General features: G+C 33.3%; 2 protein-coding genes across 2 annotated transcripts; one reads left to right on the forward strand and one right to left on the reverse strand.

The window, feature by feature from the left end:
* Window positions 1–10,267: 10,267 nt before the first annotated feature.
* Window positions 10,268–100,790, forward strand: LOC128215397 (orexin/Hypocretin receptor type 1-like). The gene is made up of 9 exons (XM_052922084.1): window positions 10,268–10,333; window positions 80,244–80,475; window positions 80,787–80,998; window positions 88,770–88,961; window positions 91,143–91,329; window positions 97,034–97,157; window positions 97,587–97,711; window positions 99,229–99,318; window positions 100,750–100,790. Exons 1-9 carry the CDS (start codon window positions 10,268–10,270, stop codon window positions 100,788–100,790), a joined length of 1,269 nt encoding a protein of 422 aa, XP_052778044.1.
* A 34,694-nt stretch (window positions 100,791–135,484) lies between these two features.
* On the reverse strand, window positions 135,485–138,407 carry LOC128212864 (probable low affinity copper uptake protein 2). Its single transcript, XM_052918240.1, has 4 exons — window positions 138,049–138,407; window positions 137,708–137,771; window positions 137,163–137,271; window positions 135,485–136,504 (listed from the first exon to the last, which is right to left on the reverse strand). The coding sequence occupies exons 1-4, from the start codon at window positions 138,130–138,132 to the stop codon at window positions 136,192–136,194; spliced, it is 570 nt and encodes a 189-aa protein (XP_052774200.1). The 5' UTR covers window positions 138,133–138,407; the 3' UTR covers window positions 135,485–136,191.
* Window positions 138,408–144,179: the final 5,772 nt, after the last annotated feature.

Here is a 144,179-nt window from a genome sequence, read left to right on the forward strand (position 1 = left end):
ATTACGCTGATTAATGAATTCACTATAATGTTTATTAGCCTCAGGTTAAATGAAAGTTTTTACACTAATTATACAGCAAATGTGTTACACTTTAAATGCAATAAAGGTCATCGGATTACGCTTCTGAAAGTATTCATTTTTAGATGGAAGTCAAAGTTAATGAGATCGAAGGTATGGAAATTTAACAATACTTTTGCAGCATTGCTTTACATTATTATTATACCTCAGTTGACTTTGCCATTAAATAAATACCTACAGTCATCAATAGTTATTTCGTAATGTCTTATATGTGATAATTTTTCGATTTTTTTGGTACCAATTGATCTCTTTCAACTTATAGTCTTTAGTAGTTTTTCGTCGAAAGAAACTTATTTCTCCGTTTTGTATTCCTCAAAAGAATTTGGAACACATAGATCGATAACTGGGTCACACAGAGCCAATAATTATAAAGGTTTCTGTTAGAATAAGAGTGATAAGAGTGATGTTTCGTTTTTTGTGTTCTATGTCTGTGGCGTTTACCCTGTGCCATTAAATGGGTTTTATGTTTAAACTTTTGGCTACTGAGCTTGTTTCTGTAGTTTCAAAAATATTCATCTAAATCACATTTTAATTCTTTGCAAAAGATTGCAAATGGCCATGACCAAACGTTTATACATTAACGAAGCACGATAAAACGTCGTCTTCATTCACTATACTGAGTGCCATTTCGTTTATAAATAGGCTTTTTATGTATTCGTTCACGAAATGCTTAAACTGTTACGAACCTAACAATTAGGTTATACTGACAATGCAATGGTCCGGAGGCTTTGATTTATCGTACTCATAAAATGTATGTCATAAACTTTGTACATACATAGACTGCCATTTTTATTTGCGTAAACTTATTCCGTAATTAACAAAAACAAATCATTCCTGATTTTGGGTACTTATTGATATCTAAAAATATTTTTTTTTGTGTGTAGGAAATATTAGTTAAGAAAACACATTTTCATTTCGTGGTCACAATATAATACCACCAATATAGGTATAATTCATATACATGCGTTCAATTATTTTTCGGCAAATAACATGAATAAATATTTATGATTAAACATTATTTGGTATAGTTCTTTCGTTCACATGAAATAATACAATCAATTCTTGAGTGTTATTATATAAATTCGAATTTTGAACAGATTTTCGATTAATTTATACCTTTATACGGGTTATTATTTTTTTGTTTGTTATTATTTTCGAATTATCATTTCGCAACGTCCGACACGTCCTTGATTTTTTTCGCAAATTATACCAGTTTAGGTGTTTTTAAACTATACTACAGTGTACATAACAAAATACATCATATATGTTTAAATAAAATCTATCGTTCTAAATTCGCCGTATATCTTCTTTTAAGGACAGTATTTGTTAATACTACTCTCGCATGCGTTCTTAAAGTAGATTTCTTATTTTCTCAAGCGCCTGGGCGCAATAAGCGCTTATAAAATATACTTAAAACATCTGTTGATTTATTCATGTATGTGACAATACGCGGTTGTTTTGTTTTCGAAATTAGTTGTTGTTTTCTTCATGTTTCACAAAATATGTCGTCGGTATAATAAAATAAATATCAGATCCCATGGAGTGTGACAGCATTTAATGTTAGCCCACGAATCGTTAATGTCAACCTCGGCTATTACTATATGCTATCACCAACCATGGGATCTGATATTCATATCATACACACATAATAATTTAATTTATATGGCTCCGGTGCAGAATGATTAAGAAAAAATAATAAATTTACGAACGATTACATGTTGAGCGGTTTACATTAATTAATTTGTTCACTTTATTAGTGCAGAAATAGATACATCACAAAGGTGGGAATAGAATCTAACTGGAAACAACTTAAAGGACCACGCCAATTAGAGTTCCCATGCAATCCTTAGATGTCTGGTTTTAGTAGGTCTTGAGGTTGTAGGTGAATTGGTCTAATGTTGAAAGATAAACTGTTCAGAAAACATACACAAATTCCTTTGTGAGTAACTTGGAAGATTTATAATTGATACGTTTTGCCTGACACAGAAGCTGTCAATGACCTATCATTTTTTGACGTTCTTTTTCTTTTTTTTAATCATACCTTTGTGATTGAGACCGTTTTTGATAACACTTACCTGTGTGAAATGTCAAGTCTATTGGTTCAACAAATGAAAAGATTACGTAAAGGTATAACTAATGTAATGTTTTGTTGACAGTCAATTTATTTTTTATCTATTCTTGATCAATTGGTAGCATTCCATTGGAACACATTATGTCAAAAAATGACGGCAAGCCACAGATAAAAAATGACAGGGAATCATGAATAGCAATTTCAACTTACCGCTTTCCCATGAAACAGAATATCATCCAATAAGAAACCCTACACTTTAGAGGAGCGTCAATAAATAGCTAGCATGTTCAAGTTAAACTGCTGTTTGTGATTTATATGATATGTATTTATAAAGGTTATCAATAACATATAACAACGGTAAACACGCTATATTCAATTCATAACATACTATGATTATGCATTTATCTTTAAATTTAGACTAAATGTATTTAATGGTTTGTTGTTGTATTGTTTTTCGAATTAAGGGGACTCACTCACATACGTTTTTAAATTTAAACAATGTGAATGAGTCCATTAACAGCTAACCTATAAAACTCCGGTGCAACTCTCTTGCCAGACTTGAGGTATTCAATGATTTATATTGCTTTACATATACTGATTAAACATTTTATCAAGACATTTGTCCTGATAAGCTCATACAAAATTTACTTCAGTGAGTAGCGTCTGCCCTTTGATGAAAAGAGTACTATAAAATGGCAGAATGAAAAAAAATAATGTGGGTGAATGTGAGGTCCTTACACTATCAAAAGTACAGAACAGGTGATATCAAAATAAAAATAAAACATTTGATTTCCTTGTAGAGGCAGAACGTTATGTTTTATATGTTAATCTTATTAATAAGTTTGATGGAAAAACGCCATTTTACGCCAACTAAATACATTCCTATTAATCTATTCAAATTTTGCAAAAATCTTGAATAAAAAATTGAGAGTTACGTTATAAGTGCTTATGTCCATGATTACCAGGTTACAATCGTTTAGCAAGGGAACCAATTTCAAGATACTACGCAGCGTATTCATAACAATTACCAAAGGTTCATTTCCTTGTACCTTCAAATTGTCATGTCAACAGTGTATGCTCATCAGGTGTTTCATGGCGGGAACGATTTGTATATTTCAGCGGCATATGAAAATACAAAACATAATGCTTAAAATTTACTTTTGATATTTACATGTTGTAATAGCTCCTGTGCCTTTAAGGATGTAGGAGTGTTATGAAACGATATTTTTAATTCGGATTGTCTCACAAACCAAATAAATGTGACCCTAATATATCGCATGAAGTAGTGTCTGGTAGCCAATTTGACATGATTAATAAAATTGGACTCCTGAGACTGAAAATGGCATTGCATTTGTGGCAAATTAACTTTTTTACCTTATACAGGGAAAATGGTATTATTTTTTGAAAACTATTTTACAATTTTAATTATAAGATATAGAGATAATATATCAGTCTTAGAATAGCGATTTTTTTCCTGATGTCATTCGCTTCTCACTGTTATTTCGAGTGGGAAAGCTATCAGCAACTTGCGGTGAATCCGATGAATGCACTGGTTATTGGGTATATACTGAGAACGTCTTTAAAGACCAAAATTATATAGAAAAGTTAACTCGAGAAATAAATCAAGCTGAGAGGTACTAATGAAATTCAATGTGGTCACCATGCCGTTATGATAGATGGGGTAATATATTTCAAGCAATGGTTCGTGATAGAGAATGAAGTCAATGGCCTACGTTTTATCTTATATCTCTTATAGATCAGGAAATAAACTTCGTACTTAAAACTATTCTGACAATTAAGGTTAAGGTTCCTGCTCTTTTAAAACAAATGGAGGATGATGCATGAATGTTATATATTTTATGAAACATACGCAATATACATTTCAGGTATTTTTAAACATTATTCAACTCTGTCACAAGTCGAAATTTTTTTTTATTGATAATCAACTCTAACTAGAATTTTCAAAATATGTGTATGTGCATTCTTTCAGGCGGCTGTCGCATGTTTCGACCTGTGCCTTTCAAATTTGGCGTGCGAGGGGACAATCGTCTGAAACCCTCTCGGAATTCCTCGAAGTGGTAGTGAGAATTGAGGAGGGTTATAGTGTAAATATTTAAGGCTTTGGGTTTTCTATTTATATAGTCAATTTCTATCAGCTATATACATATATATATATATATATATATATATATATATATATATATATATATATATATATATATATATATATATATATTTACATTCACACTTCATTCCTTAACGATGGTTGTTGTTTATCAATTGCACTTTATTTCTGTATAAAGTGCAATGGCATTTCCCATCGATATCAGGTGCGTTTGTTCGATACTTCTGTCCTGTCATTGGGCGCAATAATACCAAGGGGCGGGGCATATTTACTACGGAACTATTTTTTTTAATGAAATCGTAGTACATTTATTGGCAACATGCAAAACTGTAATCTGCAGTAAAGCAGTTAAAACAAAATAAGCAACGATTATTTGATTGATTTTAATGTAGATAATTTCATGATGGATGGAACAGTTGAAGAAAGGTTTGTGTTTAAAAATGCTGTTAAATGTCACGAAAATGCAAAATCAGTTAGTTCAAAATAACCTCTATAATGGGTGCTTGTATGACGTAATGAGTGATGTTATTGAAAAAGTTTTACATTAAGCTCGATTCGGGCCGCAACATAACTCGGCAGCTGCATTTTGTTTCGACGCCATTTTTTGCAGTGTTCATTCGTTTTGAAAGTGTTGTTTTTCGAAAAGTGACTGGATTACTGGGATTATTTACACACAATACCTATTGGGTAATCAATTAATTACCTATGCAGTCCTACTTTAACCATTATTTGTTTTGATAACTAATTTAAGCCTGAAAATTTTGTAAACATGTTCTTGATAAAATGTACAGCATCTTCAGCATCAGAGAAAAAATATTTGAAATTTCTTTGTTCATTGCATACGACATAGTGGAATCATGTCCATATAAGTCGTATGTTCTGAATAAAATCGACAGAAATAACTAAAAGTTCGGAGGAGTTCAGACATCGTTTTAGACATAATTTAGTGCTTTTAATAGTCAAAACAACTGCAGAAAAAACTATTTGGTAAACACATCAGCTTGCCAGGAAAAGACAACTCAGCAGAAAATATGTAAGTTATATGACTTTTGTGGTTTATTTCCTGTTTTGGTATTTGTATGCAGCTACATTATATATTCTAAAATATGTTTTTGTTCAAAAGTTTGCATCGTTGACCAACTTTCGGTCAGAAACCAGGTCGCTCAGTCTTCATTGTTATGATGCGGGCCCTGAAAGCGCATATGTAAAACAAAAAACCGGGCATTAACGGCACATGAATTTACTGAATAATGACCGTTTTTACCGAAAACGCCCGGGTTTTTGCGTTTAAATACACCACGATAACGGACCGAAAACACACGTTGTATGCAAAAATACGTATTCATAATATTCTTGACCTTGAAAAGATAGAAAATAAACATATAAATATGGAACTATTTTATCTGTGCATTTATTGTCGTATACAATTAGGTTACGATAGCTGTTCTAATTTACCCACCGTTGAGAACAACGAGAGAAAGAAAAGAGAAAATGCTCTTGAATAATCAATTTATTTTAGCAGAAATGTAGATTTAAATGAATGTAAATATAAGTATTAAAATTCGACATGTTGCATTTTATCGGGGTATGGTAAGCAATTGCGCAGTTCAAAATGTTGGTGGAGTCCTTCGGACTCCACCCATTTTGAACAGCCCCATTGCATACCATACCCCGATAAAATGCAACATATGGTAAGCAATTGCGCAGTTCAAAATGTTGGTGGAGTCCTTCGGACTCCACCCATTTTGAACAGCCCCATTGCATACCATACCCCGATAAAATGCAACATGTCGAATTTTAATCCTTAAATATATTTGTCCTGTTACTTGAAATAGATGCGGGGTCGACGGCTACAAAAGCATTGTTTAAAATAAGGTTTTTGTATAAATGAAATCATATCGCAAGAAACTTTTTAAAAAAATGATTTGGAAGTTAAATGTTTGTCCGTTATGTATTCATTGCATTTAAATTGTAGATTATGGAAAAAACGTGTAGTTTTTATAAGTTTTTAGAGTGCTGTAAGCGAAGTTGTTCAAATATGAACACATAAATTAATTAAGATTATAAAATACATGATATACGTGATACAATTGATAAAAAAGAACGGTGCACTGTTGAACGAATAATTTTTATTATCCAATGACTAAAATTCTTCCGGACGTACATCAATTTGTACTGTTACTTGAAATGGATGCGCTCCTACAAAGCTTCTCTATAGTGGTACATTATCTCCGTGTCATGCATTATGTCGCAAATTGTCAATAATGTGTGTACAGCAGGAATAAATGCAGTGATCAATTTATATTCCTCTGGCGTTAAGAAAATCACACCTGCCTTGAAATGTTAAGTGGCATCTCTCAAAGGCGAAAATGAAGACCACTATGACGTATCATTTGCGTTTAAAAACGCTAAAAGTAAAAATGTGAAGTAAAATTAAGAGTAAATATGATTCATCATAATCAAAATGCAAACATACTGGATAAATAGAACAAATTTTAAAAAGACAGGCTTCATTACAATGTACATTGAAATTGGATATATTAATAAGTATGTGCATTGTCAGTATCATGGGCGCATGTCAAAACCAGCCCCAGATAAAAACAGAAATTCATGAATGAAAATAAGAAAACGTTTCAATAATAAGGTAAGGTAGCGATCCAATTGTCATTAGCACTGAAAGTTCTAGTCTGAGTAAACATGATCAAATGCTGTCATTTCATTCTAGCCAAAATGAAATTATCCGAAATATAACTCACCAATATTTTTTACCCCTTAACCCATGTGAATAAGCTAAATTACATTCATACCGTTCTGATTTTATATCTCAGCCATTTTTCATATCATAATATTATATGAAATGATATAAGACTCAAATATAAGCATAGCACCAATCCAAACTGAAGTATAAGACATGCTGTTTAAATACTCATATTAGCCTGTTTTGCACTGGTTTACTGTAGAACCACGTTTTTTTCTAAGAGGAAAAATATATATAATACCGTCTGTGTTGCCAAAAACACAATTACCTTTCCGCAATCATTGAAAACACATGGTTAATGGTTAACAATAAACCGCATATAGTATTTTAGAAATTAAATCGCTTGTTTGTGAGCTGTTGACCTGCGTTTTAATAACAATTGACAATAAAACAATACGTGAATGAGTCATATTTCCACAACAAGCAGAACTGTCCATAACAATGCTTACCGAATAGCCAACACAACACTACAAAGCTACCTACCGCACAAAGCAACATCGCACACATATTACAAAACAGTAATGCACACGTCGATCACTGCTGCTAAATACTTTGGAAATACGCGCAAAATAAAACGAGAACATATAGAAGGAAGGGCGGACGGACAGTTGCAATTATACCCACTCCATGGCGGAGTGGGGGCTTACAAATGTTCGGGAGTTTTGGGAAATTGACACGATGCAGTATTCGATTAAAATGCCATTTTTAAAAATAAAAATGATAGAAATATTTGTTTTTAGATCTAAGTAGAATAATATTTGTTGGCACAATAGTTCGTCAAGGCATTGTCGGCAACAACGTTCTTTCGTTTACCTACGTATGCCTTAGCGTGATACACGCTTATAACGTGTAAGTGAATGGATTCAGTCATTCGTAAACTGAAAGTCTGCCAATTTGAGAATGACAATTTATACTTGTCTATTAAGTTATTCAGGTTGATCTAAAAGGATAATTCCACCATTGTTAAAGAAGAATATAGTATGACTTTGCTCTTGCCAGTGCTGGTGAAAGAATAAACATATTACCACGTTTTGTTCCGTTATTCTACAGGTAGTTTGCTTACGATGTGAAGACGTTTCAGCCGTCAAAATGGATCAGAGATAAATGATAACGGATTATATTGTGCTAGTCAATAGAAATGCATGTTTTTGAATTGCCTTGCCTTTCGCCGACTCTACCATAAATCAGCATGGGGATAGAACAGACGGAGAATCGTTTGCTATTATAAGTAATAAAGACTGACGATTGAGAACCAACCTTATCAGCCTGATACCATTCAAAATTTGAAAACTATTTTACAATTCGTAACGTGTGAGACCATCTGCAACAATCGTGAAATGATATGTTTTTCCGCCAATGTTTTGATTGTCCCACTATGTCGTGGCCAAAAGATAACTCAGTCGAAGAAACAAGGTTGTAAGACGAACATGAAATAGTAGATTGTGAGATAAATAAAACACACATTACACAATTATGGCATTGTACAAGTCTAGTAAAAGTAAGACTTAGTTTTAATTCTAAACGGTTTATTCATTCAACTAATACAATGAAAACCCGGGCATGCCTAATAGCCAAAAACGCAACCTTGGTGTGATTTTAAAAACAAGAAATAATCCTAAAAGACGCCGAACCATAATAGTTTTCTTTGACAATATCTTTCATTTTTACATCAACTTCGTTGCTTCGTTGTGTGATATACCAGGGGCAGTCGTAAAATTCCCGGACTGTCCTATTAGAAATCGCATTTTTTATTCAATCGTTATATACTCAGTGATATTAAAATACGACAAGTTAAAGTCAGGTTAACAAAGACTTACATATTTTTGATGGATATTAATATATTTTTTTTAATTTATTAATGCTGTTTAGGTGTTACATAGCAGTTAGAAATCTTACATACTTAGAAACAAAACATAAATGAATTTCCTCTCGAATCTTGAAAATTTGGCGCGTTAACGTCATAAACTTAGACATGACGTCAGAAATGTATATGTGTACTTTATAAAACGAATACAGGAAGACGCTGGCAACGACACGAGTGTTATGACAATAAAATTTCTTTGAAAAACAGATGATCGCATGCAATAAACTGAGTCGTTAAAAAAATTGCATAAAAGTTGATGTACATTGAAAGGCTGATACGCTTTTGACAAAATAATGACATGTTTAAGTAATCTTCAGCACAAATGTGTATGCGTTGAGTGACGTATAATGAAGCAAAGGCAAACATCTTTGTCTATTGCAAACGAATTTGGATGATACGGCTAAGTATAATTAAAAGCGAAACGAATTGTATACCGCATTTTCCATTGCTGCAGGAAAGGTATTCCCGGATGATTTTCCTTGATTATAACTGTAATGGATATCACATATCTTCTTAAGGTCAATTCAGGGATTACAATAATCCACTACTATTTGCAATTACTTCAAGCTGGAACACAAATATCATAGTATAAAAGGCTAAAACCACGGACCGAGATAAAAAGCATCTTCACAAGTTCACATTGGCTTTGTATGATATAGGTTTTACTATAACTTTGCTACACGCTGATTCGGCATCACCTTCTATCGCGATATAAAAAGGAATACTCATTGTGCGTCGGCTTGATGCCATTACAAAACGCTCATTGAACATTGGAAATACAGAAGTTCTGAAATATTTGCTATTGTTTTGTTTTGAAGTTTTTTGAAAATAAATAATAGTTGTATATGTTTTGTAGAGTATTACATTTGTTAAAGCTAAAGGGATAATTTCTGTAATTATTACACCACAATTACAGCACAGAAGGAAATTAAGAACGATCAATGCTAAATGCTCGAGTAAGTTTAATGCAATCGAATTATTTTCAGCTCACTTCTTTAGGGAAACGTTAACAATTAAAAATACAGATTAACATAATCATAAAACAAATTTACTTAACGTGAGAGAAATAATCGGATTGGAATAAAAATGGTCGAGAACGTATCAACAAATTCGTCAAATGTGACGAGAGATTACGAATACACAGACGACCAAATTATGGAATTTGTTTGGGAGCACATAACACTCAAGTATTATCACTGGATATTTATAAGCTTGTTTTTTCTAGTGTTTGTCGTTGGATCAGCTGGCAATTTTTTGGTGTGCTTTTCTGTTTGGCGTTCGAAATCCCTCCGCAACGCAACGAATTACTTTTTGGTGAACCTGGCTGTATCCGACTTTCTGGTCATCGTATTGTGCTTACCAGCCACCATCATGCTAGACGCTCTTCATTCCTGGTTCCTTGGCCTCGCCATGTGCAAGGTGTTTATCTACATGCAGGTAAGTGGAGCATGCTAACAAAAACATACACCGTTGTAAAGCATTTTGTATGTGTTGTCCCTTTCATGAAAATTTCAATAATTTATCATTTTACAACAATTTACATTTAACATACTGCGTTGTCATACCATATTACGTTTCATGATATATACATCAATCGATAAAAAGCATAATGCTAAGTAAATTAAACTTACTCTAATTTGTTCCAAACACGTATCATCCCTAGGATAAAAACGAAAAAGTAAAAAAATGAATTCATTTGTACTGAGGAAAAATGGTCATTTTTGTTCCTCAGATCTACAGTCTAAAATTATCGGAACTAATTATAATTCCCTTTAAAAAAACTTTATTTGGATCGACGATTACAAGAGCATATTTACAGGAATTCTTGGTAAACTATTAAATTGTTTATAAATCCATCGTGGATGATTAAGTCAATCAGTTTAAAATAAATTATTGTAAAATCATATCGCAGCAAACATAAATTCATTTAAGTGGAAGTTGAAGGATTGTCCGTTGTGTAAACAGTGCATTGAAATAGTAGATTATCAACTCTTTTTTTCAAAAGCAAGAAAGAATATAAACTATAAAGTTATTTAACATACAATTGATAAAAAGGAACGGTTTAATGCAGTACGATTAAATTGTATTCCCCTTCCACTCAATTGCTTTCGGACGCACTTCAATTTGTCCTGTTACTTGAAATAGATGCGGGGTCGACGGCTACAAAAGCATTGTTAAAAATAAGGTTTTTGTATAAATGAAATCATATCGCAAAAAACTTTTTAAAAAAATGATTTGGAAGTTAAATATTTGTCCGTTATGTATTCATTGCATTTAAATTGTAGATTATGGAAAACATGTGTATTTTTTTTTAAGTTTTTAAGGTGCTGTAAGCGAAGTTGTTCATATATGAACACATAAATTAATTAAGATTATAAAATACATGATATACGTGATACAATTGATAAAAACGAACGGTGCACTGTTGAACGAATAATTAGCTCCACTGGCCGAAGGCCATGGAGCTTATGTCGTCACAGATTGTCCGTCGTGAGTGCGTGCGTGCGTGCGTGCGTGCGTGCGTGCGTGCGTAAACTTTTACTTTAAACGACATCTCCTCTGAAACTGATAAGCGGATTTTAACAAAACTTCACAGGAATGTTCCTTTGGTGGTCCTTTACCAAAATTGCTCAAATGGTTCCGGTCCATTGCACAATATGGCCGCCAGAGCTAAAAATAGCAAAATCTTTAAACGACATCTTCTCTGAAACGGATAGGCAGATTTTGATGAAACTTGACAGTAATGTTCCTTGGGTAGTCCTTTATTAAAATTGCTCAAATGGTTCTGGTCCATTGCACAATATGGCCGCCACAGCTAAAAATAGCAAAATCTTTAAACGACATCTCCTCTGAAACGGATAGGCAGATTTTGATGAAACTTGACAGAATTGTTCCTTGGGTGGTCCTTAACCAAGATTGCTCAAATGGTTCCGGTCCGCTGCACAACATGGCTGCCAGGGCAAAAACAATAGAAAAACCTTTAAAAAACATCTTCTCAGAAACCGATGATCAGATTTTGATGAAACTTAACAGAAATGTTCCTTGGATGGTCCTTTATCAAATTTGCTTCAACGGTTTCGGTCCACTGCACAAGATGGCCCCCAGAGGTAAAAATAGAAAAACCTTTAAACGACTTCTCCTCAGAAACCGATGATCGTATTGCAATGAAACTTGACAGAAATGTTACTTGGGTAGTCCTTAACCAAAATAGCCCAAACAGTTCTGGTCTGCTGCACAACATGGGCACCAAAGCTAAGAATAGAAAAAAACGTTAAACTACATCTTCTCAGAAACCGATTATCAGATTTTGATGAAACTTTACATAAATGTTCATCGGGATGCCCTTTAATCAAAATTGCCCAAATGGTTCCGGTCCGCTGCACAACATGGCTGCGAGAGTTAAAAATAGAAAAACCTTTAAGGACTTCTCGTCCGCAGTCTTCACGAAAAACATTTTAACCTACTAGCCAGTTGGACTAGCATAATGGCATATTTTACTAGTCCGAATGACAATCTAGTAGTCCGACTATTTTGCCACATTATAAAACTGTATGCTTGAGGTAAATACCTATTTCAATTGAGCAGCTTGCAGTTTGAGTAAACATTTCTTTATTATGATGCTCATGCAGTGATAGGGTGTGACATCCTTCTGTTGGGAATAGTGCTCCTTGTTTTTCAGAACCTATGGGTACTATGTAAAAACAAAAGGCATCTTGCTTGAATAGACTGTAATAATATCAACATGGTTAGAAAAGAAATGCCATGCTTTAATAGCTTTGATTACATTTTACTACTGAATTACCTCCCTTTAATAGAAAAAAAAAATAATGTCTTAATTTTTCACGTATAGCATCTTTAAATAATTTTTAAACAATAATAATTTATGAGTAAACATATAAGCATAAAGTTCTCACAAAAAGATCAATTTAAAAACCTTTACATTTATACATAGGAAAGTATATATAGACTGAAAATTAATTTTCGTTTAAGTGACATTCTGAAAGTTTATGAAACAGCTATTTTTAGTAACTTAAATGGCCGAAAAGTGTAAGTGAAACACCAAGTCGATTCTATCTCGTCAGTTCTTGTTCAGGTTAGATATTTGCTTCATAATCTATTCAGATTAAATGTTTATTAATTGTTTAACTTTTAAGCATTATTTTGGGTCGATATTTATAGTTTAAAGGAAAAACTTATATCTTAAACAGCGACAACGTGTCGCGAGTGGCAAAAGACCCGACATCACATCAGAAGTGAAAAAAGATGGTCTTATGCAGGACTAAGTGGATGCGTGTTGAATGCTGCTTGTATAAATATATTTTGATAATCAGTAACTAGTGATTAAAATCCCAAATCATTTCGGTCCACTGCACAACATGGCAGCCAGAGCTATTAAAGTAAAAAAATTTTTTAAATAACTTCTCCTCAAAAATTGATGATTGTATTTCTCTGAAACTTGACGAAAATGTTTGTTAGGTGGTCTTTGCTTGAACCTTTTGGCCAGTGGAGCACAGGCACTGATGTGCCTCTTGTTTTTATTATCCAATGACTAAAATTCTTCCGGACGTACATCAATTTGTACTGTTACTTGAAATGGATGCGCTCCTACAAAGCTTCTCTATAGTGGTACATTATCTCCGTGTCATGCATTATGTCGCAAATTGTCAGTAATGTATGTACAGCAGGAATAAATGCAGTGATCAATTCATTTTCCTCTGGCGTTAAGAAAATGACACCTGCTTTGAAATGTTAAGTGACATCTCGCGAAGGCGATGAGGAAGACCACTATGACGTATCATTTGCGTTGAAAAGTAAAAGGTCAAGTAAAATTAAGATTAAATATAATTCATCATAATCAAAATGCAAACATACTGGATAAATAGAACAAATTTTAGAAAGACAGGCTTCTTTAGAATGTACATTGAAATTGGATATATTAATAAGTAGGTGCGTTGTCACTATCATGGGCGCATGCCAAAAGTCCCAGATAAAAAAAGAAATCCATGAATGAAAATAAGAAAACGTTTCAATAATAAGGTAAGGTAGCGATCCAATTGTCATTAGCACTAGTTCACAGTTTAGAATTGGTCTGAAATTTAAGCGCACAGGTTATTGATGTTTCGGTGACTTTTTACCATTCAGGTATATACTTCAATCTAGCTAAATTGCGTTCATACAATTCTGATTTTATATCTCAGTCATATTTCATATCATAATATGACATGAAATGATATAAGACTCAAATATAAGCATATCCCCAATCCAAACTGACATATAAAACATGTTGTTTAAATACTCATATTAGCCTGTTTTGCACTGGTTTACTGTAGAACCACGTTCTTTACTTAGAAGAAAAATATATACTACCGTCTGTGTTGCCATAAACACAATTATCTTACCGCTGTTATCGAAAACAAATGGTTAATGGTTAACAAAAAAACGCATAGATTATTTTAGAATTTAAATCGCTTGTTAGTGAGCAGTTGACTTGAGTTGGAATAACAATTGTCAGTAGAACAATACGTGAAGGAGTCATTTGGCCACAACAAGCAGAACTGCCCATAACAATGCTTACTGAATAGCCAACACAACACTCAAAAGCCCCCTACCGCACAAAGCAACATCGCATACATACTACAAAACAGTAAGTACTATTTGATCACTTCTGCTAAAATACTTTTGGAGATACGCACAAAATAAAATGAGAACATATAGAAGGAAGGTCGGGCGGACAGTTGCAATTATACCCACTCCATTGCAGAGTGGGGGCTTACAAACGTTCGAACAGTTTGTGTAATTGAAAAGATGCAGTATTCGAGTAAAATGCCATTTTGAAAATATTTATATTGAATTTTTTTTTTTATCTAAGTAGAATAATATTTTTTGGCACAGTAGTTCGTTAAGGCATTGTCGACAACAACGTTCTTTCGTTTACCTACGTATGCCTTAGCGTAATACACGTTTATAACGTGTAAGTTATTAGATTCAGTCATTCGTAAACTAAAAGTCTCCAAATTTGAGAATGACTATTTATACTTGTATTTTAAGTCATTCAGGTTGATCTTAAAAGATAATTTCACCAATGTAAAAGAAAAATATATCATATAGTATGACTTTGCTCTTGTCTGTGCTGGTGAAAGAATAAACATATAAGTACGTATTGTTACGTTATTCTACAGGTAGTTTGCTTACGATGTGAAGACGTTTCAGCCGTCAAAATGCATCAGCGATAAATGATAACGGATGATATTGTGTTAGTCAATAGTAGAGCATTTTTTTGAATTGGCTTGCTTTTCGCCGAATTTTTCATAAATCAGCATGGGGACAGACCAGACGGAGTATAGTTTGTTATTATAAGTAATAAAGATAAATGATTGAAAACCAACCTTATTAGCCTGATACCTTTCAGAATTTGATAACTATTCTACAATTCGTTACGTGTGAGACCATCTGCAACAATCGTGAAATGATATGTTTTTCCGCCAATGTTTTGATTGTCCCACTATTTCGTGGCCAAACGATAACTCAGTCGAAGAAACGAGATTGTAAGACGTTAACATGAAACAATAGGTCGTGGCCATGAGATAAATAAAACACACATTACAACTTTATGTCATCGTACAAGTCTAGTAAAAGTAAGACTTAGTTTTAATTCTAAACGGTTTATTCATTTAACTAATACAATGAAAACCCGGGCATGCCTAATAGCCAAAAACGCAACCTTGGTGTGATTTTAAAAACAAGAAACAATCCTAAAAGACGCCGAACCATAATAGTTTTCTTTGACAATATCTTTCATTTTCATCAACTTCGTTGCTTCGTTGTGTGATATACCAGGGGCAGTCGTAAAATTCCCGGACTGTCCTATTAGAAATCGCATTTTTTATTCAATCGTTATATACTCAGTGATATTAAAATACGACAAGTTAAAGTCAGGTAAACAAAGGCTTACATATTTTTGATAGCTATTAATACATTTTTTATTTAAATTAATTAATGCTGTGTAGGTGTTACGAAGCAGTTAGAAATCTTACATACATAGAAACAAAACATAAATGAATTTCATCTCGAATCTTGAAAATTTGGCGCGTTAACGTCATAAACTTAGACATGACATCAGAAACGTATATGTGTACTTTTTAAAACGAAAACAGGACGACGCCTGCAACGACACAAATGTTATGACAATAAAATTTCTTCTACAAACAGATGATCTAATGCAATGAACTGAGTCGTTAAAAAAATTGCATAAAAGATAAAGTTGAAGTACATTGAAAGGCTAACGCTTTTGACAAAATAATGACATGTTTAAGTAATTTTCAGCACAAATGTGTATGCGTTGAGTGAAGTATAATGAAGCAAAGGCAAATATGTTTGTCTATTGCAAACGAATTTGGATGATACGGCTAAGTATAATTAATAGCGAAACGAATTGTATACCGCATTTTCCATTGCTGCAGGAAAGGTATTCCCAGATGATTTTTTCTTGATTAAAACTGTAATAGATATCACATATCTTCTTAAGGTCACCTCAGGGCAAACAATAATCCACTACTATTTGCAATTACTTCAAGCTGGGAAATAAATATTACAGCATAAAAGGCTAAAACCACGGAGATAAAAAGCATCTTCACAAGTTCACATTGGCTTTGTATAATATAGGTTTGACTATAACTTTGCTACACGCTGATTCGGCATCACCTTCTATCGCGATATAAAAAGGAATACCAATTGTGCGTCGGCTTGATGCTATTACCAAACGCTCTTTGAACATTGGAAATACAAAAATTCTGAAATATTTGCTATTGTTTTTGTTTTGAAGATTTTTGAAAAAGAAAGAGTTGTATATGTTTTGTAGAGTATTACAATTGTTATAGATAAAGGGATAATTTCTGTAATTACTACACCACATTTACATCACAGAAGGAAATTAAGAACGGTCAATGCTTAATGCTCGAGTAAGTTTTATGCAGTCGAATTATTTTCAGCTCACTATTTAGGGAAACGTTAACAACTAAAAATACAGATTAACATTATAATAAAACAAATTTACTTAACGTCAGTGAAATAATCGGATTGAAATAAAAATGGTTGAGAATATATAGAGGATATTTGTTTATTTCAGTGTAAGATCGTATTTTATTTCACGAGTGTCATAGAACAACATATTTAGTTTTTTTATGATCACGAGTGAAATTAAATACGATCTTACACTGAAATAAACACATTTTCTGTTTCTTTTATGCTTATTTTCGGAGTTTTATTAGTTTTTTTATTTATTTCTGAATTACCCCCTTTTTTGAAAAGGGTGGGCTTTACGCGGCTACCCGTGGGGCGCCCCTCATGCATAATTATAGCTGTCAACTTTTCTACTTTCGGTTTGCTGAGAAATAGTTCTCTGCTATTCATTCTTATAGCTTAATATTCGCTCGTTTTTTATTGCAAAGCTTTATGAACAGAAAAAAATGAAGTATTATTAGTGCACAAATGTTTCAAAAAAATAATGAAAACACTTTTTATTTTAACCAAATTACTTGGAAGGTCAAATGTGTTAGCAAAACAAATGGATACTCATTGGATTTTAACCATTCTTCTTAGTTTAAGACTGCATATACGCGTGTTTTTATAGTAAGTTAATATTCAGTCATCTTACTGTCAGAGACCAGTCTGTTTCGCTTTAAAATGTTTGTTTTCCAGAAGAGGAGTAAATGCCACGCTAGTTTGTTGACACATTTTGAGATGTGGGTGGGGTAAAAAATATCGGATCTATCTGTAAATTATTGTGTGAATTCTCCAGGAAGCTCATTTAACGTACTACAACGGTTAACAGTTCAAAACACATTTGAACGATGCTATAAAAATTTATTTATGTTCGAACAGTTGTTTTTGTCTGTAATTTGTTTGGAATGAAAGCAAATGTTCGAACATTCAGCTTCAAAGATCAGTAAAATGTTTGATAAACGGGATAACCGGTAATAAACGGTAAGTTGTTAATTTCCAATTATATATTTATTTAAATTTATAAAATATTTCTTTTCTTTTTTTTTAACATTTTTTGACATAATTTACTGAAGTCCAGTGTTCTGTTTTGACCAAGGCAAGTACATGTAACAACAAAGGATTTTAAAGGTAGTTCTGAAAATTGATATTTTCACTCCTTATTTTGCAGTGAAAATATCAAATTGATATTTTCACTGTTGTTATTTCACTGTTAAAACCCCATATTTTATCGTAAAGCATGAAAGAAATCAACAAATTCGTCTAATATGACGAACGATTACGAATACACCGACGACCAAATTATGGAGTTTGTTTGGGAGCACATAACACTCAAGTATTATCACTGGATATTTATAAGCTTGTTTTTTCTAGTGTTTGTTGTTGGATCAGCTGGCAATTTTTTGGTGTGTTTTTCTGTTTGGCGTTCAAAATCCCTCCGCAACGCAACGAATTACTTTTTGGTGAATCCGGCTGTGTCCGACTCTCTGGTCATCGTAGTGTGCTTACCAGCCACCATCATGCTAGACGCTCTTCATTCCTGGTTCCTTGGCCTCGCCATGTGCAAGGTGTTTATCTACATGCAGGTAAGTGGAGCATGCTAACAAAAACATACACCGTTGTAATGCATTTTGAACAAGTATTGTATGTGTTGTCCTTTTCATGAAAATTTTAATAATTAATTATTTTAAAGCAATTTACAATTAACAAACTGCGTTGTCATACCATATTACGTTTCATGGAATATACATCAATGGATAAAAAGTATAACGCTAGGTAAGTTAAACTTACTCTAATTTGTTCCAAACACGTATCATCCCTAGGCTAAAAACGAAAAAGTAAAAATATGAATCAATTTGCACTGAGGAAAAATGGTCATTTTTGTTCCTCAGATCTACAGTCTAAAATTATCGGAACTAATTATAATTCCCTTTAATTTTTTTTGCTGTAAGTTCGTACATGTTAAAGCATTATGCAAAACCATCAATATGCACGTTGATGCTTTATGATATTCACCATGGTTACTATGTTCATTGTAATGGATATATGTGGTTTACTTTATAGCTAAATTTAAAACATACACACTTGTGAAAAAAATGGCAACATTGATTGCATTTAATATTGTTCACAGGCACACAAATCACAAAGAGATTCCTATGCGACGAATATTTATGAAATTTCACAAAAATACAAAAAACAACAAGTAAAGAAATGGGAGTTTTCAATTGTTGGCTTATATCGAAATAATATATTTTAAAGTGACAAGACACCAGATGATACAATTGCAAGAAAACAAGAAAATTGTAAAAAACTGACATAAAATTGTCATCGTTGTGTGCAACGTATTGAATCATACTTACTGATGTTTTACCTCGCTTACGACACATGTATCTTTCGCAGTTTTTGCGCATTTTTCCAATTCGAATTTACTGGGGTTGTCTTCCACGTAAATGCCAGTAAGTTTTAATATAGCGTCGGTATATGTATCTGTACTCATAAACAGATATGATTTAAACTGGTAAACCTTTATGCGCTGTTTTTAACGGGGAAACACAGATGAGAAAGCAACATGATTGTTGCGTTTATTATTTAAACCATGTAAAGTGGTGTATTATAGGCCTCTTCCTAGCTCGCATTGATATTTCAATGCTTGTTTTGAGGAAATACTGTATTTGCCGATATTGGACCATATGGTGTCTAGTCCCTTTATAAAACGTTTGGTACATACGGTATATGTAATATTTCGGTTCTCAAAATAGAACTAGGCATTCAGTCTGGAATTCCATTTCCCAAAATGTGTTTCAATTATTTGTCAATTTTCTTTCAACATAAACACTGATTATGTTAGCATATGTACAGTACAAGAAGTGTATCACTATATATTATAAACGTATAAAGGTTATAGAAGCATTTGCACATGGATGCTCTTTATTTAAGTACTTAACGTATGAGAAATAACAGTCAAAAGCTTAATTGACTTTAAACTTTTCGAATGTGTTGTTTTTTAATATCAAAATGAATATCTATATTATCAGTATATGCATTGAGATGAATAAAAACATCTTAGATACATTTTATATAATTTTTTAACGTCGAGGTATGGAATATTTTACTAAATATTATCTCTTAGGGTTTTTCTCATGTAAGAACGATAATTCTTGTCGGCTCTGTTAAAATTTGATTCCCGTTTACAAACCTGTACTTGAACAGACAGCTTGCCCACAAACCAAATTTCGGTATTTTCAAAAACATTGTTAGTAAAAATAATTGCCTCCGGTTTAAATAATAATTATTTCAATACACCATATTCAATTTCCAGATATAGAATGTTTTAACATAATTTAAGGATTGACTATGGAAATAATAAAAAATAGACAGGTGATGTACAAAACAAATAGACATAATTGAGAATTGCGTTTGTGTTAAATGCTCAGCAAATTAGCTGCAGTATCCTCACTTTGCATTATTTCCTAAAACGGTAATATAAGTACAAATTAATTGCATATTCGTTGAAAAACTGTAGGTACATTTTAGAAAAAGCAAGATGTCGGACATTTCTCGAATAACTACAAAAATATCATTTTTTTATATGAATAATATTTAATTTCCTTGGCACTAGATACATAGTCACCATTTAAAGTATCAAATTAAAACCTTAGTGTCTTTAATAGTTATTTTACAAAGTTGTATGAAAAATTCCAAAAAATATCAAATTAAAACCTTAGTGTCTTTAATAGTTATTTTACAAAGTTGTATGAAAATTTCCAAAAATATCAAATTAAAACCTTAGTGTCTTTAATAGTTATTTTACAAAGTTGTATGAAAATTTCCATGTTCAGTTATCTCGAGTCTACACCCTCAGAAAGAAATGAAATATTAATTTGTATAAAAATCGCATTTTATAGTCTTTTGTTTTTCAATTGAATAGTAGAATCATATTATAAATCTCTGGCATTGCATTCGCACAATAACTCATTCCAGTTTGCAGAATTCCGTTTATGTTTATTATTTTATGAACTTTTTGCTTTGTATATGTTTAGCGTAAACTGTTTTGCTTAGCTTCCCGAATTATTGAATACGTTTCTGGCCAGCTCACCTTTATTTGAGCACGATAAGTGCTGACTATGAGCTGATTTGATCGCTCAGTGACTGTCGGAGTGGGCCATCTTTTTCTTCTGAAAGTCCTTTATCTCTTACAAAAGAAAGCTTCAATTGTGTATTAGCGTATGATGTAAATCAAGTAAGTATATCAACACTATCAGTAATATGTCATGCTTGGTTCTGAAAACCATGGCAACCAAACGAAACAATTTTCCTGTAAACATGATCTCCAAGGTCAATATAGCCCCCCCCCCCCTCCTTGACATTTATTTTACATTAACGTGCAAACTATGAAAAGTGAAAGCCCGTTTCATATTTGGCCTGTTCTTAAATGTGTATTTATTATAAAAATAAACGGGACATTCTTTGAACCTAATCATTACTTCACACCCTTAGCTATCAATCATATGGAAACTGACTAGAACACACTAGACTACAAATCAGAAGTTGCAGTTTGAACCCACGTCTTACAACTTAATGTATTTATCGTCTTCTGTAAGGGTCATTAGCCGGGGGACCCGGTTGACAGTTCTTTACATTGGCTGACGTTAACGAACCCGTGTAGCTCTAGCCAATGCTACATTCTGACTGTGCACTTAGTACAACAACATATGAAAACGACGAAATTTGATATCATTCTGCATTACGTTAGAATGTCGAGCCAGTTTAAAAGGAATACGCAATTATTTGGTGCTTGGTTGCTTGCCTGTGGTATACGGCAATGTCGTAAAGACGTTTAAGACGTGAGCAACAGACACAATTTTTTTCTTCGGAAAAAAAATAACAACAATATGCCAGACACAGAAGCTGCATTTACACATGTAAACAGTTGTTACCACGTATTCACAAATTGCACGGCTATTATAAATATTCCAATAATTATTCTTCTTCCTTGTTAGAAGTGTATCAGCGTACGATTTAGTAATTAAATTAATTAATAATGTATAAGTAATTTATTCTGAAAGCAATGGCATCCAAAATATACAATTTAGAAAAAGAACTTCCGCATTACAGTCAGGTAGCACACTAAGCATGGCCTCTGGGGTCACAATTGGGCCCGCCACATGATTACAGGTAACAAACAAGTACTCATATATTCAAAATGCAAAATAAGTAAGTACAGCATTCACCAGTTAAAATCTTGTTATCGGAGTCACCATTTCTACTAGTTATGCTGACACATTTTCAGCATGAACGAGTATACGAAGAGGGATGAACGCCCGTTGAATGACTGAAGAGTTCTTAAAATAATTTATTGTAGAATCTTGAAAACCCATTCTTAACCTCGAGTTCCATAGCTAAGATTCACCTAGACGTTGTATGTACATTTAGCTTTCAAAGTACCCCTTGTAGCATTGTTTAAAAGTCCTTCATAAAATTAGATGAAACAATTATTCTGTCGTCAGAATTTGTTTTACCCTGGGTTACATTATTTCAGTTAGCACACCCCTAATGAAAAGCCCCACTTGAAACTCTTCAATTTTAATGCTTTAGCCTATGTTGTTAAGCACATGACTACAAATTTGTTATCATTGGCATAAATGTTTTACAGAAGTTAATATTGTATTTCCATTAAAAAGTAATTAAATACATTTCTACACATAAATATAAGCTTCTGTGAAGATTTTATAACTTGCAGGCACGGCTGAAATAGGTGGTTGGGAATTACATTTTTTTTTTTTTTTAATGAGTCGTAAAATATTTTGATTTTTTGGCATAATGTTCCCAAATGATTAAGAACAGGTATGAGTATTTCTAGAACTTGTTGAGTTTGCTTTTAAACGTCGATGTTACAATTTTAAGCGGTCAAAACAGTATGTTAAAATTGAAATAACATATGGCTATTTCAGTACAGTATGATTATATTTGTTGGTGATCAATAATGTATTATTTCTGAAAGCAAATATATTTCTTGTTACTCTGATACCAAATTTTTACTAAAATGTTGAAAAATAAATGATATAAAGGATATTACTTGTCTCTCGGGTGATGTCGTTTTTATCGACAATTCAGAAATGGGGGTAGGGTAATTCAAATTTCAATAAAATTGTTATTTAACGGTAAATTTCTTTTAAATTTTGTTTATGAATCCAGAAAACGGTACACATTAAGAAATTATCAAGCTGATCATAGTCTGAAATGGTGCCCATTAGGGATGTGCTACCTTAACATCGACTTTTTGAAGGGGAAGTACAATTGTATTTTCTCTTACTGCAATGGTATGCGCTTGAATATTAATTCTTAACATTAAGCATTGTTTTGTGGTCTTCTATAAAGTGCGTTCGTTTCGTGCACTGTGTGGTATGATTCTAAGGCCGTTGGGAAATTAAGTTTTATACTTTGAAATGTGAGGCCGTATGAACTAGTTCATGCTTAGATCAATAAAATGACGTTATTCGTTTTAATAATTCTTCTCGTCAACGAAATAAAAGATAGGCAGGCAATTTAAATTAGATCTGAGAATCATTTAACGAATGCGTCCATTTGTATATTAATTGAAAGCTTATTTGTTTGATGCAGTATTTGTCTCAATAGAAACAATTCGATAACACGACTCCGTTAAAGTTCTGCAACCTAAGACAAAGCGTTAATATTAACAATATCAGAGGTTCTTTACTCCTGCATATGAATAGGTAATTGATTTTGTGCTGTTCAATTTATTACACGCTTTTTAATGTTTTTTAAATATTTATGAGTGAAATAAAAATGATATTTCACTGTTTCAAACAGTGAAATGACAGTCAAAAATTTATTCGACTTTCACGACCTAATGACACAATTCACATCAACCAATATATACTGTTTTAAAGGTTCTTGTGAGTTTTTGTTACAGTAATGAAAAATCATTTGATGAGACACATTCTTTTGTTTTCTTCGCAAATGCAGCTGCTCTATCATAATCGTAAATACTGCGGCTCGATTCACCATCATGATAATGTCCTGATGACAATTCCGTACCAATATCTACTTTCTTCATCATTCATATAAACTGTGCCCAACTGCTTCTACTTACCATAAATCAAAGGAATTAATATAAACAATTCATCAAATAAGGACATGTCAGAACATAAGTAGTTTCTATGATGATGATAAGTATATTGAATAATGAGTTTAAGTCGGACTATCAGTCTTAATGGAACCTCTTGTAGTATATAACTCAACATATGCAGACTTAAACAGTGGAAATTACCATTTCATTTCTTCCAGTTCGAATTTAACCTGCTGTGAATACTACCTAAAGTATACAGTATGCAGGTATTATGTACAGAACTTGTCATCTGACGTTTAGGTTTTTGTTAAAGTCTAGCTCTGGCTTTCAATTTGTCAATCCTGATTGCAATTTCTTCTATTAATCTTGTCGATATTTTGATAAAGTATGGATATGGTCGTGATGGTTATCTTTGCGAATCTTGAGAGTCTTGGCTATGACGGTGTTCAACTGTTCGACATTGTCATTTTCAATTATTCTCACTATGTTTTTGTTCTGTTCCTTACTAAATATTTCTAAGCATCTATATATCTCAATTCATATATTTGGTTCTTTCCTGAATACATTACTTTGTTATCAACTAAGCAGTTAATAAACAGGTTATTTATAAATTGATATTATTGAAATGTCATCAAAGATGTTGCAAATATAATTGAGCCGTTTGTGAAACAATTTGTGGGTGAAATAGTTAGATTCTTTGACACACGTTGCACAGCTTGTACTATCATAACTACTAGCTAATAGTGTCAAAGTATATTTTAGTATAAACACAGAGAGTAAAGTAGCGTTCTCAGCTCAGGTTTCACAACAAACATATCAGATAAACATTGATTTCGGATATTGTGAAGGTTAGAAAGGAAACAATGATTGTCATATTCTTTTCTGAGTATCAGAATAGCATCTTCATCTGGTTCCGATGTCCATATAAATGAGCTAATAACGAGGTTGACATCATTTTAATAACCAGGATATTTGAGTATTTATCCATAGCCAATCGTTGTCATCGGCGTCGTCGTGCAACAACTTAAACTATCGCAAAAAATATTCAAGATATTTAAATGTAACTTCGAACACATTATTACTAGAGATAGTACGCATATGCATTGCAAATCTCAAACCACTACCTTGAATAAGTGTTGACTTGATAAAGACAACAAACTAGCGTTGACGTACAATCGCATCTTGTTGTCTGCTTTGTTTAAGCATTTATCTTTGTTGTATTTAACAAAAAGCTTGGAAATATTTCTGATCTTTTTAATTACTACACACACATACACCTGACTTATCATATAATTTATTAACTTATCGATAATGAGATTGTGTCATCTGGGTTGAGGGTGAAAAAGTGAAGCTATCAAATAATCAGGAAGAGAATTAACTAATGACTTTAAATTGAAAACCATTTATCACCATGATTTGAAATTCTGCCGTATTTTGCAGACGAAAGACAGATTATGTTGTCTTTATACACTCAATCAAATTGAATACAACGCAATACTTTAAAACGTCTTCTATAGCTTCTCTCAATCCCCTAGGCTAACTGTGTGATTTTCATCAATTACTTTCTACTACTCGGAGAGAACGATGGTACGATAACATATCCATCTTCCGTACTTAATAAAATAAATTCTAGTTTCAATTAAATTCATACTACGCCATAACAGCACATGCAGTTTTGCAATAGCCTTACCCTAGTGCATAAGTGTGGTAAGGTGTGTGAATAGATTTGTTTTCATTTAGGCAACATCTTTAATAGTAGGCATGACGTAAAAATAGTTTGTTGATGAAAGTGTGAGAAAATAAAACACAACAACATCTAAATGATATTCCTCATCTATCCATATTTCAAGTTGAAATAAATGATAACAACATATTTTCATTCAAAAACGAATGTACATGATATACATCGATTCGCCCGAACATAATAGTTATACTTTAACTCAATGATATAAAAGGATAAACATACTAATAAAACCCTTATTCCAAGATTCATTATGTTAGTTCGAGCATCCGTAAGCACTCGATAAAATAGTGTAAATACACAAAAAAACGGATTGAAAGTTTAACAAACGGCGACAATATTTCAAAATATTTTTTTTTTTTATAGAAGATAAAAAGGATTTCGCTTCTTCAACGAAATGTAATTCAATTAGTTATGCCGTTCTTATAAATAAGACATTTCACCATTTATAAAAGCAATCTTTATATTTTACTTGTATTGTCATGGTGTAAACACTTATATGTTCAGTTCGGAAGAATTGTTTGATCGTATTTTTTTATATATTTGTAATCTAAACAAGTTATCATTTCGCAAGCTTTTATTTCGATTGCAGTTAAGTCGTATATAAAATAGCATTGTTGTGTGTTTCACAGAACAGAACAGAAAAGAACGGTTTTTTATTCACGTAAACTACTTAGTTTCTTGAGACATATATATATAAATACATTTAAACAAGTCATACTACAAGACATAAGGTATAAATGGATACAAATTCGTATATGGAATATATAAGTTTAAACCATTTCACAAGGTTAAGGATATAAAGTATGTTCACTTAACAAATAATATTGGTGTATAAAGTGTTCAGTTCAAAACATAGTAAATAATGAAAATAGTAGATTTAATCTTAGATCAAAATATTTCACTGCATAAAATGTAATGCATCATCGATTAACTAACGGGAGTAAAATACAACAACAGCATGTTTTCAACCACAGTGATGGAATGTATCTGTACTGTAGATCCAAAATTATCATTAATTAATCATATACAACACTTAGTACAGTAACCCATATTCCAATATAGCCATTTGTACAGTTCAAAAAGGTTATTAAGCAATTAGATAGAAATTCTTAAAAATCCAAATAGAGAACATTTTATGTGAAACAGATGGTGAAAATATTTTTGAACTACTGTTTTGTATATTTAATTGAAATGACTTCACCAATCAACGGGCGAAACTTGCAACTATATTTTTTTTTCAAACAAAGTATTGAATTATATCTGTACTGTAGATCCTAACAATATTAGTAATTAATTAAATTAAACGAAACACTTAGTAAAGTGATCCATATTCCGATAGCCATTTGTACAGTTCAAAAAGGTTATTAAGCACTCAAATTGATATTCTTTATAATTCTAAATAGAGAACATTGTATGTGAAACAAATGGTGACAATATTAAACAGATGACGACAAGCCTTTGAACTTCTGTTTTGTATATATTTAAATGAAATGACTCGTCTTATAAACAACAATTCACGACCGATCGTTTTCCATTGTAAGTTTTCACTAAAGATAAAACCCTTTTGATACTATTACCAGAATAATAAAACCAAAAGTTCTTTTGACAATCCATCATTCCATCTCAAATAATCAAAGTCAACTTTTGTCTACATGGCAAAAATCGCCCTCATTTCATGTTAATGCTTAGTCATACTGCTTCCAAAATGTTTGTTAGAATAGGCACCTCAAATGACTAATAAAGTATTTATTTTTTGTTATAAACGTAAATGTACAACGGCGCTGTCATTTAATCATCTTGTATTTACTTATGCTCTAAATTTCTAGCATCAATCGAAGAAATTCAACAAATTATTTGATCGAACGACCGAAAGCCATGAGAACACTAATCTCATGACGTTAATATTTTCCGGTTCTCTACCTGTATACATATTAAGACATGTCCTTTGCATTTTAAAAGTAATGATACTGGTTGGTCTTATTTCTAAAATATGCTAAAATTACATTTTGTGATTCCCTTTCAAATGAGCATGTTTCTAGCAGCCATACAAAACTAAACAATCAATATATTGTATATGAAAGGATACTACAATAACTGTTAACAAGGTTTCGGCGAGAAGGTGCTTCAAAGAGTTGTTAAATTTAAAAGATACTGTATAACGTGAGAATGTTGATAAATCAAGGAATATGGTAACAACAAGAGCGTGATAAAGCTTTCTGTGGTACATGATTAATGCCCGAGGGATAGGCCACAATTGTCAAATTTCCATAATAGATCATCCGCTTAGACATGTGCCTAGTAAAACTCTGGTATTCATTAACTGAACGGTGACCTGGCTGTCCCTGTAATAGGAGTAGTATGTTAGGAGAATGAGAGATCAAGGTCCGCTCACTATGCAAGTAAACGGCATGTTCATCCTGGTTACTGTATACGAATAAAACTGAACATGAAACCCACCCTTCTTCCACTGTGCAAGCAAATACGAGAAAACAAAAAACGTCAGATATTCCAACAGAACTTTAATTAGTTATGTTAATATACCATCAAACTTCGGAAATGCGTTGATTGAACTTTTAAAACATGAAAGACACTAAAGAAGCAAAGTTTTGTCACGTGTTGTTATATAATCAAAACTAGATTAAAGTTTAACACTTTGTTTAAATCAAGATCAAGAGCTTCTTATACAAGTAAATACTTTCGGTTCAGCGGAATTTTGTCTAAACTTCAGACGATTGAAAACATCAGATCGTTTTTATATGCGGATCATTTTCTTCAAACAGATTAACCAATACTTCAAACAATATATATCGAACATTGAATCTGTTATAGCATTCGTTTAAAATTGACCCCACGATTACACCATTATGATATGATACAATATGGAACCACGGTCTCTCTCTTACTATTATACTCTTGCATGCACGTTATTCATCTTTATCTTGGCAGCGGGTCACGCACTTGATTTAGTTCACAGAACAAATTGTGTGACGAATGACCAATCATTAACGTGTATTCGATAAAGTAACAATCTGCACTGCAACAAAAGTATATATGTGGTCTGTTCATGGTAATTTGAGATTATTTACAGGTCATAAGTGACGCCACTCGAATAAGCGGCCATGACATGCTTGTATATGTTGGAATATCCTTGAAGTTGTTTTGGATATACTAATGTATAAACAAAATCCTAAATATCCAGTCATAACCTCAAGTCCCATTGCTGTTTGCTTCCGAAGCAACTCTCTGTCTGAAGGGGCTTTAATACCTTCTTTAGTATCGACTTATGAAAGAAGACGTAAAATAGTTTTGTCCCTTACTGCAAAGTTATGCATTTGATGTTAGTTAATGACATTGAACATTGTTTTGTGGTCAACGTTATAAGAAAACCTGCAGTTTGAATAAGATTCGAACGCCATGGGAACGTGTGTGCATAGATTGATTCTTTTGCGTTTGATGTATGGAAAGTTTCTCTCATGAAAACCTTTCGATAACACAATTCCTTTCAAGTACTTCAACGCAAGAAAAGCGCATATATATATATATATATTTTATAAGAGGTGTTTCACTCATCTATAAGCAAAGGCAAATAAGTATGTGCATTTATATTTCATGCGGTTTATACAGATTTATCAGTGAAATAGAAGTGATAGTGCACTGTTTCATACGGTGAAATAACTATTTATTAACTTTCCCTGTTTTACATGTTTAAGCTCGCTCTCTCTTGCAAATCGAACGGCAACGCGCACAGGGCTTGGCCAAATTTTAACGACGTCATTTAAAAAATGAAGTAACGTTCGCACTCAATTTTGCGAGCTTTTCTGAAAATCTTATATAACATTTATTTAGAAAATACTAAACAAACAAATTGCATGTTTCAGTGTTAGATCGAAATAACATTATATAAAGGTCTCGAACTCAATGAAATATTTTGCTAACACTAAAACAAATTACTACCTTATCTATATATAATTATACAGATTTTAAATTAAACATGATGCGTTTGGTTTGATTATGTAAATAATAAATAAACAATCACAATGGAGAATCGAGTTGAAGTGTTCACGAATATGATGCATCAGGTGCGTTCGATTTCGAGGAAACTATGACTGAATAAAAAATCACTGGCTCTCAATGTCAAGATTTCAAATGTAATTGCCTGATTGAAATTGGTGAATTTTGATAATTGTGAAAGGGGTCGTGATGGAAATTGGCTGTCTTTGGTTGTCTAAATCAAACGGGTAGAGTCACGACAGTGTTCCTATGTTCAAACATTCTGTATATTGATATTGAGATCGTGCCTATATAATAATAATATAAGCAATGTTTCGAAAGACACCGGCACGTCATCACGATACACATGTACATAACATTCACAAATGTATTCGTATTTCTTATATAACTGAAAACACAATACGTTTTCTTATAAATTATAGATACAACATGTACATACAGCTGCAATTATTCTAAAACAGACTGTTCTCAATACTGACATTTCTTCATCGGGTCTGAGTGTGAAATAAACCTGAATTTTTCAAATACTCAGGAGGAAAATTTACTTCTGACTTTAAAGTGAGACGCTTTTTTATCTTTATGACTTGAAATACTGCTGTATTTTGCAGACCAATGATATATCATTTTGTTTTCATACAATCAATGAAATTGATTCCAACGCAAAACTTTACCAGGTCTTCCTTCGCTTCTCTTGTTCCCCAAAGCTTACTGTTTATTTTTCCTCAATAACTTTCTACTCATCGGAGAGAAAGAGGGTATGATAGCATTTCTATGTTCCATACTTCATCAAATAAATCTGGTTCAATAAATTTTCTATTGCATCTTCATAAGAGCACACCCAGTTCTTCTTTACCTTTGGGTATGGCAAGGGGCGTGAATGAAAATTTGGCTTCATTTTTAATAGAAAGATTGACGTATAGAAAATGATTTGTTTATGAAAATGTGAATTAATTCCATTGAAAAACCCATCTAAAATGATGTTCCTCACACATCTATTTTACAAGAGTGGATAACTTATAACAACATATATTCATTTAAAAACGAATGAACATGATATACACCTTTATTTCCAAAACTAGTTTTATTATTCAACTCAATGCCAAACAAGGACTCACTTACTAATAAAACCCATATACCAAGAATCATCATGTTAGTTCGAAAGAATCAGTAAGCACTCAAATAAGTATTAGTAAAAACAAGAAATACAGTAGCGAAATTTAGTTATGTTTATTAGCACGATGTTGTTGCTTTTCTATTTTAAGTTAGATTTATGACGAGTGTCAATATAACAAAGTCATTACAATTGATTACATGCTCGTAACGACAATTAATAGGAACGTTTGCATATATTGAGTTGTTCAGGATTGGGATGTCGGGAAATTCAGAATAATCTGTATCATTCTTCAAACTAATAATAACAGAGAGGCAAGTAGATTTTGTTTTAGATACGTCAATCTTGACTTACATTGTTGTTGTTTTAAATCGAGTACGTGTGTAGTAATTGAAAAAAAATATGACTATAAATATAGCGGTTCACTGAGCACGTTAAAAGTAACGATTTCTGAAGTACATAGAAACAGTGAAATTACAGTCTATGTTAACTAATTATATCACGAACAAGTAATGAATAAGTGGTGTCTGCAATATCTCTGAGATAAGGTTCTTTGTCTTCTAAAGGTAAACAATTTACAAAAAAGAAAGAAAAAGAAAACCTTTTTTGAAGTCTCATCTTAAACATTAAGAATTTTCTACAATTCGAAAGTTTGTGTAGATCGAATGATTTGGTACCTAAATACACACAGTTGCAACGCTGTCTGAACAACCTTTGTCCGTCTATCTTAGTTCACAAAGAGCAATTTGTCTTAAAAATGTCTTGTGCTTAGTGTCAGTTGGTGGATACCATAAGAAGCCGAAAAAGTCGTCATGAATTTGATGAACATACACACTATTGTGTATATGTAACTGCAGAATGAATTTCACAACAATTTTGTCAACATAATGATTTTAGAATTTTATTAATGTATTAAAACCTTAAATATGCTAGTTCCTGGTATATTGTCCTTGATTTTAAAAGAAAATAATATTTACTTTTTAGATTTAAAATGGCAGGATAAATAGAATAACAGTGTAAGTGTCATGGATGAGAAATTTACTCGACAACGGAATGTATGGGCGGTCCTAACTCTTGCCAGATTACCTTGACCAATCCACGGCACATTTCAGTTATTCTCAATATCTTAAAGTCGGTCATGTCCAGTTTCTATCCCTGGCCAAAAATACCTATTTTAATGGCTTTCTAAGTAATAAAAAATAACTAATGCTATATATAATAGAGATACCATTAGGTATAATTAAACGATAACATATAACGCTCATGAAAACCCCATTAGCATTATGTATTTGCGCTATGGACAAGTTCATAGAGCTTACTGAATGCTACAATTAACACATCAGACATTTGTATGGATTTACAAGAATAAAAATATAAAGAAAGCTGTTAAGTTGCAATAAAAGAGACAGATCCTCTTAAGAAGACTAGTATTTATGACTATTCTTGTTCGCGCTCATGATTCGTTGTACGTAAGTAAATAATTTAGCGGTAACCACGAGACTACTCATATCAAACCGTTCCATTTTAACACTGACGGGATAATCATTTAATTGAAACTTTTAGCAATGAGCTGTACATACTTTTCCATAATACTTGCGAAGCAAAGTTACTGCGTACAAAAAATACCGGCTCTTATTTCTTTTGAAAACTTAGAAATCGACATTTTTAATAGATTACCTAAATCTAAAGATTGTGACGTGTTGCTTAAAGAATGCAACATTCTGTGTCAAAGTTTCAACGGTGTTTTAAAACATTAAAACGGATAACATGGTATCACAAAGCTAGTTTAAATTATATAAGAGGATTTTTTTTAATAATTCTTGCTTAATTGTATCAATATAATTGTATGTCCCGACATAACCAATATCATTACACAATTTTACAGACAGTTATTCAAAACTACTTTTGCATCGCATTTGCGCAGATATATCAACCAAACAAAGTTTTCCTTAACCTTAGTAGTACATTCGCAAACAATACAAAAAGAAGTTCATTGAAATGCAGAAACACAAACCTCGGCCTTCATCCTACATATGACCTCGGAAATAAAACGCGTCTTTATAAATATTATATCAGGCGGCTCCCACATTGAAAACATTTTCAACCGTCATGGGTCATATTAAATTGAACGAATGGCGAAGAGTATTAAGCTATTTGTTTTAAAGTTGAATCTTATTTCAAGTTTCCTAAAAGCGTTATTAATAATACAATGAGAACTACAGGGACAAACTCAGTAGTTGAACATTCAAAAATTAACACTTTTTAGAGGCAACAACCATGACAACATTACACTGTTTTCGTTATCGAAAGGGTCTACTTAGATTTATGATAGTTAATTGACGGCGGCAATATCACATTTTCGTATAGATTGAAGCCGTTTACGGTTTATCCCGAAGCTAGCCTGCTGCTCGACCGCACTTGTATTGCTAGTAATAACAGTTACATACTTATAACGCGCGACATATTTTCGACAATGAGATAATGTTTTAAATTTAATAATTGGACTATATTGTAATCTAAGGAAAAACTAATTCATTTTAAATAAGGGTCGTGTTCAATAATTTTATATTTCAGTGTGGGATTTGACTCCTTTACTCTTCACCACTTTTAGACTGCCATGTTCAATTGTGAATGAGAATGGTTCCAGTGAATATTGTATACAAAGTAATAACTTTAAAATTGTACCACACAAATGCTATCATAACGACAACTTTAGGACAACCGCAGTGCCAATTGTGTAATTTCTATTAATTTACTAAAACAATATGTCATGATACCATTTCCCTGTTCCATTCTTTATTAAATTAATCCCGATCTCAATTAATTACATACATTTGCATGAAAACACAACCAGTGCATATTTTACCGTGCAGATGTGCCTTGGGTGTTTATAATGAGAGCGGATGTATTTGTTTTCAATTTTGGGAAAATATGTGAGTAAATTATATTAATGCAAACAAACCAATCCACATTGTCGTGACCGTTCGCCTACACATATCATTTAATCTAAACATAAACAACGACACTCTTAATTATATAACCCATATATTGGTTTAATCTAGTATTCGAAGAAAAAATGAGAAGGTATTGACATAGCGATGGTGTCGTTGTCGGCGTTTTGACTTCGTAGTGCAAACAATTTGGCCAAAGCCCAACACATTTTAAGTTATCCAAATGGAGTATGGTACATATCTTGCCAAAATGTACATGTGTAACAAGGCCCATAACTCGTGTAATGTCCGTTTTTCGACTGAAAATCAGTGGTTTTGCGTTGATTTTCACTCAGCGGCGCACCTGTTCCTTAGCAAAATGATGACTATTTTTTTAATCAATCGTTTTACTCTTACTTGATACGATATAATTTCATTACATTTTGCCAGACAGAGCATTACTCATCTGTATCTAATATAGCTGAACAGAGACATTGTCATCAATCAGTATCTTATTATAGGTCTGTCAAAGAATTAATGATGAGCTATTTGTAACACTCTTCTTTGCAAACCAAAACTTGAAAGGGTGTTTGTAAGTGGATAAGATTTACACTACGTAATTTGACTTCCAGTGTGACGTCAATATGTGCGTCGATCTTGCACTCTTTTAGTACTCTGGATGTCTATCAGCCTTCGAGTAAAATAAACTTGCGAATTGGTGATAAAGTGTTAGCACTCTGCAATGATCGAGATATATGTTTGAATGTATGTTAAAAATGAGAAAATCAATGAAATATTTAGCACATTTTGGTGCAAACTTGTGAAAATCAGCCGAAAATCTTCGTTTAAAAAAAAAAACAAAAAAAAAACACCATAATTAGGTATCAGAATATGTCATTTTTAATTGCTTTAATGTTGATTGTAGTTTAAGAATCACTTTGTAATTTACAAGTATGTAATATACTCATTCCGTCTGGAATATCGTGAAGCGATAGTTTTAGACTTTTTTACGAAATAGAGTTTGTTTGTAGTATGTTTTCATTTCTATATTTACTTAAATAAATCAATACATGAAAATACTTAATTTAACAACGACAAAAACAGTTTATATTTTTAAACTACATTTAGGTATTTTAGGAGTATATTATATTGTTAAAAAAATAATTTACAGACACATTTGTATTGTTCGTGTTTTATTTGATTTTGTATCCTTATTGTTTACAAAATACAACAAAATAGAAGTGAACACAAACACGATTGTGTTATTGCTTACAACAATGACATACAATAATGCATATAATAAATCTCATGAAAATAAGGCCCTAGCTGAGGCTTACAAAAATGAATGAAATTAAGGTAATGAATGATATATTTTTTTAAAAGATACATGAAAATAAAATGTATTTCAGATTTTATCTGCAATATTTATGCGAAAAGCTACAGAAACAAGCTCAGCAGCAAAATGTTGACACATAAACCCGGTTTAATGGCACTGGGTAAACGCCAAAGACATAAAACATAAAAACAAGAAATCACAAAAAAGAAACATGGAAGAACAGCACAAAACTCCACAAACAGCACAGTGCATTTATACTATATATAATAAACTGGGTATGTTTATCAAGGATTGTTAGGTACCGCCTTGGAACGGTCAGTAAAATGTAAATCTACTGGGGATTTAAACCAGTTTGTGTGCACAACCACACTCTTATCGAACTTAGAATCGATAATACAATATTAGCTCTTTGATAGCATGAGTGATCATGGCTTCAAATCTTTGACTGATACAAACACGAGTGCGAGGTCTGCGGCATACATGACAGTTGACCTTTATCTGAAATAGTGAACATTCATTAAAAGAGATTGTTGTCATTTCAGCTACAATCGTTCAATTGCCCATAGCGTTACTAACGATTTCTTGCCCTTTAATGTCACGTTTTTTAATGTATAGTATGCAACATATAGTTACTGAATTAAACTAATTTATGGCAAATAAAAAATAAGTGTATATCTGAAATTGGGTTTAAATTGGTCCTTTTAATATTTATATTTTACAAATATATTTTGCTGAATGGCAGCAGCAAAAATATATAAATACCTACCGCTTTCAATGAAACTTGATTTTCTGCACAAATCTTATTATAAATAGATGATGAATCATGGACATTAACAGTCATAGTTTGCATTTATCAAACAAAAATATTCCAGCATGCGCCAGCAATGGTGGAATGAAGTCAATCAGCCCGCATCCATCTTCTCTGAAAAAAATAAAATTGATATATATATATATCATCAGACAACATTTAAATAATTTGCTGAGACATTCAAACAAACTGAGCGATACATTAATTTTAAAAATTGCCTATATCAGATTTTGAATTATTATTAAACATGCATGTGATACAAGCAGAAAATATCCATTACAGATCTGTTGGCGTGTTTAAACTATTTTAAAAGCTGAAGAATACACAAAAATATATTACAGTCTGTAATTCTTTCATTTAAGAGTGATGCGGTGAAATGGAACATTATCTTATGTTTTACTTGTTTCGAAACAAGTTTGTTATCGAAAGCAATTTTCCGGAGATAAGTCGAGTATATGCATTTGAGGGCGAAATTGCGAAAACTAAGGCATTAAACTTATCGTAATTATCTTTATTGACGTGGCTTGGAAACCCGACGTCCGTCTGGAATAGGTCTCAATGTTGTACCATGGAGGATCACGTGATCAAAATGGACCAGCCAAATTATTATTGTAAAATGAAACTATAAAATGTGTTTGATAAAAAATAACCTTTACAAATAAACAATTGTATAAACTGATAAAAAAAGGAAACATAAAGATAGAGAAAAACGTATGTCTTATACTGTTATTCAAACCTTTAGGCACAATTAATGGGTATTTAATAACTCGCCCCCAAAATCGTAGGCTACGGGGTTTTTTTACATCTTGGTTTACGAACCTCAAGACCCGATTCATCAAAGCTCGGAAAAAAAGTATCAGAGGATGTTTTGCTTATTTAAAATAATCTGATTTTTAATAAATTGGTAAACTTGAAAAAGTCAAGAATAATTTATTACATATAACAGTATCAATGATGAAATGTAGTAACTGTGCGTAACCCAACAATTACTTAGGCCCACACGATAACCCGTCATCAAATCAAATCGCAGGAGTTTCATTAGGTAAAATTACACACTTTTAACATACTGTAAATCTTGAGTAAAGTAGCTTTTAATTTAATAATGAATATTGTTCGTTTTTTAGTGTGATAATTGGGGAATAGATTTGATTTTTTTTTTATAACACTCAATGTTTTAATTAAAACAATGAAGATGTGCTTTGATCTTTTAAAAGCCGATACATTAAGGTAGTCATGTAAATCTTGGGTATAGTAGCTTTTAATTTAATAATTATTGTTTTTTTGTGCTTTTTAATGTGACAATTAGGGAATATATTTGAAAAAATGATAATATTATAACACTCAATGGTTTAATTAATACAATAAAAATGTGTTTTGATCTTTAAAAAGCCGATAAATTATTGTAGTCATTTCGTACCCTAGCAATTGCCACCCTCAAAATTTTGAAATAGTGATAATATGTCCCATGGCTTTTTAGAGATGACACTTAGATTATCTTATTGTAATACAAAAACTGCAAAACAGAGATCCGATAATCATTCCTTCAATATGCAAAAAATAGGGGGTCCTTTGATACCGAAATTTGTCATCTGAAAATATCCCGATACCACTGAAGAGTGATACCGGGTACCAGGTTTAAGCATCACTCAACTTTCGGTTTGAGTTTACCTTTGAGGTTAGTGGGCCAAGGTCAAGGTCGTTGTAACCGTTAGCTGAAAATACACTGTTTCCTATCAATAATTGAAAAACACTCAGGCCTAGAGACCTCGAACTTGGTAGAGGTCCTTCATACATGACCAGAGTTCAAATTTTTTGACGCCAGTTGGGCTGATATAAAGGGTGACCTTGGGCTTAAAATCCGATTTCACTCAATAACTGAAGAATGCTTGTATCCAGGTGTCTCAAACTTGGTATGCTAGTAAATTGCACTTGCTTTCTTTTAGTCATGTTTCAACAATATTCGCGACGTCTTTGATGCTTTGCATCAAATTAGTCTTGTACTTGTATAACAAACCATTTCCACAAGCATCACCAGACGAGCGAACAACCTATCTTCTAGCGAAATGTTGGTCGCCATTAAGCTCTGATAAGTTGAGTAAATCACCTTGATACGATCAACTGAAAGGTAAAAATTGAATTAACGTGATTAATTAAAATCAAATCACTGACATCCACCTATCAATATCCCACAAGTGTTTAGACAAATAAGTTACATGCTGGCTAGTTTCAGCTATTCGTGTTCGTCCGTGGTTGGTCGCTAAACTGGTTCAGTCAGTTCTTACTGTTTCGTACACAACGAAATGTAACATCATTACAATCTATAAGGTAATTGCTGTGAACCGTATTGTCAAGGCCAACTTTCAATAACTAGCATGCGGTATAAGCGAGCAGCATAATGTATTCATTCAGTTATTATAGAACGCTCATGCCTGTTATTCATTTATATGACAGCGTAAAGAATAAATTATTGCTAAATGGAGTTCGCAGTGCGCCCTGAACGCATTCGATACAATTTCAGACAATTGTGTGGTTTTACAAACAGTAAAACATGTTTAACAAGTTATAAATTCTCTATAGAAAAAAAAATCCCCATATACAACCGTTTATGTAGGCTGCTAATTAAAGACAGAAAAATCATGTAATATAAATTACACAACTTTTCCGCGAAATGGTAATCAGCGTGCACATCATAAAATCCAATGTCAAATTAAGACCAACGGTTATTCATTAATTTTATTTGATAAAAAATCAGTACACATTGATTCATAATGAATTGCTTTCATTTATATATTTATATTGTATTGTTCAAGTATATCCTCTTTTGCTAGACTAATTTGATATCTTATAACATCTGCTGTCAAATAATATTGTTATCTTGATTAAGGTTTGAAACTATTTTATTGTTATAGGAAGTTTCTTTTCTAGCTATGTATACTGATACATAAGATATTTAGCTTGTGTTACAAGACATTGCATTAACTTGTGTGACATGAGATATTTAGCTTGTGTTACAAGACATTGCATAAACGTGTGACATGATTAATTTAGCTTGTGTTACAAGACATAACATTAACTTGTTTGACATGAGTAATTTAGCTTGTGTTACAAGACATTGCATTAACTTGTGTGACAGATATTTAGCTTGGGTTACAAGACATTGCATTAACTTGTGTGACATGAGATATTTAGCTTGTGTTACAAGACATTGCATTAACTTGTGTGACATGAGTAATTTAGCTTGTGTTACAAGACATTACATTCATTAACTTGTGTGACATGGTTTTTACTGTCTGAACTTAATTGATTGCAAATCGTAGTGTAAGGGTTGGAAGCTATTAAATACTTTTACAGCATCCGTTGTGAGTTGCGTCAACATTTTATTCCCTCTTTACGGTATAAATGTATAAAAAAGCTTAGAGCTTTTAACTCCAAAAACTCATGGAAAGAAATGCTGTTTTCAAGTAATTTTATGCACGTGTATTAACCTTTATACCTTCACTACATTTTCTTTAAAATATATCACTAAAATAAACGAATTCAAAAATTAAGATATCAATAAAAACATTATAATGGTTGTTATATTTTTTAGGTATACGTTTTACATTAGTTTTTCTCTAGTGAAAAACACACCTTTCAAATGGTATCAAATTAATAGGGGAACACCAGGCATCCGAAACTCTCAATCATCTACATGGAGTAACTGGGACCAGCTGTTACTTTTGTACTAGTGGTTTTCAGAACTAATTTTTCAAAGAGCAACATCGCTTAAAGCCATGTGAAGTACAGCTTCCATTAATTCATCTTGAATGTGTACATTCGAACGGGTATATTCAACAATTGGCATATTGCAGGTGTGTCGAGAGTTTGACGCATTAATTGGAAGTTTAATAGGTCGTTATGTAGGGACGTACAGATGTCGCCTCCTCAAAGGAACACATTGATAAAGCGAATTATCACACGGTTTGGTGCTTCCACATGGTTTAATTGCCGTTATGTGTTGATTTGACTTATTTTAAACGCCGTGAAGAGTATCTTTGACTTCAATATTCAGACTACTTTTGGAATATGAAATATTTGGAATGTGCTTTATATGGTTTTCTTATATTTAGAAACAAATTGCGTTTATACAATGTTTATACATGCTACAAAATCAAAGTAACAGGCACCGGCACGATGGGATCAAAAGACAAACGTAAATGCCGGAGACTGTTTTAGTGAACGCCGGTCAGCAAGCAGTTAGCAAGGCATTAACACTCAGCAAATAAATTGTCTACCTATCTTCCAGCCACAATATTAAATTCTGGAACAGACAGTAAACATTTAATTATTGTGGCGGAAACATTTATGGACGAAGAAGGATGAATGACATTTACTTTTATGACAAATCTTTGAAATATGTATTGAGTTATTATATTGTTATTTGTGTTAAATCTCAAATGATGCAAGTTTCATAACTAGCGTGGCCGTTCTCTGCTTCCCTCTATTTTACCCCGGCCGCACATTTATAGTACACGCACGTGTGTGACTTCTTCTCTAATGGGCAAAACCAAAATTTCGAGGCCGCGAACGGAATGGAGCCTAAATGCTGAAGCCAATGTGTGCGTTTATATAAATACATCTTTGTTGATGGCGTAACCACATGCAAAATATTGCTAAAAGGCTTAGTGTCAATGAGAAAGCACGGAAGGTTTGACGCGTTTTAGAGTCATTGACTATGGCAGTGAAAAGAATGTGGTATTTTACGGGTTTTCACCAAACAATTGGATTTGTTTAGTATATGTTATGCACATAAAGCGAGCATTGAATATTTTTGGTTATCATCATCAGCAAAAGTCCGTAAAATGAATGATATAATGTCGGAATGCAAAGCAGATAGTAAAACGATAACACTTTTCGAACCTAAATAAAAAAAATCTGAGATCTAATTTTGTCAGCAGTCTTGAATGACTGGTTTCCATGCATTTTCGCATAAATAGACTCGTTCCAAAACAAAAAATAAAAAAGTTGTCAAAACGGCCAATCTGTGAGAGTGCAGCTTTAAAGCTGAAAACTATATAATTGTTTTTATTGAAAACATCATTCGTGAGTTGGAGCAACAATTAACTCCCACTTTTACAGCATGCAACAATTATACTTATATTACAAACTGCATTTGCAGATAGCATTAATTTATATGCTCGCCTATTGTTTTCCTTTCTGAGTTATTTAAGAAACATTTTTTTGAAAATAAATAAATAAATCAAATAACGTTGAAAAAAGTATCATTTAATTAGAATAAATAACATTCAATATATTCAAAGGATTTTGGTCTGATAAAATGTGATGTTACAGGCAGCATTTGAATATTATCAAAGAACAAATCAATAGCCGTGCGTTCTATATCTTTGACAAAACATACTCAAAAAGAGGTCTTATTCTGCACGATAGTATATATGAGTGTTTTTCCAAGTAGATAAGTTTTTGCATAAAGCGTGGATGTCCGAAGGAAACTCATTCTCATCCTAACAATCCTAAATAAAGAAAAATCGTAAAAGGTAGATCTTATCAAAGTATGCATTAGCTTGAGGAAACTAAATAATAAAACAAATAATTATAAACTGATAGGTAAACCCCAAGTACTTCTATGATAAGAGAACCGAACTCTTTCTGCAGACGGAGGAATACAATTCAGAACACCTAATGCAAACACTTTTCAAAGATACGACGCAATCATTGTTTGAAACCATGAGCATCACACACAGTCTGCCTTATAAAATAAAAGTTTTCATACTTTGTTATCATAGAGTTTCATAAAAAAATGTACTAAAATTGGGAACAAATAAAGAAAACATTATTAAAAATAAAAGTGACATATATTAGCTAATATTTTCTTCCAAATGATTACCTATTTTAACTATTTGAAGAAAATGACGTCGAATAACATACCGAAATCTCATTTTCCTTACTTTTTTCCTTGTCTGTTAATGATTTAGAAACAATTACATATGTTATTACCAGATTTGGTTGGAAGGTTAGACAGGCTCTGTGAATACTTAACTCAGCAATGCCCTACAGTACAATCAAGCAAAAACGTTGACCTCGTGAACACTACAAGATAAGTACTATCTTCATTCGTGGCTACGCCTCTCATTAACTAGAACTGTTGTCGCTCATTCGGTGAAAATGATTGCGATCTTACTCTGAACAATGATCCTTCTATTTCAACTACTTTTCGCCCATGTCAATGCCCACATTCAAAAAAATAACGAAGATTGTATACTTAAAAGTATTATTCCAATGTAATTGAATTTCAAGCCAACTATCACGGAAATACCCAAGTCATTGCTCAATCTGATGCTAAACGCTTTTTTGTGCACATCACAGCATTGCATGATTCAAAAGCACTTAAAATTCTACAGATTATTCTTAAGTTTTTAAAACGAGTAAAACCTTGTTATAATCAATTGAATCGTACAAAAATACTGAATAAAATTAAATTTCTTCAATATTTTTGTGATATTTGGCTCTAGAAATATTCTGGACAATGTTAAAAAATTTAAATAAAGTCACTCACTTTTGAATACAACATGCAGCATTCCGTCTATTTCAAGATGCACATATTTCTTCATCAATAAAACACAGCTATCTTAAAACACAATTATTCACAGCTTTCAGCAAAACCATACTATCCAAGCTTTGAAATTCATTCAATTCCTGACAATTACATTTGTTAGGGTAAAGAGAAAAGCGCGTTATAAACCTCTAGAGTAAAGATGATACACGTGTTTTAACTAGCCACCAAAAAACTGGATGCCAAGTGATCGTTCCCGGGAGACGAGTTGGTGATTTCTGGTTATGCGGACGACTGTGCTGTCTGTACTTTAGCGCTGGTACCTTACAGGCGCTATTTCGGTTTTGACTGAAAGGTGTCGGCGACTTTGCTGTGTAGATGCCCTAAACTCAGGACGGGGATTCTTCTTCTTTTCTCGTGTCAGCTCTTTCTTCGACCCCGCAGTTTCGAGACCCCCTTGAAAGGTTCCGCTACCACAAAATGGTAATACTTTAAGTATCTACCGGTTTCTTCCAATAACGAAAAATTGTATCGCTTTCATCCGTCAAAAAGTTTAAAATTATTCATTTCACAACGATTGTGAATTAAGTTATAACAAAATTATATCAAACGCCCTCTTTGGCTCGATCTTACATGAGAGTGTGGTTTTGTCTTGCTGTGGGGATAAACCCACATGTCCAGGTGGGTGACCATACACCAAACTCACTAGCGCCCAGGTCAGAAATCGAACCCATGGCGCCTTATTGACAACTTTACCCGTTACGATATAAAGCGTAAAAGCGAACAGTTTGATGCCTTGTGTACTTCTTGCTGATCACTAATACGTAAACAATACTTAAAAAATATAGATGAAGTTCTTCCCGTTTATAGTTTTGTTCTTTACTTCAATTGAGGTGAAACGACTTGTTTAAATATCTTTTAAATAATGGCCAAAGATGCTTAGTTGTTATACATTCTTTTGATCTACCCTTTAAATGATTCCTATAAATATTTTAAATCACAAAGCATTCTCAATTTACATACGTGAGTGCTAGTTGCCTTAAATGACAGCAAAGAACACGGCACGGAAAAAAATGTTAATCATTTCCTATTTTGGAACTTGGTCATCGGTATTTCTCGTTCTTTTTTTAAACTTTTTGAGATGTTTTGGTATTATCACAGTTGCCAGTATCAGTCAAAAAGGGTAACCAGTTTTGTTAAAGTTTAGTTTTGTTAGTTAAGATTATTATGCACAAGACTGAATGTCCATAAGTATACAAATTATAATTGATAACATTTATTACAAATAAATCAAAGGTCACAAGACAGGATATAATAACATCGAAAATAGGATATGTTTTCTATTCTTAATACATATAAAATGTTGTTCGTAATTTAAATGCCTTAAACACATACATTGCCAAAATTCTTTTAACAAGTCAGAGTTTTTTGAGAGGTCATCAACTGAATAAACTTAAACATATTTGGTCATTAAAATCAATAAAGTTTCATATATATATCGTATTTCGGCATACCATTGACATGCAAGTAAAAAGTAGAATTGGCCTTCAAGACAGTTTCAACATTGACAGTTTCTTCCCTTCTAAGGAATTGCTGTTGACTTTTGCAATCTACCGGTTCAATATATGAGATGCTATGCCTATATTTTATTAAGATTATAGAATCATATCAAACAAAAACTGTATTTTCAGACTGGTAATACCATATTTGGCTTTAATCAAGGTCAAAGACAATTACACTACAATTGAGACAGCATTAGTGGCGTTTTCAATTACTGTAAGTGGCATTGCTTCATATCGTTCTGTAAAACATAATAGAGCTGTAATGGGGGAATTGCAGTCGTAAAGTAAATAATGCAAATAAATGACAGCAATTTGAGAAACAAAAAGGACATTAATTTACTTTAATGTGTCTATGATTCAATTGCATGTCGAAAACTATATTGTTCGGTTGTAACTTTTGTGTTGCTAATCGCCCCTCTCTTAAAGTAATCAACCATTAATCAACCATTAATACATAAAATGCTAACCTCAAAGTTTAAATTTTAAATTTACAAAAGGTTACTTTTTAATGTGTTAAACTTTTAATTGAGAGCTTTCTTATATAGACTTGATTTTGTTTATAAAACAAATAAATACAATTTCTATATAATCATAGTAAAATTTTGATTTATTACCTAATGTTATTCGAAAATGTAATCGACGAAAATATAATATTATTATAACAATATTGGTTAGACAATATCAACTAAACATAGAAATTATCCCGATGTTAATATATAAAATAAAAATATATAAAAAAACACATCTTTGCCTTCTGATGATGGATGGCTTACCTTATACAATAACTTGAAAACAACAGGAACATGTTTTAGAATAACAGTACATACCTAAAGGGTTATCAGTTATATACATATGTTTTAATTATTTTTATAGTGAGATTTCTCACTTGGGTCCAATGACACATGGCAGAAAGGCAATATAGGTATAGCATCTTATATATTGAACATCGAAATCCAAGCTGTGATTGATAAAACAAACTCATTACCTTTAAAATCATTTCGCAATATTTCTTATTGTTATCAATTTACGTTTTGATTCAGTTACTTTAAAGTGATAAGACATCGAAAGAAAAAAAATGATGTGAAATTGGAAAACAAATGATTTAATGTCAATCCAAGTAACATAGAAGTTATATTGTTAACAATTACCTTAAGAAATGACAGTAATATTATTTGTTTCTCGGCTTACGTAATGAAGACATCGCTCTGATCCGGAGTTCAAAAATGAAATATTTTGAGTCACTTGCTTCGAAACTTAAATCAAGTGAACTTAGTTCTAGGAATAAGTAAAAACTCTTAAGTCGTGTATCACTCCGGTAAAGTCACGAGGCATTCCCCCACTGCTCAACCAACTAGATGGTCAGTGTGTTGCAGACGATCAAGGCAAAGCCGATATCCTCAATGATTTCTTTGTCCTTTAGACCTACGTTTACGATTCAGCACAAGTATTACCTCAAATTGATTTAATTACTGATGATACTAAACTTGATTCGATTGTTATCATACCCTAAAGATGCTATAAGTAGTCTTTCGGTTGGTAAAGCCTCTGGGCCTGATGGCATTGATTATCGTATTCTACTTGAATCTTCTTCAGAACTTACCCAACCTTTATGTGACTTATTCAATGAAAAGTTAATTTATTGTGTTGTTCCTTCTAATTGGAAATATTCAAATGTTTGCGCTGTCTTTAGAAAAGGGATCCTTTAAACCCATTGAATTATCACCCGATCCCCATTTTGAATACTATGGAGAAGGTCTTTGAAATAATTATATTTAAACGTGTGTTCAACTTTCTCCGTGATACTCGTTTCTTTACTCGTTTCCAATCCGGCTTTCTGCCATGTGATTCTACTGTCAACTAACTACCTCTGCAATAGTTGCTGTCAAGCTCTCGGCAATGATATTGAAATACGAGTTGTCTTTTTTATATAAGTAAAGCATTTGACATAGTTTGGTGTCGTGGTCTACTTTATAAACTCGAAAAAGCAGGCCTGTTAGTCTTTCACTGTCTTGGTTTTCCAACTTCTAAGAAAATAGGCGCCAATGTGTGGTAATTTCTGGAGCCACTGCAGCATTAAAATCAATCGAAGCTGGAGTTCCTCAATGCTCAATTTTGAGTCCTCTTTTGTTTCTTGTTTACATTAATGATATAGAAAACGAGAAAGATCCAAATATCAACTTATATGCTGATGATACAAGTCTATTTGTTATAATGGACTCGCCCACACTGCAGCTTTAAAACTACAGTCAGACATAAACAAAATATATATCTGGACTTAAAAGTGAATTGTTAAGTCCAATCCCAATAAATCTGAATCACTGATCATATCTCGGAAACGGAAAAAAAACCATTCAACCGCCTGTGTACATGTTTGACACTGATATCCCGTTTGTTGAATCCCACAAATACCTGGGTATTTTTTATTACTGATGAAGGCAATTGGCATTCTCACATTAACTATAGTAAAGAAAAAGCTTGGTCTAGAGCTAACATAATGAAACGTCTATCAACTGGATAGGAGGTCTCCGGAGGTTATCTATCTTTCTTTTATTAGGCCAATCTTAGAGAATACGGATGTCATCTGGAATAATTGTACACAGTATAAAAATACAGTGACAAAATTCAAAACGAATGTGAACGTATTGTTTCTGGTTGTACTCGCCTTGTTTCTCTGCGACTCCTTCACATTGTATCTGGCTTTAAGAGCTTAGATACAAGGCGTGAAAAACACAAGCTTTTACACTTCTACAAAATGAAATATGGTCTCTCTCCTGATTATTTGTCGAGTTTGGTTCCTCAGACAGTAGGTCAAGCCTCAACAAGACAATTAGGAACTCATCCAATATATCTAGCATTCGTAGGCACACGTCACTTTATATAAATTCATTCGTTTCTTCGCCAATTTCAGCATGGAATAGTCTCCCAGCTGAACAAGCACAACCCATTGACACTGTTTCTGGTTTTAAAGCTCACTAAAAGTTAAAGTAAGATAATCCAAAACCATGTAATCTGTTCTATTATGGAAAACGTCGATTTTACAGGTCATTCACACTCGCTTACGGAACGAATGCAGTTCATTGAACCATCGCCTTGTTGTTAAAAATAGTGTTCCTTCATCCCTCTGCTCGTGTTGAATTCAGGAGATAACGTATCATTATCTTTTTATCTGTTCTCTTTAAACTGATCAAATGATACTTATGCTCAACTCTGTGGAAACCTTGACTGACGTAACGCTTCTCAATTTATTATACAGTGATACTGTCCTGACTGAAGAGCAAAAATAATATATTGTTCGATGCAGTTCACCTCTTTATTCAAATGTCAAAAAAGATTTGATAGCCAGTGAACAGTCACATCTAACTACTTTTAACTACCCCCACCCTGATTGTCTCCTTTCTGTTAACACGTGATATTCAGCACTATCAATCAGGACTCAGCGGAAGATTTGTCACTGGAAGTATTTCATTTACACCAACCACCCTACCCTCTTTTTTTCTCTTTTTTCCTCTTTAACTTTCTCATTCTGTTCTCGAGAAGAATCAACGACTTTTGTATTCGAACAATGAAAATAAACTTAGATTACTTTAACATTATTAATAACACAAAATTGTTCAATTTTTAACTACTATCTTGCCAGTGTACGTCGTCTGTAAATAATTTCTCTTTAAATATTTAATAATATTAAATAAAGCAAAATTACGTTTTACAGTAATTTAAATACTACTACTTTAATAAATTCGACAATTTCAATATCATTGTGTCATCTGCACTGTAAGCTCTAGACATGTCTGTCACTAACTATGTACTTTTGGTAAGGTTTGGAGAATAACTTTTTAATATATATTTTTATTTCGTTCTAATCTTTTTTCCTTAGGTTGTACAGTTTACGTTTGTCTTTATGCTATGTATGTATATGCTGATGAATAAAATATGTTTTAAAAAACATTAGTGAAAATGGATTTAATGTATACTTTGATAAGATTTACCTTTTGCGTTTTATCTTTATTAAGAATTGTTGGGATATGAGTGAGGTTTGTGCACATAAACTGGTTTCAACCCCCAGGGCGGTACCTAACAATTCTTTATAGACATACCAATTATATATATATATATATATATATATATAGTATTTATGCACTTTGCTGTTTGTAGAGTTTTGTGCTGTTTCTTGTTTGTGAATTTGTGTTATATGTCTTTGGCGTTTGCCAATTGCCACTAAACCGGGTTTATGTTTAACTTTTTGCTACTGAGCATGTTTCTGTACATTTTTGCATATATATTGATTAACATAATTCTGTTCAAATGAGTATCTTACAGTTGTTTGTGTTTGTTGTTAAAAATAAGTAAAGTTTCTCAATTAAAAAAGTGTTGGCATACATTCTGTGAACGAGTCCCTCTATATATTTGGCGATGCAAAATTTGCTTCGCACCTCCAAGGAATGTCGTAAATCCTGAAAATAAGTACATTATAGATCTTACAAAAACATTGGTGTCAATGTGTTCTTATATTATGAGAAATTGTCTGCAAATCGCTCTTCTGGGGATATTCGATTCCCGCTATGTTACTCTTTAAATTTTACACAATGTGTAGCCGTTGAAAAGATAAGAGGGACTGCATGAGGCCAAACACAGAAGAAATATAATGTTTGCATTTGTTGTGGGCCAGTGACAGTCAGCGAAAGATATTATTTTCATTAATTTTACATAGATCAATTCTGACGAATGCGCCAAATATAGTTTCATAGAGTAAGTCACTTCATTTTTCAACAATTTCTTACTTGTTTAACTTGTGTCAGTAGTAATAGGTAGCATAAACTTGGTGTACATAAACTGGCGGATTTTTAAGGAAAAGCATAAATTATGGTACATGTATGTACTTTTGCCTGGTAAGTAGCCTGGGTTTTTCTTAAATTTTGAAAAAATGTATGTGTCCATTTGATGGAATGAGGAGGTTGCAAAATATTCACTAAGATTCTTTAAGAGACTAGGTTATAAATAGCAACTATAATAGCAACTATGGCATTCTTCCAGCTAATCATGTTCAGTGCTTTAAATATTCACTAACATAATACAGTATTTGTTCTTTTCACAGATGTTCTAAAATGGTAACTCATATGTTATACCGTAAAAACACAAACAGCCTTACTTTTATTGTGTTCGACATGACCTTTCAGCCAGCAGATGTACAAATACAGACAGAATGCTAAAATTCATCTGTTATCTAATTCCATCCTGAAGTAAATACAAAATAATTCTCGCAATTTGAATTGAGTTGCAGATAATTCTTCACCGAAGTGTTTCATTCAGATTATCTGGATTAAATGCAAAATTTTCAACTCTAAAATCTTCGCTCAAATGAGAACGTGATGTTGAATGTTTTTATCACTTTCAAATCTTTCCTTTTTTATCGTTGTTTTAATCAAGTTACATGTTCAGACATTTAAAACTGATATAGTTTTAACAAATTTACAAGTCGAACTAATTGATGTCAAGGGAAGCTAATTCCGGCATAATTCAGTTGTTTTACTACGCAGTACACTTCAATCATTTTCAAAGAGTAAAATACCTGCCCTAACATTCGTATTATTCGAGTTATTACATTGCTCACCATGTATGATCGGATGTAATGAGTAGTAAAGTATTCACGTATAAAACGTATATACCTGTATGATTTATGTGTTTGTCGTTATTTACATGTTAAGAAAGTGATTGTATTTATTCGAATGTGATATTCTTGTTTGTAGTTATGTACATGTGATTTATGTGTTCGTAGTTAATTACATGAAATACATTTGTTTGATGTATTTTACATGTGATATATGTGCTTGTAGATATATACATGCTATTCATTTGTTTGTTCTGTTTTACATGTGGTATATGTGCTTGTAGTTATTTACATGTAATACATTTGTTTGTTGTTATTTACATGTGATACATTTGCAATTTTTTTTTTACATGTGATATATTTGCTTGTAGTTATTAACATGTGATACATTTGTTTGTTGTGTTTTTAATTTGATGTATGTGCGTGTGTTATTTACAGGTGATACATTTGTTTGTTGTATTTACATGTGATATATGTGTTTGTTGTTATAAACATGTGATATATGTGCTTGTAGTTATTTACATGTGATACATTTGTTTGTTGTTTTTACATGTAATATGTGCTTGTAGTTATTTACATGTGATACATTTGTCTGTTTTTATTAATATGTGATATATGTGCTTGTAGTTGTTAACATGTGATACATTTGTTTGTTGTATTAACATTTGATATATGTGTTTTTAGTTATTAACATGTGATATATGTTTGGCCATATATATATTAGTCAAAGTCAGGTTTTTAAATGAAGATTTTACAATTATTGTTTTACAGCAAAATGTCTTTAAGAGCACACCAGTCCGTCGGATTTGAAATATATTCACTTTAGATATGGTAGTTAAAGTAAGCCAATGAGAACTCTGTTCAGAAAATTAAAAACTAATTTCGCAGCAAAAGTGCTATACTAAAATGCAAACACATAACAACTTAATGGTTAGCCACATATGGCTCCGATGCAGAATGATTAAGATAAATGATAAAACCACGAACGATTACATGTTTTACGGTTTACGTTTATTAATCTATAATGTATAAGTCAATCGGATTTGGATCGTTATACGGCAATTCAAATTAATCTGATTTTAGTTAAAAACGTTATTGGCGCGCAGAAATAGAATTACCAGGAAGCTGGGAATAAAATATAAATGGAAATAACTTAAATGTTCACGTCAAGTACAGCATAAAACTTTATGATATATAGTAGATTTTGCTTGTGAATCTGTCTAATATTGAGAGATATACTGTTAAAAATGCCGTTGAAATATATACCTTTCTGAGTAACTTTTATTTATATTTTATACTTTTTGCTTGACACACACGAGGTTGATGACCATCTCTTAATTTGTCTTTCTTCCGGATATTTCCTACTTTTTGTATCATACGTTTGTGTTTGCTACTTATTTTATAACAATATCTTGTGTGAAAGGGTGTCAAGGCAATTGTTTTAAAGCATGAGGAGATTAATGAAAGGGATAATTCATATGTAATGTTTCGGTGACAGTCAATTCTTCTTTTGCTCTTTAACTCTACAAAATGAAGTCTTCTATTGGGATAAAATATTTCAATTATTACAGCAAACCACGGATGAAACAAGACAAGAAACTATGAGTGGCAATTTCAACTAGCAACTCCTCCCATGAACAGAAAATCATTATATTAGAGGCCTTGCACTTCAGTGGGGCGCCAATAAATAACTAGCGTGTTCAAGTTGAACTGCTGTTCGTGATCTATATGATATTTATTTATCACTAAAACAAGAGTTTTGTTCAAATTTTACACACAAAAGAAAAAGTGCGACGTCTACTTGTTGAATGTATAAAACGTTAACGAAACGATTTACAGCCAACCTGTAGAATTACGGTACAACTCCCGAGCCAGATTCGATTTGTTAAATAAGTCATATTGCTTTGCATATCTGATGAAACATTAATCAAGCCTTTAGGCCTGATAACCCCACACATAAAATTCATTTGAGTGAGTAGCGTTTGCCCTTTGATGAAAATAGCAAATGGCAGTGGAAACAAATTCATTAATGATATGTTGATGGTCCTGAAAGTACCATGCGATATCCGACGTTCAACAGGAGATATAACAATTAAAACAAACACCCCCCTCCCTTGTAAGAGCAGCAACTTTTGTTTTGAAACTATATACTTATGATGTGTCAAGAAGATAAAAAAAAATAGTTCTATACGCCATTTTACGTTAGCTACATGCATCTTTATGAGCCTTTTCAAATTTTGCAAAAAACTGAATCAAAATTTGAGTGCTTATTTCCATGATTACCTATGTTCAAGCTATAGCATAAAATACAATCGGTTATCAATGGGACCAATTTCAGGTCACTTCGCAGTTTATTCATAATACATATCAAAAGTGCATTTCATTGTATCCTTAAAAACTTCATTTAAACATTGTATGCTAACGAGATATTTCACAACAGAAACGACCAGTGCTAAAATATCTGCCATTTATTTGTAATTGCACACAATGAAAAAGGGTTATAAATCAAATATAAATCACTTATTATTCACATCCAAACGTTTTCTAATTTTAATTAGTGTTCCATGGGGAAATAAATTATATCTCTTATACAACTGTTGAATTCTGGTCCCTGTACACTGCGATATCTGTGTCGTAAGCCATATGTTGCTGAATAGTGCTCGGGGACACACGAAAATCAACGGGTAGAATCTGTACGATGAATGTTATTATGATATTTATTGATACGTAGCCTAATTAAAACACGGGATTACTACTAGAAATGTACGATCTTAAGCGTTACGATCTTGAATAAACTGGATTACTCCTAGAAATGTACGGTCATAAGCCTTACGATCTTGAATAAACGGGATTACTCCTAGAAATGTACGGTATTCAGCAGTACGATCTTGAACAAACGGGATTACTCCTAGAAATGTACGATCTTAAGCCTTACGATCTTGAATAAACGGGATTACTCCTAGAAATGTACGGTCATAAGCCTTACGATCTTGAATAAACGGAATTACTCCTAGAAATGTACGGTCATAAGCCTTACGATCTTGAATAAACGGGATTACTCCTAGAAATGTACGGTCTTAAGCCTTACGATCTTGAATAAAATGGGGCCGTGGAATCAAGTGTACAAAAACTGATCTCCTAGCCTGATATCTTACACATTTTTTACCCTTTAAATTAAAACATACTTAGTGTATTAAAACGTAACGTTACACGTGCAGTTTGTGTTTCGAAACCTCTTTTATGTATATTTTTTGTATCGTGCTTGTTTTCATTTAGTATAAGTTATGGAGTTAAGTCTAGCGTGTCTTCAAAGTCGGTTCATTCCCTCAGTGAATACATTGAGCTTGAAAAGCCAAGCATGAAAGTTACCAGAACGGCAACCCAAAAGCTAAAGTCAGTCAAGGGAAACATGTAAAATAGGAGTATTTGATATGCACAATAACAGGGTGACAAAACATATGCAAGTTGGGTTGTTCTAATGTTGTCATCCTTAGATTCCCATAATGTTCCTTATTTGATCTATGGGTTCTCTAAACCTCAGATTCCCATAATGTTCTGCATTTGAATCTATTCGATCCCCCGATTCCCATAATGTTCTTCAGTTGGTCTATCCGATTCATGGTTGTAACAAATATCTTGGGCTGATTGTACAGTATGTTTAAGCCCAATTGATAATTGTTGTTAACATAAGGTGGTACCACAAGTTGAGCAATGTTAAATAGTCAATAAATAATATTTATAAAGTGGTTCACGTCTGTTTAAATCTAACACCTTACTATTGAAATAGTGGTAAAGGGTTCGGTTCTTTAAGCGCTCATATTTCTTTCGTATGGGATCGAATACTATTCTGTTATCAATGTTCGTTTCGATTAAAAAAAGATGTTTAAAAAACCGGAAAAATATATGACATGAATTTATTCTTATTGAATCTTTCGAGTGTTATATTGTATATGTGTTTGAGAGGGTCTCATTTGATATCGACTTTACTTTAATTCCTATATTGGAACGGTAACAAGGAGGCGGACCTTAACCGTTCAGTTACGATACGCGGCACATTTGACGACATGGTACACACCATTTTTCTTACCCTGCAACATCGTGAAGTATACAATCAAGCTGAAGCTTTTAAATTCAGCTTGTGGGTTTTTGTATTTTTTTCTTTTTAATTTAGAAATAAATGGTATATAAATATATCATTTTGCTTTTTTGCTTGACTCGTTTGAGTATATTTTCTATGTTTAAATCTCAATTTCAAGCACAAACCAAAAAGTCACAAAACAAAAAAAAATATAAATGGTGATTAAGATACAGCTCTAGTTAATTTAACATTGTTTTGAATTTAATGTTATGACTTTAGTTGTACGATATTTGAGAGGGTTTCGTTTGTTTCCGTCACCCACTTCTGTCGTGAATGAAATTATACATTCGCGCCTAATTAGCGCTCGAGTAGTCAATTACTCGACTTTTGAGTCCAGTTACTACAACAGCAATAAGAAATTTAAAAACGATTCTCATCAATGGGTTTGGAACCGGAAATTTCTGATCATGGGAATTACAACTTTTATATCGCTGACAGTACAATTACATCATATCGACATACTTCTTATTAGCAAAGTCTTTCTAGTCAAGTATATATGGTACTGTTAATATCATTTATTTCATAACACCACTGACAAAAAATGAATCAGTCCCTCGTAATCAACATTTTAATCGTACTGTACAGAACACTTTTCTTTATATCAAAACTAAAAACATTGATATGCCCTCTTCCACACTCAATAGGCAATTATAGATCAGATTATCTTATTCTCCTTTACTTGTTCCATTAAAAGAAATCCTATTAGAAATAAGACCATTTGTTTTCATTGTTATTCTGTCCAGAGTTTTGTTTATAATGGAACGCTCTTTTTCGAACTAAAACTGTCCGCAAAAATGGTAAAAGTGTTCAACAAGGGATTTGTGAGCATCACAATATATCTTGGGGTGGGAATTTTACAGAAGATGTCTCAGATTTACTTATCCTAGTTATTATTAGAAGTGTTCTTTACGAAAATCCGTTCTTTTACTTTAAGAAAATGAGGACAACTCCGTAAGGAACTGGAACTTTTTGTAAAAGAATACGAAAATATTAATGAGATATACCTTCTATATAATATGCATCCTTTAATATTTAACGCGTTATGGATGCGTTTAATGCTGAATTGTTATTTTATGAAAGGCTGATTAAACGATGTTTTTCAAGGAATGAAACAGCAAAAAAGTTCATGAAATAATCTATTATAAACACAGGATAAATGCACAACAGCCCTTTGTAGAACATGATACCATTTATATTTACGACAGGCTCCTTTATTTCTGTTTCCTTTATTATTTGTATGATGAAGTAAAATTAACAATAACTGTGAACTATATCACGATATGGTTGTGAATAGTCCTTTTATTTTCAATACAACTATACTGTGTTCTTCACGGCGCTTACACGACTGTTTCATCTCTTACTAGTACACGTCTGTTTTAAACATTTCCAAACCAACGAACTTTTCAATGTCCGAATGTTTGGACATTAAATTTCTCCCCTCACCATGATTAACACATTGGTGCATGAGCGAGCGTCGTCCTCCGAGACATTTTATACAATTTGTAGATTTATGTTGTAATAATTAATCTGCTTATACGCGATCGGGCCTTTTGGTAAAAACCCGAATATTGACAAAATTCACGTGATACAGGCAGAACAGTTGATAGGCCAGCGCTGTATTAAATATAGCCGCAATTTCATCGCCGATTATAACCGCATACAAGCCAAACCCATGAAATTTCGGTGCTCTTTTAAACTACATAAAACGCTAATGCACCATACAATTTAGTATCCAAAATTAAACGAAATCGTATTACTCATTTTGGCCTTAAGCTGCACTCTCACAGATATACCGTTTTTCCAACTTTTCTTTTTTTTTGTCTTGGAATTAGCAAATTTTTGCGTAAATATCTGCAAACTAGTGATGAAAGACTGATGACAAAAGATCAGATCGCAGATTTTCATACTTCCATTCCAAATTTAATGTTTTATGGCTTAAACCGTTACTATTTACTACTTTAAATCATGGAAAATATAAACAACCTTTTGATAAAATTAGGCTTCTGTTTGAGATATTCTATTAGTAAAAATAATAATCAAAAACAACACAAAACGTCATCTGAATTTCTAAACATTATACTGGCGATTTCATCCGGAGCAGAATTCCATTCATATTTTTTCAATGCCTTACAAAATGCCTTATGGTAGTACAAAATGAAAACTGCAGTCTTGGCTCAATGGCACCTGGCACAAATATACCGAAACTACTCGAGTAATTTCTAAATCTCAAGCTCAACTCTTTTTGCAGAATAGCAGTTTTCAAAATTGCTAGCGTAAGTCTTTTAAATGCCAATATTCTCTTGTTCATTATGTTGCTATAAACCATTGATCCATATTTGAAAAAAAGTTTATTGCTAGAACACAAAATGTACCTGAGTAAAAACTTAAAAATAATATTTGGAACTAAAGTACAACTTGTGCTCTAGAAGTATTAGTATTGTTGTACAAAATAGTTACAATATATTTTTATTAGCATAATCTATGATAGAATGTGTTTTTTGAAAGAGCAAAACATATACGAGAAATAAAATCATTCTTTATGGTTATATATTTAAATAGGTTAAGCTCACGAATTGATACAAATGTTGTTTTATTTGATAATGGGTATTGGTTATATGACATGTTCTGCAGCTTCATAATATTTTGTGTTTGAAATATCCACTCACAAAACCGCTATACGACCAGCCTTGGCTGTTTACAGGTGCATCACTAAAAGTAGTTCGTCAAATTAATAATAATAATTTTTATTTATTGTTGTGTTTTAACATGCACTTTTTATTACTAAGTTACATTTAGATGACTTGAAGAAACATCATAATGAGTAAGAATGGTCGGAGTTAGCGTAGTGAACAAGCCCTTCTAAATCAGTAAGATATTACTTCAAGTCATCTAAATGACTTGGAATACAACCTTATTGGCGGACACATTGTGAACGCGACCTCTGGCGCAGGGAGTGTGTATAGGATGTATGGCAGTATGCAAAACCTTAAACACAAGCGAAAGTTGAAAGTCTTAATGATTCAGCCTTGTCTTCAATGAGTGTCTATCTGCGAACTCATTGGCGGATAATGTTGGTTGTATTCTAAGTCTAAATGTATTCCCATTGAAGTCTTTTATTGCAGAAAATACAAAAAGTTCTGGAAATTTGAATTGCAGAGTGGCCGATAAGTCATCACAGAAATCTTCCATTCAGTTGCTCTGTATTCATAGCAAAAGTTTCTATTCCAAGATGTTTGCTTACATGAAAACTAAATGTAATGTTTTTGATCAAACTCCAATTTTCAACTGAAAATTATTGTTTTTATATTGATTACATGTTAAGACATTTAAAACTCTGAACTCGTTCAAAAATAAGAATTAAAAGCAAACTAGTCATTTTTAACTGATATCTGCTGATACAGTTTTACACAATTTACAAGTCGAACAAATTGATGCCAAGGGATGCTAATTCCGGTATTTTCAGTTGTTTCATTACGCATTACACTTTAATCATTTTCAAAGAGTAAAATATTTGATATAACCTTCGAATTATTTGAACGTTTATATTGATCGCTCTATATGATAGATTAAGTATAAACCTAATGCATGCAATTGTAATAATTAATATTATCATTATGATATGTTTATATCCGAATATATTATTTTGTAGCTATTTACATGTGACATGTGACTTGTGTCTTAACCCCAACAAAACTTCTTAAGTAATCAGTCTCCTATTACTGTCCAATTATCACATAGTTGTCATGTGATAAGCTACCGGTTGCCATAAACGTTGAATAAGGCTTTAACCCACATTAAACCCACATTTAATCCACATTGATTACGTTTTTATTTCAATTACGTATTCAATCAGTAACAAATTATCATTATTGTATCCGGAATAGTGTAATGAAATAAGGACTTCAGTACATCCTTACGCAATTATTACAAAGCCAAACGCAAATTGTAATCTGCTAACCGTCATCAGCACAGCCATGGAACATGCACCAAAAACAGACATTTAGCTTAGACAGTTGTTATGGTAACGCAATACATATTTAAACTACAGAAATTTTCAAATTGTATGGGCATGCCTTGTTGCTACAACATTCAGAATGCGAGAAATATGACAAGTAGAACTAGCTCTTGTCTGACAAAGTTGCTAATGCCATAATCGCTATCAAGGGTTAGCAATAATTTCCCAGAAAATTTGCTTATTAGTGATAGTCTGTTAAATGAATGTTTTACAAAAAAAAAATAAGAAAATGGGTTATGCTTTAAATTAAGTCAGGTTCATCGGAGTATTAAACGGACTCGCTCATATTTTGTAGAATGCACTGTTTTTTGCATGATGATATAATGGCAAATCCTTAGGAGTGTTAAAATAAAGAAACTAACGACTGGAACCCATCTTCAAATTTTGATATATGATTTTAAATAGCGTTATTAACGCGATTCAACAAAAGGCTAAAAAGTGAAGTTATCCTTATGTTTGTGCACGAGTCCTTGTGGGCGTTATTTTTACCTTGACTGTACCAGCGTGGTTTGCACCCTACTAAAACCAGAATAATTTTGTATAACTAAGAGTATTATTTCTGTAATTTCGGTATCAAAGAGTAAACTAGTTAAAATGTAAGTGTTTTCAGATAAAGTACGGGAAAAAATAATTGGTGCCAAAACATAAGCAAATCCCTTTAAATGGCAGTCAATATAAGTTAATGAGATCTTCGTTATGAAGATTAAAATATTCTTTCGGAACTTTGATGTACTTTAATACACATACATAACAATTTCACGGTAAGATTATAAGTATCTTCCATGGCCGAGAGTGTAAGATAGGTTCATTCCGTGTTAACGCATTTAATTACCTAAAATCGGTCTTGTCCGAATAATAACCTTAAAAGCCAGTGTATAATCATCAACAATTATGTTAGTCAATATGAGTAATGTGCATACTATTATTGACATATACTTCTCGATAACCAGCCGTACTGCTCAAGTCATTTGAGTGTTATCACAATTTAATTAGTGAAAATAACCTAATATCGATCTTGTCCAAATACTTCTTAAGAAACTCGTGTACAATCTGCACAAATCCGGTCAATAAGCTTTTGTCAGATCATCACCAAATTTAGACAATATGTTTATGGGCAGAACATCTCGGTCAGGTTTTTTAACCTCTAGTATTATGAAATCCAAATTTGTCACAAACTGTGTTTACAGCTCTCTTAATTTGGCCTAGTACACCAACTTATCTTTAGGTGCACTAAATATATGATGGCCATTTTTGCGACAGTTGGCGTACTTATTTAACTTTGTTGGAATTAAGTTGTTTCATGTGTTTTTTAATCCAAACATATTAATGACTTACTTTTCAATAGCGTCACTAACGCCTTTTGTAAAAATAAAGCATTTTCTGTTATGTTTTTAAGAAATTATTTCCAACACAATAGCTCTAATTTGTACCGTTGATGGTGTTTCGTCATAAATACAAGCATTTTTTCACAGTTGACAAGAAATACAAAATATTGTCCATGTCCGACTTATACAACGTTAATGAGTCCTTTTATAGCCAACCTTTAGATTAACGGTGTATCTCTCGTGCCAGACTAGAGGTGTTCAATTATTCATATTGCTTTGCATATCTAGATAAAACAATGTATCAAGTCATTAGGCCCTGATTTAAATTTCATTTAGGTTAGTAGCTTTTGCGCTTTGATGAAAATAGTACTAGTTAAATGCATGACCGATATGTTGATGAATGTCGAAGGTCTGCGATATCAGAAGTTCAACAGGACTGAGGTGATGTGTAAAGGCCATTTCCTTTTATCCTTCAAATTGTCATGCAAACATTGTATGTTTACCAGGTGTGTAATAAAGGAAACGATGTGTGCTTAAAGTATCTGCTATTATTCGGAATTGCACTCAGTAAGCAAAGGGTAATAAATCCAATAGAAATCACTTATTGGTTACATCCAAACGTTTTCCAATTATATATATAGTTCTATGGGGAAATATATTGTTTCTCATATAAAACTATGTCATTCTGTGTTCCGTTTCAATTAAGGAATGAATTGCGGGGTTGATATCATTATCGGGGTATGAACGCAATTGGGTGGTCAATGTGTGTGGAGTCCCAAGGACTCCACGCGTACTTTGACCAACCCAATTGCGTTCATATTCCCGATAATGACATCAACCCCGCAATTCATTCCTTATATTAACACTAATAGTTCATTATTTCATTCAACAATTGTTTAAAAAATACTTCATTTCATTTAAGAAAACCTTTCAGTAATCCGTTCTTACCCATTCTGTAAATAGAACGACCCGACTGTAACCGGAAACATTTTTTCAAATGACGTCACAATAACGCGGGAAAAGATCAACCACTTGAAATCACTTTAAAACGTAAAATTGAAACACTTCTTGCAACAATACAGTTAAAATATATTTTTTTTATAAATGTTGATTTATATTTTACGGGACCTGCTGACACAATACAAACAATAACAAAATCAATAGTGTTCATGTATATGTATATTGTTATGCAATGAATTATGATCCGAACATATCCGAAGATGTTGCGTTCATCGATTGATAAACGCAATTGCCGAAAGACAGTTCATTTAAGGAATGGAAGTGTGGGTGTAAATATTAAGATGTATTAGTCGTAAACATTACGCTGCGTAAGAGAGCTCGGGGACACCCGTAAATTTACAGAAATCATCTATACGGATATAATCTATACGGATATAATGTATACGGATATAATCTATACGGATATAATATATACGAATATAATCTATACTGATATGATCTATACGGATATAATCTATACTGATATAATCTATACGGATATAATCTATACGTATAAAATCTATACGGATATAATCTATACGGATATAATCTAAATGATAAATGTTCGTTTTAATGAAATGGTAGTTCACGCCCAAAACGGGGTGAAGCCTGAACATTTAGTATCTTAACCCTTAAAATCTCTACTAAAACGGTGCTTCGGAATCAAGTGAACAAATACAGGCCTGCCTTCTAACCCTATTAACTTAAACAATTGTAAGACCCTTTGAAAACTATCGCGCTCAGTGTATTAACATGTACCCGTACACGGGTTGTGTTTTTTGGTATCGTGCTTGTCATAATTTATGGTTTTGATAATGTTTTTTGGTAAAGTCTTAAGAGGCTTCATTGCCAGTTCATTGCCCTTAGTGAATCTATTGAGCTTTGAACGCCTGACAATTACCAAAATGGTAACTAAGTTCAGCTCAGAAATATGGGAATCATTGATATGCTCCATACTATGTTGACAGAATATAAGCCAGCTGATTTGTCGTAATATTGTCGTCATAATGATCTGCATTTGATATCTCCCTTTTAGCGTTTTTAAAAGGTATATTGGTTAGACTGTAAATTAAGTTTAAGTTCAATGGATAACTCTTAGCAACATATTGAGGTCAACATAAGTAAAGCACAGTCAATAAGGACGATTTTTTAAGTAATTCGTGTCTGATTAAATCTAACAGGCAAGTATGTGTGTAGTGGGTAAGGGTCTAAAACATTGAGCGTTTTGCGACAAATGGGCTCGTTACCAAATAAGTTTTCGTACTTGTTTTTCATCTTGTGTTTTTCTCTTCAAACAAAAATGTGATACGGCATAAATATTGTATTCTACAACTTTTTATATTATTGACTAGTGCGCGTGTTATGTTTTTCATGTATAGACTTTCTTTTTTAGATATTAACAAACAATATCACAAAACAAAAACGATTATAAATGGTAACAAAAATCAAATCTAATTATATTTTACGCTCTTTGGTATTCAATGTTATAGTTAAAGTTGTACAGTGTTTTAGAATGTTTCTATGTTTTCGCCTGAACATTACTTTCTATATCGAAACGGTATCAAGAAGGCGAAGCTTATCCGTTTAGTAACCAACGTGCGGATACTTTAACCTAACGCAATGCATGCATATATAAAAATGATTTTTTTAAATTGGTTCGAAACTGGAAAGTTCTAATCATGGGAATTAAAGAATTTATATCGTTGACATGGCCGTAACAACATATTGACATACTTCTTGTTTGCTCAATCTTACTAGATAATCTCTGCAGTCGAGTGTTTATGATGGCCAAAAGACTAACCTCATACTTCTCCAGACTAGCATTCCCACTGAGAATTTAGACTGGTAGTTATGCCAGAAACAAAACACGTAGAGAGGAAAGATATTTTTAATTTGTAATACAAATGATATAGAAGATGAATTTCATTTTTCTTGTGTCCATGTTATTCTGATGTTAGAAAGAGATATATTAAACGTATTTACTACATGCACCCTTCTGTGTACAAATTTCTACAATTATTGAAATTAAATGACAAGAATGACTTAATAATAATAGCATTTCATATCAAAGAAGCTCTTGCTATAAGAAATAGTTTATTGACTGTTGAAAGATAAATAATAAGTTCAGCCTCTTATTATTGTTGCAATTAGTATGTTGTTTCATAATAGTGTGAAAACTTCCGTATGACTAAATCTAACATCAAATACAATTTACCATTACACATTGTATATACAAGTTGACATGATAATATGAAAACATGTATGTATATGTAGATGATGTACAGTGTACAAGTCTGAATGAAATGTCTGTTCTGGTCTTCTTTGAATAGCATAACCCCATGGACATTTAATGGATCAGCCCCCTTTTATCATCGTTTTAAGCGTATTGTACAAAGACCTTTATCCTTATCAAAACAAACACACACGGATATGCCCTCTTCTACTATCAATAGGCAATTACAGATCTGCTGATAATTTTCTTCTTTTCAAAGCTTCTATGAGAAATAAGATAAGTTGCTTTCATCGGTATTCTGCTGGGATATTTTTATAGTGGAAGGCTCATTTTTGAACTACAAGTGTTCGCAAATATGGTTAGAAGTGTTAACAGGGAATTTGAAAGCATTACGATATCCCTTGCAGAGGAAGTTTCACCGTAGATTTCACACATTTACATTTGTAATATATTGTTCATTAAATAGGTTTTGAAAAGTGTACTTCACGAAACTGCGTTCATTTTCTTATCGATAATGAGAAAAACGCCTTAAGGCATTGGCACATATTTGTATCGGAAATTCTTATGAGATATATACTTCATAAAATGTATATCTTTTGATCTTTAATGTAGAATGCATACGTTTCATCCTTAATGATTATTTTAAAAAAAAAACGTTGATTGAACGAAAGCTATTTTAGTACTGAAATAGAACAAACATGATCCATAATTCATCATACAGCTTAAAAAACAAAGGATAATTGCGCAGCAGCCCTTTATAGAACTTAAAAGCATTTATATTTACGACCGCTTCATTCTTTTCTGTCCTCATCAATATTTTTATAATTAAGTAAATTTGATTAAGAAGTGTTTAACTATGTAACGTAATGGTTCTAAACAGTACTGATATGATTATTGTTACGTCTGAAAACAATTGTACCCGTCATAAAACATTCTTTTTGAACATTTGTAAACAATTATTGGTGGCAGAAACGGTCAGGGACTGTAAAATCATTCTTGCGATATAATTATATACATAATATAAAAGTATCTAATACCGTTTTCATTGCTGGAGCATAATGTTTATAATACGGTCGTGAAATACTTCTAATAATTCATTTAAATATCTAAAACATAGCTCACCATCCCTAATCGATACAGCCACCTATGCAAACATCATGTCTATTTGGTTTAACCACAGTTAATTCTTCACTAGCTCTATACTTATTCACTCCACTTTGAAGGTGATAAACTCATTCATATGCTTTATTCATACTTCCAACAATGCTTAACATACGTTGAATTGGAATAATTTAAACAATAAATAATGATGAAATTGAACTGCGAGTTATTAGCACTATATGACTGCAGAATATTAATTTTGACTTGGACCCCCATCTCAGAATTAGCGCAATGAGTAAAAAAACTAATATAATTATATGTACAGAACTACAATTATTCTTATCAAACTGTCATTTGATCTTTTATACGAGTAGGGAAAGCAAATCAGAAGGATTCACTTTGAATCAGTTATTGTATTACCTCCCTTGGTACAACGCAATGTTCTGCAATAAGGAATCCATAATAAATATGATTTGTGTTAGAGTTCTTGCCATTGCTACTTAAAGATGTACTCTTACTCCCAAGTAAGATTTACCTCAATTAATATTATTGATTTAATATTCCAAAAAGGATAAATTAATGTCGAAAACAATGGTTCTGATGAAGGATACCGAGTTTAATTTGAAAGGAATAAGCATAAAACACGGTAGTTCTACATTATGAGACTATAGAAGACCACAGTAAATATTTTAGCATTCACCAATCGTTTAATATGTTGCACTTTCTGCTACTAAATACACGGTTACGATCTTGTTATCAGTAATTAATATTTTCCATAAATGCATTATTTAGTAAGAAGTTAAAGGTTTATCAGTGAAAATTGATGTTTGTTACACATGTGTATGTATTGATTTGAATAAGAGTGTCACTTTTATATTTCTACTAAAGCAAACATAATTGTAGAAGAACATTCGCTTTGAGAAAAATAAAATAGAAAATGCATGGATTCAATCAGAAATAATTCACGAAGCGAAGCGTTCAAATTTTGGCTTTATGGCTTGAACAACATTAATTTGCAGCTCTAATAAAATAGCGGCTTAGTAGAAAGGGTTTTGATTGTGGCAAAGCATTCTTTTGACTCAACTTTGATAACAGAATTAATCACCCTTTCCTTACAATATTTTTTCGCACTGTGCCCTGTTGCACGTATCACAAATTTTAGCCGGGCATATCGATGATGAAAATGCAAGAGCAAGTTTGATCAGACAGGTTAAAGCATTATGTAGTATTAAGAGTGATTTAGAGAAACAGAGCAGACATTGTTTTCAGACTTTTACAAAGTATCTCGTCTATAGGACGACTTATGCATGATTAGTTTGAATACATGTGTCTATACAACTGGATATTATGTTATAATATACTTTGTCCAACAAAGTTATTCATATAAATTAAATAAAGAAACATACGCATTGCGATTCATTTTCCTGCGTTTCTGTAGTCCTTTATTTAATGTTTATCGTGAGTACCCATCATTTCATTTTTATTAACAAAAACAACTTAACAAAGTTTACTTCGTTTCTAACAGTTCATACAATATATACAATGAAATTATAAAAAAATAACCCCTGATCATTAATAAATTGTATTTATGCATATATACATGAGGATCGGTCGTATAAAGTATTGCTTTTAAATAGAAAGATCATTCTATATAAAAATTTGAGCAGTTTATTGCAATTTGCTATAAAAGTAGGGGTTGATTATATTCTTATAAAATATATTAAGTATTCATGTGTATGTAATGGTGTTAATGCATATAAATGAATCAATACGTCTTATCGAAAGGATGTAATCTTTTAATTTATATTATATGCACAAAACTATGCTAGGGACTCTAAGAATCTTTGCCAGCACCCATAGTTATATAATATGGGAAATCATTGAAATCGATGCGATTTCAAAGACTATAAGTAATTGAACAAGTCCTGGCGGTGTCACTGTATTGTCTTAGATCAATAGATATTTATTTATATGAATACAATCAAAATACAATGGAAACTACAGACGCAATACCTGCAACAAAACAACACAGCATTTCTTATATTGTATAGTTTGTATAGACACAACTTCAAGCGTTTAATAAATGAGGGATGCACGTCGATCAAAGACCACCTTCATGAAATAGAGACAGATGCATCAAACTGCAGGTCATGACAGGGTAACGTTCTAAACTCAGTTTCCTCTTAAGAATGTTAATAAACAAAACTAAACATGACGTATTCTTATCTGGTGTTATTCATAACTTTAGTATTGGCAAAGCTAAAGGAAATATATTGCCAGAGAATATTTATCATATTTACGAAAGGTGCATTCGACCTATTGAAGAGCATCGTCTACCAAATAAATAGAAACATCAATCCCAAGACGGAACAAACTGTACAAAGTGTTCACACATGTTTGTAGGGAAAAAAAGTACGATTTTATTTCTAAAGTACATACCATTTGTAAAGAATTACTAAAAGCTTTCGACACCAATTAAAAAAGACGGTGATTATGAATGGATTATAACGTTCAACATTCATATATTATACTCATGAAAATATGTATATTTTCGTAGCAATAGCCATGTCACGTGTGGTCAGAAACTACTGTTAACACATGTCATGGTTGTTCAATGTAACAGAGAGCTGATATTGAAATAACCGCTTGGTGTTTCAATATAAAACCCATAGCTCTCGGTGAGTGTGTATACCACGTGATTTATTACGTCATAAATGCATTAGCGTTCAGCAGTGTTTTGCTTAGGGTAACGACTAAATACAAAGGTAACATTTTCGTATTTATTAACCCTTTTTAAACAAACATGGTGCAGTAAACGTCGCTTACCGAGTCCTATCTACGGTTTATTTCTTGAATTTAATTCGTGGTCCAATTTTCTTAAACACTTCGACAAATTTGTTCTCAAAATCATTTTTTCTAATATATTTGTCATTGTTTTGCATGTATGCATAAGTAGCATGTTTTGCAATGAATAACAGCTCTGTTTCGGAACGTAATGTAGATGTTTTTGATTTGAAATAATATAATTTGGATAGGCAATTAGTGATTTATTTTATAAAAAGTACGACGCAAGTTCTGTAATATGCTTCTACAGGTTTCTACTACTTCATTTGATCTCGTCGTGGGTGTTTATAATGAAAGTTATATATATATATATATATATATGATATTTGTCTTATTTTCGTATATGATCACTAATATTCAAAAGCCATTGGTGATATCAATTCGACTGTACTTTACATATGCGCACGCGCGGCAGGGGGCTTAATCCCACGAAGAATATGTTTCGACATACGTTAAATGTGGCAACTTCATCTATCGTATATATTTGATAGTTTATTAACGTCTCATCAATACAACATATATACATCACATAATAAATATACCTTAAAACATGTATTGCCACTCAGTGTATGAGTTATAAGAGACTAAAGCACACACAAAATAAATCTAAAATAGATAAATAAATCAAAAATAGATACATATACACAACACATAGTATTGCACACATATTGGATACCATATATCTATTTACAAATAAGAAACTAGAAACCAATGCTAATCTTGTTTTAAAACTTCGTTAAATCAAACAAAATAAAATACTGAAAACATTAAAGCGCACAATTGTGCATACTTAAGAAATGGGTGTAAAAATCGATTACCACCCCGGTCAGACCGTAGATGAACTGATTAGTATTTATTTCTAGCAATAGATACATAAAATACCACAATAATTTATGTTTAAAATAACAACAGCATTACTTACACAAATAAAACATCCTATGATTAAGAATATCGCTGCAGGTTTTGGCACTATGTCTTGACAACATGTTATTTGCTTAAATATAAGACAACTTATCTATATCGGACATACTTTGAAATACTGGATTGATTGTGTTCGCCTTTCTAATAATGTTAATCCACGAATAAGATGGACATAAACATTTGATGAAACTTCCGTGAATGACATCTTTATTGTTTTGATTGTTTTGATTTTGAATACTCCCAACACATTTTGACGTAATCAGCAGATGACGTAACGCAGCTGCTGTTTTTTAAGCTAATTCGATTATACTGATTATGTGCCTTTCTTCTCATTTCAATACGGTGTGGCACACAGTAAGGGCTTTGTGTGTGATATTTTATGCCAGAATAGCGCAAAATCAACCTGTTTTCGGTCGTTACCATCTGCATATTACCTCCAAATGTTGTTAAGTATTTTGCAGGTCTCTGTAGATGGTTTCGACCTCAAAGGTGTATTAATCTTTTAACATTTTGATAATTTAAGTATTATAGGTCTTCCCACGTTATGGCTCAGTTTATATCATTTTGAAGTATATTCTATATTATTATACCACACTTTTGTCTACAATGGTAAAATCCCATTACCTTAAAAAGAGATATTTTGACTATCAGAAACATTTTCAACCTTGTTGACACGTGACCAAGCGACAATTCATTGTCAGGTTATGTGACCGCAGTGATATTTTGAATGTCATATAAGGGCAAATAACTGCTTCAATATTTCAGCTAAACCATGACGTGATTGCTTCCCTTATACACATACAGCAGTGACGTCACTAATCAATGTGTACACAAAAACATCGGACGACAGGAACTGTCAGTTTTTTGAAGGAACTTTAGCATAATTAACGGTTGATTTTTTTTCTAGATATTTTATTATGTTATATTTTGTTTACCTTGTTAAACCTGTTTAATTAAATGAATTAAGAACACTTTAAAACATTTTATGTACTTATTTTTTTTCGGTATAATAAAATAAATATCATATGGCAGCATGTGTGACATTGATATTGTCAACCCTCACATCGGGTGACCTTCTGCTCTCGGGTTGACAATATCAATGTCACCGCATGCCATATTAAATTTATATAATAACATGGGATTGCTATTAAATCTCGAAAATATGCGAAACTATTTTTCCATTTCCTGAAAAAGTTCGCTTTTATAAGACATCTGCGTCCGATATATCCCAATACTGCCAATGAAATCGTTCATGCTGCTCTTAAAATATGTTTCAAGAAATTCATTACGACAGGAACCTTGAAAAGGATTTTTAATCTGACATACATCACCATTCATAAGATATCGCTAAAAGCTTTCGACACAAATTAATAATGACAATGATTACGAAATACTTATATTTTTTCCTCTGAAACAAATTATTCCGGAGAGAACATGTGCATGCATATTTTGAAGTATTAATATATAACATATAATCTGACATACATCACCATTGATAAGATATCGCTAAAAGCTTTCGACACAAATTAATAATGACAATGATTACGAAATACTTATAATTTTTCCTTAGAAACAAATGATTCCGGAGAAAACATGTGCATGTATATTTTGAAGTATTAATATATAACATATTAAGCAGCAACATCCATGCACTTACTTAATAGGTTATCTATGGTTAAAGGCTATACTTTGAGTATTAATTGATAAAGTTTCGTATAAATATGATTTTTTATTTAGAACTGTAGCCTGATTAAACAATTAATTCACATGATTATAATCTTAAGGTGCTCTTATAACTTCTGGATGAATAGCGCATGTTTAATATCCTCTTAGTTTGTAAGTAAGTGAATTAAGTGATGCTTTTTTAGCCGTTGTTATGTCGTTCATAGGATAAACCGCGTGAAATAAAAATCCGTACAGAATATTTCTTTACGTTTTCTGAATGATTTTTGTTAAACATATTAAAATATAAGGTAACACTATTCTGATTAAGTAACCTAACAAAGTATATCTACTTACTATCTGATACATTGTTTAATTGTTTTGTTGAAGCTATTTATATGTTTGTATGTTTCATGACAAATCAAACGGATTGTCGTTGATTGGCAATTCAAAAAAACAAAACTATTACACTAATTGGTGTAAATTTATGTAAACTTCAAAATGGCTTTATAAAATGGTGTACCTCATAACACTAGCTGATGTTTGTAGATAAGTCTAACACTACATTAATTGCGAATTACATTGCACTTAATGTAAATATCTGCTTACTTTATTTTATCAATACAATTGAAACTAAATAGACAGGCCCAGTAGTCAACACTGTACCGGTACCCATGTAGAATGATTGATATTATTTTAGGACCAATGAGATGGCGGAATTTGTCAAATTATTCGACGATAATGTTTATATTATTAGCTTTTTTTATTTACCGTACGTTGAATGACCAACATATTGGTTGTTTCACATACTAAAATTGTAGAGTTATAGTTCATCGAAAAATGAATATTATACCATACTGGACGCTTTATATCTTTTTTAAAGAGTTAAAGTACTCATTTGAAAGAGGATACTCATGTAAAAGGCATGTGAATTGTAATTGGTAAAATACTTAATACACAAATTCCTATTACCTCATTTACCGATTTTTACACGTACACATTTTAGGGGTAGGGCGAAATAAGTCACAATATAGGCGAGGCTTTGTCAGTAACAAATACAAGTCATCCATTATATACATTATTTATTCAAAGTTAATGAACAATAATCGTACATATTACTGCGCCATACTTGAACGATTCTTTTTCATATAGACATCCAAATAAGCAATAACCTATGCATAAACGTTGGTCTACGTGACGAACTAAATGTGTAAATAATTGATTATTGGTATACATTTTTTGTCCAGTTTAAAATAAGTGTTACATTTACAACCATTGGCAATATTAATGCATTTTGGTACTTGTATAGCAAATTTTTTTCTAAGTGTGCTGTGTTCCAAACTATGATAGTTTTCTTTTTATAAATGTTTCTAGTGTAGTTCTGTTTGTATAGGTTCGTGCGTGAATGCATGCATTCTTTTTATTTCCACCAGAGGATGATTTCAACATTTGAGATTTGAAACAATCAAAATTATACAATATATACATCAATACAAACAAGTCATGGGATGCTTTGTACAGAACTAAATAAATGCAAATAATGGGTAGCGATGATATATATGGTAGCATACGCAAGTCCATGGTGAAATTGAATATAAAGAACTTTTATGAATAATTTAACGTGCCCAAATAAACAATAACCTATACTTAGAGGCCTAGCAGACACACAGCGTCACAATACAAGAATTATAAGGACAAAGCCAATTCTCTAATGAAACTATCGAAGTGTTTTCATAGCTTATAAGTAAATCGAAGTCGTGCAATTGGTCTGACTGCTGGCATTGAAGCGAAATTTTTAATAGGCAATTCCAACATGCCGATTAAATGGTCCCTTTAGAAAACAAAACCCGAGACAGATAAAACATTTGAAGGCACTAGTTTAACAAAATGCAAAACATTTCGAATTTTAATGCAACTTTTAAAGCTCCACTCTGACATTGACCGTTTTGACAACTTGTATTTATATTGTTGTCTTGGAAGAAACCATTTTTTGAGTAAATATCTAACAACCAGTAATAAAAACTGCTTCATATTTTCGTTCGAAAATAATGTTTTATGGATAAAAGCATTACTAACACTTTAAGAAAAATGCATAAGACATCATTTTTTTAACATTAATTTGAAAGTCTATGATCTAATTTTCTGTCAGCAGCCTTATATCACTGGTTTCCATGCATGTTCAAAGATAAAACATACAAAAGTTGTCAAACTGTTCTATCTGTGAGAGTGCAGCTTTGTTTTAGGTACGTTATTGTAGAATAATTTCTGTTGTATTACTGTTTAGCTATGGTATAATCGTAAACACATACACTTGTAGTTAGTCAAAGGTATGTTGATAAATTTACAGCACATCATGAACAGTTGGAGACACGGAAATGATGCAGAAGGTTGTTTGCGTTGTCACCAAAATGGGGGTAATGTGCTTGCACTAAACAAAATGGGGGGTAATGTACAAAAAATCGGCAAGGAAACGTGTAAAATCGAGTTATAACTATGACATTTGGAAGATAGGAATAAAATTATATATATATAAGTAAGTACGGTTACAACATGCAGAGATATGCCATATTTGCCGAGAAAATACGAAAAAGTGAGGATAAATTCAACACATTTATTTGTAAACATTGCCTCCAGAGCCACAATCTATTCAATAACTTTTTTATCTTTAACGTAATGATACCAAACTAAGATGTCGATTGAAGATATGCTTTTCCCCACAAACTGAGCGCATTCATTTTTCAAAATTATAAAAAAGGTCAAGTTACCAGGCAAAAAATGGTCCCAGAATCGGCACTTGTCAATAAAAATACGCCATTTTGTTTGCCATGAAACATTTTTCTCACTGTTTGCCAAAAATCAAATTACGTCCTCCCCCTTGTATAAGTATCTATCATGTGTGTCTGGTTATGAGAGAGGAATTCTTGCATACTGGACGTGTCCCAGAATCGGCACTTGTCAATAAAAATACGCCATTTTGTTTGCCATGAAACATTTTTCTCACTTAATGTTTGCCAAAAATCAAATTACGTCCTCCCCCTTGTATAAGTATCTATCATGTGTGTCTGGTTATGAGAGAGGAATTCTTGCATACTGGACGTGTATTTCCAGTCATTTGTCCAGTGCTGGAAATTGCATCTTACACCACCATGTAAGATGAGTTACGTCCAACAACGCGCTACACCTTATTTCTTATTTTCTTTTTATTTCTAAATATCAATCATGTTTTTCCGGTCCGGATCGAAAAAACCGTCCTTCGGTCACTCTGCGTGGCCGGTAACTCGGCAAACTCGTTACCGGCTTACGCGCGTGCACTCGGGTCGGATTTTTCTATCCGTACCGGACACACATGGTAGATACTTATAGTTCTATGGTAAAATTAACAGCAAATAGCCGTTTGTTTTCGAAATAGTTTTCAGTAAGGTTAAGGTAGTTCGCGTAGAGTTTTGTTTCCGCAAGTAGTATGCATAACCAGCATAATGTTCAATGAATGATAAACATAGCAACTTTTGTATTAATTCCAAAAGCATTAACTTTTTATATTACTTCAAGCACAAAACATACTCGATAGTGCAACCACTACTCGACAGCGCCAACACTAGGGCAACAGCGCCACCACTTTTATAAATATGTGCATTTTTCCTTTTAAGAAGTGCTTATCAGTTTTGTTGTGTTCCGGCATAGGTATTATACATAACAGTTATGTTTGCATGCGTGAGACTAATCTTACGGGGTGGGTAAGCACCGAAATGTACTACTACTACTACTACTACTACTGCTACTGCTACTGCTACTGCTACTGCTACTGCTACTGCTTCTGCTACTGCTACTGCTACTGCTACTGCTGCTGCTACTGCTACTGCTACTGCTACTACTACTACTACTACTACTGCTGCTACTACTACTACTACTACTACTACTACTACGACTGCTGCTACTGCTACTGCTACTGCAACTGCTACTGCTACTGCAACTGCTACTTCTGTTACAACTACTTCTACTACTACTAGTACTAGTACCACTGCTACTATTACTTCCAAAGTGCTTCCGAACCAAATAACAGACTAATTGTTTCGTTTTAAAGTATGTTTACTTTACCAGAAATAAGAGGAGATTGGGGAAAAAATCGACACTAGATTTACCCACATACGTATACAGCATGTTTTATCAAATTGATTTGTTTCATGTTGCGCATACGTTCTTGTTCTTGTTTTTTTCTACAGCTTTGCTGGAAGTCATTTAACTAACATTTGACATTATTTCCCGGTTTATAACACACTAAATATCGGACGCACCTACTTTATGAGTAAGAACAGTGGATGTAATTTTAAAATTCGTTTATTTGAATGATCTTTATAAAGCTGCTCTTGCATTTATACTTTTTATATCGTTTTAGAACAGGCCTTTGTGGATTCAAAGACACAATAAAAATACGAAACGAATTGCTTGTTTTATACTCTAGATGTAGGGGGGACCAATTACGTATGGAAATGTCGAAGTTCCTTAGTCGATACCATCTTAAAGTTTATTATCTCCTTATAAGGAGATTCTATTTTCTAATTAGGAGATATTCATGAAATAAGAATATCTCATTATGACATACTAACTTGTGTCGAAGTCCTAATACGGATCACGTAATCATCTTATTACTCAGTTCAAAAGAACTTCTGAAGATTAAAAGTCATCGGAATTTAAGGATATGGTTTCTATCTTCCGAACACTCCACATTAGCCCGCGAAGAAATTTGCCTATCATACTTTTTTTTTTACTTTATTCCAATTTTTCTGTTTTCCTAGATTTTCTACCACCCTTGACTTCCGGTTTCAGGGTAAGGTTTATAACGGCTCATTTCACTGGTCCATGAACTCCGCGAGACATTTCGCGTATAAGTGTTAATAACTGTAATATTTCGACCGAAAGTGTTAATCACAGAGAAGTCTTTGACATTAAATTCCGCTTTGAGTGACTTGAGCGTGCATATTTCGGGTCAGACTGGTTCTGGAATTACGCATACAATCAAAGCCGAATATGAAAATGCATGAGACAACGGAAAGTGGCTTAATATGTACCACATGATTGACTTGTTTCCTTGACAGCGATCTGATCGCAAAAACGTTTCACAGGTAAGAGTGCAAAATGTTTTACTTATAAAAAAGAGATGTTAACCAATAAACCGTGTCAAATAATAATCTATATAATTGTAGAAACATGCATGTATTTTGTGTGTATACATGCGTTTGGTTCATTTACACATGTATATTTATTAAGTAACATTATATTTATTTATATATTATACTATTTTTTTCATGGAAAATTGTGGAATATATTTTTAAATGACATATATTCATTATCTTAACAAAAAACAAAAATATTGATAATAAAAAATAAAAAAAAGAAATGTATTACTGTATCCATGCAGGCAATGTGACGAACACCTTTGATTAATTCATTTTGTAGTTTAACTTAATGCTTTGTTTTTTATGCATGCGTACAGAAATGAGTGCCATCTCAATTTCCTTTGCAATTGCCAAAATGCTCTTAAAGGGACTTGGCCATGTTTTGTGGTAAAAAAAAATATTTCCTGAAACTGAAAATGATTAATATTATTATGCTTACATTTACCTGTATCACAATCACATGTATATATATTTCAATGTTTGATATCATAATTGTAGAAAAAAAATAGAAAATAAGTAACATAAGAGACTGATCCCAAATTTGATTCGAGTCTTCTTGTGGAAACCAGTAAATTATTAGGAAAATGGATAAACCACTCAACTATATATGCACATACCCCAGCTTTTGCTGAAAAGTTGAATATCAATAAATATTTTCAAAACATTTATTATAACGCAAATGCTACAAGTCCATGTGCACATTGTGCCTAGATCAGGACTCAGTGGGGATGTTACATTGCGCTGTTAACAGTTTTAACATGGTATCGCTACAACCTGGAAACAATGACTTTGCTGTCTTTATCTTTGCAACAGTTGGGATTTTGTCCAGCTTCGTGTGTTTCTCAGTAAAATATACTTACAGTTGCTGAAATAGTATCTTTAGAAATGCATGAAATGTTATTTAGGAATAATGCTTTGTAGGTATATTCATGTGTGTATTTCACCTCAGCTCAATATAGGGATAGTAAATGTTTAGTTTCTCAGACCATTTTGTAACATTTTAGTAGGGAGCACATTATGCTATTGTTTTTACAGGATAAATGCTTTCAATTTGTATTACCAGTTTGGCTTTAGAGCTGCACTCTCACAGTTTGACACTGATATGAAATGTTTGGGGGGTTTTGTCTCAGAACACGTTCATGTTGGCATTAAAGCCTTCAATTCAGTTATCAAAATAAAGGTAACTTACAATAGAACAAATTTCAATTGAAAGAAAGAACGCCAAAATCTATAAAAAAAAGCGTTAATAATGCTTTTTACTATAAAACATCAATTTTCTAACATAAATATGAAAAACTACATTCAAATATTGCCATAAAACATCAAATTTCTGACAAAAACATGAAAAACTACATTAAAATCTTTTGTTAGCAGTCTTATATCACTGGGTACCAGACATTCACTCTGTAAGAGTGCAGCTTTAAATTACTATAGAGCAAAAGCAAAATCATTTGAAGATCCATGCTTTAAAAGAGGCGCCCTTTAAAGTAGCAAGTGTTACCAATGCTTTTCAGCAAAATAAAGCATTTTTTAAACTTTTTAAATGAATAAACTCCATTATAGAGCTCTATTGGAACTAATAGTGATGCATTGACTTTTAAATTAGCTATATTGGAACTTTAAGTGATTTGTTACCTTTTAAACTAGTTTTTATCAATAAGGAAATTAATTATTTTGCTCTCTCTATAAATTGTGACCAAGTCAGATTTAAGCCACTATAACCATTTCATGTTTGTTGTTAATGTAGTTGTGTTGTAATATTGCTTAAACTTATATTGCAAGATTTGTCAAATAAAACATATATATAGAATAATTTGCTTGATTGTGATGAAGGTTGATAACTTAACAGCCAAGTCTGTTTGGTAGGTAAAAACCAGGCGCGTAGCTGCCTATAAGCGAAATACACGGCTGAATCCACATGATTCTGACAAAAAATAAAACAGTTTAGCCAAAGCTACAGAATCACTATGTTTTGTTTGAGTACATGATGTAACAGACACATGGACATTGCCATCGAGTATGTAATTATACAGTTCAATGGCAAGAATGACAGACAATTAGACTTCTGTAAGACAATCTGAGTGTTTTTCACATTATCAAACCTTATTTGTTTGCTATTTTCTAGAAAAGATCTGCCGAGAAAATAAATTTGTTGATTTATTATCCTTAAACTGTCAATTTACAAGTACTATAGGACCTAAGAACGCCCAGAATACACCAGATTGCTCCATTTTTTTCAAAATGTTCATACCCCTCCCCAGCATAATCATGAATCCACATGAATAGAGGGCTAGCTACGCCCCTGGATATCAGTACTGTGAACGTTCAAGAGCCTCATCACAATGTTCCATTTGTCACCAGGTTGGATATAACCAAATAACTCTTGGATTGGAGGCAGACATCTTAATCCACCAAACCAATCTCTCACCCTTCTTGATTAGTACCTTGGAAACATTATCAGAAGATAAATCTCTAGAAATTTTTTTATCCAATTGTAGGAATATGTATTTATTTATATTTCATTTAAATTTCATTTATTATAGTTTAAAAAAACTCCGTAAACCTCGTTTCCACAAAACACCCTACGCTCGGGTCGGAATTAACCTATCTTACACTCTCGGCCATGGTAGATGCTTTTTCTCCAACCTCAGTTAAACAAATTTAAGTAAAAATGTAATTTTTGCTGGCACTCTTTTGTGCTTAGTGAAAATAAGTGCGTATGGATATGCGATAATTCGTGGTTGTCATGGATATGCGCGCAGTGATTCAGATTATGTTAATAGTCGAATCGGTCTTTAAATAGTTCTAAGGAGAGTGAAGCATTATTTCTTGAAAGGTGCGTGAAAACTGTTTTATGGTGACATTTGAAGCGAGAAATAATTAATTAGCGTTCTAAATGTTGACACAAGGCAAGGTTTCCATGATGCTACGGACGACAGTCTTGAACAAGGGATGTAATTACAATGTGGTGACCATTAAAAAGGAGTTCCATACGGGCATTTTATCTTCGCCTGTGGGCAATATAAGAATGTCTAGCATGGTTAAATTATTGGATCTAATTATCTGAGGTGGGAGAAACTTTAATCTGATCTGAGTAATTAGTATTAACTCTACAATGGTGTTTGATTATATAGACTAAATAGTTGATATACCGTACTGTTAAGACCAAACTTGACACCCATGTGCTATATTTATGCCACTAAGTGCTGTTTAAAAAAAAAACTTAATGTGAAAAATTGTCAGCATTTGAGCAAAAATATGTTTAACTTTATGTATACAGAACATGATATTAAAACGGGGATCACAGCATAAATGGAAAATATAAGGCCTTATACGGGTATGGGGAGTATTAATTGAAACCTCCCTAAATATGATTTTAAATAACTAAAGCGATACTTTAGTGTTGCATTCTAACAATTCTATTGTTCAAAACTGGTGATTCTGGTGCAATGCTTATTTGTTCTTTGAGATAAACAGTTAACCTGTTAATTGAAGAGAAACGGGTTGAACCATCCAAGGAGTGAAGTATCAGTGGGATGAAGCGTCCGACCGTTTCTACTTTACCCACTCATCTGTGTTATAATTTCAAGCGTTCGGATGATGTAAACGGTGGAAGAAAATATTATTTAATAAAATAAATTGGATTTAAAATTTACTTGAAGTGGCTTCCTCCGCTTATGGTCAGCTACCGCTATAGAAATATGAAAGTAAGTTGGTCTACCACACTTGCCACAATGACAGTGCATTTGTGGAAGCCCAATCTGTCATCATGGAGGAAATACCTCTCAGGGTCATTTATGCAGGTAAATTTTCTGAGATTATTTGGTAACCATATATATTTCTTAACCTTTTAACAAAAACTGATTAAGTTAAGTACTGTAAATAAATATGTAGGTAATATAGAAACAGTAACCTAAAACACAGCATTTACTTGTGTCAGATGTTTCGACAGGTGGTTGGTGATTAGACTGGCAATGACAAGTAAACGGTAAACGAAGTTTGAAAAACCAGACCCATATGTTCATAAAAATATTTGCTTGTTAATAACATATAGTATTACTTTTTCAATGGAAAATAGAGATTTGTATAGAATCAAAACCAGATTACAGTTATCTTAAAACAACAAAACTATGTGGAAGGGCTTTTAGATTGTTTATATGCCTTTGTGTTTGATTTTATTGGAACGTATAATTACATTCTCATATTGGAGCTTCTGCTTTTCACCCTTTTACTTATTTACATATTGTTGTTTGTTTTTTGTTTCGAATATTGAATTGCCGAACTGTTGTCAATAAATTGCCGGCATTCGCAAGAGCATTGTCCATCAGTCTTATATATTCGATAATCGGACAGCATTGGACAACCGTTCGTTCAAGTTATCAGTAACGTAGCGATCGATTACATTCGTTGCAACGTTTAAGTGTTTTGCATGAAGTGGTTGTCGCTGGTCATTGTGTTGGTTGCCACAAACGTGCACTCATTCGTATATCTAGTGCGAATTAGCCTTAAACTAGCTCAAAACACTGACTGGACTCGTTTTAAAGTTTCAATGCCGTAACGCCAGTGTAAGGATGACTGTTCATTTTCTCCTTGGATTTCATAGTAGGATGGTCACTTATTTGAAATATAAAATGTTTTATTGTAAAATATTTAAGTTTCTACACAATTAGTAAAATCCTGTATTAATCTTCACAAAATTGGCTGCTCGGGTTTAATCATTAAGTTCGACGATAGTGTTAAGATATTTGTAAAATAAATACTGGTGATGATGAGTATTTCTTTTTAATATACTTCAGGACAGGATATTTGATTTTCTTTTCATTTTTGATCAAGATTATCTTAATGTTAGCTTTTCAAGATTGCTATTCCAATAAACATAGATTTAGGTCGTATCAGGTCGTCATTGAAGCGATAAGTAATGTAACTGTTTTGTAAATATAGTAATTCTCAAAAGCCAGCACCAATGTTTGGGTACATATTGTTAACCGTATTTGCGTGCATGCATGCATTCGGTATTCTTTGAAATCGTTGAATATCTCTGCTGTAAAAGATTACGTTTACCTGGAAGATGGAATCGCAATAAACTAAATGCTTTTGATTATTTAACAGTGTATCTTAATGACTCAATACTTGTGCCAATACCATTCTGATAATAGTTTAAGTCTTGAAAAAACACGTTTGTGTCTGCTGAATACCAAATAAATATCTAATTCACACATATGATTGATGTATAACATAAACAAGATATTTGTTTATTCATCAACATATTTCTTTTTATTTTCATAAGAATTTTTCATCCCTTACATTTGTAAGGGACAAATTATGAAAAAGCTTCATATTATAAATTTCTTCCTAGTCCTGGTTATGAGGAATCAGTGTGTACAAGTTAAATTCGCTTCATATTTCTAAATGTTTTTTGTTGTTGGCAATATCGGTTTCTATTAGTGTGTAACAACTAAAATACACATGGTCAGCTCTTCCTTTGGGTATATTCTTCGATTGGAGTACAACTTTGTACCAAAATGAATGAAACCGACCTTATCAGGACAAATAAAAACAAGCCAACAAAGAGAATGAGAATAAGTCAATGAAACATCAAGCTTTAATTTGATAACAACACACCTTACTTTCTTGCTCTAAATACGTTATGAATATTTTTTATTTATCTAACTGTTGACAAAATTTGTGAAACCGGAAACAGAAGTTCTGTGAATTACTTGATTGTAAATTCCAAACTATCTGGTTATTCAATTATGACTTTGATATTAATTACTGACACACCTACGGAGGACTACGAGGAGTTTGTGCTGTTAATGTTTTCTTTTTGAAACAGTTAAGCTTTAGCGTTAAGGGCGCACAATATTGGTTGAAGTATTTTTAATTTAAGTGCATTATCATATTTAACTTATTTGACTTTATTGATAAAAACCAAAAAACATATTTGTTCGCAGATAAAAAAACAATATAATAATTTATAAATATTTTTTTTTAAATTAAAAGCTATTAGGCCATATTTTTCACAGTTAAAAAAATGAACAAATATAGCTAAATGCTTTCTATATTTTTATCATTGAGTCAAATGAGTTTAACATAATAATGAATTAATATTAAAAAAATATATATAATAAATAAATACGCCTTTATTGTTTGGTTTCAATGTACCCATTTGAAATAAAAACAAAACTCCTAGGTAGATATTGCAAATCCTCGTTCAGGATTTTATACTAGAAACAGTTTCCTACTTGCGGTTTGCGAGTGCTCCTACACTACTTTCCCTATAAGAGCGAATGAAGTGTTCCTCATTCTAAGTGATCCACAGCTTGTCATGCTATTGAATAATAGGCATATCGTGTTACGGAGATTGAATAAAAAGCACAACAAGTTGGCGACGGATATCCGATATTTACAAGAAGTGGTCAATGGTGAGACAAATGGAAAGGTTATAAAAATAAATGTTACGAATTAAATAGGATTGTATATATAGGACTGTGTGAAATCATTTTAAATTGAATCACGTAAAAAATATTTAAAAAAAAGACAATGGAATCATCAAATTCGACAAATTTCATTGTAAACAATTCAAGTTTGTATACATATTCAAACAATAATAATGTTGACACACAGGCAAAAATTGAAATTGTGAACATTAGCGATGAACAGCTTTTAAAGCTTGTTAAAGAATTTATATATCCGAAAATACAACACTGGATATTTTTGACATTATTTCTTGCAGTGTTTGTGGTTGGAATGACGGGTAACATTTTAGTATGTTACTCTGCATGGTGCAGTAGATCACTGAAAACTGTTACGAACATCTTTCTGGTCAACCTTGCCGTTGCAGACATTCTGGTCCTTTTAATATGCCTTCCGGCAACCGTCATCACGGATGTCATGCAGTCGTGGTTCCTAGGGATCATAATGTGCAAGTTATCCGTCTATCTGCAGGTATAGGTTTATAGTACAACTTTGCTGGGATTTATATATATTAAATCGTGACATCTTTGCTGTGATTAATCAATAGTACAATGTTGCATATTTAGTGCGATTTATCTTCAGTTTCAATAAAATGTCTTGAAATTTCAGCGTTTTTTTTTAAAAAATATGTAATAATCTATACAAATTTGCACAGCTAGACCTGTGAAAAATGATATTCAGGGTTGAAAAATGAAATAAGTCAGACTAAGTTATTTTTTCTCTGCATTCGCAACATCTAGATAAATATAAATATGTCAAAGACAAATGGATGATAAAATAGATAAAACCATTGGTTTTCAGTATATAACTGTAGTTCAGTAATATATTGAAATATTTACGCTTTCCTCAACTATGTTACTTTCATTTTTTGCAAGATCTTAAAAAGTTATTTATTTTCATAACGACCCGAATCACAATGTATCTTCGAAAGTCACTTTTCATGGGGAATAATATCGTTTGGTGGCTTTTTATTATCGTTATTATGTTTAACTCAATCGACTATATTAATCAAAACAAAAGCACACGTATGATTTCTTTGCAGATAAAAATATATATTTGCAATATTTTGGCGCGTTTTTCATTGTGGAATATGTTGCCACGTAGCTATTACACAAATGTTTTGCTTTGTTTAAAACATCCAAGTCAAGTGAGTTAAACATAATATGCATAATATGTTTCCATCAACCTTTATATATATATCCTTTTCATACCCCTGTCACACTGTCATAAAATTTGCTACGACTTTACGGCGAGGAGGAGAGGTCGAAGTGTGTCGTTAATGTTGAGTAGAACATTCCGGAAAGGTACACATATATTATATGTACAGCTACTGTATTCGCATTTTTTTACTGTTTGTGGTGCATTTTGCCGTGTTGTAAAATTCCATCCGGCACCCCCAAATGCCAGGTAGGTGCTAGAAAGAACGCGCCAACTTATTTATTTTACGTTAAAAGATAAAATTAACCATATGGTCTTGGGTCGGATTTTCATATCCAGACAGGAAACACATGATATACTAGTATATCATTGATCATTATAACTTGTTGTCGTCGAACGTCTTCTCACACACATGTCGTAGCTGACCATTTTATAAGGGTATGTGATGGATTTGGTTGAGAATTAAATGTATTAGTATTGCGGTTCATCCGTGTATGAAAACATTTAGCCAGTGTACAGTTGTGAAGTTGTTTCGACGCCATTACATACGATAATTATTTTCCATTTTTTTGCTTTTATTTATACTGATACACATACATTCTCCAGTTTTGTTTTGTTCAGGGGCAGCCGTCTGGAGGCCAATCAGTGGTTCCTGTCTCTTAATTTCCGCTTTAAGTTTGTTTTCGCAGGATATCACGTAGATACTCTTTTTCTTTGGTCCGATATTCCCTGCGATGAATTTCAACGCCTTAAAGAGCGTTCCGTGTTTTCCTATGTGCTTTGTTTACAAGGCCTGTTAGCTTTGTTGAAGCAAAAATATCATCCAAATTACCTTTAATCATAAATAGTATGTGATATGGAAAGCTAAAAACAGGCGAAGAAGAAGATCTTAGTTTATATGGAAATATATATTTATCATTGTGATTTTTTTTTTTGAGGAAAAGAACACCAAAAAACGAAAACACGTTTTCCACTCGAAGGTTGAGATTAATTAATCCACGTTTTTATCAAAAATTTGATCATGTTTGAAAAATCAATTATGTGTAGTTTTACCTTCCCACGTCATTTTTATGTACATGCAATCTATCATAAACTAAAGCGAACATTGAAACGTCATAAGCGTATTGGCTTATATTTGATAATATAGAAAATATTTAAATAAACTACAAGTGAATGAGATGGTAGTTAAACCAACATATTTCAATAAGAAGGGAAAGTCATTGTTCAGTTCGCCTAACAACCTCATGCCTTATTGTTGCAAGTATGTTGGTGCATTGATTTAACCATATATTTTCTATACAAATTTCTAACCAACCCAACGTATCCTTCTGCTAATAGTTTCAAAGGAATACTTAATTAAAAGTAATAACTAATACTTTTGCCTCGACCTTAATTAATCCATCGTTTAAGAAAAAACTCCCAAACAAAATGTCAATTACAATCGATTTTGGAATATAGCCGCGATTATTCCCAATTAAAAATAACGTTGTAAATATTGAAGAGTGGTCCGACGGGGACAGAGTAAATCCTAAGGAAATGGAAAGCAATTTCGCTTTAATAAAGAATGTTCATAGACAGCAATGTTCAGTGGAACACTGTCAATGACCACTAGGAACGGCTGAAGAGATTTTCCATTTACAAGAACCCCGTAGGACCGGATAAAGTAAGGGTTTATAAAGGTTGTATTTAAAATGGAATTCATCTATGTCCAATCTCTTACTCGTACTAATTTAACCGAATGATACTGAAACTACGACAAATAACGTCGTACAGGACACGTAGCTTATTTCATGGCGAGTAATGACAGTATTGCACTGTCTACCATAATAATCTGCCAAAAGGAAGATATATATTACGAAATAATGGTCGGAATTCTGATAAATTTCTGACAGAAAACCATAGCATTCTTAATAAAGACTTTCATTGCTTTTCGATAATTAATCGTCGCCTGGCCGTGTGCTTTACTCGGAATAACTTCAGCATAATGTCGAAAAATACATATTCTGATGCCTGTGCTACGTTTGATTTGTATGATAAAACATAAATTTATGTTAATATAAGTATTAACCCATATTCACAACTCCTTGATCATTTGAACAAAATATATTTAAGGTCATTTCTTTAAACAATCGAGTTATAGTACATTTAATCCCTAAATCTTGCAATTTGGACTAATCCGATGAAGGTGATTTGGTAAACAGTCATTACATAAGTACAGCAAGGAATTAATTGAAGTAATTTGTCCTGTCAGCAATTTGCTTTTGGTAAAGTTTCATTTTAAAGTTTAAAATGTCAAGCTTATCTGTCAAGTTTCTACCGCGAAGTTTTTGGATATAGACATTATGTATGTTAACAAACTAATACATAAAATTGCTATATAATCGAAAGTAAAAAAATAATTTATAATCTCAAATTTATAAATCAGATCACAATGGTAGCGTTATTATGGTATAATTGAAATATGTAGTCCATGGAAAACAATATAATGGTTAATCGATATAAATTAAACATAGAAATTATATCGATTTTAATACCTTAAATGCTTTGAAACATCTTTGCATCATAATGATGGATGGCTTACCTTAAAAAGAGTGACGGCAAATCGTGTTAAACATAATAACAATATAGGTCTGCGATTGATTTTAATATGATATCAATACAAAATAGACAGGTTGCGATATTGAACGTAAACGTCTGCTTGTAAATGTAGCTACATGTACATACTTATGTTAAAACTAGAAATGTGTCCATAGGACACGGATGCCCCCACTTCGATTTTTTGTCACAGAAAATAAGCCATAATGATTATTCAGGATAATCTGCACATATAGGATAAGTTGAGTTGAGTTGGGTTTTACGGCATCGCAAGACTGTATAGGTTATATGGCGCCATTCAGGCAGGAAAAAACTTGTTGGATCCACATTGGACACATACTTTTCAAGAATTAGATTGGAAACATATATTTTTGAAGTATTTTTGGCAAAACAGGGCCGTAACTCCTAAATGACTAAAGCGATTTCCATGACTATCGAACTTGATCAAGATATTATGGTCACAAACATGTGTTTAAAGTTTGGTGAGGATTGGACAAACAGTTTTCAAGAATTAGATTGGAAACATATATTTTTGAAGTATTTTTGGCAAAAAAGGGCCGTAACTCCTAAATGACTAAAGCGATTTCCATGACTATCGAACTTGATCAAGATATTATGGTCACAAACATGTGTTTAAAGTTTGGTGAGGATTGGACAAACGGTTTTCAAGAATTAGATCGGAAACAATCTTCGGGACGTACGTACGTACAGACAGACAGACAGACAGACGTACGTAAGGACAAGGGCAACCCTATATGCCGCCACTTTGTGGGGGCATAATTAAAATGTATACCGAACGTTTGTATTGAATGTGATAGACTCACATTTCTTATAAGCAACATTTTTTAATTAAACTTAAAGTTTGTTGAAATGGAGTTTTTTTTTTAAACTATAAACAAACACCAAACATCAACTAGCAGAAACTCATTTAAAATAAATTTGTAAATCGAAGCCTAAGATAATTCAATTTTAAAAAGTATAACTAACCCTTTAAGGAAATGTAGAGCATTTGATTGTTAACAATAGAGCTCTTATTATGGTGTGGTTTTGTTATTGAAACAAGTAGTTTCTTAACATTTCATATGCAATTGATTATTTCGATGTCTTACCCTATCAAACTTGAACGAGTCCCTATTGACTAGTACGGGGTAGCTTACTTATTTTCTTTCATTTCAACTACACAATTCTAATTTACCCGTTTAAGTACCATTTTCCATCATTTACACATAATATTTTATGACTTGACGTTCGAAACCTGGAAAGGAGATTTATAGGCAGAACAATTTGGACGATCAAGTTAACATATAAGGAGTGATATGCTGTTTGATATGAGAACCATTATCTAATTTCAGTAACCCTGTGTGCACTACTTTTTCAAATAGGATTCGAAGTGGTGCTTTATTATAAAGCAATTCAATATTGTATAACATATCACTGGTGTAAAATTAAAGTGCAGAAGCTGTGAGCAAATAAAGAGACAACACTCGAATGCAAGTAATCGTCTTTGGTGCCTATATTTATTAAATAAAGCTATCCAACCATTGGTAACAATGTTAAATAATTGATGCTTGGGGCCTCCTATAATTTTGGTGTCATTTGAAAGCGGGTTCAATACTGATAACAAAGTTGTAAAGAAATTGTCCGAAAATACATTATTAATGGTTGAATTATTGTTCCTAAGCTCCATTTAAATAGGACTTGAAATGGACAATATTGTCATAGTCCAGAGCCCAATAAGTCTTTTTTCCAATATTTGTTGGTATAACTTTTACATATATTCCTTTCCAATTTATTAAACACTTTTAGAAAGAAAAAAATATATATATAATGGGGTCATTTCACAGAATAGGTTCGGTATAACTAACTGCCAAATTATTAATATACATGAAGTTGTCATACTTTGAGTTTAGTCCAATACCGGCAAAACTGGTTTTCACAACCTTCGCATTTTTGTTAAGAGAATAGTCGCTCGAACTTCTACGAGCACGCAAAACGTCAAAACTTGAAGTCAAACTGGCTACTAGAACTTCAAATGTGGGCAAAGATATGTAGAACTGTACAATTTGATGCTTGAAATGCCATTTGAGTCCAGGTTCAGTTGAAACACCTAGAATAAATGCTTTTTTTGGCCAAAGCAACTTAAAATTAGAGACGCATCGGTGCTTGTATGAATCAAACCGACGCAAGAGATCCAACTCTTATCAGATACGATGCAGTCATTCAAAGTCAGCCGTCTGACATATGTAGCCTAAGCAAATTCAAGGTTTTATACTGTGTCTTAAAATAGTCCAATAATAAATGCATCCTTTCCAGAAGGAAATACAAACTAAAAATAAATTACAACAACAATAACAATTCTAAGATGCTGTCAAATATTCGTTGATATATTAAAACGAAATAAATTGAAAGTCATATACCAAGTTTATTTATATCAAAAGTGAACACTTGTGGCAGAGACACTAATTGAAGTTATACAAGTTGTATAGATGAATACAATCTTATTTTGTTTTTAGGTTGGCTTCCGCTCAGCTTATAAGGTTTCTTTTTTATTAAATATTTAATTTTCCAGCGTATTTACATTCCGTTAAAAGTGTATTATTAAACGAGCCGTTCCTTAACCGGTAATATACATTTAAAGCCTGTTTCCATTTCAATTTAGGCTCACGATTTGTGAAACTGTTTGCTGAAAAGTTGGCCTAATTGGGGAATAATTGAGGATTTACTTAAGGGTAGGGTTTATTTTCTACATACATCAGCGTAGTTAAAAGCTTTTACATTCAGAAAACGTATATTTTTAGTTTGCACTGTATCTGGATATGTTGTATATAAATAATAATTGAATTGCCATCTATTTGTACAGTATATGAGAGTCAATAGATATGAACATACTGAATAAGGAAGAATTCTTCTTCAAGAAATATTGTTATTATTATTACTATTATTAGTCTACTTCTTCTTCTTCTTCTTTTTCTTCTTCTTCTTCTTCTTCTTCTTCTTCTTCTTCTTCTTCTTCTTCTTCTTCTTCTTCTTCTTCTTCTTCTTCTTCTTCTTCTTCTTCTTCTTCTTCTTCTTCTTCTTCTTCTTACTCCACATTTATTACCAGTCAGTAATGTGTGTTGCATAATCCTTAACTTAAGAATGGAAACACTGCGATATAATATACTGACTTCGGCAATGAAAGAACGCTTGATCTATTTGAGGCACAAGGCTATAAACCTAATAGACACGCAGCAAGATATATAACGGCACAATGCAACACAGATAGAACTTGTACTGTGGAATTTCTAAACAGAAAACACAGAAGCATTACGAAGTCTCAAAAAGATCATGTGAAATCATCGCTGCACCTTACTTCGTGAAAAGTGTGTCTAAAAAAGGCATTACAATGTAAACTCGAAAACTACCCGAAACAATTATTAAACCGATATAATATTTGTTTAGTCTTCCATGATATAAGGGTATCTCTATCAATTGAAATTCGTCCGTTTAACCGGAACAAGCTTTGACTCTCTTATTTGTTTCACTTAAAAGTATCCAGACGAAACTTTGAAACTCAGCACATTACCAGTATAAATGATTGTGAAGACAATTATATTAACTGATGCTAAGTTACTATCGCTGGCATGAAGTTATCCGAAATGTTTATCGATTGGTCAATATTTATCCAATATTTTTTTCTAACCAATCAAATCATTGAAAAGTGTTCACTAGCCGAAATATAACCTGTGGTCAACTTATCCGAGTTTTATACAATTGGCTGCAGATAACCTTTACACTAGCGTAGCCTGTAATTGTCAGGATGTGTCTGGAAAATCAAGACTAAGGTCTAGATTCTCAATTGATTTAATTACCCTCCGCAAATTAGGAAAAATACTATTAACACGAACCGCACGCTTTAACCCTAATCCAATATATACCGATGAAAGCATTTATTCTTATACGAGATATTATATTAGAATGTCTTATATTTCAGTTTGAAATTATTTCAAGCAAACACGATCATCATTTTTACTGATTGAGTGCGTCGCTTGTAAGAGAGTCAGCAAATTACTCTATTTCTAAATGTACAAATTTTAATTGATATAATTCATGCTTCAGTAATTAGTTGATCATAGTTTTATACTTCAGCAAACATTTTTGATGATGACTTTGTCTACTTAATTCCTCATTAGTAATCAGCTGATTATTGTAGAAGTTCAATGTTCGATATCAATACTAACGTGATAGAACGATATAAACGTTTCTTTAATGTTCAAATTGTAATTGTTGTTGTTGTTGTTTATGTTGCTGTTGTTTGCAGATTGCTTGTCTGTGACATAAATCCTTGACAGTGTTACTATACGAAATAATAGTTACAAAGTTTACAGCGATCACTTTTTTATCACGAGGCTGTTTTTTATCTGGAGTCATAATTTTCTCGTGTAAGCAAATGCTGCTTTTTAACAAGTTTGATTTCCCTGATGAAACACACGTTATTCTGTATTTTCAGCGCGTGTCCGTGTTTGTGTCAGTGCTGACGTTGACGTCTATCTCTGTAGAGCGCTACCTGGCAATCTGTCATCCGCTACGTTACCACGGGTCGTATTTCAAGACGAAGCCAATCATAGCAGTCATTTGGATTGTTTCTCTCGCCACGCCATCCGTGGATTTTTACAACATGATCCTTGTGCATGACAGTGAGGTACGCCTTTATTCCAGGACTAATGTTCCTGGATCTTCTTACTTGGCGCAAAGCGCTGTGCGGCAGTTCCAATATATCGCCGTTACCGAGACAATTATAATTGTCAATTGTTTTGGTGTCTTTTTTTAGTCATTTGTGATAAAGATTCAGGAAAACTGAATACCTTTTAAAGGCGTTATCTAACCCTTCTATAAATGCCCCCGCCCCGAATTTATTTTGAAACAAACTGATATATTTATATACTAACATATAACACACAGCTATATATTGGTCGTATTTTTTTTTCTTTCATGAATATGTTATCGTCAATCACATGTCAAATCAATAATTATTGATCAATGACATCATAACCAAAGCATTTCCTTTTTTGTGTCGCCTGAAAAGACGACATATAGGGGTTACTTTTGTCGGCGGCGTCGGTGGCGGCGGTGGTGGCGGCGTCGGCGGCGGCGGCGTCGGCGGCGGCGGCGGCGTCCGCGTCCCATTTTCGCTTGTCCGGGGTATATCCCCTAAACTATTAGTGGTATCAACTTGAAACTTCATATGTACATATATCTAATTGAGGGCAAGTGCAGTGCACAAGAACTGTTACTCTTGCTTTCTTAGTTTTAAAATTATTGCCCTTTGTTAATTTTCATGCTTAAAGATTTGTCCGGGGCATATCTTAAAGAATATAAGAGGTATCAACTTGAAACTTCATAGCTAGATAGATCTCATTGAGGGCAAGTGCATTGCACAATAACAGTAACTCTTGCTTTCTTAGTTTTAAAGTTATTGCCCCTTTGTTAATTTTCATGCTTAAAGTTTTGTCCGCGGCATATCTTGAAGAATATAAGAGGTATCAACTTGAAACTTCATAGCTAGATATATCTCATTGAGGGCAAGTGCAGTGCACAATAACAGTAACTCTTGCTTTCTTAGTTTTAAAGTTATTGCCCTTTGTTAATTTTCATGCTTAAAGTTTTGTCCGCGGCATATCTTGAAGAATATAAGAGGTATCAACTTAAAACTTCATAGCTAGATAGATCTCATTGAGGGCAAGTGCAGTGCACAAGAACTGTTACTCTTGCTGCCATATTTTTAGAGTTATTGCCCCTTTGTTAATTTTCTTGCTTAGGTTTTGTCCGTGGCATATCTCGTAAACTATAGGAGGTTTCAACCTGAAACTTATTCCGTAGGTATATCTGATTGAGGGTTCAAATGCCATCTACACTTGAAAGTTAAATGGCAACATCATTGTCTCTAAATGAATAAAATGCCAATCTAACAGCTATAATGTCGACAGTAAATAATTCGTCAGGCGACACATCCGACTCGCGGAGTTCTAGTTTTTTGAACGCAACACTCAATGGCTATTGGCCAATAAACAATACAAAGAAGTTTGGCACCCAATGAATATTGATCAGTGAAATCATAACCGGTACATCCCATTTTCTTTGGACACATCCCTAAATGGCAATTAGCCGAGTCTAAAACCACAAGAAATACAGAGTCTGTTCAGCTGGGGAATAACAAGTCCCGATAGCTCAGAGGTAGAGCGGTCTCTTCGGGTGCTGAAGAGCGCTTGTATAAACCCAGGTCGAGTCAGAGACGTTAAATATTGAACCAGTAGTTCCCTGTCCTAGCGCTGGCATTAAAAGGGTATTATTGCCAATATTTGGTGAACTCAGTACTGGTTTAACTCCAGGAAAGTTGTAGCCCATGTATCGATGCCTTACACCGAGCATGTTTAATAACCAAGATGTTTCTACGCAAAGAGCTAGGGTATCGTACCCGGATCTGTTGTATCACAATATATTTTTTCTGGATTTGACTGTAAATTACAGTCACTTCTATTTCATGTCACTTATGGCATTTGTTACACATTTTTAATCGTGACGGTGTCAAAGCGAGGTAAAGCCATAATGGAGCAAACAGGCGTGGAACTCAAATACAACAACATCGGGGAATAACAAGCCTTTCTCAAACTATGTCTTTAAGCACAACGTTATAGCCTGCAACACTATTCCAATAAAACTGAATGGCAATATTTTGATACCAATATAAGAATATAAATCATCTAATATTATTAGTTCGCAATATATTGCAATACGGGGTTTGCATATTGCAATATATTGTGATTTGTAGTTATTAGATAATTGAAGCTTCTTTATGTCCCTCATATCTTTCTTTATTGAACAGATTCCAGAAAGCCTGCGACCATGGCTGACAGTGTGCGGGCCACGTGACGAGAATATCGAGATGGAGTTTAACATGTTCCTGGTCGTCGTCTTCTTCTTCATTCCATTGGTCATTATGTCCTATACATATGGAAAGATCGCCGTTTGTATCTGGTCATCAACATCGAGGCACAACACCATGTCTCAAAGTGAGTATGAAAGGCAGTCAAATTCATTTTAAGGATTCGCATTGACGCTTCAAGGGTAAATTGACATTTTGAGCGGAGCATTTAAGATCACATGAATATCCGCGTAATGAATGTTAATTCTTATATTTGAAAGTTTTCTGCACATTTATTGTTATTACTGTTTTTCTCAAATTCTTTAAATATCGCTTATGTTTTACATACAAAGGAAAATTGCGCGCTGTGTGAAAATCCTCCCCTTTTGAACTGCTTCGCACAAATGCAATTCTATCATTACACAGAAAATAGTTCTGTTATTTTGTATCGTATTCTATCTTTATTTCATCTTTAAAAAACAATTAAAAGGACATCTGCCTCACATTTTTCATTTAATAACAGCTCATGTCTATTTTTCAAGCATTTTGACAAACTTTAGCTTTTACTAAAACTCGACAAGTCATTGTGTGCTTGCACAAGGGAAAGAAAATTAAATTAAAATGATATCAAACGAGTTTATCCCACTCAATTAAGTAAAACATTTATTGCAATTCGTTATTATACGTTACTTTATTTCAAAACAGTCCAACTCGAGGGGTGAAAGCGAAAAGGTTCTAAGTGACATTAAATAAAGAAGCAGATAGAACCTTTTCGCTTTCACCCCTCGAACTGTTCTTCTTTTGTACGTTTATTGTATAATTTTTAAGGTTTACATCCACTCGATTTGTATTCCTGTCACCTTCATTCTTCACAACGATGAGTTAACTTACTGAAATTTTATATAGTTTTCGAGCGTCAGCCAAGTCGGATAAAAAGCAAACAATATTGTGTTTGAAAAACAACAATTATATCCGAATTTGTTTAGAACGGATCCTTTATTCCATTTCTAATCATGGTTTGAATCTCACAATTCAGTTTAATAACAGTGAACTCGTATAAAGTAGAACATTTATCGGCCCTGGCCGCGAAACTGTTATCGCTGTTTCATGAAAATAATTGCGGTAATTTACTAAAATATGTATTACTCGTCTTTGTAAACACTTGCTTTATCGTAACGTTTGTTATTGTTTTGATAGGAAACGTGCAATGCGCATGCATAGTTGCATAATAACTTGGTCACCGAAATTACTACGCCAGACATTCGTCGGGGGAGGGGGTATTCATGCGAAAATTTACGTCACATCAGATGAACATAAAAGTACTAGGGAGTGTAATAGAAATATTTCAAACTAAGCAGTATAGAAACTTATCCGACAGAAATGCATTACATATCACAAAAAGCAAAAATACAATTCTTAATGGAAACATTGCACCTTTAAAATAAGTAAAAATAGATTGTTCGGGCTGAACATTTGAATATCTATTTTTAGATATTATTGTTGGTGCTTGTGCATACACTTTATTAGTTATTACATTTGGTACAAGTGAGTGCATAAACATGATGTAGTACTTCTATTCTAAAATTAGAACTCGGCATTCTATTGAAAGCAAAATTTGTTTGATTTTTGTCGCTTCATTTTGCAATTTTAGTACTGATTATAATATCAATTGTACAGAACGAACAGTGTACCATTAATTTGCATTTTAATATGTTTATATAAGCCTTTATGATAGGGTAGTAATGAATACCAGCAAAGCAGCAATATTTCCACACAGTATTGCAATTATGAATATATCTTTCAGCGTAAGATCCATACCTTTATGACCTTAACGTCCCAAAATGACCTCGTGTTACCCTGATGACATTAAGAGGTTATGTCCCGAAGCTATGACAATTAAAACAACTAAAATCTATTGAGCATGGATAGTATTCATAGCGCTCTTAAATATATTTATGATCGATATAGCAAATCGGATGGCATGGTATAGATAACATACCTATGCAGTAAATTAATTTAATGTTGTCAAAGGTCAGGAATGGCATAGAGAGGGGCAGTCCCAATTGTTATGATGGTTGAATGTCACTACTGCCACACTGTTACGCTGTTACCAGTCTACCACTCCACTATCTCAATCTCCCGCTAACGTAAACGTCACACAGACGTCACCCGGATGTCGACAACGGCGTCACACAGACACCACATAGACGCATCGACGTCACACAGACGCCGACCACAGGAAATACAGGCGTCACTTAGACGTCAACACGGACGTCACTCAGAGGCCAATCCAATACACGTCCCGACTCTCGATGTCCACGATAGGATATATCAACGCCCACCTAGGCGTATCCGTCCTCAGCACCAGCCTGTGTTACCGGTACAAACACGAGGTCCACTGACATCCCGCCCTGTTAGCGTCCGGAAGCCCAACTACGTTGAAAACGTCCTCTGACGTCATGAGCCCCAAAACGTCAATGTAACCATAACGTGGCAACCATAGCAAACGATGTTCTGCTGTTTACGTATAACCTGACATTCAAAATTACGACATAAGTCATACTATTTACTATATCATTGCTTACCTAAATTATATTTAACAAGCATGATTATACACTTTTACTCTCAACAATCATGCAAAGCAAAACAATAAAATGTCGGTTCATTCCCCGTCAAGGCAAAACTGTGAGAATCTAAACAATTATAGTTTAACACGAATGAAAATAGCTCTCTAAATAATTATATGAGCAAATAAAGCTTACAACGCTTACTTGCAATATAAAAACCTGACAATTGCAAAGTACATGTACAAGAGACAATATTTAACTGTATTTACAAACCTAAATTGTAATGCAAGAATGTCTATAAAACAATTATAATGTAATGGCACTTACCCTGGTATCAGGTGTTAATAATACTTATATATGATGACGTAAAAATGGTCAGAGCAGTGAAAATTGGTCAAGTGTTACCGTATCGTGTCGATACAATACTACCTAATGATTGATTTTAAATCAATGTTTAAACTAGTACAAGCAAATTGTATTAAATAATAATACCATAATATAAATGTTAAAAGAGATTTGTGACAAATGTGTTATTACCATATGATTGACTTAGGTTGCATATTGAATACAAACCCATAACTATTAACATAATTATATACTCTTATAGTGATGGAAGCAAAATTTGCTTCGAACGTTTGCGAATTGCATTATGAACCCACACACAGTGCACCATGTGAAATTATAACAATGTGTAGTTGATAACATTGTCATGCCACTCTCTCTAACAATGAATATAAAAATCCCAACATTTTTTATTAATAAGTTCTCTTAGTTGGTATATTTAGAATTGTCTTTACGATATTAAGGATGAAAAATAGAAGCGGTCGCTTAAAACGAATTACACTGTTTGTTCTTTGTTTTGCAATTTCTGACAAATAGATGCCATAAATCCTAAGAACGAAACATGAAATGTGGCCAATATATATTATTTTTCTCCCAGAACTAATGCGTTAACAACAAGTTAGTGAAGTGTTAAACATATTTTGATTGCCGCTAAATACAAATACTCTCATCCGAAATACTTTAACTTGAAGTCACTTTAAACAGAAAAGGCAAAAGTATTTAAGTGGAGAATACGTCATTGGTCAATTATAGTAATGCGTGCTAAGCTATCGTCATCCACAATACAAATCAGAATCGATATTGTCCTCACTATGGTTGGAAATTGGACACTCCTCAATTCATTTATATGTTAATTGCACCAACCTTACGCTTACACCAATGACCACATCAACGTGGCCCTCGCGGATCAGACGGAGGGCAGATGGCACGTATCCCTCCTTTAATGGAAATAATCGCGCTGATATAAAAATTCCTCAAAAGTAGACGAATGTTACTAGTCACGCGATATCACTGGACAAAGAAATAAGCGAATAGCTGTACTCTGTTCTTAAACAAATTCGGTCCGATTTTCGCACTGAGCCATGGGTGTCCTTTTTATTCATATTTGTTTTGGATTAATCAATATATGGGCAAAGTACATAAAATCAATATAATGATTAGAAAGATTGTTTCAATTGTGTAAACGAATTCCTTAGTTTTTAACAGCAACAAAGCCTTGGCAATAGAGCGTCTGACTTCGGGACGTAAACAGTTATGAGTTCGAACCCTGTATTATGTGTCTCTTGTTTTCTTTTGGCTTTTTGTTAATTTAATACAACTGACAATATAATGATATTAAAACATTTGGTGTTCGCACATATTTGTGGGCCAATGACAATTGAGAATTTACCCTATTTACTGCTTCTCCATATCATGTAGAGCAGATCTGACGTTGCTACAAACATGTATTGTCGTTAAGAGTAGTGTGTCGATTTACATAATTTGGTAAGGTCGTCTATTTTGCATTGATCGCTCTGCCCTCTACGCATGCGCGAAATTACTATGATTGACAGTTAAGGGTGCCGTTTTCTGGAAGCAGTTAAAGCTTACGTTATTAACCCGAATTTGAAATAGATTTGTAATCAGCTTTCAAATCGTATTGACATCTATTCAGTGCACAATTGGCTAGTGGGTCAACTAAGTTCGAACACCAAATAAGTTAGAGTTCATTTTGGCGATCTATAGAAAACTGAACGAGCTTGTTCGGCCTGCTGCCTCGCTGTGCTCGCTCCAATTTCTGTAAATCGCTAAAATGAACTCTCACATATACGTACATGCTGGTAAAATTATCTCATCAATCTAAACAGTAAGGTCTTAAAACCGTTCTTGTCATGAAGACAAAGTTTGTTCTTTATACAACTTCAGATTAAATGTGATATGTCATGATATATTTTCATTTCGTACTGGTAATCTGAAATAAGCCAAACATTTATCCCTCTTTTTAGTACACGATATTGAAATGTAGTGAAAAGACTTTGTAATAAAATGAAACCTAAAACCTAGTTAGAAGGTTCGAGAAATTAATCAATGAAACCTTCGTTAATGGGATAAATGTAAATATACTAAACCCTTAGTGCGAGTGCTATGTTTTAACCGGATTGGTGCAATGCAAAATAGCCTGACGCTGTAAGACAATTATTATGGCCTTAAAGGAAGTCATGATCTGTACCATTATATGAAACCTTTTCAAGAATTAATTTCATATATGGCCGTATAAGTACTTTGCTGATACTTTTTGCTTTGCTTTACTTAAACTAGTCTAGCATACAATGGTACCAATACAAATATGAATCCTTTTAAACAATTTATCGCGAGTTTGCCCAACAATATTTTAAACGCCATTCTCATTGTTAATAACGCCTTGAATACGTTTGTGTAGAAAGGTATTGTGCGGAAAAATCTACCACATACCAAGCACGTATCCAGCAATCCAATTACGAAGACGGTCTTTGACGGTCATCAATTTGTCTTTGCCAATACTCATAGACCATTGTGAACCAATATTTCAACTTTGCGTGACGGACCGATTGTGAATAAGTGGCGTTTTGTCCTAATTTAGAAACTTGAGTGTATAGTCTAACATTAGATGCAAACAAAACATAAAATGCAATAATAATAATAATAATAATAATAATAATAATAATAATTAATAATAATAATAATGATACAGAGCTGGGGTGGGATATCTCATTTCAGATTTACAGAACGAGTAGACTACAGAACATCAAGTCCATTTGAATACCGTGTATTGACAATACATGCATAAAAACCGTTTGATTATCGGGTACTTAAAAAGGGGATACATTTTTAGCTCATTTCAGATTTACAGAGCGAATTTACAATATGACAATGAGTCCTTTTGAATATCGTTTACCAAATAAGAGGGTTTATGTTTCACTTCAGATTTACAGAAAGAATCGGCAATAGAATATCTACAAGTACGACGCAGGACAGCTAAGATGTTGATTGTTGTCGTCATCACGTTTGGACTCTGTTATCTTCCAATTTATGTTCTAAATATTGCCAGGTAAGGTCAGTTTAACTTAAAAAATCCGACCAACAAAAACGCTAGTTATCTGATAGCTCCATTAATCTTAATGATATTTTTGTCATACCAATTATGGTATCATTTTGAAAGTTATTTGGTTGTTGATTATAAAGATGTAAAATAAATGGCAAAAAGTTAAGTTATTACAGTTTAGAGACGTACAGGCTTTTTTGCGGTTGCCATGATAGCCTCCAAGAACTATCCACACCATCGCTGCAAATGAACACCATTACATACCAGAAACCAAACTTTACCAAGAAACGCTCTTAACTTAAAACTCACAGACATAGCTGAATGAATTGTACTATAGTGGTTTAGCGGTGTTTAAGCTTACCTTTAAACTTAAACGCATATACCATCAAAAGCCTATAAAACGCCTAAGATATGCGAAATTGATATAATTGACAGGTATACAAATGCCCTAGATGGTCTGAGAGGAAACCGAGTCGCCGTGCTGTGTATGTACTGGACGGCCAGATTTCTATGTTATTTCAACAGTGCCGTAAATCCGGTTATATATAACTTCATGAGCGGTAAGTTAATTTTATAACTACTTTGATTGGTAGTAGTCTAAGATCGGCTTTAGGGCTATTGGTCGATCCATTTGTCAGTCATTCAGTCCACGTCTGTCCGTTTATGCATGCAAAAATGCTAGTTCATTCTGCATTTAATAGCAAGTTAGCCATTTAGTTTTTAATTAAACACAAATGTTCACCATAGTAGTACAATGTGTCGCGTGTAACATCAAAGTCTGAAAGACAACTCGATATCACTCACTTCCATATGTTTATTTTACAATTGTTGAATATGCCTACTAATTGCTTGTCACTCAGCAACTTCTGCAGATAAACCATACAAACTTAAGCAATTTAAAGCAGCTCTCTGTGTACTGGCAAGTATATTGTTTTATGTTTACAAATACAGAAATAAATGAAGGGTTGAATAAGGCCTTTTGAACTATCACATTACCCTATTTCCTGATAGCAAAAAGATAGCTTCGTTTTAAAGCATTTTCAAACAACCTGAAAAATAATAATAACAATACACATAGTGATACTGACAACTTTCGTTTTTAAATTTCAAAACTCAAGTTTTATGAGTAATAACACCACAATTTTAAAGTGTGTTTATATCTTGAATAAAGCCGTCTCTTTATTATCTGTCATCAATGGTGTAATGTATATGATCCACGTCTGCTGACTTAGAGTTCCCGTTCGAATCCTGATTACCTACGGAATTATTCTTATTTAAAAAAGGCCATGATCGGTTGTTTTAATGTAACTTAATATAAAAAAAAATCAGAAAAGTTTGAAATACTTATCAAGGTTATAAGTTAACTTATTTTTTCTACTGTTTTATTTTTTATCTTTTTTATGATTGTATTCAGAATTATTTTGTTATGTCTTAACTTATAAGCAAACTATATATTTTTAATTTTCGAAATATTTATATTTGGTTACATAAAACAGCCGATAATAGGCCTTTTAATAATTACAATCCACATAATAATCATGTATTGGATAGAGTTGTGTAGGTCAAACATCAAGGTCACAGAGGTTTAATTTGATTTAAAGGAAATAATATAACTTACACATACACATAACAGGTAAAAACTATGTTAATCTATCAAATGTTATAATTGTAATATCTAGATTATATAAGAACGCAGCTTAGGTTCGTTTTTTTGTAATTTCATATAGCGAGAAGTTTCGCTGACCAAAACATACTTCTGCCCACTTCTTACAAATTATTTTACAATGCTGACAGAGAACGTTACACTCGCATAAGTGCCGACTTGGCATATTTTATCTCGAAATCAGTTCAAACTCTTCCAAAGCTTTCAATTTAATGAGTTAAATGGCTTCTGGAAATCTCCCAGTGATGAAGTAATAACAGCAGCTATTTATTTTGCCGTCGGCGAATGAAAACAGACGGTCAGCTATGACATTATGTTAGGATCTGCTTTCGACACTAAACTGTTTCCCAAGGTTATAGTCGAAAAGTATAGACAATGTGCGTATAACAATTTTTTTTTTTTTGTATGCTTCAGTGAAGTTTCGGAAGCAATTTAAGACGGCGTGTCACGGCTGCTATGTCCATTTGCGTTGCTGTTGCTGTTGCTTCAAGAAGACGAGACGATGTAAGTATTAATTGATCGATTGAAAACTTGAAAGGGAAATGATTAATCTGTATAATATGACTCAATTTAAATAAATACCTATATGTTCAGCCAATGAAATCACATATTGGCTCCCAGTTAGTACAACGTTTCATCGTTAAGACTTGCACTTTTATAACTGAAACAAAATGACGTCATAATTTGGTACCGCCTACAAATGAATGGATTTGCTATTTTCACTCTTCTTTACCATTAAGAATCTAAACAATATGTTCCATCTATACCATAACACCGCAACCGCGACTTAACATTATATTCAAACTTATCTTAGTAACTGTTAGGTCTAGGTATTTGTCAAGTACAAACGATGTGAATGTGATGAATTTATGCGCAGCCTGATTTTTGTAACCTACATAAGCGTTCTAGGCTAGCGTACGCCAGGTATGAAATTGATGAAGTAGCCTTGTTCTACTCCAGTGGCCAATAATCTCTGAATTAACATTTTATAGTTAACAAGCACGACAAATAGGTTTTCTACGGGTATTTCGATTTCCTCTACAAAGTAAAATTACACTCTTGCGCAGCACCGTGCCAACGAGAGTGATTTAGCATAAGTTATTATAACTCACATAACATTAGTTGTAAAAACGTAAAAGTTATAAAAAATAATCATCAAAGAACGGGTAGTGGAAAATGTTCATTATAGTCTCCAGAATGCATTTTAAAAATCAGAACATTCATCAAACACGCGCCGCATCTTCTGCACATAAGTTCTATCCTCATTACAATAGTTACGGGAACGTAATGTATTGGTTACTACATATTATTGAATAATTCACATTCTTTGCAAACATGTCTGGCTTGATATTAAATAACCATTCTGGTGAAAACCATCAGAGTGTTGAATATATACATATTGTCTGAAAAGTGCTGCTTGTATTCATAAACGAAATATACAAATGACTGTAAAAAATGTTTTTTAGATATGTTTCGTTAATGTGAGCAGAAAGTTCTAATTGTGATATCCTTTTTCGCTATATGAACGAGAGGAAAAAGTAAAACATATTACATTAAAGCTCACATTAAAGCTCACATAGTATCACGTACAATAAAAATATGTACTTAATCTTATTTACATCCAGGCCTTATAGTTTTTCCTTTAGTTCAAGTTTAGACATATCAATTGTTAATGATTCTGAAGGACGGAGCGAGCAAGCCCTTCTTAGTTCATAAGAATTTACACAATATGTTCTAACTTACTCATATTATAAAGTGATTTTTCTGCGTGTTGGGAACCACGTGTGTTAAGTTGTAACACGGCTATTTTTAGCGATTAAGCGTGGTACTTTTTGAAGGCCCAATAGGCGATTCCATTGGCTTGAAATGTAGGTTATAATCTGGAATATATATGTTTCAGATCAACGAAGAATAACTTTTCTTTTTCTGTTTCAGATCGCCGAAATTTAACTCACTTGCATACGCTGAAAAGGTAAGCTGTGTTAAAAACGTTAGAAATATTAACACGATGCTTAAACTAGGTTTTAGATACGTATACATAGACTTAAGAGGATAAACATTACCCTGCCAATTTAACATACGATAAATACTCATTTTCAACCTGCTTGTTCGTGGAAGGCGAGTTATTTTAATTGCCCTGGTGTCAGGATGCCATTTTATCAAGAATCCTGTGACATAAGTTATTTGGTAATGCAATGTTTTTAGTTTTTTGATATAATCATTTGCCTCAGTAATGCCTCACCTATTCAAATAATACAATTGAAAATTCGATTATTGACGTACAACGCACCTCTAACGCTGCTATTTAGTTGATCCTATAATTCCTTTGAGATTGCATTGATAAAATTACCATCGTTCCAGTCCAATGTATCAAGGTCAAAAAACGATATGGCTAAGGTAAACGTATTTCATTCTGATATGCACTGATTGATTGACGCTTTTATGAGAGCTTTGAATTATCTTTATTTGTGATTTATGTTTACACAAAACTATCATTATTTGTATTATCATTTGAATGATTTTGTATTGCTGATCTATAATGACCTCTCTAATCAAATATACATAAGGTACATTCGACGTAGTGCAATCCACGAGGCACTGTTTTAGGGGATACACAACAAGATTATCCCTAACTTGCATCGGAATAAACTGTTTTGATGACTTGTTCAATGAATTAATGGCCTAAAGTATATTGCGTCACACAAGCCATTTTTAATTTATAGCTACACTTTGTTTTCCATTGGTTTTCTATGTGCCCTGGCGCATGTGGGAAACCTGTCTTTTTTGTTTACTAAAGTTGACTTGCTAAAACCGTTGCAATGGAAAGTGTTACGATAGGCTAATACATCTGCTAAACGCTACTGTTTTGTTAGTCGGGAATTAAATTAGGGAATTTAAGATCCATGAAATCTTTTGTGTATAAGTTCTTTACACTTGCATGACCAGTAGGTTCCACGTGTGAGTGAAATGGTTGTAGGCAATCTAGGAAACGACCGGAAATGTATCCCATAAAATGTGTATAGTCGATCTAAAAATATACCGGAAATGTATCCCATAAAATGTGTATAGGCGATCTAAAAATAGACAGCACAGTTTTCAACTAAAATGTGTATAGGCGATATAAATGTATGCCCTGAAATGGGTACAGGCGGTATAATAGTTGACCAGACATCTATGACCGGAAATGGGTGTAGGCGATCTAGTAACAGACCTGACACATATGCCCTGAAATGAGTGTAGGCGATCTGGTAACAGACCGGACACATAATGATATGCCCTAAAAGTTGGAGTAGGCGATCTAGTAACAGACCGGACACATATACCATGAAAAGAGTGTAGGCGATCTAAAAATAGACAGGACATTTATGCCCTGAAATGGGTGTATGCGATCTGGTAACAGAGCGGACAGTTATGCCCTGAAATGCGTGTACGTGATCTAGAATTATATCGGACACTAGATGTCTTGAGATGGGCGTGGGCGATCTCGAAATAGACCGGATAGTTATGGTCCTCTAATAAGTGCGATCTTGTTCCCCCAGCAGGGCACAAATATGCAATTCCAACTATCGATATGTGCTTCAACCTGACGAACTAAACATATGACTATACATCAATATCACTGAATGGGGGAAAGAGATGGTGAACGAGCATGCATATGTCATGGGCGGACAATGCATTGTTTTAATGTGTAATGATATCCATTCTACGCTGTCACTGCCAACATGGAAAGAACATGATGCATGATTGAATGCACGAATGAATGAATGAATGAGTGAGTGAGTGAGTGAGTGAGTGAGTGAGTGAGTGAGTGAGTGAGTGAGTGAGTGAGTGAGTGAGTGAGTGAGTGAGTGAGTGAGTGAGTGAGTGAGTGAGTGAGTGAGTGAGTGAGTGAGTGAGTGAGTGAGTGAGTGAGTGAGTGAGTGAGTGAGTGAGTGAGTGAGTGAGTGAGTGAGTGAGTGAGTGAGTGAGTGAGTGAGTGAGTGAGTGAGTGAGTGAGTGAGTGAGTGAGTGAGTGAGTGAGTGAGTGAGTGGGTTTTTTTTTATTTGGGTGGGTGGATGGATGGATGGATGGATGGATGGGTGATTGAATGATTTAATGAATGAATGAATGAATGAATGAATGAAAGAATGAATGAATGAATGAATGAATGAATGAATGAATGAATGAATGAATGAATGAATGAATGAATGAATGAATGAATGAATGAATGAATGAATGAATGAATGAATGAATGAATGAATGAATGAAAGAAAGAAAGAAAGAGTGAGTGAGTGAGTGAGTGAGTGAGTGAGTGAGTGAGTGAGTGAGTGAGTGAGTGAGTGAGTGAGTGAGTGAGTGAGTGAGTGAGTGAGTGAGTGAGTGAGTGAGTGAATGAATGAATGAATGAATGAATGAATTATTGATGATTGTGTGATTGATTGATTTAGTGATTGAATTAGTGATTTAATGAATGCATGATTAAATGCACTTTTTGACAAGATTTGCTTCGATTATATTTCTGTTAATTGAAATAAAATGCAGTATTTGCGGTTTTATATAAAAGAGAGACGTGTTTGGTATCAAAATTCATAGAATATTTTGAATCTCTGCAATATATTTGAATTAAAAAAAGGTATTTAAATCCGTATTACATCACTTGAACAAAATATGTCCACAGGTTAAGTAAATTGCAGAGATTTGTAAACCCCTCCCCCTATCCATCTGGCAGATTTCCTTTTTACGTCTGCTCTCTGATTGGCTGAAGGCAATACCGTAGCACATAGCGATTGGATAAGGTACGTAGTCACGCCCCCAGCGTATTTCGGGGTCGTGATGGAAACCCGTCTATATGACCATGTTTGGGTAGATCTTTTAGTGTCGGATCCGTGTTGAAGTGGTAACACACTTGTCTGTTTACCTAGGGGTCTCAGGTCGAATTCTCGCCGCATCACTGAAACATACTTCTCGTTCTCCGGGAAGAACGTTAAATGATGGTCATGTGTGACAGTGCTTTACACTTGCGTAGGTTAAAGAACCAGGGTAGGTCTAACCAGGGTAACATTCTGTCGTTGTCTGTGCCTTAAGCTCCAAAAACCTAAGTGGAATAACAATCTTATTACCGAATGGACCTTGCCGAGTACGAGTATAAATAAATACACAATAAAACCATCACCTTTAATTGATATTTCCTGGCCTATAGATACAGCTGTCTTCTATGACACTGGTGTCACTGCATTAAAAGTACTCCCCCGCACCGCACACTTAAAAAAATAAATTATACACCTAATTCAATGCATCTAACGTAACCACATAACTGACACAAGAGGGATTTCTACCATTTTGATCGAAACGCGCACGTTTTTTCTGATAAATCATATAAAAGACATCTTCATTAAAATCAGGTTCTTTATTTAACAATATGAAAAAGTTTTAACATAAGTTTGGCTATGTTACTCCCAAGCAATGTCAACTTCGAGACAATATTGATACGGCGAATATAAGTAACCTCCATTTAACGCATATGCGGAAATTAATAGCTTGTTTTCTGTATTTTATTAGCCTTATGCTATATCAATTAAAGTTAAAATTAGATTATAATTATAATTAATATTTCTTTCACTAAATAATTAATCTTTAAATCATATTTCTTGTTTACATAGTTGATATATTTTCAACTTTATGTTCCCATTATGATAGCCTTGATTATTTTGTTTAACTTACAAGTAACTCTCTAAAAACAATTTCACATTTAAAATGTCATCCTTTATTCAATTTGAAATTTTATTAAATAATAATATTATTTTGCGAATTTAATTGCGTTGTTAAGATTGCACGACTGTTTTTACTGATTGTAAACCAATTAGTTATCTTTATTTCCGCCTATGAAAGAACATTATACTTCATCCTAGCGGTAATAAACTTGTTCAGTCCGTAAACTTGAGTGGGCGTTTATACTATTGGCCCCGATCCCCGATAGAGCCACTCCGGCATTTAAACTTCCCGCTATTATGACGTCAAGCAATATCGTTCTCAGCGAGAATATAACGTTAGCGGGTTTAATGGCGGTGTTTACTTCCTGATATCGTACAAAAATCGCATAAGTATCGAATTAATAGTGATATTATCGCCTTTCATAAGGTAAAGACAGATGAAAACAATTCCATTTAATGACAGACAATGATTCATCGGCTAATGCGTGGCCTGAAGATGAATACTCGGACACTATTAATGATTCGGTTTGAAAATCAAAATGATCAACGATAAACAAATCAAAATGTTTGGCAGCCAATCCTGACTAAGTTTCAGGTGATGTTAACATTTTCCAGGACTAAATCATGCCTGAACACTGTGTGTGAAGTGATGTGAGAATGGAATGCTGATCCAGAGAACAACTAGCCCAAGGGTCGATGGGCGTTTTAATTGTGAATGACAGTAACAGTTTAAATTGACTCATTATGCGATATGAGAAGCTTTCATATCTGAGTATTTTCCTTGTGAAAGCATAATTGTGGATGGTCGTCTCGCCGTAAAACAGTACAGAATGACTGGAATGAAAGATTCAAATCCATGGAAAGTGTTGATGGCTGCCTACTCTGTCAACGCTGATGCTGGAACTTCAACATTTATGTTGACAAGCGTGCAACACTGTGTCACAGGTATTAAAAATAAATTAATTATGCATTTCCACATCAAAATATTCATTCCAATAATAAAATTATATTCTATGTTTAACTTTAAATCCCAAATCTATTTTCAGATGGATTTACCTCTATTTTCTGTCAGTTAATTTCTTAGATTTAGGAGGGTTCGCCAGGGTTTATGGCTTGTTGGGTCCATCTTGCCTTTCAGGCTAATGAGGCTAATTACCAACACACGTTAAATGCAACATTATGCCTTAAGGCCAAATAAAAATACCTCCATTTCCGGTAACCCGACGGACCCTATTTTTTCCTCGCCGACCCTTAGATCTTTTTTAGGCATTAAAGTAAAAAATCATAAATTAAATATATCATCGTTATTTTCGTTGTTTCCCTGTCTCTGTTCCCGGAGAATAAACTTTCATTCCTGATATGTATTACCGAGACATTTGTCAACAGGAAAACAAAATGGCGGAGTTCGGTCTGTCCAATGTCTTGGTAAACACTTGTTTATGGTCCAAACATGTGATTGATCACAGGAGACACATTTTTCTGCCTTTATGATGAAAATATTTAGGATATACGGAAGTTCGAGTGTTATTTATCCATGTTCAAAATGAAACTTTTTTTTCTTACGATTAGGCTTTGCGTATATCATGCAGGCTAGCTACCAGGTTCCAATACACATTTCATTAATCATAACATTAATTTATCCGTAATTATCAATGGTTATTTATTTCGCCTAATTTAAATCCCATAAACTGAAACCCAAACACCTACGAAAGTCAACAACACATTTATTTGAAAGAAATACTGTAATGTTTGACTGATGGTGTGCCGGGATTATTTCATCCAATTTCGTTAGTGACTCTCCCCAACTCCTCGCATAGTTAATTGGCATTAGGTGTTAAATACAAGTAACCAATTACAATCAATGGCATTATTGGGCTTCAATTTCAAGTAAGCTATGATGTGTTAATTGATGTTGGTACTCCATTTGTAATTTAATGATGTAAAAATTTCATGCAGCACAAAACATTGCATCGTTTTTTACAAAATTCTGTCAAGTCTAAATTTTGGCCAAGGATTGCAACTTTAAAATACAAGCAAATCTAAAATGTTTCACCCTGTGTAGAAGCAGAAAATGACAAAGCCTTCTATAGACTGAGAAATATTTTTTTATCATTTCTGTCAAAAAGTAGTTTAGAAATTATTGTCAGTTTTTTGTTTGTTAATATTAGTTTTGACCCGTCATGGCCGTGGTTACTCATATGAGAACCCTGTTGAAGTAACGTTGTCCCACACCCTGACATTGCAATTGAGTATCAGAAATGAAGAATGCCAATTTAAGATAAGGTTTCGATTGTAAGTTTAAGTTCATTTTTACTTGAATAACAAACCATTTCGTCTATGAATTTCAACATGTCTAAATGCAAACTCCTCATGCCTCCTACAAGTCTGCCGATCTCATTGTTCAAATACATGCGCATGTGGGTGAAGGTGAAGCTCGCAATATTGTCGTTGTAATATGATTGAATTTAGAGGTCTTTTTTTCCTACTGAGTAGTCTCCTATCTGAATGAATGAGTGCTTGATATATTACTTTATTGCATTTAACGATTACTTTTAGTATGATCGCATGATTTTTATAATTCCCGTTTGTCCAGGGTGTCCATGTTTTAAACATGTCACCGGGTACATCAGTTAAACATTACAACTCACTACCATGTGAAATTGTTCAGTAAAAACACTTTGTGGAATACAAAAACATATGAAAAACAACCATTTTTTAGTTGGACTGAATATCAGGTTAGTTTAGCTAATAATGCAGGAAAAGGCACCATTTGCACTACAGTTGTAGGTAAATCTCGACTTAGGGAGGGGACACACCCCTCCAAAACCAACCCTTTAAGTCAGTCCCGACAAGCCTTAGGCAAATCCTGGCGGAAACCCTGTTTAGTACTGTACTCATTATGTTACAATATTAAGTAAAGCAGGCCTCTACCTTAAAGGTAGCCTGAGGGTACCATTTTTTCAGTAGAACTAATCATTTCTTACATTTTGGTATAATTTTCAGCAGCGTTTTATAAAATAACTATGATTTTTTAACAATAATACTGATGTTAAACTAAATTAAAGCTGGACTCTCACACATTGACTGTTTTAACAACTTTTTTTAATTTTGTCTTTTAATTTGTGAATTTTGGCGTAAATATTCCGGAAACCAGTGTTGTAAGACTACTGACAAAAAATCATGCAAAAATTGGCTCATTTCAAGACAAAAAAAGTTGTCAAAACAGTAAATCTGTGAGAGTGCAGCTTTAAGCTAGGTATAATTCTCAGCCGTGTTGTGACAAAACACCACCTATTGTTTGCTTCCCTTGCTTAAAATTGTGAAGGGAAGTAACTGCTGCGTGATTTGTGTACAGTACAGGTTTTGATCTCAGCATTTTTGCAATATTAAAAATTCCTGATCAATTTGTTGACTACATTCATGACTGTCACTTTTATCCGGTAAATCCCCATCTTTAATTTTCGGAAAATTTAAAACTCTTGATAGTCACTTTTTTATTAAATAATGTTGCAAAAAATGCTGTATGTTTAACCCATAAATAGGGCTACCAAATAACTGGTTGGACCACAAGCGTTTTAAATTTGGTAGTCCTGCTGGCTACCTGATGGAATGGGTTAAGGCCTGTTAAGCCATGAAATTTTAAACTAAAGTAGTATTGATGTGTTCATTTTTACCTCTTTTTTTTGCAGATACATGTAGCTGTTGGTTATCGACCTGACAAAAGATCATGCCAGAAAGGATCATCTCTGTCTACACAAATTATTTCTACAAGAGCCTCAAGCCAGCCCACTTTCAGTCAATGAAAGACATGTACATCGTATATATGTGGAACTATGCGGACTTACCTTAATGGGTACCCACAGGATATAGTGAAGACAAAAGTGGAGGCACTTAGACTTCTACAGGTGTGGTCACTATGAGTGACAGCAATGTGGAAGTAAGATAGCAAAATGATGTTCTTCCTATCCAGAGGAATCTTCAGCACAACTCTTGTCAACAAAGAATCTTCAGCACAACTGGTGTCAACAAAGAATCTTCAGCACAACTCGTGTCAACAAAGAATCTTCAGCACAACTCGTGTCAACAAAGAATCTTCAGCACAACTCGTGTCAACAAAGAATCTTCAGCACAACTCGTGTCAACAAATAATCTTCAGCACAACTAGTGTCAACAAAGATGAGCAAGCAACACCTGAATCGAACACCCTCTTTGCATCAAAACAAACAATATATTGGCAGTATTGATTGCAATTACTAGGACATTCATTTGAACATACATGATTGGGCATCCAGACGTTTTCCCCATTCTCCCACTCTGCATTTATTCATTAATGAGTTTTATATATTTGTTACAGCAACAAACAGATAGATACAATATTTGCCTAAATAATATTTTTTGTCTTTTGAGTTTTAATTTTTATACCCCAACCACTGACTTGGTTTTTGGGGATATGTTTGTAGGTATCACTTTGTCCTGTCTGGCTGTTCTGGGACATGTCTATTTCTCTCCATAACTCCATATATACAAATATGAAATATATATATATATATGTGTTTTTGAGGTATTGACTTCAAACTTCATACACATAAAGACTGTGTTTGCACAAGAAACATTATTTTGTGATATTGCCATATGATTATTTCAATAATTTTTACTTCTCTCTATATATTTTTATCCCCCGCCGAATCGAAGATTTCGGGAGGGGGATATTGTTTTGGCTCCGTCCGTCCGTCCATCCGGTACCATATCTTGGTAGGCATTGATCAGAAAATGATCAAACTTGGTCAGAATGTTCCCCTTGATCATATCTCGACCACTTTTAAAAGTGGGGCGCATGGGATCAAAAACTAGGTCAGTAGGTCAAATCTTAGAAAAATCTTTGGAACATACTAGAGGCATTATAGTTTATACAAGGTCAAATATTCATGAAACTTAATCAGAATGTTTTCCTGGATGACACTTTGGTCGGAAATAAAACTGGGCCACATATGGTCAAAAATTAGGTCACTAGGTCAAATCTTAGAAAAATCTTGTCCGGAATCATATCATGGTAATGATTGGTCAAGTTATGTTAAAAATTGGTCATGATGTTAACCTTGATGAAATATGGACCACTTAAAAAAGTGGATCACATGGGGTCAAAAACTAGGTCAGGAGGTCAAATCTTAGAAAAATCTTAGGAACATATTAGAGGCATTATACATGGTCAAATATTCATAAAACTTAATTAGAATGTTTTCCTTGATGAAATCTTGGACTTATTTAAAACTGGGTCACATATGATCGAACATTAGGTCACAAGGTCAAATCTTAGAAATGTTTGGTCCGGAATGGAAATGATTGGTCGGATTATGTTCAAACTTGGTCATGATGTACCCCTTGATGAAATATGGACCGCTTGTTAAAGTGGGGCATATGCGGTCAAAAATTAGGTCACTAGGTCAAGTTTTAGAAAATTCTTTGACACACATTAGAGGCAATATGTATGGTCTTTTATTCATGAAACTTGATCAGAATGTTTTCCTTGATGAACTCTTGGAGCTGTTTTAAAACTGGGTCACGTGTGATAAGAAATTAGGTCACTAGGTCAAATCTTTCAAAATTCTTTTCCGAAAGCTATTTTATGGTGGTGTTTGGTCTGATTAAGTTCAAAAATGGCCAGAATGTTCTCTTAGGTTAAATTTCGACTGTGTTTTAAAATTGGGTCATATGGGTCAAAAACTAGGTCACTAGCTCATATCTTACAGAAATCTTGGGAACACCCTAGAGGCAATACATCTGCTCTAATTTCCATGAAACTTAATCAGAATGCCTCGATGAAATCTTGGAATAGTTTGAAACTAGTAGGTCATGTTGGGTCAAAAATGAGATCACTGAGTGAAATCTTAAAAAAACCTTGTGGACACTCTAGAGGCTATGTTTTTTGCATATATCTGGACCAATCTTCATGAAACTTGATCAGAATGTTTGCCTTGATGAAATCTTAGATTAGTTTGGAACTGGGTAACTTGGAGTCATAAACTAGGTTTCTTAGTCAATTCCAAATGTTACATTATATACAATATTTGTTTTTTATTTCAAACAGTTGCAATCAAACTCAAACTCATATATATATATTTCATTTTTTTTTTAGAAATTTTACATCAGGCAATAATGACAAAGTAAGTGAAACCACAGTATGTGAGTGAAACCGAATGTAAAGAAACAACTAACAACTCCACAAGGGTGAAATGCCAAAAGGAAGCTTTTACAACAAGTGATCAATTCATTTGTAGTAATTATCAAAGGCAAAGAAATATTACTATTTTGGAAGGAAGAAATCAATAGTATTTAATCTATTCTCTTATTGTCGTTGGACGAACAAGAATTTTGTGAATTCATCTTTTGATTTAAGTTTAAACTTTGTCTATTTTAAATTTGTTTGGACAACAAAACATTTAGTATATTTAATTACTGATTAAGAATAGTTTTGAATGTTATTTGTAATGCAATGACATTGTTATTTTAGTTTAAAACTTGTTCATTTCAAATTTGTTTTGACAACAAAATATTTGGTACATTTAAATACTGATATTAAAAAGTTTGATATTAAGACCTTACAGTTTGTGGATATATATCTTCATTCGTTTTGAATTTGGCTCGGACGACCATTTGTGATTTAACATTGTGATTTTTGACCATTTCAAATTTGTTGGGGAAGACAAAAATTCATAGTTTTGATATTCAGACATAAGTTTTGTTAGAACGACATAGCATTTTGTGATTTCATTTATTTTGGTTTGTAATTGTTATGGAATTTGACCATTTCAAATTCGTTAGGGTGACTTAACATTTTGGCAATTCACATTTTGATTAAAGTTAATAGCTTTAAATTAAATGCTTCAAATTATTTTCTTTGACCTAAAATTTTGTCTATTCATTTTTAAATTTAAGTTTTTTTTTTCTATTTCAAATTTATTCAGACGGCAAAATATTTACTACATTTGAATACTGATTATTTTTAAGAGTTTTGAAATTTAGTGGTTTCAAATTTGTTAGGACATATCCTAACATTTTGAGAATTCATAGTTAAGATATGCAATCGTTTTGAAATTTGTTAGGACAACCTAACATTTCATACTTTTGATATTCAATACTTTAACTTTATGTTTTAAATTTGTTAGGACGTCCTAACATTTTGTGATTTCATATTTTTGATTTTCAACATCTTTAACTTGGAATGGTTCAAATTTGTTAGGACATCCTAACATTTTGGGATTTCATATTTTTGATTTTCAACATCTTTAACTTGGAATGGTTCAAATTTGTTAGGACGTCCTAACATTTTGGGATTTCATATTTTTAGTTTTCAATACTTTTAACTATGAATGTTTCAAATTTGTTAGGACGTCCTAACATTTTGTGATTTCATATCTTTGATTTTCCATATCTTTAACTTTGAATGTTTCAAATTTGTTAGGACGTCCTAACATTTTTGGATATTTTTGATTTTTCAATACCTTTAACTAAAAATTTTCAAATTTGTTAGGACGTCCTAACATTTTCTGATTTCATATCATTGATTTTCAATATTTTCAACTTTGAATGTTTCAAATTTGTTAGGACGTCCTAACATTTTTGGATATTTTTGATTTTTCAATACCTTTAAATAAGAATTTTCAAATTTGTTAGGACGTCCTAACATTTTGGGATATTTTTAATTTTCAATACCTTTAACTAAGAATTTTCAAATTTGTTAGGACGTCCTAACATTTTGGGATTTCATATTTGTGATTTTCAATGGTTTCCACTTTGAATGTTTCAAATTTGTTAGGACGTCCTAACATTTTGGTATTTCATAGTTTTGATTTTCAATCATTTTTACTTTGAATGTTTCAAATTTGTTAGGACGTCCTAACACTTTGGTATTTCATATTTTTGATTTTCAATCATTTTTACTTTGAATGTTTCTAATTTGTTAGGACGTCCTAACACTTTGGTATTTCATATTTTTGATATTCAATCATTTTACTTTGAATGTTTCAAATTTGTTAGGACGTCCCAACATTTTTGGTATTTCATATCTTTGATTTTCAATAGGTGTTACTTTGAATGTTTCAAATTTTGTTAGGACGTCCTAACATTTTCTATTATCTTACTGTTTTTGATGGAAAATGCTATTGAATAAAGACTAAAAACTCATTTTGTTGTTGTGTTTGTTCTATTTTTCAATGAAAAAACACTCAAAATTGGCATGAAATATGCAGAAAAGCTGTCTGTGAATTGGGATTGATCGGACAATCCCTTTTTAAATTGGACGAGCTTATAAACAGCAGTACACATTTTTAACTATCTGATGATAATCATATCGTAAAGTTCAATTAATTTCATCACGCTGTGTAGCCAGTATTGCGAATTTGATTTTAAAGATATTGCTACTATAAACAAAACAATTTAATGTTTATTGGATATAAATGATACTTTGCAAAAAGAGACGACTTTGTAAAACGACTTTGTTGTCAGTCTCGATAGTATTTTATTCATGCAGTATGGTAACATGGAAATCTATCATCTGTTTCGTTGCAATGCCTTAACAGTTGGCTTGTGTTGCATGTGATAATAAGTATCTTTATATATCTATCAGTGATACTAAAAGAACAACAACAATACTTCGTGCATGAGTATTGTATAGCAAATGAATTAAAGCCTTCCATTGAACAGCTTCGATAAGGAGGTGTTTACATCTATTCACATCTCGCCAGTTGTTGATCTATGGTTCCGACGTTTGCTCATGTTTTAGTATGATTGCGTTATGTTTTACCTTATACATTCGTTATAATTGTGTGTGAATTTATATAATTTTGACTTCAATGGGTATTTCTTTTAATTTCAGCACGTTTCCATCAACAAGGACCAATCAATTCCGCATGACATTCCGTAACGACTCCGGGAGCCCCGCTTCAGTAGGGAAAGTCTCCTACGGAGATGCGTATCCAGCCATTCCAAAGTCAAGTCCCTTTTAACTCCTTAATACGCAGTTTAAGTCGTGAAGGAAGAAATTTGCAGGGTCAACCAAATACAGCCAATGGGCTTAAGCAGACCTTCAGTAACTTATCAGCAACAACGTTAAAAAACGTTCCTTCTTGCCATGTGTTAACTGTACAACACTCACAAAAACGAGTACACGATAAAGTTTGATTTATTTCATAATTATTCGAATACTTAGTAATATGGGATTCACTTGACAGTTTATCCATTTTGACAATAAATATAATGTAATGTAACAATTATGATATTGTACATTATATTAAGTGTTAATTTACATTAGCCTCATAAACTGTCCTGTGAAACACATATTACTAACTATTTATTTGTGTTAAAATTATTTTATGTCACAACAAAGTCCACGCCAGCTATCATCATGATATATCGTAACCGTCAAAAGACAAACCTGGATCACTGGTCTGACCGTAAGTCAACATTCTTTATAAACTGAATCATCGACACAATATATGATGTGTGCGCATGGTTCATAAATTAATAACATACGGTTACGTCCTTTTTTTTCTTGATTATGTTGATACGAGTGCGTGGCTACATGGGACAAAGAAAACCCTATATTAGGCAATAACAAATTACGAACACTTTCCATGAATCGAAACAATTCTAAGTTTAATTGATGAGACGTTGTTTTTTTATTGTGAAACGAACTTTTCCTAATTGTGTTATTAAAAGAAAAAGAAGGCTCATTGTAACTTTAAAGATATATACCATGGACTTATATAAACAGTGTGCTGAGTGTTTTTTTATGAATGTCTAGAAGGTATTTGGTTTGAAAAATAAAACAATGAAAACTAAACAACAACACAGGTCTAACATCAGGTAACATAATGTATATCTTCAAATAACATATATAGTGAATGAAACATTGAAATATGCGTAATTTGTTGTTTTTGGCGAACAGTTTCATTGTATTTCTGATATTGTTTTGTTACTAACTTAAAATGATATTGTATAGTCTTTGTTAATGTTTGTGTATGTTTGAATTTCAAATCCGCTTTAACTAAATCGTTTTTAATTAAAAAAATATACGTACTACAAGAAGTTCATGTATATGTGTACGGAGGATTTATTGAGCATTACCTAACAACCGATGACGTGTGTTTGGAATATGTGTAAATGCTAATTGCTATAGTCAATCTTCTCAACGATCGCACGACAGAACATCGTAAGATCAAAAACTTCAGTTAAATATCTAGCCATTCACAAACCAATTTGAATGTTTCACTTGCAAAATGAAATGCAACCTGCCGTAACCGACAAATAAAACTTTTATTTTTGGAGAAGATATTATTAAAAATGCTTTGAAATATAAACTTGAAAAAGTGATCGTACTATACGTGTGTTAATTAGATGACCCCTATACGATTTTACTTCGACAGAAACGTAGTTCAATATCCTGAACAGTGTTTGTGATTGTGTTATAAGGAATCTTGAATGTTTTAGAAAACAGATGATAGTTATATTGTGCAATACATGTAAAATTATGACTCATTAACACGATGATTTCGAAACGAGAAGACGTTATGAGAAAGGCCTCATTTGGAAGGAAAGATTAGCTTTTATATGTCGCTTTTACTTTTAATAATGTTTTCTTTATTTGTTCCCAGTTTTAGTACAATGATGCGTTTTATTATGAAACTCTATGATCACACAGTTTTAAACATTTTGTCTTTTAAGGCAGACTGTGTGTGATGCTCATAGTTTCAAACAATGACTGCATCGTATATTTTAAAAGTTTTAGCATTAGGTGCTCTGAATTGTATTCCTCCGTCTGCAGATAGAGTTGGGATCTATACTCATTGAAGTATTGGGGCTTACCTATAAGTTTATTATCTATTGTTTTATTATAACGTTTCCTCAAGTTAATGCATACTTTGATACGATTTACCTTGTAAATTGTTTTCTTTATCTAGGATTGTTGGGATAAGAGTGAGGTTTGTGCACGTAAACTGGTTTAAACCCCCAGTAAATTTACATTGTACTTACTGTTCCAAGGCGGAACCTTACAATCCTTGATCAACATACCTAGTTTTATATATATATATATATATATATATATATATATATATATATATATATATATATATATATATATATATATATATATATATATATAGTATGTATGCACTGTGCTGTTTGTGGAGTTTTGTGCTGTTCTTCCATGTTTCTTGTTTGTGATTTTTTTGTGTGTTTTATGTCTTTGGCGTTTACCCAGTGCCATTACACCTGGTTTTTGTTTAAACTTTTTGCTACTGAGCATGTTTCTGTATTTTTTCACATAATTCTCGAACATATTTAATCCTAACATTTAATATGAGAAGTTTCTCCTTTTAGTTAATTCTGATCTGCAAAATTTGTCAAAAGTGTTTTATAAGTCAGATGAATTAAGTTATTAGTATGAAGTCTGACGTCTTTTTATTAAAGCACAAAATGAGTACTATGTTCAGTGAAGCTAAAAATGTGGAGCATCGGCATCGGCAAAAGATGTTTTTTTAGATGCTACAAATATCCGTGAACTTTCATTAGTCAGTTCGCACTAAGATCACTGCAATTATATACGGTTTGGCATACCACAATGTGATCCATACAACTTGCAACGTTTTCAAATTATATGTGCAAAACTTATCTTAAATCGTGGCAAATACGAAAGTTCTAAACAAGCTCTAAATGAGGGTGAGGAATTCCGCCGGTAAAACCGCCGGAAATGGGTCCGCCTCTGGGGCAAACTGGCGGAACTGCCACATCTTGCGTGAAATAAAATCACAAATTGAATTGGCTTTGGTTGGAATGAAACGCGCTCTAAATACAATTTAGAGCGCGTTACATTCCAACCAAAGCCAATTCAATTTGGCGGAATTCCTCAACCTCAACCTCATTTACTCGCCGAAGCTGAAAGACTCTTAAACTCGGCTATAGCTCAAAACACCATGTCATTGTATGCCCAGGTTCTGGCCAAGTTTTCTGAGTTTCGTAAGACTCACAACCAAGGAGAGTCATGGCCCCCACCCGTAGATAACATAGTACTCTTCATCTCATTAATGTCACTTCAGTCATGCGCTCCGGCCACTGCACGGTTATATGTTACAGCAATCGGTTATAAGTGCAAAATGATGGGGGCACCAGATCCGTCAACTCTGTTTATAGTGATAAAACTCCTCAAAGGCTACCAACGTCAACGAGCGGAAAAAGACACACGCCTGCCCATCACACAGGGATACGGGGGAATGTCCCTTAAACAAGTCAAACACGTATTGTCTTTTTTGCTAAACGAAAGGGTTCCTCCGCACTACCTTCTCGTACATTGCGGGGCTAATGATATAGGTAGGGTTAAAACTTTCGATTTTATGTCCGAGTTTGATAAACTATTAGACTTCAAGTAACAGCAGCTGCCCAGAATTAAGTTCATTTGGTCTCAAATGATACCGCGTAAAGTTTGGCGACTTTCGTCCGACGTGAAAGCCATTGAGTCCGTCCGCAAAAGGGTGAATAGCTAAACTGCAAAATCTTCATTGGAATCTGGTGGCCATTATTTAAAACACACAGAACTTACGGTTTGCAGTCCCCCTTTCCACGTTAAGGACGGGGTCCATCTGATCAATCTAGGATAAGACTTGCTCTTAAATTACATTTTAGCAGCTTTGTGCGAATTGCTTTTAAATGTGCGTAGTATTTAAAACGTCACCAAATTCATCTATGGATACATTAAACTTAAGCTGGGTTTTATTCCGGTTTTTTTTCCAATGCACGGCCTCTTTTGGCATATCGACCGCCCAAAAGATATTTTGGAGGGCGTTCCGGGATCCTATTACGGTCCAAGTTTAACCTTTTCGGCGGTGGATCCCTACGGGCTCTATATGGCGGCTTCGATGTGCCTAAATATTTTACAAATATTAATATTTCAGGTACCGCTGATTACCAGGGTCCGCTGCGGACGATGATTCTAAGATTAATTATGTTTGTGACTTCGTGATCGGTGGTGTACTTTGTGAACATTCGTGACTTTGTGAACATTCGTGATAGGGATGACATGTATGGTCAAGTTACGACCCCGTCTCCCGCTGTCCTTAAAAAGCCGTGCATTCTATTGCGATATTGTGATGTGTAAGTTTATATAATAAATACATACTGTGGTGTAACTTGAACAGTCTTGATTTCTACATTGTTCATAGTTTACCGTCTAAAAACATAATTTGAAGCCGTTGGCTAAACCATATAACCTGGACTTTGAACCGTACAAACCAGATGTCCGTCGATTATCTGAACTTGCATGATTTATGTAGTAAATAACTGTATTTCTCATTTTAAACGTACTACATTCATCAGAGTACACATACATTACATAAAGACAAACAGATACATATATTGTTTAATCTAGTGTAAAGGCTAAGAATGAAAGTTAAATTCGTATATCTTAACACTTTTTTCACCAAGTCTTAGCAAAAGTACATAGTTAGTGACGGACATTGTTAAAGCTTACAATGCAAATGGCACGATGAGATTGGTATTGTTAAATTCATTGAAGTAGTAAAATTGCAGTTAATTGTGAAATATGATTTTGAATTATTTAATATTATAAAATATATTAAGGTACATCTGCAATTGGTTAAAATGCAAAATATTGTTAAATTAAAGGAATACTGTATTTGAAACTTTAGAAAGTATAAATACTCACAGTATCACTATGCTAGTACTCATCTTGTGTAAATCTCATGTAGGTTTATAGGAAATGAATGTTATTCGTTTTTTCATGAAAATGCTCTTGTTTTTTATTGGTGGGAGGGCTGGGAAAGAGAAATTGGCTAGAATGAAACTATTTGAGTATAGAGCACGAGTTCGCATACCACTGCAACCTTGATACAGTTTTAATAATAAAGAGAAACCTCCTTACACCAAGGTCTTCGATATCACTTCCATTTCGAAAACTCAAAGAAGCCCAAATGTTTATATTTTCAACTTATTTCTTTTTCAAAAACTGCATCTGTACAAAAACGGAGCCATTGCTCTTTCATTGTGCAAATCTGGGTAACTGAACCGCCAAATATTCAAGTTTGATAGACTAAGAGACATGCGGTGGTAGAAGAGTAGAACTGTACTGGGCAGTTGCCTAATTCCGGATTTGCCTAAATATTCGGAAATCGTTTAAAAAGCGTTTCGGCGACCGTGATCAATATAGAATGTTCACAGTCTACGCAACTGACCTCCATAGCAACAGAAACAACACAAAAGTGCAGCTATTCGAGTATAACCCCAAAATAAATAACTCTAAACTTTCGCTTTCCTAAATGTCAATATTAAGTCACGTGGGGGATGACGTCACACAGCACGAGCTTTTATATTGAGGTTCTACAGGGTTATCTTTAAACACTATACCTACTATACGATGTTTATGACTTATCGTCAATCACGAAATACAATGCCAATTACAAATTAGTAGTTCGGATACGCCGAAAATACGCATACAAATACTTCAGAGAAGTATAAAATTTATATACAGTTTAACATTTAATACATGATGTTCATTTAAGTAGCATTTAAATATTTGTATTGACTTAAATAATGTTTACTTTGTTCTTTGAAAAAATCCGAATATTTAGGCACTGAATGCAGGTTTTTGGACGTCGTTTATGCCCTTATTTCGTACTGAATATTATATTATAAATAATTGTTTTTTCTTTTATTCTTTTTCCATTTTGGTTGATATAGTACCCAACATTTCTCTATTAAAATTTTATGCACTTATGTTCAGTAATTATGACAATATTTTAAGAAAACTTCAAAATTGATCTGGAATTAGGCAACTGCCCAGTATACCTGCTCGAGTATCTGGAATTGTCTCGTTATTTTTAATGTTTAAAACAGGTTAGCTGAAACATTCAACTATTGCAAGTAAGATCATCGATATTAGCTTCCAACTATAAACTTGCATGTATGGGAACAAAATACAATAGCTGGTTCGTTCGATGTTTTGAAAGGCTGTAAACTACTGCTATGCAATACTTAACATATAAAACGAAGACGCCCAGAAATGTCTTAAGGAATAAGTTTGCCTACTCTCCAAGTATGTTAATATATATCTGCTAATTACAGTGTAATGTTGCATTTAATTTGTCACATATTTTTTTTTAATTTAAATAAAAATATAAGGTTTTATATATAAGTACCCCTTTTCTGAAAAACCCTTTGATACAAGGCAGGCAATGTTCTGATCGTTCATGACGTAGAGTGTCGTTCCTACGCTGGCTCGTAAAGGAATAGTTCCTCAAGAGTGTTTTATAAACATTAAACAATGCATTTTTTAAAAAACACACATGTTCATAATAATTACAGTTAATACACGTTTTTTTAAATGAACAACTCATGAATTATAGTAGTCTGGTCGCCATTTACTGAGGTTGAAAGTTTAAACACAACATAGGATATACATTAGATAAAGAACGACTTTCCAAGTTTAAGTGTTTGTTTCATGATAAATTGTTTCATTTTACATGGATAATAAGTCAATCTCACTGTTCAAAGTTGTAAACGCTAAGAGACAGTTCGCTTCCATGATGTGGTTAAGACCAGCAAAGTCTGTGTTTTCGCGATTGACGTGTGACAGTCAATTGTTCTGTGAATTTCATTGGAAATTTATGTACAAAGTCAGACAAAAAAACAAACATTAAAAGTTTAAGACATGGTATAACATAGCATTTATGTTAGAACATTCGTTGTGATCTGCTTTGTAAAGAAGCAATTGTAAGATTATTCATCTTCAAATTTATGTTTGACACATTTACTTTGCATTTTCCTATCAAACGGAATGTTGTTTCATCCAAAGCATCTTTATTCAAACATATGCCATCTTTTGTATGATCAAATTACTTTTTGGACATAATTTACAAGTTCAAATGTGACGTATTCAGTTTTGATCAAAGTGAAGTAGCTTCAATTAGTTTTAATATGTTTTCTTAAAGTTGTTTATTTCTCTCCTGCTTATTGTATCGGATCACGATGTAACATTTACAGTTGTTAATATAATTAAAGCAAAATAAATCTAACAAACCAATACCATTTAATTTATGTGAACTGTATTTGATATCTGCCCAGTTTCATCACTCTCCGACTCCCTTGTATACAGGTTACCAAGGGTCTGTGTTGTTTTGACAGTCGCATGTAGCAAGTTGTTTATAACACACTTCCGGATTTTCATATATTTATTATCCAGTGAATTATCAGCCTACAATTTTATTTCGATTATAAAAACATAGCAAATATGTGCAATGTTCAATACAAAATACAAGAGACAGGCTGATTTTATTGATACGAATAAAAGCTGGCTTAATAATTGCCCATAGTTTAATTACAAAGTTATCACTATCATGTATGATAAAACAACTCACTAGACTGCGTACCCGTATGATAAAATATAAACTAATAACGAAACATTTCTTCAAGAACTTTGGTAAAGATCGTATGGTTGAATATTGGTGAACACGTAATACAGACGCGAACATCGCAATTCGAGTGCTTGAAACAAAAGTCTAATTAGTCGCCAAAGATTAATAAAGGATTGTGAAGTCAAAATAAGAACTAATGAGAAAGTAAGATAAAAACATACCATGCTTATTTACACTCAGAACATGACATCGACATAGACATACCACTATATAAAACAGGATAGTTGGTGTGGAGTTATACCCTGTCTATCAACGCATGAATAAACAAGAGATGTTTGTCAAACATTATGCCCCCCTGAGCGCCATGTTGTCAGGAATATATGGACAATTGAATGAAATATGCATGGACCGAAATGACAGCTGATTTGTTGCCGTTAAGGCAGTTTTAAGATTATGACCATTAAAGTGTGAGGATAGAGTGGGTTATGACCATGACCTTTGACTCTATTAACTCAAAATCCAGAGTCATCAGCTGGTCACCAGAAACCTAAATGTCAAGCTTGAGGGCCATGGGTGCAGGCATTGTCAAGTTATCACTCAGACAACCATTTATTATTCAAGGTCACTGTGACCTTGACGTTTGGCCCAATGACCCCTAAAATCAATAGGGACCATCTTCTGGCCAGGCCCAACCTCCAAGTCAAGTTTGAGGGCCATGGGTGCAGGCATTGTCGAGTTATCACTCGGACAACCTTTTACTATTCCAGGTCACTGTGACCTTGACCTTTGGCCCAATGACCCCTAAAATCAATAGGGACCATCTTCTGGCCAGGCCCAACCTCCAAGTCAAGTTTGAGGGACATGGGTGCAGGCATTGTCGAGTTATCACTCTGACAACCTTTTACCATTCCAGGTCACTGTGACCTTGACCTTTGGCCAGATGACACCCAAAAACCATAAAGGTTATCTCCTGGTCAGGCCAATTCTCCAAGTCAAGTTTGAGGCCCATGGGTGCAGGCATTGTCGAGTTATCACTCAGACAACCTTTTACCATTCAAGGTACATGTGACCTTGGCCTTTGGTCCAATGACACCCAAAAACAATAGTTGTCATCTACTGGTCAGGCCCAACCTCCAAGTCAAGTTTGAGGGCCATGGGTGCAGGCATTGTCAAGTTATCACGTGGACAACCTTTAACCATTCAAGTTCACTGTGACCTTGACCTTTGGCCTGATGATCCCCAAAAACATAAGGGGTCATGTACCGGTAAGGCCCAACCTCCAAGACAAGTTTGAGGGCCATGGGTGCAGGCATTGTCAAGTTATCACACGGAAAACCTCTAACCATTTAAGGTGACTGTGACCTTGACCTTTGGCCAGATGACCCTAAAAAGCAATAGGGGTCATGTACTGGACAGGCCCAATTTCCAAGTCAAGTTTGGGGCCATGGGTGCAGGCATTGTCAAGTTATCACACGGAAAACCTCTAACCATTCAAGGTGAATGTGACCTTGACCTTTGGCCCGATGACCCCCAAAAACAATAAGGGTCTTCTACTGGTCAGGCCCAACCTCCAATTCAATTATGAGGGCCATGGGTCAGGCATTGTCGAGTTATCACTCGGACAACCTTTTACCATTCAAGGTCACTGTGACCTTGACCTTTGGCCCGATAACCCCCAAAAACAATAGGGGTCATCTACTGGTCAGGCCCAACCTCCAATTCAATTATGCGGGCCATGGGTGCAGGCATTGTTGAGTTATCACTCGGACAACCTTTTACCATACAAGGTCACTTGTGACCTTGACCTTTGGCCCGATGACCCCCCAAAACAATAGGGGTCATCTACTGGTCAGGCCCAACCTCCAATTCAATGATGCGGGCCATGGGTGCAGGCATTGTTGAGTTATCACTCGGACAACCTTTTACCATTCAAGGTCACTGTGAACTTGACCTTTGACCCGATGAGCCCAAAAAACAATAGGTGTCAGCTACTGGTCAGGCCCAACCTCCATGTCAAGTTTGAGGGCCATGGGTGCAGGCATTGTCACGTTATCACTCGGACAACCTTTTATCATTCAAGGTCACTGTGACCTTGACCTTCGGCCTGATGACCCCCAAAAACAATAGGGGTCATCTACTGCTCAGGCCCAATTTCCATGTCAAGTTTAAGGGCCATGGATGCAGGCATTGGCGAGTTATCACTCGGACAAGCTTTAAAATTATTTTAACATTAAAGGTCAATGTGACCTTGATCTTTGATATGATGACCCCCCAAAATCAATAGGAGTCATCTACTGGTCAGGCCCAACCTTCATGTGAAGTTTGATGACCATACGTCCAGGAATTGTTGAGTTATCACTCGGACAAGCTTTGGTCTACCGACGGACCGACCGACCGACATACCGACATGCCTGTGCAAAGCAATATACCCCTCTTCTTCGAAGGGGGGCATAAAAATGTGCATAGTAAACATTTAGCAGGTAAACATGATTAAAGAAAGACAATAAAAGAGGTAAATAACCTTATCGTGAAAAAGAAAAACAATCAAATACAAGCCAAATGCAATCCATCAAAACAAATGCGATAATATCAAACTCTTGAACAGTTCCGTGAAACATGAATCACAATCAATTACGGAATTACTGGCTTTTAATTTCAAAGTGTCTAGTTATTCAACAATGCCTTTATTATTGCATTCCTAACTCCCCTTCAGAGGTGAACGAAGAAGTGCTGTTTTTATTTGGTGTTGTTATTTTGAACAGTTCAGCTTTAACGTTAATGTGTATTTTTTCTAAAGCAGAACAAAAATCGTAGGAATTTTCGACTTTTATGAAAGAAAATTATAATCATTGTGAAGCTTATGGAGGTTCACGGTCCTTTCCATTTTGAGCGACAAATGCTTTTAAGCATTATACTAACGTGTGACATGCCTCGTCTATATGTGCATATTTGTTACAAGACGCGGTCGAAGTTATTTGTTGTTTAGTACATTCTGAAAAGGTAGCCAATGTGAAGCTTATATATTTATATATAAGTAAAATAACAATCCGACCCATGGAGCCGCTGCTTTGCAGATAAATCGACAAGCCTTGCTACAGGTTAACGCAACTGCCGTCGGGTCGAAGTTTAATGTCCAGACTAGAAATATATGATGTTAAACATTAATCATTCCACATTTAGTTTGTTAAATGTCCTCCTGCAGACCTTAACAGCTACATCTGACATATATAATGTTGCCTATGTTTTGGGTGGTCACGCCATGACAAATGGAGGTTCACGATTTTTTCCATTTTGAGCGATACTTTTAAGAATTGAATGTATTAGAAATATTAGAATTGCCTTTCATTGTTGTATGTGCACGATTTGTGATTTCAATAGGTTTAGCGAATCAAATTGATATGTAAGTTCTTCTTTTTCTTTTTTCTTTTGCTTATTGTTATGCTGACACATATACACCGTTCTGGCTGTTTGTAAAAGGACAGCCGTCTGGAGTCCAATCAGTGTGTCCTGTCTTTAATTTACCGCTTAAGATATGAGTTAAGATATACGCTTTATCGATTATTCTCCTTTTCGTTTGATGTACTAAGCTACAAACAGGTACATTGTACATTTTCATAAACGAACACGAATTAAATCAGGTGAGTATAGATTGTTTCTACCCAAAAGAAGGTTAATATTAATATGGTTAAAGCAACATTTCTTTCGACAGTCTGATCTTGATTAAAAACAACAACAATTATCCTTGAATCCTATAAGTTCGTGCCTTCTAGTAAGTTCGTGCTTTTAAACATGACGTTATTACCTCCAAATTGCCATAACGTCTCGTGTCCAAATTCTACTCAAGTCGCACCAGTGTTTGTTTACTTGTGAACAGAAGTTGAAATATGCGAAAAAACTGGTATAACTACCATAATCATTATAATAACTGTGCCATGCAAGTATAATTTCAGCTTATTTCTGCTTATTTGCCATGGTTACATGTGCAAAAAACGAATAAACTTCCATTTTTACCTTGCAATTTTCTATCTGACATAATTAATAACGTGACCAAACATTGATCATATTTTTAGATTTTGGTTTAATTGAGGCCCTACTGAGGGCATCGAGGTTACAAACAACTATTTCAATTAAAATTCAATTGCCCCCACTGTGTATCTTGTTGCTAAACAGCCATACAATGACAAATCTGTGTTTATTTTTTATTAGTGCTATTTAAAACTGTTATTTTTTTTAAATGTGGTGGCTTGTTTTTTAAGTTGTTGTTGTTTTCATTAATCTTCACCAGTTTAATGATTTTTTTTAATTTACATGCAGCTGTTCTGCAGAAAAAAAATCAATATTTAATAAGCAGTTACCTTTATTTTCCCTTCTTAAAGTATATTAATGATTCATAAATAACCCCCAAAATTGCAAATATATAAACAAAAGAGCCATTAGATGACAAGTGTAACAATATTTACAACTGTATCTGTGAGGGGCCTCCGCTATGACGTCATACAGTCAAGGCCACGAACTTATAGGACAGCGTCTCCATAATCCAGAGTATAACAGGTATAATCTATTTTGAGGTCATACGTACATTATTGACATATTTTTGCAAAAATTGTTTTGTAGTTTAATGCAAAAGATGTTGAAGACTAATTTCATTAAATTGTTTATTATATTCTTCAATGATTTATGCGCATGTACAAGTCCAACATTAACAGGCACGAACTTACAGGATTCAAGGCTACAGTTGCTGTTGAATAATAGCCGCTGTCGTACCCAATTAAAATAACAGTGTAAATATGAGACAGAGGTACGACGGAAGCAGGCTAAATCCAAAGAAAACGGGAAGCAATCTCGTTACAATTAAGAATGTTAATTAACAGCAATGGTAAGCGTAGCACTGTCAATGACCAGTGGGGACAGCTCAAGAGGTTTTCCATTTTTTAAGACTCCCGACGGACCGAATAAAATACAAAATATCATAATATAACTGTCCACCATAATTATTTGACAAACGGAACATATAAATTACGAATGAATGGCCGGAATTCGCATCAATTTCTGAGAGATAACCATAACTTTCCATATGAAGACTTTTATTTCTTTTTCAATGTCTGTCGTCGTCTTTCAGTGTGCTTTACTCGGAATAACTTCGGCATAACGTCGGAAAATACATTATCTTATGTCTGTGCTATGTTTGCTTTCTATGATTAAACATAAGTTTATGTAAATATTTGTCTTGACCCATTGTTTCAACTCTCTGATCATTTAACAAAATCTAGTAACCTTTCTTAAAGAAATTTGAAAAGCACTTGATATATACTACTAACAATTTATTCCCCTTGCAGTTTTGGCTAATCCGGTAAATGCGAATGAGTTTAAATGCGTACACTAAAGTGTCAATAGATGTAACTTGTCCGGGGGAAAAAGTGGTGTTTATGTAAAAATAATCAGTGACGGCAAATAGTTTCAGTTATTGACTTGTTTCAATATAATATTAATACAAAACAGACAGGTTGCGATATTAAAATGTCCGCGTACTTGTACATGTTGCTACATGGACATGCTTTAGACAAAATTAAAATGTCTATGATTGTAGTTAAAGTGTTGGGGGCAGCAACCTTAAAAGATTGGAATTATTTTCGTGCGTTGCTGCATTATGAATGCTAGACCCCGATTATTTCATATTGCAGGAACGCAAGAAAAAATAAACTCGATTCTTGTACGTATATGATACATATTAATAATATTGTATTCATTATTTGTTGGTAATAAGGGTTTTGGATGTAACAACTTTCAGGTTTATCAATACAATTATCCAAATATTCTAATTCTGATGTAAGCTAACAGGTTTAGCCCAAGTATTTCTTAAAAGATTCCGCCTACAGAGGCCACGAATGTTCGACCGGTTCAAGCAAAATGAACGCAACATTGCTCTTACAAAAAATCAGGTGCGCAATTATTTCTTTTTTTTTTAATTCGAAACCTAAGATAATTCAATTGTAAAAAGCGTTCAGAAACAATACAGTATTCTTCAACAGTTTTAAATGATTTAAATCAAAATATGACCGTTTATCATAGAACAGATTTTACCTAAATAGTTCACAAGGATGTGTGACCCTATCAATTGTGAAGGAGTCAATATAAACTAGTGCGGGGAAACTTACTGACTCTTGTCTAGACACTATAGATGTCCACCACATTGTCGCTGTTTTTATGTATATCTGATACCGTTAATAACATTGTTATATACCAATAATCATAACTATAATTCAAATTAAACCGTTTCTCACTATTTCAAATTTTGATGACGTAACATTTGAAACTCGGAAAGATACGACTTTCTTGACAAACAAGTAAATACCAAAGAATGAATATGCTGCTTGATGTGATAACAAGCTTTCTCAATTTGAAAAATCCTTTCGACTCTCCTTTTTTCAATTAGACTTGTTCTCATCTTTAGGTGACCGGCATTTGAATGTTTAAAAATTGCGTTTCATAGGCTAAATTAATTGACAATTATATAATTTATTGCACATCATTGTTGTTAATGAACTAAGTGCATTATTATTTTAACCCCAGATGAAATGTCATGTGCCAAACAGTTCTCCATTTTTGCCGAAGCTTACAATATACCAAACGAGACTCTTATATAATTGATATTCGACATAACTATGATGACCACAAGGAAGAAAAAATGAGTAAAAAAGGAACGACTCTCGACTATGAGTAGAGACTGCTTTGCTGGAGGCATTCGTAGAAAAGAAATCTATAAAGCTATTGGTGTCAATGGGATTTTGAAACCTGGGAGCCTCATTTGAAAGGGTGTTCTCTTTCCTTCTTTACTTATCTTTTTAGAAGATACAATAATAATATAAGGTCAATTCACAGTATTGTAGATACGTTTTTACTAAATTTAAATGTGTATTAACAAGTTCTTATGACTAATGCATCTTGGTAAAAAACATGGGTAAAAACAAATGAAGATAGCCTAACGCAACAAAAATATATATTTTTCTATAAAATATTCTTCGAAATATTAAGACAAAGTACATTGAAGGTCATACACCAATTTGTCATATATCAGAAGTGGAATAGGGAGAAACATACATATGTCATACAAGTTAATACAGAGCTGCAAACAGAGCTGGAAATGTGCTTAAAAGTTCCATTTGTACCTTTTCTAATGACTCCAAGTTTCCGAGTTTATCTGGCATATTAAACATGTCAGTTTACAGACTTATTGGGAGTTATAATGCTTTAGTATTTTTATAAGGCAATATAATGCTTTTGTAGCTTTGTTTGCAGTGTGTTTTTGGCAGAAAGAATTAACCCCAACGACTCAAATATATTCCAAGATACTTCGATCTTTCACACTTGCTATGTCCATATTTTCAAATAAGAAGGTGTGATACTTCATTCTACCAGATGAGAATATATTAATATTTGTTTTATCAATATTACTTTTTACTGCCGTATAAGACAGTTCTTATAATATGCATTTAGGCAGTATAATTCTACGGACAATTGCTGTGTCAGCAGCATGCATAAATATAAATACTTTCATATATAGCAATAACTGGTTTTCAGCTAGTTCGATAACATTTAGCATTTTGTGTTAAGCAATTCGTGAAAGTCGTTTTTTAAAATGGAAAAAAACAAACATCGACGAATGATTTTCGCAAGTATTTGCGAAAGTAGCCTGCTTCTCAACAAACTTCATTAAATCATTGAAGTTTGGTCTTAGGCCTCGTCAATAATTGAACAAGCCCTAACAAACCATTTTGTTTTAATTTGCGTAGGCAGACGTTTTACTAGTTTCATTAAATTTTCAGAGTTATTAACATCTGACATAAAACCTAACTGAGATAGTGTAATCTCACACTTTTCGATTTCAAGGGATAATCTCATGAGACCCTGAACATCATTTGCCTTTAACGGGCGACCATTAACTAAATGATCTACATGGGACCACGCGACAAGATGCGGCTTACCATACCGTGAAGCCAAAATTGCCTTTGCTCTTGAAAAGCCATTTTCAGGTGAAAGTACAACGCAGTCGGCAATAGATCCCTTAGCTAAAATCAGTAACTCTACCCTCAATGTTTGTTTCAAAAGTTCTCATGAATTTGCAATAATCTGCCGGATTACCACTAAAAGTTAAAATGTCAGGTCTCGGTAAATTAAAACTCTCCTGGATGGTATTGGCCATCGCTTGTAACCCTTGGAAAATGTCTTCATCTCCGCCGTCTCCTCGAGGGGTGTTCCCGCTTGCACGCCTAGCCGTTAGTTCTTCTGCCCTAGCACGTCAACAAAGGTTATCCCCCTTGAGGATTGTTTAATGTCTGTCCAACTGCGCAAATCATCTTCGTCACATAAAGATTCCTCAAGTTTTGAACGTTCTATTTCATTGATTAGTTCTTGTTCTTCTAGTTTCATGTTTAACTCCTTTTGTTGTAGCTCAAGTTTTTGTCTTTCCTTTAATTGCGAAAGTTTAAGATAAGACAGTTTTCTCTGTATAAAAATATCCCTTTTACTTTTTGATGCCAGTCTCATGTTCTTGTCTTACGCTCCGGCACCAGTCTATAATCATGTTGTTCTTTCCCACAAATTCCATTTGTGACCTTTTAAATAATTTTTCTAGTTCATTTCTGCCCTGCCCACTTAACGAGCTGATAAGCCTCTCATAGGTAACTGCCAGAACCTCGTATTGTTCTCGTATTTCTTTCTGTATGCCAGTTAGCGAAGTGTAATTTGACACGCTATCGCTCACCAGTTTAGTACTGCTTGGGTAAAAAAGCCGAATTCCTATCTAGATCACAATTAAGCTGTTCACCGTCGATCGTCTCTCTCTTACTGCCGTCCTCCGAGACGTCGACGTCACGTATCGAACCAGTTGCCATCGTAATCCAACTAAACACTTAATGCACTTTGCACATTGCAAACTTTAATGTTTAATAAATATCGCGGTTTCAAAGTCACTAAACCATGGGATCTTCTTTTCACATAATTAACCGGAACTCGTTTTAATATACTCGTTCACATTTATTCCATTCAATCAAACAGTCAATCAGTCAGCATAACAGAACGTAATGGAACACATCGTAACGCTATTGTACGTATAGGAACGTAACGGAACGTAAAGGAACGGTTATCTGAAATAATGCAAACACAATAATCAAGACACATACATCATATACACAAGGACTGTTCCTGAAGCAAATCTTCGATCAATAATTTTAAAGCATTCAGGAGTTTTACTTTCGGGTTTAGTCCATATTTATGATAACATTTTATCTACACAGTGCCGACTTTATCAATATAATCCTTTAGGTTAACTTAATAAAAGTTTGGCTATGTGCGGATCTGGAGCTTTTAAAATCAGTTACTTCAATGAGTGTTATAATAATGTGAATATACATTTTACTGTTCGAAAGTGTTCTTGCGATTCATAACACTGAAGCCTCAGGCAGAAGCCGAACACCTGCCTAGCCACCTGACGAAATGTACCAGGACATGTTTCCACTTTCTAAAACTATTTATACGGACTGTGTATTGAGAAATTTGGATTTTAATTTTCCATGCCGGCGCCGTCGAGAGAGCATAGAAAACGATGTCAACAAAGTTGTTTGTTGGGTAGGGATAGTAGATGTTACAAAGGAAAAAGAGCTAGTTTCCCTTTGGGTAGGTATGCTTGGTATATACGTAGATGATCATATTGCTTTGACTGTTAAGATTATAAATAGTAAAAAATTGGAAAACCAGTTGCTTTGGTTTATAATAATTTTAACAAAAATATCGAGGTATAGACGATAGGGATAGGGATTTACGAATTCTAGTACGGTCTTAATGTATTAGTACACAACTTAGAAATTAGAAATTAAAACGGTCGCGCATCAACGATGCACATCATTGTAGTTGTATGTAAAAGTATATAAGGTATTTGAAGGGCTACGACGAATCGAAAGGTCCATATGGAGACCGGAACAGGAAAGAGAATCACAGGCGAAACATTGAAGATGACAATACTGCAAGAGCAGTATGCGTCAGATCAATTCCGTTAAACATGGAGGAGGGTGAAGTCAAAGATATATTCATGGATAGTTTTATTGCAAAGCCAACCAGATTTTCCGTCTGGTTCAAGGTTATCTCCAAAATATCTCAAAAATCAATCAACACATAAAAATAAATGTTAACGATAATAAACGAGTCGTCATAACTTAATAGATAACATGTTTGTTATTTCAATCAGCGGCATGCTTGTCTTAATAATATGGATCATAGCTGTTTTTAATTGTCCAGATGAAGAAGAAACATCATCAACATTCAAGGCTCTGGCTAAGCATTTTGCGAAAAACTTTACATTTACCAAACTAGTACGTCCATCGTCAAAACAGTTAGAACGTATTGGAATAGAGCAGGACAACCTTGATTTACCTGAATTGTTTGTAGTCATTACAAAAGAAGGTCAAACAAATAACCTTAACGCATTAAGGTTTGACAAGCAAAATCTTGGATATTTTAACTCTACAAATGTAATCGAATTTCTACTTTCCGTAAATAACAACTACAGACACGAGTTACCTGGTGACAATCTTGCTCATGTTCGAAAGCATGCAGAAATGATTGAAATTGTGAACATTGAAAATAAGCGGTTCGATATTGTCTCTGCAGGAAACAGAGCGAGAATAACAAGATCAAAAACAAGAGACAGACACACTGTTAGAGATAATGGCGTTAAAGAAAGCAATGTGAATTATCCAGAAACACCAGGATTGCGCGATGAACTTTAATTGGCTTGAATAATATCTTTAATTGACTTGAATAATATTTAAACTGGTTAAGATTTAAGAATGTCACCTAATGGCAACGCCACAGGTTGGGCATGGATAATGATGCGACAGGTTTTTTGTATTGATTTGTATTGTGTATGAAAACTGAGCATACATCTGGTGTTACTGTATTTTTTGTCTTAACATTGAACTTGAAAACAAATCACTTATGTATTCATCATGATTGAAAATGAAGTATTTTGTACTTAAAGTGATCTTAGTTATAAATGCTTTTGAGATCTCAGTGATGGAACATACTCCACATATAGTCCATGGCATGCTGTAGGAATCATCATCCTGCTGGTCAGTTAGACTTTCCGGCGGAAATACAATGTGTTCGAAGACAAACAACCACATTATTAGATGTACTAAATTATCACACAGCGTAGTCCAAACTACAACAACACTTTGGGAAGTATTGTTTGGCACTTGGCAAACATACTTGTCATGTCAGTAAATGCACTCATGTCTAACCATTTGTTTTAAATTGGTCAAATAATTTTTCAACATACTTTCGAGCGATGTTAAACCGTTTTGTGAACTGGCTGAAGAGATGTTCTGGCCTTTCAGAGAATAAAGTTTAAAGACGGTCAAGCTATTTAGATGATAAATAAATCGCCCATACATATGTATGTGTATAGCGACTTACCTATATTATCAAGTATATCGGTATTTTCTCTTTGAGTATTCGTGATTGCCTGCAAGTGAGAATGGAATCAAATGATGTACTGGCTTAAAAAACTGCCGTGCCATGCCACATTGTATATCACGTCATAACGGCAGCGTACAGCAATGTGTTGTCTCGTATAACGAATAAAAACAAAGGTAACCGCTTCCACACTTTTAAACCAAACATAACACAGACTTAGCCAAATACTTAGCCCTATCTCTGGCTCTTTACTGGATTTTAATTAGTCATTAACCAAGTGTTTATCATGCTCCGGCAGAAAACTTCGTCATTTTATATTATTTGCGCTGAGTGTATCTTTTATGACGTCATTCATCAGGTGGTATTTTTTCAGTATTAGTAAAGTGATTGACTTTACACTTTTTCATAAATTATGAAATAGTAATGATTATTTTCCTTTGGCATCTTTATATCAATTGTCGTCGGTGAAGAAACTGAATTATTTACTGTTGTTACAAGATGCAATGCAGTTTAAGATTGAAAACTATGTGTTTTTAGTTAGTTTCACGACGAATGTTTTATGCATATTTGAAAGATGCATACGTTTTATAATATTGCTAAATGAGTTCATGCTTTGTTTAGGTTTAATATTACAAAACTTGATAATGACCCAGTTTGAAGAAAACTTTTTAGCTTGCCAGTCATCCATTCGACTAAATTCTTTGGTACTGTAGTCATGGCATCGTTTTCTGAGCAATACCAGATTTATAAGTGACATGTTGTTCTGCCAAACAATGTTTTGACAATGTTTCATCATGGGTATATTAGCGCCAAGAGTTTCGTTGGCAGTTCATATTGATTTGGTCTTGCTCCTGGGGTGGAGAGGGATTTGAAAAGAGAAATGCAAATGGAACTGCAGTAAAAACGATGCGTTCTAATACATTTAAATATACATTTACAAAGAATAAGGAATCAAACATCTTGAGGGAACGATCAAGCTCTTGTGAGACCTTTTAAGATCTTAAGAGACCTTGAGCGACAATGGTAGGAACATATGCACCTTGTGTTCTAGTCTTTATTATTCAAATATTAAAGGAGAGTTACACTTTTGACACGCCAAAATGGAAAGGCAGACGTGATAATTTCTTCAGACCAAATTGGCTTCTGACATTTAGTGGCTGTAACATGTGTCAGACGGCGGAAATATCAAATTGTTAACACTTTTGATCAGTGCTTGTAAACGCAGAAATCCAGCGAAGTAGTATTAAATAAAAACGTAGGTGTTCCCTAGTAGATACATGTAATATGTCATATTTAGACTGAAGTAATGATGTCTGACATATAGGACCATATTTGATTGCTCAAATTGGTCAGGATATAAACGAGATATAGAATCATGTCAACATCATCATCATTATCTTTATCATCATAATCAGCAGCAGTAGCAATATCGTCATTTTCGTCGTTGTCATTATAAAAGCAAAAACAAAATCTGAAGGATCACAATCAGCAATAACAACAACAACACAGTAGAAGAAATAGTCAATAGTCAATAGTTGACATGATTCTTAAACCGTCTCTAAATATTGTAAAATTTAATTGGTTACGCAAGGAAGATACATCAAGTCTGGTGTAATATCCAATTGATTGTATACGTTTTAACTATGTAAATAATGCTTAAATCGTTTATCCCGCAAGAAGACAGAGATAAATCTTACGAGCGTATTCAATTTTAAATCCTGACCTATTTTCGATAATCATTTCACTCATTTCGATAAAAAGATGTCGACGATCATGGCTTCGTGGTTCTCACAAGAGAATTGAACATCTGCAAGTCTAGAACATGCCTGGTTGTAATGTTTCAATATGTTATCCCCTTTGAATATGGGTAATTGTATGTCTTATCTTGCATTATATAATGAAGTACGTATTGTTTTTGAATATAACATGTTGTTTATTTCTGTACGAATGAACGTGTATTATACATTGGGAGTAGAATGTCACCTTCATTACGTTCCAGTACGGCAGGCTTCTGTTGATTTGAAGTGCCTGCAATATTCCTCAGCTGCTTCCTTCCATGTCAAGTCTCCAACTGACATCAGTGACTGCAGGCGGTCTAGTGTGCTCCTCCTGCCTGGGTACAGGCTTCCACTAACTGACTCAAACAGCAACATATTGAAGCTTGTGTACCTGCTAACCAAATTCATGGCGTACCAGACCGGCATTGGGGCATTTGTTTTATTCCAGGAAACAGGGTGGCTGCTACAAGTAAAGATGTTCAATTGCTACAGACCCGAGAACATTTAGTTAATTGTGGTTCACGGGGTGTCGCATACCGTAATCACAAGTTAATAGTGTCCCACTTCTATGGAAAGCTGGAAAAACTGGATATGAAAGGAAATGCAATTCGGAAAACGAAAATAGATGGCAATAGTGACGAAATACTCAAGTCTTCACTTTACCTAGCTTTACTATGTGAAGTTCCTGCTGCTTATATCTACGTAACTGATTATAACAAGAACAACATTACAGAACTTAACATGGACCTTAACATTATTGCGAAGTTTCAGGACCCTGCATTTAATTGACCAAGAGGCATTATGGCCGTCGTTAATGAACTGCTAATCTGCTTATCTTAAAAAGGGTTACATAATATTGAGCCTGAAGTCGTTCAATGGCCATATAATACAATTGCTAGGAGGAAAAGGGGAATAACAAGTTCAGGTTTCGCTCGTTTTTATCCGCTAAAAGAACAAGCTATTTGTCGTATGTATAGCCAGAGTTTAAAACCCTTGAGAAAGCCTGCTAGTACTATCACAACAAACATAGCTCCAACTGCAACTGCAACGTAACGCATTCTGTACGATATGCATATGAAAACGCAACAAGATCATCAGAAGAACAGAGAAAAGAAATCACTGAATAAGTCGGGCCGTACTAGACTGTCTAGGTTCCGGCTTGCAGTTACCTTCGAATTTGGCTTGCAGTTCTAAGGGCTAACAACCAGATTCACTAAACTATCAAAACAAGTATTCGGACAACATTTGTTACAGATTATGTTTGTTTGCGGTCACGTTTGGTATCGACACATGAGTCGGGATACACTGATTCTTTTGAAATTGTAAATTGCATTTCAAAGTTCCTTTGATACGTTTATTACTCTTAATATACTTCAATGAGGTATTTTTTCATATCACCATTTTACATGAATTATGAGAGATGACACTAAGATAATCTTATTGTAATAAAAAACTGCAAATAGAAATCTATATCCGATACTCATACGAATAGGCAATAAATAGCGGGTCATTGATACCGAGATTTGTCATCTAATAAAATCCAGGTATCACAGGACAGTGATGGTAAGCTTCTATACTGCATCTTCTTCCTTTTAGTCTTGTTTCAACAACATTTGCGACGTCTTTGATGCTTTGCATCAAAATGAGTCTTGTATTATGTTTTACTTATACGTAGTAAGTGTTGCGTGAACATATTGTTAAACAATAAAACTACAGAGAGAAACCTAGTAGCAAAAGATTTCACGAATAAACCGTTAAAGGGCGTAAGACAAGGGCTTGACTTATACTAAAGGTGCGACACATAATGTACAAAATTAACACAGACACGCCGTAGACGGTCAAGGTACAGGCATTAATGAATGGTGGGGTTTTGGCCTTGGACGGTCAACGAAAATGTTCACTAAGGATTAAAATCCATTGTATGTATATTTTACACACAATACAATGAGCTTAGCAGTTTTCAGATCAGAGTCACACTATGGAAAGATATAGACATCATATTAAACGTTAGTTAGAGACTCTTAACACGAAGCCTCTATGAGTGGACATATTAATTCTTCATTGTTTCCGGACACAGTTCCATTAACATGTCCCATTTCAATGTACGTACGTCGCTCTATGGACTTTTCGAAACCCACATGACCGTACGCCGACACGAATGGCCGGAGGAGAAGATATCCAACACCTTTGCCCAAAATAGCGGAAACAAGAATCCAAATGTTTCTTGACACGAGACATAGCACCATAAGATAAAAGAGGGCGCTTGTCAACAGTTTGTTCATTGTAGCAATTAAATGAAAACGACTTTCAGCCGCCTGTTGGTCATTCTTTGATCTGAAATAAACATGAAACTAGTACAACATAGTATCAAAATAAAAACAATATAACTTGTTTAGATATGTTTGTAATTATTACTCAGATAACGAACCAAAGATTAGCATTATTGTGAATTAATTTAAGATCTCTTTTTTAATAATACACATTGATAAATTCACAAGTATTACATAATAACATGAAAATGATCAGAAGGTGTCCGTTCCATTCATTTGGAATATTAACAAAGAAGTATATATTTATCAAATTGTATGCCAGTATCTTCCCTGTGTAATTATATCCCCGTTATCACATAATTATTCCTATTGGCTGGTTGCTTGCTAGATTTCTGCTTAATTACATAAGCGAATTGTTTACAATGAAAACGATTTTAGTCCTAAAAAATCCCAGACTATGGCGTGATGAAACTTTAATATATAAAACGGTGCTAATAACGCATCTACCACTGTACTGTCAACGTCCATTCAATATCACGACTGTGGCGATCGAATTTCATATTTCATTTGTATTACCGCTTCTTTGTTCCGCAAAAGAAACTTTTCTTTTAAATGCATTAATTGAATGTCCCTCCTCGCTACAAAAATGCTTATATACTACTGACAATAGTTTTAACTTTACTATAATATGTTTTGTTCACATGAAACAAATCAAGATTTACCTGAAAGTCTTTAGACTACGGATGATTTCCAATTTGTGTTGAATCCAATAGGTAAATCCTTCATGCAACATCACTAACACCAGAACGAACAACATCGACAGCACAACACCTGAAAGTGTTGATGTGATCATATGAGAGTGAACACATAACTTTTAATATTTCGCACTAAAGCATATGTTTCCTTCTTGTTATTTCATAGTTTTATAATAGAACAGGAATCTGTCTCTCCAGGAAAAAAGTATACTATAAAAAGATCAAGCTCATAATACATTTTGTATAGGAAATATTTGTGTAACAATCTTATTTGCCTGAGGTATGTGACATTTAATGTTTAAAGTGTAAAACCAAGATTACGAAATATAATTAGATCGTGTTATGCATCATTGGAGATATATGTAAATAAATGCACACATGAATAATCAATGTCGATAATAATTTCGCATCAAATGTAGCCTCCATATTGTTTCTTTGTAGGAAAAGTTCATTTTTGAAATTCTGCTATTTATAATATTACATGTTAGACTTAAGTATGACAATGAAATTACCTGCAGGAAAATTAAGCTGCAATCCTTTAAGGATGAAATCTCCATGATTTTCTGTGCTGAAAAACTGTCAAAACTATTTTAGCTTTTTTGGTAAAAGTAACAATCTTACCTTCTAAAATGTACGTTATACATCTAAATGATCTTTGACGAAAAAAAATCAAAAAGCATTATTTGAAAAAATATTAATAATGATAAATAGAGACATTCCAAGCTGTCGGCAGTAAAAGATTATTTCTGTTATACTGTTTAATGGCACAATGATAACTGGTCAAAATTGCTTAAGACACACAATATGTCCACCACTGCGACGCACATATAGCTTAAAAACAATGAATTCTTACTTTCTGAATATTTGGATCCATCTTATTATATCCTTCAGTGTTGAGATTGCTCATGGTTAAATTTCCTTTTGAAATTTCTCCCATACTTGTACGTTTATTTTCAGAGCTTTACCGTTGTTAACGTGAAAACAACCGTACAGGTGATTTACCGCTTTGCCGAACATCAGCCAGTTTCCAAACAACCACTTCTCATTAAACACGCATGGAATCACTCTCTTTTGTTTTATTCCTTCTAGTTTGATTCATTCTTTACATAATTGCATTCGGATGTTTTGCATTGACCTTATAACTATATTTGTCCTGAGTGTTATTATCTAAGTATTACCTAATACGGTAGTTATCCAAAGACTTCAATCAGATTTTTCGTATAGACATAGTTTATAAAGCAAGTCATTCGAAATACTTATGATACAACAACCTATATCAAATGAAATCGTGGTGAAAAAGGGTGTGGTTTTCGGTTGAATTCACATTCAATACAAGTTTAAATTGCTTGAAGAAGTAAGAATATGTTTGTATTTAAAGTAGTCATTACACTTAAATCAAATATATATCAAACAAGTCGGTAGAATGCATACGATTATAAACTATACTATTCAATGTGAATGTTCCAATTAACGAAATTTCCCATCGCTCAGCTATACGCTTCATCTCCCCGATGAGTAATTTCTTTTTGAAGACAAAAAAAAATTTAATGATGAATATTGTTGAATTACTACTACTACTACTACTACTCCTTCTTCTTCTTTTACTACTACTACTTCTACTGCTACTGCTACTGCTACTGCTACTACTACTACTACTACTACTACTGCTACTACTACTTCTTCAGGTATAGTACATATTTCTGGTTTGCTTGATCGCTACATACTAATACTACGCTTCAGTAGTTTTTTCGAATTTCGTATTTTAGGGTTTTCATAACAATATCAAAACAAAGACTTGGACAAGATTTTTTAAATATTCAGCTTGTGTAGTTTTCGTTTAGGGTTAATTTCGGCACATGGGTTGGATTTAATCTATTTTTTTATTTAGCATTAGTGTCAATACATACGATAACAAGCAATACAATACTTGAAATAAAAAGAATTAGAAATATACTATTGGTAATTGAAATATACTTCAATGTGGTTTTCCATACAACCAGATAGCACGCCAAGTTTTACCAGTCACTGATTGTACAGCCTCTTTTTGATTAAAGTAAATATAATTAGATCAAACGTAGAAATCTTCCCATCTTTTAAGATGAAATCAGTCTGGTATGAAGCCGTTAATTACTGCAAAATGAAATAACTTTAATGTGCTGTCAACATGTTTGTTAAACATCGCTTATGTCATGCACTAATCATAAAAAGGCAAGAATTGACTTCACTTTCGTATGTCATCGAGTGCATTGTTAAATAACATACTAACATTCCGAAATAAAACATTGCGATGTACAATGTCAATTTGTTTCAAGCCGACTATTGGGAAAAAGTGCTTCATTTGGAGTGGTTTGTGAGCGTCACCGGTTGAAAGTTCAGGACCATAAACATGAATGCGGCCTTCTTTGCTGGATTATCATACATCTCAACTCAAATATATACATTTATAGGCCAACTACATATAAATTTCGGACTATTTGTCAAACCGTTTTTGAAAAACAAAATAAGCGTTTCAAAATCATCTCTATTAGTGTTCATAAGATAATCATAGAAATTATATTACTAATTGGGATTTAATGTTTGTATCCGAGGCTTGGTCCAAAAGGGTAATCAATCATTGCTTGAATGTATCTAAAATTAGAAATATATCAGTGTCATGAGCCGATCTTTATAACATATTTTGTGCTCGTTCATCATGTGGCCATGAATTCTGCTGTTGTGCAACATATTTCCACGCAACATGCTTCCGTGCATCATGGTTCCATCTTTTATTCCTCTTAAAAACATTTGACTGTTTAGAATTTTCTCATTTTTTTTTTGTCATATTATTGTGCGTCATTTATTCGTATGCCTCTTGTATTTTCCTGAGCAGTGAAAATCTTGTCGCGTTTCAGTCCTTTTTCTGTTTAAATTTAGTGTTCGATATTTTTCAATCTTATTATAGTTTACGAGTGTGTATTAGCTCTGTTTGTCTACGTGTGATATTGCAATTGCTTTTCGTTACGTGGACTATAATAAACCTTTTCTATCCCAAAACCTAAGGTTCCCGTACATTTCGATGGGTATTGCGAGTTCCATAAACATGCCATAAAGTTTTCATAGCAGTTTATTTTCTCTGAAGTTATATAAAAACTACTTTGTCATAACATTGTCCACTTAACGATCAAGGCAATTTTTTTCTCTGTCCTTTTTAGCTCACCTTAGCACAAAGTGCTCAAGGTTAGCTATTGTGGTCGGTCTATGACCGGTGTCAGTTGTCCGTCGTCCCTCGTCCGTCGTGCGGCGTTAGTGCTTTTACAAAATTGTTCAAAGCAATGAATTCCATGCAGAACTCTTATTGCCATGGCAACCTAAAGGAAAAGTGTCTACAATTGGTTATAATCATCATGTTCTCCTAAACCGCTTGGAAAATTTTAACGAAACTTCATTGGAGTGATCCTTGGTTGGTGATTTTTCAAAATTGTTCAAAGAAATAAATTCCATGCAGAACTCTTATTGCCACGGCAACCTAAAGGAAATTTTACAAAACTTGTTTTGGCAAATACTATTAGGCCTAGTGCTTAAATATTTGTTGTGTAACAATGTCTATTGGTTATCTATCATGTTTATTCAAATAATGCCCGTGGAGAAAAATTGGCCTTACCCAGTTGGTTACAAGTTCATTATAAATACATTTTGTTAAAATTTGATAGTTATGTAAAGTTTACTCTTGAAACAAGGGCAGCAAGTCTTGCTATATGGTCTCCCTTTTTGTTGGAGATTCCACAACTTTCTATTTTTAGTTACAAGTGAATATGTTTTAAATTCTATTAAATCTTCAACATAGTCAATCCTAAAGTAATTATTGTTCTTTTTTAGGTTCATAGATTAAATAATTAGTATACACTTTATTCTTTAGGAGAAATTTCATTTTTAATTTAACAATCAGACTTTTCCATTGAACTTCATGTATATTATTGTAAACTTCATATAGATTATTCTAAGCTACAATCTTATCTTCTGTGTGGATAGTGAATAAGCCTTATACAGAAAAAAATTGATTAACATTAATTGAAGGATGGTGATGTTGTCCTAGATGGAAGAAGCAATAATAGAATATGATTGTGTTTTGCTCTTTGATTTTTAGAGCTTAAGGCAGATTATTGATTTTATTGGATGGTGCATTGTTTGTTGTTTGTGTATCTATACTAAAAGTTATTTCAGATTTCAGTGTGCAGGCAATTGAACGAAGTCCTATCAGTTGTTTGTATATGAATACTAAAAGTTCTTTAAGTTTGCAAGCAATTTAACATAGTTTAATTTAATCACACCAAGCATAATATATGAAGTTCCCCACATTGATAAAGCTTTCGTACAGTAACATAGTTACTTATAGTTTATTCATTGTTAAAATCGTATGGTTAACTGCTGCTTTTAATCACCTTTCTTATACTTACAGACTAGTTTGCGTTTAGATAAGAATAACTTTATCAAAATAGTTTTTATTTCTTATATCATTCTTGGAACACAATAATACATACAAAATTAGAAGTTTGTTTATTTAAAGTAACACTTATATTCAAAATCAATACAAATACATGTTTGACATTGAGTGATAAATCTTTAACTATTTGCAAAAAAATACATTTGATGGTAAAATTAATTACTGATAATAATATTGTGACCGTTTATTTGATAGCTGAAAACGCAAAATATAAATGATTTGTGTTTATACAGTCAGCGTCAAAATTTGACAACTTTAAAGTCAGAAGTATTTAAACAATATTACGATTTACAATAACTTTCCAAAGTAAACTGTGTTTCTTTCCTACCTAGCAAGTACCAGGAACCACAACATAACGTTTGCTTGGAGTTAACGATATAAAATGGCACGGATGATGAAACTTTATGTACGGGGAGTTGTCACATTTCATCTTCCAGTAAGTGTATAGCAAATCGTTTGTCATTGATATTCGACACCTTTTATTGACAATATTATTATTATGAAGCACAGGTTTCGCATAAAATTTACTGATGCAGAGTATAACCCTCTTGAAAAAACAAAGTTCGAATTTCAAAACTTGCCAATAACTTAAAGATACTCGCTCAAGTTGAATAGGTCAAAAGTGATTCTTATTTGTCAAATTTTATTAGCTGTCATATATTTGTCTTTCAAGCTTCACTCTCATAGATTGACAGTTTCGACTTTTATTTTATCTTTTGTTATAGAATTGGCTTAATTTGGCATTAATACATTCAATTCATTTATATATTAAGATAACTCATTAAAGCACATCTCGATGATTTTGAAAACTGACTAAAATCATTTTTTTCTTAAAGCGTAAATAGCGCATTTAGCCATAAAACATCGATTTTCGAACGTTAATATGAAACACTGCGATCTGATCTTTTGTCAGCTATCTTATGTCACTGGTTTCCAGACCTTAAAGGCCTAGTTTAAGCCTTCTTTAAGTGACTCCCCCCCACACACACACAAAAAACAACGTGTAATAGTACACAACCTCTGTAAATTGATCTTAATCTTATTGCTTAATTGGTTTATCAGACCTCCAATCTGAGTATCCTGCTGTGTAGTTTTCGATGTTGTATTATAAAAATGGACCCTAAATGGCCCTGAGCCAATACACCAATGCACAGAAAATTGGCCCCTACTGTGACACCAGAGCGATTAGCAGGAAATGCACAGCAGGCGATTATCATGCCAAACATTCTTTAATATCGGTTTAGCATGGGTTTCAATTAGTTCAATTAAAATGGCGGCTTCCGGTATAAACAATGTGGCTCGCATTTTGGAAATTAAATCTTATTTTTGACAATAAATATGTTTGGTGCATGCTTGAAGTCATTGTTACTCGTCTCATGCACAAAAGGATCATTAATAAAAGCAATAATTATGCCATTAAGCAAGTGTATCTGAGACTAGTAGCTATTATATTGCGTTGTTTGAACTTAGGGACTCGTTTTGGATGGAAATCGGAATGATCAACTAAGTATTATTGTATTCAAGTCATAATACAAGTGACCAAAATTTTACCTTGTTACGACGATGAGATGACAGCTCAACTTAACAGGAACATGAGTCATTGTTTGGTCCAAATTGATGTATCAAGCTCATATTTGATTAAATTCTGACAAAACAACAGTTTTGAACAAATATCTTTTCACCAATAGCGATATAAACACAGGTCTGGATTGACCAAAACAAAGGTAAGCCTAAGCTCATCACCTTTAATTTTGTTTTCATTTGCAGCATAATCCGGGATTATAATGCACCAGTCAATTGTAAGCACTGCCCTCGCCCCGGGTATACCGGGGACACCGTGGCAATGGGCCGTGTTTTTACCTTTCAGGTGGCCCCGAGTGCCAAGTGAATGCGGTGGTTTTGTCTTCACACTGAAAACAGCGGGGTATGTGCCTTGCCTAGGTATCCCGGGGTGTGGGCGGGATGCTTTTGGCAGGAATTTTACCAACAGTATGTCCCAGCAGGTCAGGTATTTTACCCGGGATTGGATGGACTGGAAGTCCCCGCTTTTCCGGACTTAGGAAGGCCATATACAATTGGCTGGTGCATAAAACATCTAAATGAACATAAAAGTACTCTGAACATACCCTTGTTCTTTTTGTTTTGATACGCACATTCCATTGCATTTCCTTTGATAATAAAAATAAAACTAAGTCTAGAAATTTAAATGTATATGGCGACTGATGTTTGATGATGCCTGTGTAAAAAATCATTTTTTACAAATCCAAAATCAATCCTAAGCATGTCTAAAGATGTTTAAGTGATTCAGGTAGATTTATATAAGTCGTTTCAAACTTACTAAAAGCGGGGTTATTTTTTATTATGAATGATCGTCATATTAAAATAGGATTTAATTTTATTGAAAATTTGATCTATCCATATAATGTTTGTACAAAACACGGATGATAAATATATTATATAGTATGTATTCAGACATTTTCCCAATGTCCATTAGAGGTTCAGTT

Source organism: Mya arenaria, chromosome 13 (genome assembly GCF_026914265.1).
Source record: "Mya arenaria isolate MELC-2E11 chromosome 13, ASM2691426v1".
Lineage (NCBI taxonomy): Eukaryota > Metazoa > Mollusca > Bivalvia > Myida > Myidae > Mya > Mya arenaria.

Excerpts from the sequence above, each read along its gene's own strand:
- LOC128215397 (XM_052922084.1), top strand. The coding sequence starts at position 10,268 with ATGCTAGACGCTCTTCATTCCTGGTTCCTTGGCCTCGCCATGTGCAAG. Across the intron at positions 80,476-80,786 it reads TTTACAAGAAGTGGTCAATG|TGTTTGTGGTTGGAATGACG; the intron begins GTGAGACAAATG and ends TATTTCTTGCAG. Across the intron at positions 99,319-100,749 it reads CTTCAAGAAGACGAGACGAT|ATCGCCGAAATTTAACTCAC; the intron begins GTAAGTATTAAT and ends TTTCTGTTTCAG.
- LOC128212864 (XM_052918240.1), bottom strand. The coding sequence starts at position 138,132 with ATGGGAGAAATTTCAAAAGGAAATTTAACCATGAGCAATCTCAACACT. Across the intron at positions 137,772-138,048 it reads TGGATCCAAATATTCAGAAA|TTTTTCAGCACAGAAAATCA; the intron begins GTAAGAATTCAT and ends TAGTTTTGACAG. Across the intron at positions 137,272-137,707 it reads GCAGCTTAATTTTCCTGCAG|GTGTTGTGCTGTCGATGTTG; the intron begins GTAATTTCATTG and ends CAACACTTTCAG.